This window comes from Cynocephalus volans, chromosome 1 (genome assembly GCF_027409185.1).
Source record: "Cynocephalus volans isolate mCynVol1 chromosome 1, mCynVol1.pri, whole genome shotgun sequence".
Classification (NCBI taxonomy): Eukaryota; Metazoa; Chordata; class Mammalia; order Dermoptera; family Cynocephalidae; genus Cynocephalus; species Cynocephalus volans.
The window spans coordinates 25,832,030-25,975,699 of record NC_084460.1 but is presented as its reverse complement, the minus strand read 5'-3'; the positions used below and the strand labels follow the sequence as shown (position 1 = coordinate 25,975,699).

General features: G+C 48.9%; 2 protein-coding genes across 4 annotated transcripts; one reads left to right on the top strand and one right to left on the bottom strand.

Moving 5' to 3' along the window:
- Window positions 1-42,682: 42,682 nt before the first annotated feature.
- On the top strand, window positions 42,683-83,812 carry LOC134381315 (tyrosine-protein phosphatase non-receptor type substrate 1-like). Of its 3 annotated transcripts, none has more exons than XM_063101447.1 (9): window positions 42,683-43,039; window positions 43,969-44,056; window positions 61,784-62,146; window positions 67,655-67,975; window positions 68,527-68,877; window positions 70,736-70,849; window positions 73,850-73,874; window positions 80,273-80,312; window positions 82,749-83,812. In XM_063101447.1, exons 2-9 carry the CDS (start codon window positions 43,978-43,980, stop codon window positions 83,001-83,003), a joined length of 1,548 nt encoding a protein of 515 aa, XP_062957517.1. In that variant the 5' UTR covers window positions 42,683-43,039; window positions 43,969-43,977; the 3' UTR covers window positions 83,004-83,812. The 3 variants fall into 3 exon arrangements, with proteins under 3 accessions (XP_062957517.1, XP_062957519.1, XP_062957516.1); XM_063101449.1 differs by lacking the exon at window positions 42,683-43,039 and adding an exon at window positions 43,383-43,465 and having other exon boundaries at window positions 68,527-68,859; XM_063101446.1 differs by lacking the exon at window positions 42,683-43,039 and adding an exon at window positions 43,383-43,465.
- A 41,507-nt stretch (window positions 83,813-125,319) lies between these two features.
- Window positions 125,320-127,475, bottom strand: PDYN (prodynorphin). The gene is made up of 2 exons (XM_063088831.1): window positions 127,347-127,475; window positions 125,320-125,958 (listed from the first exon to the last, which is right to left on the bottom strand). The coding sequence occupies exons 1-2, from the start codon at window positions 127,473-127,475 to the stop codon at window positions 125,320-125,322; spliced, it is 768 nt and encodes a 255-aa protein (XP_062944901.1).
- Between the last annotated feature and the right edge of the window lie 16,195 nt (window positions 127,476-143,670).

Sequence of the window (143,670 nt, the reverse complement as noted above, 5' to 3'; positions counted from 1 at the left end):
CCTGGTACTGAGAAAGTACTCATGAATCCAGCCCTGACTGGCCTGGAGACAGCTAGGAAGAATGTCACTGACAACCTGGCCCTATCCCCACATTTTATAGATGAGACACCTGAGGTCCCCAGAGAAGGCATCGCCCAAAGCTACAGTAAAAGACAGATGGATGCAGAGCCTTGCAGGACCAGAACCCAGATCACCTGCGCCCTCTTCCCCACCCCTCACCCCTGCATCTCCTTCCCCACCCAGCTGAGACTCTCTAGACTGCACTGAGCTTCCTGGAATCTCCTGTATGTCTGATTCTAATTAGCATTCACAGCTGGCCTGTTTGACACAGGGCCTCCCTCAGAAGGAAGCTCAGACACCACTCACTCAGGAGATATTTGAGGAACTGAAACCTTTGCTATCTCTCTGACTTTCCTCCTAACTCTCTCCCCATCAACTGGTATATCTGATCTCAGGTTAAAAACTTAAGGTTTATAGGGTAGGAGTTAGGCTTGTCAGCATTTCCCAATGATGTCCTATGTCCTGTGATAAAAGGATTGTGGGGACAACATGTTCTGGAAATGCTACCTGAGAACTCCCCGTCTTGAAGCTTTAGATTACATATTAAATGTATATTAAAGAATCTAAGTCAAGCAAAACAGAAAAATGTCTCTCAAACTTCGCTTAATCCAGTTCTTCGAACTTAACCACACAACCTTTTTTCTCAAAGTTCCTGTTTGCATCTCTATCAGTTACAGTTGCATCAGAAACCTTCACCAAGATGGTTTATGTAACTCAGGAAGTATGTTAGCTTTTGTGACTAAAAAGTCCAGAAGACATGAGGGTCTCAGATATAGTTAGATCAAGGCCTTGCCTCCCTTTCTTGGGGATTGGATGTCTATCCCCTTCTCTCTGCATTTGTCAGCTTCACCCTCAGCTGGCGTCCCTCATGGGGACAGAATGGCTGCAGCAGTCCCCAGCTGCACAGAGGAAGAGGAGTCATCTCCTTATGGACTGGATACTCTGGCCCTGTTTAGACTACGAGCTCATCCCTGAGTCAATCACTGGGCAAGAAGAAAGGACATCAGCCAATGAGAGCTCATCCCTGGGATGAAACTGTACTGACAGTCATCACTTACCCCAGCCCATTCCTCACTGCTAAGAAAACTTGGATCTGTTCCCATGGCATTGGTGAGCCACTGATCTCAAGGAGGGTAGGCCCTGAGCCCTGGGGGTGAATCTTAATTGGCCCAAAGATCATGGTAACCTTATTTCTCTTCACTAACAATGGATTCAGGAATGACCATATGACTTGGTGCCGGCTACTAATATGCAAGCAAAAATCTCCTGGGTGGGGCTTCCTGATACAAAGAACAGATTTGACTGCCATGTCTCTCTGCCCCTTTACCTTTCCTTGTTCTCTGTAGCTGGAATGTGGATTTGATTCCTGGGATATGGCAGCCATCTTGGGACTATGAGACAACAACTGTGAAAATAAATGCCACCACCCCAGAGATGGCAGAACAGAAAGATGGCGCACAAGGCCACAAGGCCGAGACAGTGTCATCGGGCCACTGCACATACTCTGGACTGCTATCTTTTGACATCTTATTATGAAAAATTAGAAATGTACATATTTTTAAGTCAAAGCCAAGTCATTTTTTGCAAACTAGGACTTGTCAGAGCATAGAGACACAGCCTTGAAGAAACAGCTCATGTTTCCTTGAATCTCAGATACTTTCTTAAACATGTTCTGCCCCGAGGATGTTTGTGAGAAAGCAGATCTTCCAAGCCTTTGCACCCACCCCAGTGAAGGGTTGAGTGGTCCCTGTGTGAGCAGGGTACCAGGAGCCAGCAAGCAGTGAAGGGAGCTGCTGCCTCATCTATTCCTGTGGCAGGGTGTCCCTGGGCTGATCTGGAGCTTATTTACAAGACCTATAGCAACGCCAACCCAAAAGAACATTCTCAAATCCAGATACTGGTTAGCGTTCAGCAAAATCCATCCAGAGCCTTAAACTTATCTCCCCCTTCCATCCCAGTCATCTCACTTCTGAGATCTCTCCTGAAAAAATACCTCAAAATAAGAGGAGAAAAAGCCAGGAACATAAACATTTCATCACAGCCACATATACAGTAGCCACCCCCCCCCCAACACCAGACAAATCTAAGTGTCCTACAACAGGGGAAGGATTTTAAAACTATCTGCTCAATGGAATATTACATGGTCAGGAAAAACTATGTCTAAAAGTTCATCATAGTACAGGGGAAAAGCCAGCTGTAACGTTTTATATATATAGTATGATCTCAATTATGTAAAAATGGCATGGGGAAAAAATAAACCAGGAAAGAAGTATACTAATATGTTAACAATGATTATGCCTGGTAAGGATTATTATGGGTACTTTGTTGGGGAATTTTTTCCTGCTGTTCTATATTTTTTCATTTTGCCTATATATTCTACTTTTGTAAGCAGAAAGAATAAGATTGACTTTTCTTTTTAAAGCTTCCAGGACCCTCCACTGTGTGAGATCATTGCTGTAAAAGCAGGTAATCAAGAGCTCCAGTAAAGCAGGTAATCAGGGCTGCCTAGAGCCAGTGACCCCCTTCTGCACCAGGCCAAAATAAAAACAGCTTCCAGACCCAGCATATTTGATTAATAGCTTGAAATTCTTTCAGGAGGCAACAGAAGTGGTGGGAAAGGGGTAAGATCAACACCCTATTTTTAAATGGTGATGTAAGCTCACAGGAACTAAATGTAAAAAAATGTATACACCATTCTAGGCCTTATGCAAATCTATGCAAATGAGACACTCCCTGGCTAAGCAAGAATTCTGGGTTGGAGCTTTCACCTGGTTCCTGGGTCTCACTGAGGGGAGGCGGGAGAGGAGGCACAGTGGTGACCACCACTTATTGAGCACCTACTAGGTGCTTGCAAAGCTTTTTCACAGCCTGGAGCTCTTCTGACCCTCACCACCACCTGAGCTGTAGGTAAGATCATCATCCCCACTTGGCAGGCAGTCAAATGGACTTCAGAGAGGGATGTGGCCTGCATAAAGCCACAAACTCCAAGGCCAGTGGTGCTTGGTGAGCCTGGGAGGCAGACCTGGGGAACATGGGCATGATGCCTCAGTGGGGTCCAGGGTCAGTGCTTAGTTGGGGAGAAGGGAAGAGAAACACAGGCTGCTGGGATCTGAAAAGCATGAAGATCTGAAACCCGTAGATGAGATGCCATGAAGTATCTAGGTGAATGCATATGAGTCCCAGACAAGCCTGTGTCCTCTCCTGGCCTTTGCACTCGCTGTGCCTTCTGTCTGGAACACCCTCCCTGCAGACACTCACTGGCTCCCTATAACTGCCCAGTCTCTGCTCAAAGGTCACCTTATCAGAGGGACCTCAGTTGACTACTCTACCTAAAAGAGCTTCACCTGCCCATCTGTCCCAGCCCTAACATGGTTTCTCTTCATAGCATTTAACACCTCTCTGACTTATACTTGCTTGTTGACAAGAAAGTCACTTCATGAGAGTAGGGAGTTAACTTTTGGGTTCACCTCTGTGTTTCCAACATCTGGTACACACTGGGTGTTCAAGACATGTGTATCAAATGAATTAATGAATAAATAAATAAATCTTAACTTCCCCAGGATCAAACTAGTTACACAGCCTTGGACGATGACCCAACAACAGTCATAGTAACATGATTATTAATGATGCATTATTTTTACACCTAACATTTCTGAGCATGCATTTTCACAGTCCTTTCCTCATTTGATCCTCACATCAACCATCTGAAGCAGAGAACTAATTATCCCCATTAGACAGCTGCGGAGACTGAGGCTCACAGTTGTCTGGTAGACTGCCCAGACTCAGAGAGCACAGCCAGCAGAGCCAGGACTTGAATTAAGCGTGTCTGATTCTAGAACGCACTTTCCTACCCATCGCATGTTGCTCCAGGTTGATTCCACCCAGCAAGGGAGCAGGCACTGCACCTGCTTCATTCATCACCACATTCCCAGTGCTTGGCCTCAAGTAACGTGCCCTGGTTAAGTATTAAATGAATCAGTGGTTCTCAAAGTATGGCCCAGGGACCAGCAAATGCATGCTCAGAGCCACAGGGGCAAAGGAACAGATGTCCCCAAGCCAGTTGCCCCTTCCCTAAAGCAGGGCTGCTCATCTATGGGGTCAGAGGGTGAAATGAAAACCTTTCCCAGCACCACATCCACCAAGGGTGCAAGCTCTCCTGATTCCTCCCCATAGCTATTAAAGGAAAAGTTTTCAGCTCTAATTTCAGGCCTTTGATTTCAGCCTCATCTGGCGGGGAAGATGCCAGCTTGTCAGAGGGAGCAGGGAGCTGGGAGTGATGGAGTTGGAGCAGGGGGATCTATTATTAATTACCATGTAACATTGATTAAGGGCCCACAGGGCACCGCAGCTTGGGAGAGCTTCCGTGCTTGCCTGGAGGGGAAAATGATTAGCAACATTATGAAAGGAAATATTCATCCTGTTAAGGCCCTGAGCAAACACCTCCAGGGATGGGGAATTTTCCACTTCCTGCTCCCTGCCCCCTGGGACCTTTCCTCATGGAGTGGGGCAGCTGTCTTCATGGCCTGGGACAGACTTGTTGGGGCAGGGTGGATCAGCTGACATTGAGCCCACCCATGACCAGCTGCTCTCGGGCCCACTGGCGGGTGTCAGGCAGATTGACAGATCAGAGAGTGCAGCTCCAGGGGCCCAGAGATGCCCAGCATGGCTCCTTCAGAAAGCAAGTCAAGGTGGATCTTTCTGACATTTTGAGAGAGAGAGACGATCTGGATTTGGATGTCAAATCTCCCAATTTTTAAGTATGGTTAATACAAATTCTGGGTTGGCAACTTTTCTAGCTATTCAGCTGCTCTTATCACATTTAATTCTTTCAGCAACCCCGTTTCCATCTTCTAGATGAAGAAATTCAGACTCAGATGGTCACTCACAAAGCAAATCAGTGGAGCAGCTGGGATTCAGGCCCACATGTATTTCCTGAATCCTTGCTTTCTCCACTGAACCATACCAGTGTCTAGGCATCCTGCCCCTTGTGTCTCCAAACCATCCAAACATATTCCAGAAAGTCTATGACTATTGCTCAATCCAAGCTACATCCCTCCAGACTGTCACATCCAGATATAATGTAGAAACTCCTAGTTAGACAAGACATCTAGTTGTTCAGGTTTGAACTCTTGGCCATCCCAACAACGCTGTGCTCCTCGCAGAAGCTTGTGTGCCAAGGAGCCAGCCCCACCCTCCTGGAGGGCCCGCTTCTGACCTTTGACCTCACATTTCCAAGGGAGTCTTAGTGAGACTTTGCTCCATGGAATTCTATTTTTTTCTGCCACTGACTAGCTGAGAAGCTAGTCTCTCTGGGCCTCAGTTTCCCCTTTTAAAAGACTATTCTTCTCTGGGATTCTATTTCTCTATTTTCCAAGGAAGATCATTTGGACCCAAGAATCAAGTTCCTGACTTCATTAGTTCTATGGTCAAGTAACTGACCAAATCATTTCTAAACTCCAGAGCAAGAAGATGTACTTCATAGGTGATGATGATGATGATAATGGTGCTACCAAGACACTGGCTAATGTTCTTTAATGCTACCTACATGCCAGGTACTTAATGTGGATTATCCTGCTTAATCCTCACACCAACCTAATGAAGCAGGTGGTCTTGTAAGTGCCATTTCACAGAAGATGAGACTGAGGCTTAGGCAGGGAAATGGCTCCAGAGCACACATGCAGACCCTCTGATGTCCACGCTGCATCCTCTCTCATGGCCATAAAATGCAAGGCTTGTTGGCTTCTTCTAAATTTCTCCATTTGTAATCCAGACCACACCAGGTCCCTGGGGGCTGAGCAAGTTGCTCTGTTTCCCAGGAAACCATGAGGAGCCTTGAGGACTTACTACAGAGTCCACAAACTTGGGGGAGAGTTTTCAAACAGGTACAGCTGGCCACAGATCCCCAGGGAGGTAGTAAGCTCCCCATCCCTGCAGGTGGGCAAGCCAAGGCCAGGCAGTAAATTTGGGGGAATATTGTAGCAGGGATTCCAATACCATATGGAAGGTAAAGAGGATGAGCTAAATCAGTGGCTTTCAAGGAAAAACAAAAACACAAAAAAATAGTAGTTAAGAGTCAGACTGCATAGTTTCAAATCCCAGTTACTTTGCTGAGTGTCCTTGGGCAAGTTACTAAACTTCTCTTGCTCAATTTCCTTGCCTTTAAAACAAAACTAATGATAGTACCTACCTTTCTGCATTACTGAAAGATTACATAAATTAATATGTGTGGGACATTTTGCACAGTACCTGGCATGTGATAAGTCTATGAAGTGTTAGCTATTACTTTCAAACTTTTAATTTTAACTTCAGAGTCCTATCTTCCAATCACAACTTCAATGGATGTCATACACAAAATAGATCAAAGAGAAGCTGCCCTACCCAGAGAAGTGGGGGCTGGGGACACTGGAGCTCTGTCCAATCCGCCCCCTTCCCACAATTGCCTCAACACCACATCAAGAGTCTGTGGGGCCAATGTGACTGCCACAGCCCAATGCCACTATAGGCCCCTGCACCTCAGAGGCTAAGTGTGAGAGACTCAGAAATACTCCCTGCTGTCCAAATCCAGTCTACTGAGGCATTCAGGTGCCTCATGTCACACATGGGGAACCTGAGGTCCAGAGAGAAGTGAGAACTTGCTGAGGTCACCAGCCAGTCAAGAGACAAGTTCTCTCTGGAGGACAGAAGGGCTTCTCAGCTGCTTTACCAGGGAAAACAAAACAAAACAGAAAACAGAAAGAAATGGGCCATGTCCCTGTGCAAACTCCTCTGCCCCTCTCTGGACATGCCACAGAAAAACCCCAGGAGCCTCCTTGATACCCCCTCCCCAATGCGGGTCCTCCTGCTGCAGGAATCTGACTTCAGAGGAAAGTCCCCTGCTGGGAAATCAGCAAAAGGAAGTACTATTCAGAGGAAAAAAAGAAAGACAGCAGTAGCCAAGAGATAGCACAGCAGGAGAGAGCAGGTTGGGTGGGGGAGGCTCAGGCCCCCCAGAGACACAGCCCAGCTCAGCCCCAGACACTAAACCTGAGAGGAAGTGACCTGGAATCAGCAAAGCTAGGAGAGCCCCCGAATTTGCCAGAATGTCCTCTCCTCTGGGACTCTGCTGTCCTCCATAAGAAGACTCACTGCCCAGAAAGGTAAGATTGCAGGCCGCCTGAGGTGTGAATGTCTCAGAGGATCCCACGTAAATCCTCTCTGGAGAGGCCCGTAAGACTGGACCTCTGGGTTCCGCACTCCCAGAGGCTTGTCCACAGTTATACAGAGGGTGGGGCAGAGCTTGGACCACCCCTCAGGCATTTGGAGCCTTACTGTTTTCACTGGCATCCGAGTCTCACTGTCATAACCACACTCATGACAGTAACAATAATAAGAGCTGTCGTTTTTGCATGCCAACTGTGCGGCAGGCACAATTCTAAATCCTTCACATGACTGAGCTTTTTTATCTTCATAAAACAATCCCATGGGGAAGGACCTTGATCCCTATTTTACAGATGAGGAAACTGAGGCATGTTGAGGTTACAGAACCTGCCTAAGACCACATAGCTGGTACTAAGTGGAGTGAGGTTGAGGCCCAGCACTCTGGCTGCACAACCCACATCTTGATCACTATGCTGCCAAGAGGGAGAGGACCTTCTTTCTGGAAGTTCAAGCTTCAGCGAGCATGAGTGAAGGGGACTTCAGGGTTCTGAGAACCACTCTCAGGCTGCGGAAACTATGTGTGGGTGGCTGCTTTTCACACAGCTGATAGCTTCTCTCACACTAGCTACAAAAAACAAACAACAACCCAGAACACTAACTTTCCCTGCTTCCTTTTTGACTAGTAGTGGCATGTGACACTGATCTGGCCCGTGAGATTTAGGTAGACATCCCAGAGACAGTGTCCTCCACAGTCAGAAAGCCCTTTCCTTTGTGCTTATCCCTCCCTTCTTCCTACATGGAACGAGCATGCAATGCCTGAGACCTGGCAGTCATCTTGTGACCATGAGGCACCAGGAATGCAGATGAAGAGCTACATGTTAAAGATGGCAAAGACAAATGGCAAGCAGAGCCTGGGTCTCCAGTGGCAGCAGTGACAACCATACTGGTCCCAAGTGGCCTACCCTGGACCTCTTGCCATATAAGACAATAAGCACCAACTGGATAATGCCTCTAATGTAGGTTTCTATTATTTGTAGCTGAGATCATTTCTAACTTTCCCAAGGTTAGGGCCTAGATGAGACCTGAGGACTGCCTGACCCCAAGCCCATACTCCCTCTGTGGAATCACACAGAGGTCCCAGGGGTTGCAACTTCTCCCTTCCTATCTCTCCCAAAATGCACCAGCATTAGGCCTTTGCCTGGATCAGGGCTCAGAAAAATGTCCTGAGTGATTGCTCCTCAGGCCACATTGTCACCAGCCACTGGACCAACCCACGTGAACCCCTTTGAAAGTCATGAGGAATGGCGTAAAGGTCTTATCCTGAACCCGTCTGTCATGAAAATTCCAGGGTCCCAGGTATCCAGAAGGTTGGACATCCAGGAAACACATTTGATTTGGCCTACAGTCACCAAATGTATTATCATCCATTTGACCATTAAAAAAATATTTAATATTCCAAGTTCCAGGTTCCAGTTCCAGGTGCTCACAGGTAAACAAGGCAAGCAAAGTCCCTGTGGTCAGAGCTCCCATCCTAGCAGGGGCGCAAACAATAAGCAAGTGAGCAGAGAGGCACTTTACAGTTTATATTACCTCTCTTCATCTTTCAACATCTCCTTAAAGTAGGGACCAAAGGCACAAAGTAGGAGCTGAAAAGATACTTCCCCAAGACCACCCAGACACCGCCAGGAGGCAACAAGGATTTACATCCAGGCCAGTCAATTGCTCTCCCCAAGGTGTGTCCTCTGTCCACTGTGACAATCAGATAGGCCCCTCCACCATCAGGATCTGTTGCTCTGGGCACCATCAAAACAGCCATCAGAAACAATGGCCTTTACCCAAAAACAGAGTCAGGCTGGGACACAGTGTTGCCAGCTACGCAACACCCTCCTAGTCAAGCTGTTGGCGCCTGGTGGTTCTTTAATTATTCATCGCTGCTGAACACGCAAGCCCAGGGCTTCAGCCATGTTTTTTGGAGCTCACCCATGGGGGAGCCTGGGTAATGAGTCCAGACCTGTCAAGAAGTTTGGAATCTATCTGTCTACCCACAAAATGTTCCCGGTCCTCCCACACCAGCCTTGTCAGGCACAATGGAAAATGAGAATAAGCCAGGATGCCTCAAAGATACCAGGGCCCAGGCTGCATTTGCAATATTGATGGGTAAAACCAGGGCTGGCCAGTTAGCTCAGTTGCTTAGAGTGTGGTGCTGATAACACCAAGGTCCGAGGTTTGATCCCTGTTCCGTTCAGCTGCCCCCACCCCTCACAAAAAAGCCTCAAATGGCTGAAACCTCTTGGACTGATTTCCACTCTGCCTAGACCAAGGTCTTTCAGACTTTGAGCTAAGTAGAATGTTAGGTGAATTGAGAGGATCAGAGAGGGATGAGGACTAGGAGTCATTTCTTCAGGGGAATGGGTAGTAGGAAGTGGCTCAAAGAGGCTAATGCCCAGAGAGAAGAGCTCCTTTCTCAAGATGGACAGAGCCGAATGGACCTGGGCTTAAATCTCGGCTCCTTCACTTTCTAGCTGTGTGTCCCTGGACAAATCACTAGCCCTTTCTGATCAGATGGCTTGAATATGAAATGGAGATTCACTCATTCTATAAATATGTATTGGGCTTCCACCATGTGTCAATCACTGGGGATACAGCAGTGAAAAGGACAGACAAGTCTCTGTTCTCACAGGGCCTTTTGTAAGATCAGAGTTAATATATATAAAACAGTGTCCAATATATAAATACTGTTCTCGATACAGGTTGTTATTATTACTTTTGTTATTATAAGAGAATTTAGGCTTTAAACATACAATTATTTTCTACCGCCCACCTTATGTGATCATTATTACCACAGCAGGAAAGACCCCACCACGCACAGACACACACACATGTGCATACACACGCCAGCCATTATGAAGTTTACTTCCTCCTTTTAAAGTTGCCTTTGACATTCATTTTTCCTAGCTTTGGGGTTTTCTGTCTTGTTTCCCTTCAGTCCTAACCTATCCTAGCTTGTCCTAACCTAGTAGCATATGGTAGGAATCATTATTTTCTTCATTCACTCATTCACTCATTCATTTACTCATGCCAGATATTCTCTATCAAGAAATTTGGACTCTTTCTGCCCATAAAATGTTCCTGGGTTCTCCCACACCAGAACTGGGGATGCAGCTGTGACCAAGACAGGCAATGTCTCTGCTCTCACGGAGTTTACATCCTGGAAGAGAAGACAGACAACAGGAAGGCAGACAGACAGACAAAAAATATACACACATCCCAGGAGTAATGAACGTGAGAAGAGAAACGCCGAGGGTGACCGTGGGGGGAGGGAGAGCCATTCAGATTGGCTGCGGCTGGGGAGGGAAGTCCTCACCAAGCAGAGACCTGGGTGGGGTGGAGGAGGAAGTCATGTGAACATCTAGGGGAGAGGGTTCCAGGCAGAGGGAACACCAAGTGCAAAGGTCTGAGGCAGGAAGAAACTTGGCAAGGAAAGGGAGCCCGCAGGGCAGCTTTCCCTGGGTCCTGACCCACCACCTTGGATAGTTGAGCGGAAACACAAAAAATAGGCACCAATGGTGCCTGCCAACTCCTTAGACTCCTGGAATAGAGCCCCCAGGGGCTATCAGAGACTGCAGCATCTCCTTGAAGAATTTAGAAAACAGAGACCAGAGAGGGAAGATGACTTACCGAGGTCACACAGCCAGCAATGGCTGGGCTGAACCAGATCCCACAACTCCTAACTCCTAACTCCGGCCAGTGTTGCCTCCACTAAACCACAGTCCTTGCCTTTCTGGGTGTCAGATTAAGGGGTCCAGGAAGATCCCAGGAGACACTGAGGGTCAGAGAGCTTGGGAGGCAGACTGGAGAGATAGGAACTTGAAGCCTCCCCCCACCCCCAGCCATGCTTGTCCTCGTGCTCAGAGAACCACAGGAACCAGATAGAACCCTCCCTCCTGGCTCTGCATCTGGGAACCATGGTTACGGCTGCTGCTTGATTGGCAAGGGGTCCAGACACATTCGAGCCACCCCTCGTTGCTAGGTCATGTGAGAAGAAGGAGCAAAGGCCAGGGGACAAACTAGGGGTCACCAGTAGCCCCTGGAAACCACCCGCTAACCTTCCCCCTCCCTCCCCCCCTGAGCTGTTCATCCGGGCACCTCGCACCACCGCGAAATCGTTTTTAGAGCTCTGAATTAAAAATAAATTTGCAAGCGCATAACCAGATGTTACATGGGGAAAAGATAAATAACTCAGCCTGTCAAGGAACTGCCTCATCTCAGTCAACCCTCTCTCTTTCACAAGGTTTTAATTTTTAATTTCACAGCGGTAACTATAGCAACCTGCAAAAATAATATATTCCAAAGCAAAACAACTTTCTTGGCTCTAACTTAGCATCTCCATGCTCCCTCCTTCCCTCCTCTCCATCAACTTCATGCGGGTCTGTGCCCAGAGTTGATGAACTCTCTCAGCTTTGAACTCTCTCATTCATTAAGTAATTAATTCATTCATATACAAGTATCCCGTGCTGTCCAAATCTAGGGAACTCCTAGCAGGATGTGGACAATGGATTCAGAATCATGAGAGATGCCATATTACCCTAACCTATTTGGTTCCTAGGTTTTGAGTTCGGATTGTGAGGGACACCTGTATTCATTCATTGGGGACGTGATTTGTCCCAGTGTTGGTGCTGGGCATTGGGGCAAGAGAGAAGAGGACTGAGACTGCCTTTAAGGAGCTCAGTCCTGTGAGGAAGACAGACAGATACACACATAATTACAATAAAGTAAGATAAGTCTTAGATAAAGGGGGTAAATAATATACACAGCGGGCACAAAAGAAGGGAGAGTTTGTCAATCTAGGGTGGTCTAGGAAGGCTTCAGAGAGGAGGTGACTTCTAAGACAGGTCTTGCTGGATAAGGAGAAGTTTGCTGAGTAACCAGGACAGGGAAGGGCATACCAGGCAGGTGGGACAGCATGTGCAAAGGGAGAGACACTTGAGACGGGTTAGTATGGCCCAAGCACAAGGTGAATGTTGTGCCTCAAGAAGATGCTGGAGGGGTTGATGGGGTAGAAACATCCAGAGCCTCAAATGCTGTGCTGAGGACTTCAGCTTGGAGGCCGGGGGAAATCAGCAAAGTAGTGGGGTGGACAAAACATATTTTAAAAGGTGACTCTGGGTACAAATGTGGGGAATGGATTAGAGGAAAAAAAGTGGAGACAGAGCCTGTGGGGAATTCAGGTGGGTGGTGGCTACAGGGAAGAAGAGAGTGGAAGCCTTAGTTTGGGTTCCCTAAGAAGCCGACCCTGAGCCAAGAAGCCCAAGTTTATTTGGGAGGTGACCCCAGGGAGCCCTGATGTAGGAGGAGGGAGAGGGAGGTAAGACAGGGAAGGGAAGGAAGCTGGTAAAATGTTTATTAGCAAGCTGGTTGCCACCAGGGGCACCTGGAGCTTAATCCTGCTGGGGAGTTCTGGCCCCCTGGAGAGTGGAGAAGCCAAAGTATTTAAATGTCAGTTCCTATAGCAATGGGTTGAGGACTGCTCCTGGGAGACATCAATTCCCTGGTAGGCCTGGGGGCAGAGCTGGCTCCAGTAGCCAGAGAAAGTCCTCATACAGAGACTCATGTGCCGGTCACTGGACACAGAGCCAGTGTGTCCTGGAACAGGAAGGAAAGGCCAAAGGCATGAGGGTGGGGCCTCTAGAGCGTCTGCCCCAGTGGAACTCTACAAGAGAGTACGTGGGCATAAGGGGAGACCCTGACATCTGGGAGTAGGCAGACGCACTGGTACATGCAGGCTACAGGTGAGTCATGAACAACTCGCCCCAAGGAAGGTTAGCTCCAAGGACATCTCTGACCCAGTCTGGTTAAGGATCCCAGTGGGGACTCGGCCAGATGCTGGGCAGCAGGCCCCAGGGCAGTCCCCAGGGCCCTGCGCCGTGTGGCCTAGACCTTCTTTTGATATGAAGAGTCCTGTCTCAGGGGAGCAGAGCTGTCCCCTTAGCCCCTGATTTATAGTGGAATGTGGGAAAATGCACGTACAAGGATGTGCTCCTGCAGATGTAGCCCTGATGGGTGACTGTGGGCAAGTTACTTCCCCTCTCCTGGCCTCAGTTTCCTATTCTGTAAAATGTGGTTCATAGAGTGCCTATTGCATGGGCTTGTGTGAGGATGTAGTTAAGTGATGCATCATGTTGCCTACAAGACACTTAATCAATATTACCTGTGACTATTATTTTCAACAATATTTTTTGAGCATGGCACACATGCTAGGCCCCAGGGACACAGCGATCTTCAGGCAGACGTGGTCCCTGCCCTCGTGCTGCCTACAGCCACGCGGACATGCTGAAATGCTTTATATAGAATGTTAAAGTAAGCCAGATAAAAAATTATGCATAAAGCATGATTCTAATTTTGTTTAAACACACACACTCACAAAGGCCTGAGGGAGATACACCACCATGTAATGATTGTTAACACTAGATGGTGGAACTGAAGGTGGCTTGTATTTTTACAACTCTTTTCTAGTTTTTTTTTTTTTTTCTTTTAAAATTTTCACAGTGGATTGTATTATGTGAATAGTCATTTTTGAAAAAGAAAGGAAAACAAGCGTGCTTCTTTCTCTGACTCCCTGCCCATCACACATTTCATCTGTTTCCTCAGGAACCGGGAACTCCCCACCATTAGGGGGCACTTGCTCTCACTTCCCAGAGTCTACCCACGCAGAGGGGGTCTCAGGTCCTGGCCTCACCCGACACTGCACTGCACTGTTGGGAGGGAGCTGAGTGGGGGTGGCAGACCTCCATCAAACCAATGATCCTGGACCAGCTGATTGGTGAGTATGGGGGAAGTGTGGAGCTCTCTTTTACCCTGGGTCAGCTACCTGTGAAGACATGCTCCACCCTGCGGTCAGAAGGACGAGGTCTGTGCTTATCCATCGACCTGTGACTGGAGAGGTGCTCCTGTCCTGTTTGGAGCATCAGTGTTAGCAGTCCCGTTTGCCTGCATGCCCACATTCTCTAAACAGCTTGGTCTGCAATAAACTGACATTTTGTTCTCTACCTCTAGACTCCTGGGTCTCCTACTGTTTCTGAACTTAAGTGAGGGAGAAAGAAAAGCTATATGTTAACCCTGTAAAATTGCACAGTCCACACCTGGCTCCTGGAGATTGGCTACTAACAAAGATATGTGCCACCTCTTTTTCTCAAGTTCCCCATCCCCTTTGACATCTAGGACTGTGTGATAAGCCCGATGCTCTTGGAAAGTCCTAGTAAGGTCCCCTGTAGTGGACTTGATGGTATTATTTGTCTGAATCCCTTTTTGGGAGAATGGCCCTTCCCCACACTATGTGGACGTCATGGGGTTTCCATCAAGATCACCCTAACAAAAGTGGTCATGGGTTCCACACAGGACCAAAGCAATTTTCTGGGATTAATAAGTGGACCTATGCATGGACATGATTGTAGGAGAAAGAAATCCTCTCTCCTGCCAAGCTTGCTGATCAGGCAGCCCCTGAGTTTGGGCTTCCTGCTAATGGCCACCTTTCTACCACACGTTGAAAGCCCACTTTGGGGTGAAAGCCAAGCAGAAATGATGACCTTGCTGAGCCTCTGTGTCCAGCCATTGCTAACACTGCTTTTCTAGACCAGAACCAATACATTCCCTTTATGTCTTACATAACTTGAGGTGTGTTTTTGTCAATTGAAGCTGAAAGAATCCTGACTAAGCATGCTGTGGTAGACATTTACTGGTTAGAAGCTTGTGGCCACCCAGAATCCATGTTCCCTTCCTAAGCAGCCTCACTGATTAGGAAAATCTCCTCTCCTTCACTGAATTTATCTGGGGGATTGCTGGGTGCTGGCATGACACCCTCCTTCACTCTACGTGCATCCCCATACAGGCCAGGCAAGTCGGCCATGAGTCCCATAGAACCTCCCATGCAGTCCTCCATGTCCCATCTTCTCCTGTCCTCTGCTGGGGGATACAGAAGATCCCAAAAAGAACCCAAGATCCCAAAGGATGTCAGAGCCATTGAAGGAAGGGCCCGATCTCTGAATGACCATGAGGAGTCAACCCACGTTGGACAGTGACATGAGTGAGAAATACACATTATGTTGAGCCACTGAGATTTGGGGGTTGTTTGTTACAGCAGCTATACTGCCATGGCTGATACAATAGGGTGGCACCTTAGACAACTGCCCAAGAGCTATTATCCTGAAAGAGTGCCAGAGCTTCTCATTTAACCACAATCATTTATTGAGCTCCTATTCTGTGCTTGCATAGATCCCTGTGCTTCCTTTATCTTACACTGCCCATGAGTGCCTCTCTCTTTGTCTATTTGTCTTCTCTATCTGGGCCATAACAGATGGGTCTTTATCTGTCTTCTTCCTCTGTACTGTGTCCCTGGTATCTAGTTTAGAACCAGGCACATAGTAAGTTTGCAATAAGTATTGATTGATTGGGTTTGCAAAATGACCACATGTACAAAATAGTTGGGAGGCTTAAGTGAGGTTCTGATTGTGAAGTGACATGGCACACAGTAGGTCCTCGGCAAATACCTATACAGTAAAAGTGAGTGAAATAAAATACAGTGGGCTGGGGAAGATTGTCAGAGGGTAGTCAGATGTCAGCCAGGACTCATCCTACCCCAAAACCTCCAGAGTTAAGTTCCCTCTGGTCCCTAGCTGGTCTCAGACTCTATGCAGGAGGAAAAGATGGGGACCAGCTGCTTCCCTGAGGGACCCCCAGTCCCAGAGTCTTTGGGCTGTGGTAGGGGTGAGGCAACACTTCAGGAAATAACATTTCCAAAGCTTTTGCTGTGAGAGCAGACTTCTCACCCCTGCCTCAGTGTGAGGTGGGTGTGGGATGCCTGCTGTGCCTCTGGGGGAAAGCATCCCTTTCAGGGCTTGAAATCTCATCTCAGGAAAGGTTAACTCCTTGCACACAGTCCTACTTGCTCTAGTTCTACCTGAGCTCCAGGGATTTAGCCCAAGACCCCTAGGATAATGTGCAAACTCCATGTCTGGGGTGGGGATGGGGGTATGTGCGGTGTGTCCAAGCATCATAGAGTAGTTAATAACTTGAACTCTGGATCTAAAATGCCTGGGTTCAAATCCTGGCTCTAGTCACTTATTAGCTACAGACTTTGGACTACTTAGCTTATCTGAGCCTCAGTTTTCTCATCTATAAAATGGGTTGACAACTATAGTAACCACACTAGAGGTTGTTGGGAAGATGAGCTTATTGCTCTGACAACTAATGGAGTATGTTTTAAAAATGCCTCCGTTTTAATTTCTAATGTGGTAACTATCAATAGGTAAACTGACATAAACCTCTTTGGGGTCCTCAGGGATTTTTGAAAGAGTGTAAAGGGATCCTGAGACCAAATGTTGAAAACCACTTCCCACGAAACACGGTCTATTATTAATACAGCATCAGTTCACCACCTCCCCTCTCCCTCCATGTCCCAGTTGGACCCTGTGTTCCGTCCAGCTGGCCAACCTAAGTGTCTGCACAAGGAGGCCATGAGGATTCCTGCCTCCGCACCCCTGAACAGCAGCTGTCTGCCTTTCGTCCTGCCCTGCTCCACTATCCCGAACTAGACTGCACTCACCCTCTAGGCCCAGCTGCTTCTGCCTCCCCTGGGAAGCCGAGTGACGGCCACCCACGGGGAGCCCTTAGTTCTCTGAGCTCACACAGCACTTGCCCAGACACCAGGGCAGAGGGCCAGTGTGGCTGGATCATTTTGCTGATGGAACCTCCACCTTCCCCTCTGGACTGTCTCTGGCTTTGGGATCAGAATAGAGCTGAACTATGTAGCCTTGGGTGAGTCATCTTCCCTCTCTGAGGTTGCTTCCTCATCTGTAAAATGGGATAGTACTGTATACCTTGTACCTTATAGTACTGTATTTACCTTGCAGATCTGGTAAGGGTTTCATGGTGAATGCAACTGTATTAGTCTACTAGTGCTGAAGTAACAGAGTACCAGACTGGGTGGCTTCAACAACAGAAATGTATTTTCGCAATTTTGGGGGTTAGATGTCCAAGATGAAAATAACTGCAGGGTTGGTCTCCGCTGACGTCTCCCTCCTCGGCTTGTAGAAGGACGTTTCTCTCTGTGTTTTCACATGGTCTTCTCTCTGTGCACATGTGTATCCTAATCTTTTCTTATAAGGACACCAGTCATATTGATTAAGGCCCACCCTCATTTTAACTTAATTATCTCTTTAAAGACTCTGCCTCCAAATGCAGTCACATTCGGAGGTACAGGGTTTGGGACTTCAACATATGAATGGGGGTCAGGAGATGGGGCACAATTCAGCCTGTGACAGCATTTAAAACATTCTACCCAGGGCTGTCACTTGTGCCAGAGCTGCGCTTCTCTCTCCTTCACCACCAAAGCCTGGGGCTGGGGTTGGTGGGCTGGGGTCAGGCCTTTAGACCCTGCATAAATCAGTCATCAGTTGTGAGCTGCTGGGGGAAGGGCACGACCTCAGGCAAGGCTGCTTTCTGAAGTTGGGCCATCCTCAAAGGGGGCTCTCTGCTGACCGCCCTGCCAACAGCTGGGCAGTAAGTCCTTCTTTCTTTAGGAGCAGCTGGGTGCCCACCATGCTCCCTTACTAGCTATGCGAACCTGAGTAAGCTCCTTGCTTTCTCCAAACCTCGATTTCCAAAACTGACAAAATGGAGAAAATGACTTGCAGTGTGATGATGATGATGTTGTCATTGTTGTTTATATTCGTGCAGCAATGACTTTTATTGAGCAATTACTACATGCCAGGCATTGTTCTTGGCTCTGGGGATATAGCAGTGAAGGAAACAGACAAAATCCTAGCCCTGATGGATCTGACATTATCATGGGGACAGCCAAACAGGCACTGAACAAATAAGCAAGTAATACACACAGCATATGGGATGTTCATAAGTGCTGTAAAAAGTAATCGTTAAGCCAAGAAAGGGGAATGAGGAGTGTGCCAGAGGCAGGGGTGGGGTGTTGCGATTTTAAATATGATGGTCAGGGAAGGCCCATGTATAAAAAGATGTGGCAAGGTCAGGGGGCCATGAGATACCTCAGAGAAGAGCTTGGCAGGCAGAAGGGCCAGAAGCACACCCCGCATGCTCCACAAACGTGTGGCTACAGCTCAGTGAGCAAAGGGGAGAATGGCTGGAGGTGAGATCAGAGGAGTAGCCGGGGTCAGCCAGGGTAGGGCCATGCAGGCCACTGTAAGGACTTGGGCTTTTCTTTTCCACTCAATGGGGAGCCATGGGAGTGTTCTGAGCGCAGGAGGGGGCGTGACCTCACTTTAGTTTTATTAACAGAGCATAACCCAGGTGACAAGATGAGATCGAAGCTGGCTCTTCAGTTCTGCTCCAGGGGCCCAACCTGCACTGGCAGCTCCAGCCCTCCAGCCCCGCTCACCCCAGCGAGTGCCCCCCCCTCCACCAGCTGGTCTTCCACCACGCATGCGCTCTGTCAGCCTCCTGCCTGCTTGTCCTTCAAGTCTGGACCTCACCTCCTACTGGAAGCCAGCCCAGAGCCCCAGCCCTGCCCTCAACCCTCCCTTCCTGGAGAACCAAGAAGCTGTTAGGAGACAGGCCTTACACCCAAGCGTCAGGTTCAAATGCTCCCTACTTAGCACCTGAGTCTCTGTGCCTCAGTGTTCTTCATCTGTAAAATGGGGTAATGATAACAGACCATTAAAAACCCACCCATGAGCAGTAAGTGGAAAAAGTCCCATTGGTGTAAAATACAACATAGTATGCTCATAGGTCTAATGAACATCGCACTATCAGCTTGTGTGCATTGTCACAAGAGCAAAGATACAAAATTCACACCACCCATCACCACCAGAGAAAGGCCGAGTGCTCACAAGACTCGTTTCCTAACCTTGCTCCACCCACACCCCTGTCAACCCAAGTTTGTCCACACTGAGAACAGGGGCCGGACTCAGGATGGCTGCTCATCACCACCCAAGTTCTGCTTACCACCTGACCACAGGGCTGTGGCGCAGGATCAGAACATATATGCACATCCTTGGGATTGTGCCTGGCGTGTTCGGTAAATGTCAGCTGCTGTCACAGCACTCATCATACCACATGGGAAGGACTCCTCTGCTGCCCCCAGCTTGTGAGAGGATGCAGGTAACGACAATGCTTATATGTATCACCAATACCCAGTATACAACAGGGGCTCGTGTTGTGGAGGGGCTGTGTTGTGGAGGCAACACAATAAGAAGGTACAGGGTACCTCTGATCTCACCTCCAATAAGAACACGGCCAGAGGCATATGTCCTGGTTGTACCGACTTCCAGATGTGAAGCCTGGGGCTCATCACTTTACTTCTCTGAACCTCTGTTTCCTCATCTGCAAAATGGGAGGACTCATTCCTCCTTGGAAGGGAGAATGGGGAAAATAAGATTTATCCTCAGCACTTCCCTGCCTCAGCGGCAGTGGGAAGCAGGGGTGCCAAGGTACCCAGACGATTCATGGCAGATGCCCAGTAGACATGATGGTGCCCAGCAGAGTTACAGTAGCATCTGGGCAGAGTGGACTTGGGTATGAGCTCTTGTGAGTTATAGGTGGGGACTTCCTGATATAACCTGGTAAGGCTCATGGGAGCCAGATGGCCTGTAGCAGCTGGGATGAGCATGAGACAGGTCATTGTTTTTGTTCCACCGGTGATTCTGTGTTTGGTAGGTGTGCTCTGGGCTCAGAGAACAGCAGGACTCACTGGAAGCCTCTCCCCCTGTTCTTTGGTTTGAATGAGTCCCCCAAAGTTCACGTGTTGGAAACTTAATCCCAGTGTAACAGTGTTGAGAGGTGGGACATTTAAGAAGTGATGAGGTCATGAGGGTTCTGCCCTCATGAATGGATTAACATCATTATCAAGAGAGTGGGTTCATTATCACCGGAGTGGGTTAGTTATTGTGGAATTGGGTCGCTGATAAAAGGATGAGTTTGGCCCCCTTCCCTCTTGCTCTCTCTCTCACGCTGTCTTGCCCTTCCGCCTTCTGCCATGGGATGACGCAGCAGGAAGACCCTCACCAGTTGCTGGCACCATGATCAAAGACTTCCCAGCCTCAAGAACCATGAACCAAATAAATTTCTGTTCATTATGAATTACACAGTCTGTGGTATTCTATTACAGCAGCATAAAATAGACTAAGACACCCTCCCTTGCCCCAGTTTAGGGCAAAAAGGCCCCAAGAAACCCACCATTTGGGAGAAGCTTCTGCATGTTCCCTGGGCTTTCTAGGCACTCCCGACAGCTGTTTGGAGCACTGACTAGCACTAGGTTCTGCTGTGTGCACTTTTCATGACCATCTCAGATGAGGCCTCACAATAACCCTTTGAGACAGGTTTTACTACTACTGCCATTTTGCAGTGAGGAAACCGAGGCAGAGAAAGGCTTCCAGGGTCACACAGAGAGTAAGTAGTAGAAGCCAAGGTTTCAGCCCAGATCTGAACCCCTGAGCTTTCTGCTTAAGAGGCAGCCTAGCCTGCTGGTTAAAGCCACGGCTCTTTCATTGCACCAGCATTCCAAGCTGGGCTCTGCCCTTTTGTTCTTTGTGCCTCAGTTTCCTCTTCCAAAACACAGGAGTGATAGAACCTACCTCATCAGGCTGCTGTGAGGATAGAGCGAGTCGCTGTGTTTAGAGTGACAAGCAATTCCTAGTCAATAAAACTCGCTCCAGCCCTACCAGGTTACTCCTTCCCTCACCTCTGTGTACTTCTCCGCATGTGTCTCTTTCTGTCTTATTTCTGTCTCTTGCTCTCTGCCATTTCTTCTGAGGCATATCTGTCTTGCTTTGAAAAGCTTCTCTTTGTCACTTTCCTCTCTTTCTCCATCCCTTCTGGGTCCTAAATCCTGGATCTGCATTTGCGTGCTGCATAAATTTACACAGAGTAGAGGGCAGCCATCCTGACAGTGATACTCTCAAACTTTACTCTCTAGAAAATTTTCCTGGGGAGTTCACTAAATGCAGAGTCCTGGTTCCATGCTAGATAATCTGATTCTGTAGGTCCAGGGTATGGTCAGGGAATCTGATTCTTCACCACCACCCTGCCCTCTACAACTTCTTACCCCCGCTTCCCAGGTGAGACAGGCTGGCTCTTAGATTATACTTTGAGAAGCATCGTATTTGTGCTCAGTTTCCTCATCTGTAAAATGGGGGTAAGCAGAACCAGCCTCCCCAGGTTGTAGAGATGAAATGAAATAATTTGTCTGGAAAATAAACATATTCTTTTTTCTGTCTTGGCTTTTGTATAATTTCTTTTGTCTCAGTCTTTTTCACTCTGTTTCTTTTGTTTTCCTATTTCACTCCCTGTTCCCTCTCTCCCCACCCCCGATCTGGAAGTGGACCCAACTCCAGAGCTGAAATGGAAGAATTGAACAAAGATGGTCCTTCCATAAGGCCTGGATGCCCCAAGACCATCCAAATGGCCTGTGCAGCTGCTCCCTGCCTGCACCCCAGCAGTCTCCCAAGACTGAGCATCCCACCCCTGCAGCCCCCACACCAGCAAAGCCCAGGGAAGATGGGGGATCCATTGTGCAGGAATGGCCCTGCTGCTATGGAAACCAGCACTCAGGAACCGCTCAGAGACAATCCATTCCAGGGAGCAGCCTGGCCATGGGGGAGGGGGAGAGGCCAAACTCTGCACCACCATGGACTTGGCCCTCCCATTATGGGCAGTGTGACGCTGGGCAAGTCACTTAACCTCTCTGAGACCTCCTCTCCCTCCCAGCCAGGAGCAGCAGCCCCCATTAGCGGTTGGTAATAACGGCCGAGATGACTGAATGCCGCGCTGCGGCTTTCAAGCCTGAAGACACGCCAAATTGTCGTTGCTTTCATTACTGAGAGCTCAAAATATTCTGGTGCCAGCTTGCTGCATGATCCTGTGCCACCAAGGGCCACCACACGATTTCCATGATAGAATTCCCTCTTGCAGAGGCACAGGGTCCACTCTGAGTCACCCTCCAACACACACACCAGCTATTGAGCTAAGCTGCCCACACTGGCGCCTGACCCGATTGAAAAACACCTGCACTATGGTTCCTCTGCAAGGAGCAGAAGGAGAGGTGAGCCCCACGTCCCATGATTACTCCATCTGCAGCCAGCGCTCTGCCCCCACCGAGCTGGTCCCATGGTGCATTTCCCTATGTCGTGCTTCCCCGGGCTCCCCAGGCCTAGGTCCCAACTCCACCACCTGACTTTCAGGGTGGCAGCTGTGGCCTGCCCTGTCACCATGCTTCACTGCATCACCCCTCTGTGTTTGGGAGAGCAGTCCCTGAGAGGGCAGGGATTGTGTATGTTTTTGTTGCCACTGGACACCCAGTGAGGTCAAGGAGAGCAGGGGCTAAGGGCATGGGCTGCAGGACCAGGTGGGAACTGCCTGTCACTCACCCCAAGGGCATTGGCACACACAGTAATATACCACGCACACACCATACTGCCCCCACCCCCAGCCCCGCACACACACCACAGTGTATGAGGAGCTTCAGTGGTCCCCATGGACGTCTGGCTGACCCTGAACAAGCCCTGAACTGCCATACCTCCTGGCCTTTGCTCATGTAGTTCCATCTACCCAGAATCCATTTCCACAGGGTCCTCCAGAACTCTCAGGGATCTTCTACATCCCACCCCTCCTTACTAATCCATCTTATTTTCCAGAGAACACTGTGACTTGCCCAAGATCACACAAGAAGCATGTGGCTGCAGAGCCTATGCTAGAACCTGGACCTCAGGAAGGCCACAGAGTCCAGCTGCTCCAAAGAGCATCCGTGCATTCATTCAGCCAGCCAGGCGTCTGTTTGTTTGTTTTCCCAACAAACATTTATTATGCCCCAGGCAGGCTGCTTGGTACTGGGGACCCAGCCATGAACAAGGCCAGCCGAGAATGAGAGAGCACGCCAGCCCAGAGAAGCAGACAGATGCTAAATAAGTAATTACAGGCATGATAGATGCCACAGAGGAAAAGCAGAGGGAGCCCTGGGAGGGGACCACAGGGGCACGCCAACATCTCCTGTTTGTACAAGGTTTTGCAGCAGCCTTGCCCCGAAGGTGGTTCTTCAGCCCTCTGCACCAGAGTCCCCTGTTTAAAGCCCCCATGCATGCAGACTCAGCATCACTGAGGAGGTATATTTCCTCCTGAACACACCCAGAGAAAGGTCACTGTGAGGTTTGAGGATGGCAGCTTTAGAGGCCTTGGTGGGGGCAGGGGGTAGGGGGTTAATATTTTCTAATCATCTACAACATCTTGGGCTCATTTGCCTCCTGCCAGGCTTCTGAGGTAGGTAGAATTAGCCCCAGTTTACAGATAAGCAAACCCAGACCTAGTAAAATCCAGTGACTAGTGAGTGCAGAGCAGGGATTCAAACCTAGGCCTATCAGACTCCAGTTCTCCAGAAGGTCCTTAGAGATGGCCCAGCTCCTGGGCACCCCGTACACAGCCATGTGAATGTGCTTACAGTTAAAAGGGAAAACAACCAGCACCCAACAAGCCCAGTGTTACTGATCACAAGATGCCACTTTTACTTCAGAATAGAGCATTTTAATAACATAGTGATAAGTGGCTGACATCCCAGTGAGTGGGCATTCAGCCATATGCCTTTGTTTTCCAGCTGTGTGGCCTCAGGAAAGTGGTCTAACCTCTCTGAGCTCAGTTTGTCCACCTGCAAGGTGGGGATAATGGTGATTGTGAGGTGTTTCACTGCTCCAGCCTCCTTGCCTTCCTTTCCCTTCTCCATTCCTCCACTCCAACCACACTGACCTTCTGGCTCTTCTCAAACACACCAGGTCCTGTCCCTGCTCAGCAGCTTTGCATGTGCTATTCCCTCTGCCTTAACACTCTTCCATATCTACATGTCTTTGATCAAATGTCACCTTTCTAGAGAGCTCCTCCCTGATTATCCTAGCAGAAATCGTACCTTCCCCTCACCCCGTATCCCCGTCATCCTGTTTCTTTTTCTCCCTTGCACTGTGTCTTAGTTTTGTGCTGCTATAGCAGAATGCCTGAGGCTGGGTAATCTACAAAGAATAGAGATTCATTTCTCAGGGTTCTGGAGGCTGGGGAGTCCAATATCAAGGTACCGGCCTCTGGTGAGGGCCCTCTTGCTGCATCATCCCATGGCAGAAGGCAGAGGGGCGAAAGAGCACATGTGCGCATGTGAAAGAGAGAATGGTGGCCAAACTCATCCTTTTATCAGGAACCCCACTCCTGCCATAACAAACCCTCTCCCACAATAATGGCATTCATTCATTCATTCATGAGGGCTCTGTTTAATCACCTCTTAAAGGTACCACTTCTCAACACTGTCACATTGGGGATTAAGTTTCCCACATATGAACTTTGGGGGACACATTCAAGCCATAGCACACTACCACCAGCTTATACTCCCACCTCCCTGCACAAGAATGTAAGTTGCACAAGGATAGAGATATTGTTTTGCTCACTGTGGTTTTTCCAGCCAGGGCACTTGACTAGGCCCACCTAGAGTTAACAAGAACACAGGGGCCCACTCCAGGCCTCTGCATGTCCACACCCTGTGCAGACCCCTGGCAGCCCAGTGGGGGTGCCTGTCCAGGCACCTGTGGGGGCTGGTCTAAGCATTCTATCCCTAGCCTGGCAGACAGCAAGGCCTAGGCAGAGCATGTCCACAGCTGTGCAAACCTGCTGTCTGAGAGCAGACAACTGTTCAGGCCTCCTCAGCCACAGCAAAGACTCTGGAGAGAGGGACAATGACTTCCCCAAGGCCTCCTCCCCAAGCACCCTGGAACTGGCAGGCAGTGAGAAACCAGGCCCAGGCTTGGCAGGGGCCTGGCAGGGGCTCGGCGCCGACGGCCAGGGCCCTGCCAACCTCACTCCCTTGAACAGCGACTGATTGTCCCAGCAGCTCACAAGTTCCCTGAAGACCTCCCAGCAGCCACTCTCTCGCGGGGACACCCGCTCTCAAAGAGGCCGGCAAGCCGGCTGCTTCCGGCCACAACTGGAAAGGCTGGCAGACATGGTGGCCCCAGCCTCACAGGAGGCCCTGGGACTTCCGAGCCCTGCTGGGAACCCAAGCCTGGTGCTTGGCGCAGAGCAGGCGAGGACAGATCCCAGGGGCGGGCCAGTCCTTTGGCATTTGTATGCAGGTGCAGGCCCTGCACATGAGCTGGAATCCATCAACAGAAAATAAAACACTCAGGCAGAGCAGCCCTCAGAAGACAAACTGCTGCAGGGCGAAGGTAACAGCCCCCCTTGCTGTGTCTCAGGCCCACTCTGCAGGGGAATTTGTCTGACCCTCACACCGGGGAGATGGAATTGCAGGGCCTACACTCCTCAGATGGGAAGTGGGGCACAGAGAGGGAAAACCACTTGCCCAGAAGAGGAAAGGCAGCATTTGAACCCAGGAGAGGCAGGGCCTTGACTGCCCTGCTACATCCCAAATCTCCCTTAATAGGAGTGAGCAGGGGCTGGTCCCCAGGAGTCATGTTTTCATGACAAAGTCTCATTTATCACCCCCCAGAGCAGTGGGTCTGAGTCCAGCTGCAGACCACCTGCATCAAAATGGGATTTAGGGAACTTGCTAGAAATCTCATTCCCAGGCCCACCCCAGACCTGCTGGGGTTGGCTCATCTGCCTTTTTCACATGATCTAGTTGATTCTCAAGCACACCTGAGTTTGAGAACTCCTGGCTTAGAGACAATTCTGACCTAGACAGAATCAGGTTTTATTTGTCAGCCAAATAGACCTTTAAAAGAACTGCCTATGTGGGATCTGGAGATGACAATAAAAACTGTTTATTGCTCATTTACTATGTGCTAGTCCTCTTCTAAGTGCTTCATGCTCATTTCATCCTCAGCACAACTCCATAGAGGAGATAATATTGCTTTCCCCATTTTATAGATCAAAAAACTGAGGCACAGGGAGCTTAAGTTCCCTTATACAATATTGCACAGCTAGAAAATGGCAGAGCCAAGACTGTCATTCAGATGGGAGCTCCAGAGCCTGTCTTCTTACTGCTCCCACCCCAGCCTGACCTGGAGCCCACAGTGCAATGGGAAAGGAAGAAGCAAGCACAGGTTGTAAAATTCACAGGAACATGCACAAAGGGAGGAGCATACGTGGGCTGGAGAAGCACAAAAAAGGTAACCCTAACCCAGAAAAGGGAGCTTGTTGGGAAATCCTTATTAGAGGAGGCCCTTGAAAGTTGGGCTTTGACAGATGATTAGGAGTTTGCTGGGCAGATGTGGTGAGAATGGCACTCTTGGCAGAGGGAAGTGGGTGTACAGAGATATGGAGGTGTGTTCAGAGAAACGCATGTGACAGCCACACTGGGGTGGGGGAGACCTTGGTGACTTAGAGGCCTTGATGAAGTTCTGGTGAAGGCATTGGACTGCACTGCAAGGATGACAGAGGAGCCACTGTAGAATGAAAGACACCATCTTTGTGTTGGGAAAGCCTGAGCTCGGGCATGGCAAAGCTGGATTAAAGGCAGAGAGACTAGAGGCAGATGGGGCAGAGCTGGGACAGTGACAGTGAGGAGCACTGCTGGGACAGACCAAACAGGACTGGGGTGGGTGGTTATGGAGAGGGAGGGACAGGGAGGCAGTCAGAGGGTTTGTGAAAATTCTGGCAACTGGGAAAACAAAGGCACCAAGGAGCAGGAGCAGGTGGATGGAGATAGTCCCTTTACAGGCATGTTGAGTCTGAGGGACTGTGGGGCATCCAGGAGGGGAGTCCAGGAAGAAGTCAGTGATACCTGGGTGGGAGCCATCAGGGTGGGGCAAACCTTCAAGTCTGAGAATGGGTGAGGTCACGTGCTGAGAGGTAAAGTGAGAGGAAGAGGCTCCTTTGCAGCATCCTCAAGTTCTAGCATCCAGCCTTTGCCCAGAGAAGTGTCTGCCTTCTTGAGCAAACCTCCCTCCTGCACACTGTCACATCTATCCTGTCTCCTCCTCACGTCCTCAATGGGCGGGTGCAGCAGCAGTGCGGTATCTGTCCTGCTGGCCTCTGAGATTCCCACAATTGTTTGGGGGAGGTCCACCTTCTCTGTGGGTAACCCCAGCACCTGCCAGGTGTGCTATACATGCTCGAGGCACTAAACATGAACTGGGCCAGGTGAGTTTTGGCCATGCCAGGTCCCAGGACAGAAGCTTCCAAGGGAGCAAGCTTTGGGAGTTCGCCTACCCCCCACCCCACCCCCATACTCACACATCCACCCTCCTGGGCCCCCCCGCACAGGCATGGAGTCCCACTTCCTGACAATGTGGCTGTGAGCAAGTTGTCACCCTCTTCATCTTCATCATCTGTAGATAGAGCTGCTACTATGGAACTATTAGAGAAATAAGGTCTAAATGGAATCACAGAGATAACACCCTTAGGAAGTGGATGGGGATGTGGTCAAGCCCTGGGGTGCAAGTCCAGACTCCAGCTGGACCCCCACCTGAAGGCTACACAGCCTTGGATGTGCCTTCCACCTCCAGGTCTGCACGACGGGGATCAGAATTGCATGCAATCATGTGAAGATTAAATACGAAAGAGCCTGCACACAGTGGGCCTCACCTTGTGGTCACTGGTGAACCATAGCAGGATGGTGTCACGGCCTGCTTTCATTCAGCAGAGCATCTCTGACCCCTCCTTCCAGGGCCCGAGCCCCGCAGGAACTGCTGGTGAGGGGGTGTGCCTGACTGGTGCCCCTGGCCTCCTCAGCAGGAACCTGGAGCGGGAGGCCCCATTGGCTGGGTCGCAGGGAGATCTGAGCTGTAGAGCTGGCACCGGCAACAAAAGGTATTTGCATCAGATAATGGGTAAAGTGTCTTGTTATTCCATTAACTTGTGTAGCAACTGCAGCAGAGGGAGGGAGTGTTGGAAACCCACAGGGTGGGCAGGGGCTGAGATTGCTGACCACCAACCAGCCTAGGAGCTTCCGGGGGACTCAGCAACCTTTGGAAAGAAGGGTGTGGATAAGGCTGAGCCTCATCCTAGACCCTCAGCCCCCAGCCTCAAGGCAGGGAACCCAGCTGAGAACAAAGTCAAGAAGCATATTTCCGACACCACCAGCTACCCTCACCTCCCACCCTCCACCCCCCACCCCCCACTGAGCTCTGAGTTCCCAGGGCTCAGGGGCTCCAACCACACTATTCAGCCTCCCAAATAAAAGCTTAGGTGATGCTTAGTCAGGTGGGGGGGTTTGAATTTTGACTCTACCATTTACAAGGTAATGAATTGTACAGGTACGTAGCCTTGCTGGGCTTTCTATAAAATGAGATACTACTTCTATATCTCATACACTGAGACAATGTCATCAATCCTTTCACAGATCCCTTGGAGTCCCTACTGCATGCCAGGCACTTTCTAGGTACTGGAGATCTGGCAGGGAACAACATGGGCTAAGGTCCTAGTCCGAAGAAGTTTGCATCCAGTGGGGGAGGGGGACACACAAATCAGAAGACTACTAGAAGGTGGTCAGTGCTAAAAAATTTGGGAATAGGATAACGAGGGACTGAGGATAGGGAAGAGGGATGTTTTAGCGTAATGAGGGAAGGCCATGCTGAGGAGGTGACATTCAAACTGAGGCCCAGGTGATGTGTGGCAGTCATGGGGAGGCCCCAGCTTGGAATCAACCAGCACGTTTCAAGAGAGGAAGGAGGCCAGGGTGGCTGAAGCAGAGTGGGCAGCAGAGATGCTACAACGTGGGGATGGAGGTGGGGGACCGGCTGTGCAGAGCAGTGTCAGCGGAAGCATTGGGGTTTGGTTTTAAGTCCCTGAGGTTCAGAGCAGGAGATGATTGTGGTCTCATTTCGATTGTTCAAAGGCCTGCTGGCTGTTGGTAGCAGGTGGATTGTAGGGGCCAGGGTGGGTGTGGGAGAGCTGAGAGGAGGTTGGTACAGCCATCTACGTGAGAACAGATGGTGGCCAATGAGGGCAGCAAACAGTGCAGGGAGGGAGAAAAAGGCAATGGACCCAGGGCTGGGCTTTAAAGGCACTGTCAATGGTACCCGAGAACGATGTGGGGGCGAGGGAAAGAGAAACAAGGATGAAAAGGATCAAATGAGAGGGTGTAGCTGGTAAAGGGTTTATTTAGCATGGCAGCTTGCACATAGTAAGTGCTTGATAAATTCTGCCAGCGTAAAAGCACAGCGTTCTGTGCTAAACATAACCTCCTGCAGGTCACGTGGAGTAGCATTTCTGATCTCAGATTCCTGGAAGTGGCCAGATGACTTCTGCAGGGAGAACGGAGGACTCTGTGTTGAAAGGAGTCAGGCAGTCATGTTGTTCAGCATGTGCAGTGACAGCAGGAGCACGGGGCAGGGACTCACCCATGTCACTGGGATTGTTAGGGGCAGAGTGAGAACCGGAAACCAAGTCTCATGACCCTATAAAATCCCCTCTGGAATCCAAAAAGTCTGAGGTTCCCAGGCGTGAATCCCAGCAGCACCTTCCTCCAGCATCTGCTGAGAAACTGGCTGTGAAGTCTGTTTCCTGACCCTTCTCTGGACCTCTAGGTTACAGCAGTAGAGTCCAACCTCAGAGCCCTTGTGCTTGCTTGCCCCTCTTCCTGAAGCTTCCCATGACTGCTGTATGCCACTTGGTCCCTCTACCCTCTCACCCCAGCAATCTGCAGAAGTCAGCCTTCAGAGTTGGCCAGGCCTCCTCAGCCCACAGGATTTCCAAGAGCTGGACAGCAGCTTGGGCGATCCCGAAGGTCAGGTCACTACCGTGGCCTCATCGCCTTCCATAGCTGTCTTGGAAAGACTCCCCAGCCTTATGCCAGGAGAGGCTGGCATGGCTGCCAGAGCCCCACTCTCTGGAGCCACAGGCCCCTACGTGGACTGGCCCCAACTCCTGGTGGCCAAGCCACACAGGATAGAACCACCTTTCCTGCTGGGGCACAGCCCAGAAAGGAATCCCCCTTTCTTCCTCCTCAGCTAATGGGATATGAGTCAGGGAAAGTCCCATTAACACTTTTCCTCTCTCCTCCTCCCCTGCCACAAGGGCATAGCAGGCACAGCCCTACATGGCAGGAGAGGAGAGGTGGAGCCAGTTGGAGCTGATGCCTAACCTGCCTCTTGCCCGGTAAGGTCACCCAGGAGCCTCAAGCCAGTGGGCATTCCTTCATCCCATCCCTGAGGGTCCAGCTCTATGCTGGCCCCAGACTCAGGATACAGGCTTTATGCTTAACCCCCAAAGTAGTCCCTGCCTCACTCAGGGCCAAGTTCATACAAGAGGCAATCAGGGGCTTAAGTGGCTGCCAGAGAAGGCCAGCCGCCTGGTTATTAAATATTAAGTGGCAAGAGCCTGGGAACGTATAATTGCAAATGAGACTCTGAAGCAGATGTTGCCAACAGCTTGGACTGGCACTTGCAGTTGGAACTAACAGGGGATTTCAAGTCACCAAGCCAGGCTGCTGGCAACTGTCCTGTGTTCACTGGGCACCTGCTGGGTAGCAGGCCTTGAAGTGGACACTGCAGGTAGGAAGATAGACCAGACATGGTTCCAACTTCAAGAGGTCCCCTGTCTGCTAAAGAAGACAGTCAAAGTAAGCAAAGACTCATGGCTACAGGTAATTCTATAGGTGGTGTGGGCTGCAGGGAAATACCTGGAAGGGGCTGAGGAATTGAGGCTTCAGAGGGTGGAATGAGCTGACTTTGAAGGATACATTCAATCAGTTAGTGCCTTGGATTGACTGTCCCTCCAAAACTTGACCCCCCACTGTGACAGTGTTAAGAGGCTGGGAAATCCTATTTCAGTAATTGAAAGGTGGGGCCTTGAAGAGGTGATTAGACTGTAGGAACATGCTGTAGTGAGTGGATTAAAAATGGTGGTCAGGGGCGTGGTTCTGAGGGCATTAACAGGAGACTGGATGAGGAGGTTAGTGCCTCACTCTGCTCCACCATTTTTCGCAATGTGATACCCTGCCGTCACTGTCACTACCACCAAAGCCTTCACCAGATGTGTTCCCTGCACAGTGGACTTCCCAGCCTCCAAAACTGTAAGCAAAAAAACTTTTTCTTTACAAATCACCCAGTTCCAGGTATTTTGTTATAAGCCACAGAAATGGACTAATACAGTTAGTCATTCAAAAAACATTTATTCAACACTTACTGTGTGCCAAATGTTGCAGATTCTGGGCTCATAGTACTTACAGTCAAGTGGTAGCTTGCATTCCATGGATGAATAAGGGTTTGCACCATAAAGAAAAGGCAAAGAGGAAAGAACTTATGCAAAGATATGGACGCGTGAAGAAGTAGATTTGAGGTGAGTAGGGAGTTCAGTGTGGCTGTACATGTGTGGGAGGGAGAGAGGGATGGAATGGCTAGTAATCAGAACCTGGAAAGCTGCCATGTTAAAGAATTTGGGTGAGTCCTGGAGAATTTCAAAGTACAGTGGGGTGACCTCCATCAGGGATGTTCCATGGTTCCCAGGACCCCTGAGACAGAACATAGCCTGGTCTTTTAAGCTGACATCCTGAGAAGCAATAAGAGGAAGGAGACACCCCAGTGGACATCCTGGTGAATGTGGCTGCCTAGTTAGCTGCCCACCCCACCCCAGGTTGGGCTACTGAGCCTCCGCCACCGCCACGAGAGGATCTCAGAGGCACCAAGTCCTGCCCTCTTACTCTCCTCACACCTGCAGCCTGTTAAGCCAGCTTCTGAACTGCTGAAAACATATCCTGGGAACAGAGGCGCCTTTGTCTTTGCAGGAACTCGGTCCCTGCAGAAGGTGGCGGGGGAGTAATATGAAACCCAGGCCATTCAGGCAACAAGTCTTTGCTGAGTGAGGGAATATTCCAGTTCAGCATCCCCAAGAATGTCCCAGCTGGCTGGACCTCTCCTGCCCTGCCCAGAGCCAGGGGGGCAGACTGGATGAACTTTCAAGGTCATTCCCTGGCCCTGAGTCTATACAAATAAAGACAAGAGAGGGGAAGGAAGAGTAGACGTGCATTTGAAAAGGCTAGGATCCCAGGAGGACTGCAGTCCTTGAACATGGTTCTAAGAGTCTAGAATTGCATTAGGCTGAGATTCTAGAATTCCAGAGACCTAAGATAATTCTAAGATGATAGAATCCTGTGATGCTAAGACTCTCTAACTTGATCAGGGGAAGGAAAACATCACAGCCATCACCTCTTCTTAATAAAATTCATGCCTCTGGAGAGAACCCCACACCCATAACTCCAAAGCCATGCAGGCTTCTTTCCCTCCTTTCTGCCTTTAAATTGTCTTCTTGCTCCTCACTCCCCGGTGTCTGCTCATCTGCACACCCCCTCCACAGTCCCTCCTCCAAGCCTGGCAGCCATGCATTTGCCATCTGCATACAACCCAATGATTAGCACAGCCAAGCAGGCGAAGAGGGGTGTGGAACCCTTGCTGCCTGCCAGTCAGACAGCTTTAAGTCAACCAGGCTACAGGGAGTCACCCCGCGAAAGGGCTGAGCAAGGGAGAGGAGGCACACTCATGCAGACACACACACACACACACACACACACACACACACACGGCAGACACACAAAGGAATGCCCCAGGCACAGACACACCAAGCCACAGAGAGAGACATGCACATCACACAGCATCCGCAGACATCACACACCCCATACATGGAGCACTCACACACATGCAAACAAACCAAATAGAGATACACACCCAGACACACAGACATGCAAAAACACAGAGAAAGACATGCACAGCACACATGGATATTTGGAGCACAAGATACACACACACACACATCCATACACAGCCACATAGTAAAACACACAGTGCATACACATGCACACATATGAACAAACACATGCAAACAAACCGAAACAAACAGATACATACTCAGAGCAACACAGACCAACACACTCCCAGGGGGACAAGAGCACTAAGTTGTTAACATGCTCTCTAAATCAGAGCTAGCAGAAAAGTCACCATTCTCATCCCCATCTCCCATTCCCACTCACTTGTGGGACATTATTTAGGGCCTACTATGCACACAGCCTGGCCTGGGCCCTTGGGAGATCCCCAGGCTGTGATACAGTGGAGTGGAGGCGATGCAGTTCAGTCAGGCCCTGGGAGCTTAGAGGCAGCTGGAACACATACAGGATTGGATTTAGGAAACTGTTTCTGTGGTGTACAAAATGGGTTGCCCAGAAAGGTAGCGAGCTCCCTACCACTGGAGGCAATCCAGTGCAACAGAGGGTTTTATGCATGAGATGCAGAGCGGATGCCAAGGGAATTGAAGGCCTTTCAAATCCCTTTCAGTGCTAATATTCTCTGTTTCTGTCAATTCCATTGGCCTTCAAAATAGTGGTCTTCAAAAAAGACTTTATCACATTCCCTATTAGTAAAAACATTTTAAACACACCCCCACCTCCAAATGTATGCTTCTTCATTTACAAATGTATTACATACTTTGGGGACTAATATGTTATACACTTCATAAAACATACACAAAAATTTAAAAAACTTGAAATTATGAGATAAAAAAATACAGAAATCACTACCTTAAAGGACATGTAGAATTGAAGGGAAAGTGATGTAACAGTTATTGAGTACCTCCTGCGTGCCAGACTTTTGAAATATATTATTCCTTTGAATCTTCAAAATAGCCCTGTAAAGAGGCTATCGCGTGTTTTCCATTTTACGGATGAGAAACCAAATGACAGATAGACTAAGTCCTCTAGCCACAGTCACACCACCCACCTGTAGCTGGCAGGGCTAGAATTGGGATCCAAGCAGGCTGGCTCCAGAGCCCACTGCCCCACCCTGATGTTCCCATGTCATGCAGGGACAGGGGAAGGATTTGCATGATGTCAGGGAAAGACCCATTTGGTTTCCACAGGCAACAGTTGCAAGGGTGGGGTCCTCAGGCTGAGTGGAGGGGCTGCGTGCTTTGTCTTGAGCCCCTAATGACAGCTTTTAAGCTGGGCAGCAGGGAAGACTGTTGGCCTAGACATGGCCATTTCTTTCCTTTAAATCTTCCCTGCTCAAAGTGCAGGGGCCAGCAGCTTCAGCCTCACCTGGGGGGTTGTTAGAAATGCAGAATCTCGGCCACAATCCAGACCTACTAAATCAGAATCTGCTTTTAACAAGATTAAAGTTTGCGACACCCTGAATTACTGCAGTATATCTGGTCTGTGATCCTATCCCACTGGGATGAGGGGAAGCAAGCCCAACCTCGGTCATTCTCGGAGCTCCCTCCTCTCCAGAGTTTGCTCAGTTCCAGGGTCTTAGAGAGTCCCTGAGTATTTGAGTGGCTTCCAGGAATCTGTCCACACTGCCTACCCTGTAGCTCCTAGGCCTCTAACACACAATGGCTCCCATCTCACTCTGAGTAAAAGCTGAAGGCCTTGCCTCGGCCTGTGAGGCCCTGTGGGCCAGGCCTTCTTCCCCTCCTACCTCGTACGCCTCCCCAACCCTCTCTCCCTTCACTCACTCTGTTCTAGTCTCCTTGCTTGAACTTGCCACCACAGGGCCTTTGCATTGACTGTTCCTTCCACCTAGTATTCCTGTGGCTCTCGCTTCCTTCAGGAAGCTCCACTCCCTGAGCAAGACCCTCACTGCATGCACTTATTTTCCCATTTCCCCCAACTAGAATGTGAACACCTTGAGTTCAGGAACTGTGACTCTCTCATTTCCAGCACCCAGCACAGCCCCTGGCCCATACTAGGTGCTCAGTAAATATCTTCACTGAATGGAGGCCATGCCCATCGTCCCACCCAGGAGGCCCCTCTGTCTCAGCAGTGCTGGGGGACTATGGGGCCTGTGGTGAGAGCAGAAGCCTCAAGACCCAGGCTCGGCTTCCTGGGGCCACCATGAGGCCTGCCCTGGAGGCCTTGCCCCCTCCTCAGGCCTGCTGGGGTTAGGGTGGCATCCCCTGCCAGTCTGGGACCTTCCCACTTCTTTCTCCATGTGCTCTCCCTCTCCCTCAGCCTCTCCCAATCCTCCCTGGGAATCTTCTCAGTTTGAGACTTTACTAAAGGGTAGGGGGTCTTAACTTTGGGCACTCTCGTACCTAAACCCCTGCAGCACCTATTAAACAAGGCCAACTATTTGCTTGAAACTGCTGAAGAGGGATTGAGACTCAGTGAGAGAGGAAACTAGTGGTGGCATTTCACTTAGGAATCAGGCTGGTATTCCAGGCACTGGGGGAGGGGTGGGTTGGGAGCAAGAAGGAGGACCAAGGGATTTGGTGTCAAAAGAGCTGGGTTCATGGCTTTGCTTTGCCACTAACGCAGTATGTTGCCCAGGCCATCGTCTCTCCCCCAGGAGCCTCTGTTGTTTCATCTGTACAAGTGGGTAGAGGTGAGTGGAATGAACTTCAGCCAGATAAGGCTGGCATCTGAGCTCAGGCTCACACAGCATGGCTGCAAGGCTCCCATGAGATAACAGGCCAAAGGGCTCTGGAAACGAGCTGTGGGGGGACTTCCCGGCCCATGTCCCTCCTTGCTACAGTGGCAGCATGGAGGCCAGCATGGCCACCTGCTACCCAGAGGCCTTGGTCCCGGCTCACCAGAAGCTGCAGCAGAGAAAGTGGTATGTATTGCTTGGTTTCCTGAAAGCCAAGCCAGTTCCTGCCCAGGGACAGACACTTCCTCTCAGGAACAGAAATGAAGCCAACTGGAGTCTTGGCCTCCCTGCCTGGGAAGGCAGCCTGGAGTTCAATGAGGACACCTGTTCCTCAAGAAAGCCCAGGCCACACCAGGCCCTCAGGGCAGAGGAGCCTGAACCCCCGGTTGGGTCAAGCTGCCAGTGCCCTCATGACAGACCTGTTTCCTGCTTCCTGCTTCCTGCTTCCCACTCAGCTCCTTCTTTCCCTCCGCCAGCAGCTCTTTCCTGAGGCCTGACTCTGTGGAGGCTCTGGTGGTGAGCACCACTCTGTGGTGCTGGTAACAAAGGCAGACACACCACACGGAGCTCAAATTTGAGTGGGAGAGGGCCACAGTGACCACTGCCTGTACAGTATAACATGGGATAGGAAGTGATGGGGCAATTTTAGATAGCCTGGTCAGGACAGGCTTCTCTGAGGAGGCAACACTTGAGCAGAGACCCAAAGGAAGAGCCAGAGCGAGGCTGGCAGCTAGGTGGGGAAAGAGGGTTCCAGGCACAGGAAACAGCAAGTGCAAAGGTCCTAAGGTGGGCACCTGCCAGTCATATTCAAGGAATACTGAGAAGCTGAGTATGGCTGGAGTGGAGTGAGTGAGGGGAGGCAGGTCAGAGGGAGAGTAGTAGGGGAGATCACGGGAGGCCTTGTGGGGTACCCTGAGAACTTCAGGTTTTATCGCAAGAGATGAGATGGAAGGCTATTGGGAGGTTTTGACTGAAGGAGGGACAAGGTGGAAAGTCCAGGGAGGGAGCTGGGAGCCAATCAGGAGATAACTGCACTCATCCAGGTGAGAAACAAAGGTGCTGGAACCAGAGTGTGATGCAGGTAGAAAGTAGAGGTCAGATTCTGGGCTTATTTAGAAGGTAGAGCCAAGAGGATTGGCTGACAGCACTGTGAGTGGGGAGGAAGAGAAAGAGGCGAGTCAAGGAGGACACCAAGGTAGTGTTTTGCCTGAGAAACTGCATAAGCAGAACTGAGATGGAGAAGGTAGGACAGGAGCAGGCACCAAACATCATTCTCAGCTGCTGTTTGTTGATTTTCTCTCTCTCTCTCTCTTATCCATTAATTCTACCCTCTACCTGTTTCCAGATGAGGAAACAGAAGCTGAGACCCACCCAAGATCACAGTCAGTGGGACACAGAGCTGAAGGATTTCAGCAGACTCTCTCATGACTTTTATATGGATGCAATTCTTACCCTATTTCACAGATGAGAAAACCGAGGCACAGAGAGCTTAAAAGCAGCTTGTCCTAGAGCACACGGCTTGAGAGCTACAGAGCTAGGCTTTGAACCAGAGCCAGTCTTTGAGCCAGCCCCTCTGGAACTGAATGCCCATCTCTCAGCCACTGCACTACACTGTCACATCAGAACTGGAGAGAGTTGGAGTCATCTGTTCATTCATTACTTCTTTGACCAGATCCCTGTCTGCCTATGACTCATCAGCAGGCCCAGTGTTGGACATCACAGGAGGACCTGGAAATCATGAAGCCAGACCCACGGTGGTGATGGAGACCCAGAGAGGGAACTGTGGGGCATCCCAAGCTCACAGCAAAGTAGGTTGGGAGCAGGGGCTGGGGAACAAGAGCTCCTGGGCTCAAAGTCAGGCTCTGTAGCTCTTAAGCTGTGTGCTCTTGGACAAGCCTCGTAAGTTCTCTGTGCCTTGGTTTTCTCATCTGTGAAGTGGGGATAAGAATTACAGTTATGAGAGAATCCACTGAAATCCTTCAGGCTTGGGTCTTAATAAACACTCCTACTTTTTAGCTATCATTAGTAGTAGTATTAGGCAGAGTCAGCGCTCGAACCCAAGTCTCTCAATGCATGCTGAAGCAATCAGCTCTGCTCTTGCACGGGCTACCCTGCAGGGGACCCCACCCAGAGGTGCGGCAGTGCGGGGGGGGGGGGGGGGGTTGTGGGGGGATGGCAGGGATCTCAGCTCAACAACAGCTGGGTTCAGCTCTGGGCGGAGCTAGATCCCCAGAGCCTGAGAACAGTGTTTAGGGCCTGACAGTGCAGTCCCACCCCTGATGAGCTTGGGCAAGCTGCCTGCCTGCTGGGCTGCTTAGTCGCTTCCCTGGGAAAGCACTAATTACAGCACAGCTCCCCCAGGCCCTGGCTTGGTGATCTGTCACATCCCCTCAGCTTCGGAGTACTGGATGCAGTCTTTGAGGACTAATGTCCTGCCCTCTGCTTTCCCCCTGGGGGGAGGACAGGAACCAGAGGTATGGACAACAGGAAAGCTGGCACTGGGCTCACAAACCATTCCCACCTTGGCTTGAAGTGCAGTCTATCCAGTGGTTCTCAGACCGGCAGCATTAACTTCACCTGGGACCTTGTTAGAAATGCAAATTCTCAGCCCTTACCTAAGACCTACTGAGTCAGACACTCTGGGATTGGGGTCCTGGGATCCATGTTTTAACAGTCCCGCCAGGTGATGCTGATACCTGCTCAAGTTGGAGAACTGCAGTTCTGATTCCTGTGCAGCTGTAGTTAAAGGGTAGGGAACTGTGGAGAGTCGATTATGAAGTGAAGTGGGTTGAAGCACAGGCTCAGAGAGACCTGCCTTCAAATCCAGTCTCTGCCAATTCCTTATCCTATGATCTTGGCAGATCACTTTTTAAAAAATTTAATACATATTTATTTACAACCTACTGTTCACTGTTGAACGCCTTGGGGCTACAGCTCTGGGACAATATCTTTACATACATTAACTCATTTGACCCTTACAAGAAACCTTTTAGGGACGGTTCTATCAATTGCTTCTCGCTTACCCTAATCTGGGCAAGTGAGGCACAGACCGTCAAAGTAACTTGCCCCATGTCTAGTCAGAGTGCACAGGAGTATGAGCCTTGGGTTCTGTTTCCAGAGCCAACCACCGAGCTGCTGGGTTGGACTGACCTGTAGCTAGTTAGGGAGACGGACAAAATGTAACAACAGTACCGGTGGTCGCGATGAGTGCTATGAAGACAAAGTAGGAGAGAGGATAGGGCTATTGAGGCAGGGGTGTAGGCAACTACTTGAACAGGGTGGTCTGGCAAGGCCCTTCTGAGAGCATGGCATGTGAGCAGACACCTCTCAAAGTCTCAGCTTTCTCATCTGTAAAATAAGGGAATTATCGGCACCACCTCCCTGGTGTGGTATGAATATGTCACAAGAACAAGCCTATAATGCATAACACATGCTGAACAATGAGAACTTGGAGAACAACAGGAATTTGGAGAACTGAGTTCAAATCCCAACTGGCACAGCTACTGACTAGCTATGTGTCCTGAGCAAGTCACTCCATCCCTCTGTCAGATGGGTGGGCATGCAGAGGAAACATGCTCCCGAGCCTCAGTTTCCACAGCTATAAAATGGGAATAACAGCCACCCTGAGAGAGTGGCTGTTGTGAGCCTCGGAGATAACCCACATCCGAGGCTCAGCATAGTCAGCCCCCCCTCCCGCCCAACCTCACTTTCTCTCCAGCCTGGCCAGCAGCCTCTCTGGGGGACAGCTGGTTCCCTGGTCCGGGCTGCCTAGGAGTCCATGCTGTTTTTATTTTTATTGTTCTGGCTTCACAGCTGAGGCCTCTAACTCCAAATAGCTCCTCCTGCCCAGAAAAATAGGTCGTTGGCAGCTCCGGCCTCCTGACAGCCCCACACAAATGCAGCCTGGCAGGCCCGCCTGCTGACACCAGCCAGGGTTATGGGAGCACGGGGCAGAGTAGGCAGAGCGGGCAGGGCTGGGGCCGGGTGGTCTCCAGCAAACCCGCAGAGTGGCCCTGGTATGGTCACTTTCTGCCTCTGGGCTTGTTTCCTCACCTCGGGGAACCCAGCAGAGTCACTGAGGCTGCAGTGAGGTGATGGGGGCCTGGCACACACAAGGGCACCATCGCTCCACCTGTGGAGGCAAAACTCCAGATGCGTTCCCTCCATGGCTGCTGTCACATCCATGCCACTATTGGCCCCTCATTTCAAGGTTGTCCTTGATATCCTTATTTCACAGATAAAGAGACTGAGGTGCAAACTAAATTTTTTGTCCAAGCTCCATAAGCCAAACTGGCAAAGTCTTCACCTCGAAGCCTCCGACCCTCCCCTTCTTGCGCTCATTCAAGTCTTCTTTCCAGCAGACCCTGGACAACGGGGAAGGGATGTGATCTGAAGTACAGAAAAGGATCCCTCAGGAAGAGGGAGGGAGAGACAGGAGGGGCAGGTGGAAATATGGCACCCAGGTGAGAGACGGGAGTGGAGCTCAGAGCAGGGCTGCAGCCACAGAGGTGCTGAGAAGCGGCTTGGTTGTGAACACGATGGGAAGGCCCCCCACCAGGATTGCTGACAGACTACCCTCCAGGAGTAACAGAAGAGTCAAGGAGCAAAGGCAGGCACAGGCCGCCACCAGCTTCCCATCTCACCTGCTCAGTGAGACCTTCCCTGACCTGTTTTCAGAATTGACCCCACCCCTCCCATCTGCTCTTCCAGGCACCTCTATTTCTTTTTCACCCCTGTAGCATTTATCTCCATCTGACAAACTAAATATTTCACTTATTGATTTGCTTGTTTTCCCCACTAGAATGTCAGCTCCTTGAGGGCAGAGATTTTTTTTGTTTTTTCCAACTGCTGCATCCCCAGTACCTAGCACAGCACCTGGCACATAGTAGATGCTTAATAAATATTGTCATGTGCATGAATGAACAGCTTGTGAATGAGGGCAGTCCAGTTTTAACCCAGAGCAGCCCAGGCTGCCTGCTATGGGGGAGCTGATTCACATGAGTTATCTGCCATAATCTCTTTGTGACCTCAGGCAAGTTGCACACCCCACCTCAGTTTACTCATCTGCCATTGGTCTCAGTGACTTCTCAGCCTTGGTGGTTGGCCAAGAGTGATTTTTATGTGGACTCAGAAAAAGGCCCAGGACCTGCTCCTAGGGCAGAAGTGAGGATGAAAACCCCTGTATTGAGAAGCCCCACTGAGCGCCTTTGACAAAGGTGCTATATATAAATAGCAGGTGGTTCAATTATTATCCTTCCCTAATCCCCAGTTTCCTAATCCTGGGCAGGTTTGTGTGTGTGTGTCCGAGGGAAGAGTTAAGGGCAGAGCCTTCTGGAAGCCCAGGGCAGAGGGTTGACTCATCTCTGACCTCATCAGTAGCCCCCTCCCGTCGCCCCCCCATGGAGTCTGGTAATGGGTTTTCCCAGGAGCCTCACTGGTCACCTTCATGGTCCCAGACATATGTGGCCTGAAGAGTTAAAGACTTTCCCTGCTCCTCACCTCAGATAGTAGGACGACCCAGAACAATCTCTTTCCTCACTGGTGCCCACCCCAATTCCACACTCCCCTCCCTTCAGCCCATTGCAGAGTACTTGCTACTTGCAGAATAGCCCCTTAAACACGTAAATCAGACCATGGCATTCCCCTGCTTAAAACTCTCCAGTGGTTTTCCCAGCTTTACCTGCGTCTTCAAGGCCACCCAGCTGGACTGTCCTCCCCTATCCTGTGATCTTTCCTTTCCAGCCAAGCTGGCCTCGAGGCCTGTATCTGTGCCGCTCCCGCTTCTGGAATACCTTTCTCACCAAATCTTCACCTTGCTGTCCCTTCTTGTGATTTAGCTCCCCGCTTCTCAGGGAGGCCACCCTTATCAAATGGGCTCACACCCTCCCACTATCTAAGCTCAATATTCTGTTGTTCATTAATTACTTCTACTTGCCTACTTATCTGTCTCCTCTACTAGAATGTAAATTCCTCATGGACAGGGCCCTTGTGTGGGTCGCTGTTGTAATTTCCCACACCCAAAGAAATGAAAATTCCCTTGCACTTCAAGTGCTGTCCCGAACCCTGTGGGTTCCCAAGGATTGTTTTCAAACACTTTACTTATTTATCAAATGCTTATGTTGCGCTTGGTACATGCTAGGCCCTTCTTAAAGTGTTGTACAAGTATTAATTCATCCAATCCCCACAAAAGCCTTTTTAGGTTAATATTCATGTTAGCCTTATTTCAGTTGAGGAAGCTGAGGCACAAAAACCATAGAGATAAGGTATTTTCCCAAGTCTGCACAGCTCATAAGAGGTGGCCAAATGATTTGAACCCAGGAAGTCTGTTCTGTGCTCTCAACAGCTGCACTCTGCCTGCCTCCCTGTCTTAGGACGACAGCAGGACCAGGCTTTTGACCAGGAGGCTAGGGTGAGGGTGGGTCTGCTTTGCAAAGCTCTTTAGCCTTGAAATCAGGAATTCAAATCTTGTTCCTACCCCAGGCCTTGCTGTGTGGCCTTAGGTAAATCTACTCCCTCTCTGAGCCTCAACTCCCTCTCCACTTACAGGGCTGGGCCTTCTCCCACTTTGCTTCATTCATATCCTCTTAACTGCCTCTTGTGAAGCAAAATTGGTTCCGTCTGAGCTCATTTCCAACTCAAAAATCCTTCAGTTAGCAGGTCTTAACTGCTTTAGGCCCCACAGTGCAGAGCCTTCTTTTGCCAGATTACCACAGATAGCTCCCCCACTCCCCTGACCTGGCTGCTGTTGGGATCGTAGCGTTCCCTCAAGGAAAAAGAGAGAGAATCTTTTCTTTTTCCACCGAGAGGCTCAGTCCTCTAGACTCCAGGCCTCTTAACCCCCTACCCCCATCTTCCTCGTTGCCTGTCATTTTTCCGGAACCACCCCTGCCTTCAAGTTCCCCCTCTCCCACACACACCCCTGCCTGGGCCTTCCCCACTCTGAGTCTGCCATCCAAGACAGGAAGGCACCTGGCCCGAGAGAGCCCACCTCCCTGGGAAGACCCCGCTCCTCCCCTCTCCTTTCCCTGCCAGGCCCCCTTCTCCCTGCGCCTCTTTTCCAGGCGGTACTGAAGTCCTTCCTACACACACGCTATTTTTGTACCATCACTCTCTCCTTCCTCTCCCCCTTCCCCCCACTTTCACTTACTTCCTGCTTTTCCTTTACCTTGGCCCAGCTCTGAAAACATCGGGCCCCCCTGGCCCACACTCACCCCCAACTGAGGCCTTCAGCTTTGGGACACAGGGTCAGGGTCACTCGGGGAGGGGCAAAAGGCAGACACCCCTGCCCCCCTCCCTCTACTTCCCCACTCCTTCGCCGCCTCCAGCGTCTCACCAGCTGGAAGCGCGGACTAACCGCGGCCGGAATCGAAGGCGAGGGGAGGTCGGCCGCAACTTCCCCAGTCCACCTTAAGAAGACGATGCAGCCAGCTCCGGCGCTGACCTTAGGAAAACAAGTTTGCGCAAAGTAGAGCGGGGACCCGGGCCTCTGGGCAGCCCCCGGCCGCGCCTCCAGTGCCTTCCAGCCCCCACGGGCGGCGCAGGTCCGAGGCTGGCAGGGAGTGGGAGGGGCAGAGGAGAGGGTGGCGGGCCGGGGCCGGGCTCGGGGCAGCCGCGCGGGCTTCTGAACGGGCACATTGTCGGAGCCGGCGGCTCGTCCAGTCCCGAGCCCGAGCGGAGGTGCCGGGGCGCCGGCGCGGGCTCGGGGCGCTACGCTGCCCTCCCCTCCCGGACGCGCAGCCCTCGCTCCCTCCCCCGGGGCGCGCTGCTGGCGGGCGCGCAGGCGGGCGCTCGCTCGCCGAGAAGGTGCCAGCGGGCCGGAGCCCTGCAACCTCCCCGGGCGGGAAGCAGGGAGGAGGGGAAGAGAAGGGGAGAGGGGGCCGGGCTGCCGGGAGGGCGGGGGCAGCGGCCCGGACTGCGGGCCCGGAGCAAGCCGAGGCGCCACGCCGCGAGGAGCCCGGGCGGGGCAGGTGGGCAGCGGCGGGGGCGGCTCGGTGCAGCCCGGCTCGGCCGCGCGGCCCCTCGCCCCTGCCCTCGCGGTCCTTCTCTCTCCCGCGCTGTCTGTCTCGATCTGCGCGCCGCCTCGCGCTCTCCCCCCTGCTCCCGCTCTCCCTCCCTCCCGCGCTCTCTCTCCCTCGCTCTCGCCTCTCTGTGTCTCTGGCTCTCTGCCCGGCTCCCTTGGGTCTGTTTCTCTCTCCTGCCGCCTCTTTCTGGCCGTCCCTGGCTTTATTTCTCGCGCGCTTGGGGTCTCTCCCCGTCTCTGTCTCTCGATCTCTCCCGGGGAGGGGGGGGGGCTCCGAAAATCGCGGCGGCGACGGCGGCTCCTAAGCCGCTCCAGGAGCCCGTTCCGGGGAAGGGAGGGGGGGAAGCCCGGCCCGGAGGGGGGAGGAGGGGGAGCCTTAGTCATTTACCCGCTCCAGCCTGCGCCCTCCCGAGCGCGCACTCACGGCCGCTCTGCCTCCTCGCTCCGCAGCCGCGGCCCATGGAGCCCGCCGGCCCGGCCCCCGGCCGCCTCGGGCCGCTACTCTGCCTGCTGCTCGCCGCGTCTTGCGCCTGGTCAGGTAAGAACCCCCTACCCCCCACTGCTGCCCTCCCCAAACTGCCGCTGGGAGCCACTGGGCTAATGTCGAACAGTCCTAGGGGAGAGATGCCTGTAACCAGTGTTACATGTGCAGAAACGGAGGCCCAGAGAGGGCCAGCCACTTGCTCAAGGTCACACAGCCAAGGATAGAATCCACGTCTCTTCCTATGATGGTCTGTTTCTGTGGACCCTGGTTGTGTGGCACTGTGCTGGACACCGGCCCGTAGCAGATGAGTTGGTTCACCCAGCCCCTGTGCAGTCTGACTGGCGAGGCAAGCCAACAGTGGCTTTCAGAGCAGGGCACCCTGGCTTCCCTAGAAGCTCTCTCCCTAGACTTATGCTTTCCACATGTTTGACTTCAGGGTCTGAGAGAGGGGGGTGGAGGCATAGGTCCTCCAGGTGCTGCCTGAAATGCAACATAAACAGGCTGTTGCAATTAGGGAAGAGAGAGCTCTCCCCCTGGTACGCAGAGTAAAACAGTGTTAGTGTGTGTTTGGGGGGAGAGAGGGGAAGGCAGGCGCGGTAACCCTGGGATGAGCTTCTGTGATCAACAGATCCTTATGTGAAAACGCAGTGGATTGTCCCTGTGGTTGCCAAAGCCTCTCGCAGGATGGTCTCGATCCCTGCTGCTCTCCCGACTCAGGCTCCCCACTTCCTTCTGCCATCCCCAGGCTTCCACGCAGCTCCCTGCCGTTCAGGTGCTCTGTGGGGCTGTTACCTGTGGCTCTGAGCATGTCTTTTTATTGGCCTACATCAAACACCTGGCTGTCGCCTCAGGCAGGCTCTGAAGGCTACAGTGTGTGTTCGCCAAGGGGTGAGGTCACCATTCAGGAGTGCTGTTCCTTAAAGGGATTTTGCAAAACCATGGGTCTCCTGGGAGGGCATGGGGGTAGGCAGAGAAATGACATTAAAGGAGTTGGGGGGGTAGAGAAGAATGGGGATCTTGTTATTTGGCCTCTTGGAGCTGTGCTGTGGGCAGAGAGGTCTCTGCATCTTCCGCCCTTGAGGAGGGAGGTAAAGATGAGCTCAGTATTCCCCATCCCCCGTTGCAATTGCCTAGAGACTGGTAACCATCTGATAGCAGTGAGGAAAGAGAAAGGGAGAACTAGCAAAGAGTGGGTGGAAGGAGAAGTGGGGGGTGGACAGCAGCTTTTCTCTGCCCTATAGTTTCCCCTGAACCCCAGGAATCCACATAGGCATCCCACTCACCCCACAGTCAGTTCTTCACACTTACACTTGGGTCCTTGCTGGGTGGAAAGAAGCACTAATTAATTTCCTGTCTCTCTGTCTCTCCGGTGAATGGCATCTCCGATCTGCTCCTTCCTGCCTCAGCCGGCCATTTGTATCCTGCAAAAGTCCTAGTTCTTACCCTGCCATCCTTCCTGGCCTGGAAATGCATGAGTGTCTTTCACAAGTACTTGATTTTCCTGAAGCAGGGAACTGGGCCCAAGTTAATTTCTAAATGTCTATTCCAGACCCTTCTCCAACCAGGAGCCTGTGGTTCAGTCCCTGGCAAATGAGCGGTGACGCTGATTAACAAGTGTTCAGATGGGCAGCCTGCCTTTTCTGAGGCACTGGCTGGGAACACCAACACCTTTCTTGTGAGCAAATCTCCCCCTTTTGCCTATAAAAACAATCTATAAAATGGTAAAGATTGGGCCATAAAACTTCCGTTCCAATCCATTCAGCATCAATAGCCTGAAAAAGTGGGAGCAGCAGAGGGGCCAAGATTAACTTTGAAATAAATAAATTTTAGGAGATAAGAATGAATTTCTTGGTTGGGGTTGTGGGGAAGGGATGGAGAGTGACCATCGGAGCTCAAGCCTCCCAGCATCCTTCACTCTGTTCCTCGGGGTCCTGGTCACACCCCGGGCCCAGGCATGGAATTCACCTGGTTTGGCTGAAGGATAGGGCTTCAGGCCCCTCCTTTTATTGCTCCAGTCATGGAATTTATGACAAAGCAGAAGAGAGACAGGATAGAAGGGCAGGAAGGTAGAAGGAGGAACTTGTCCAATTTTCTAAGAAAATGGATTTGTTCAAGTGAGAAACTCAAATGTCAGGCTTAGGAAGGCAGCTTTGGATTGAATGACTACTAGTGTCTCTGGCAGAACTGTCAGCCTGGGAGGTGTCATGTGATTGCCGTGGTTCCACATGATCACTATTGTGGGGGGGTCTGTTCATGTGAATTATCTTTGTTGGGGGAGACAGGGGAAGAAATTTTTAAAGATTGCTTTTAGCATAAATGCTGCCAAGGGGAAATTCTAAAAAGATGCCAGTGAAGTCACCACCCTGTGTTCTTGGAGCCAATGTGAAGCCTGTTTCCTGAAATAACTACACTGAGGGAGTCTCTGAGACTGGGAGAAGGGCAGAGGGCCAGGGCCTGAGGGTACCTGGGCAGCCTGGTTCTGTGGCACCAGAGCCTGACATTGAACCTGTGGGATGCTCATCGGTCCCCACCTAGGCCTTGAGACCTCTAGGTCACTTCCCGGGAACACCTCAGATGAACTCCCATTCCCTCCTTCTCTCTGGCCTGGGAGAGGCCAAGCCAAGTTGAGGTTTAGGCTTTGGGGGGCAGCTGAGCCCTCCAGGGAACTTCTGTCCCTTTGGTAGAGGGTGGCATGTTGGTGGTTCCTCTGGACTTTCCTAAGTGGTAAAGTAATCTCACTTCCTCTTTCATAAGAGAAAGGGGGAGGGAGGGTCTTTGCTCCCAACATGCACAGGCTGTTAGAAGGTCCTTTAAAGCTGGGTTATTCTCTGAGTACTTTCTGGCCATTAATCATTCCTCTGCCAACCCTGGAGGAGACTTGTGGTGTGATTCATTCCTTGACTTGCAGTCATTCAGCACGTATGAAGTGCTGATGGGAACCGTATATTGAGAGAAGGGAGTTCATTAAATAATTAACTGCGTTGTAGGCTGTTTGCTTTATCTGCGTGATCTCTTTCATCAACAAAGCACAAGTGGGCTCTTATCCCCATTTTGCAGATGAGGACAATCGAGTCCAAAACTGGGGAAGTAACTTGTCCCAGGTGTAAGTGAGAGGGGAGCCAGGATTTGAATGCAGGTTTTCTGGCTGAGTGGCTTCTGAGGGGAGAAGTTAAATGACTTAATCAGAATGATGTAGCCTGAACCTCAACTTGGTGGCAGTGAGAGGAGCACCCTCTAGGACAGAGGTTGTGGAAGAGTTCCTTCTCTGGTCAGGGGTTTTAGACTGAGTCACCAGTGTTTCTCTGGAAGCCTGCTGATGGTGGAAATGCTGACAGCCCCTTGGCCCTGACAAATGACAACACATAGGGAGTGATGTGGCTCCCGCAAGAGCCCTCCCATCTGGGCTGCCAAGCTCTGGAGCCCCCAGAGCTGGAATATTCCTCCCTGCATCTTCCTGGTGCCCTTTGCGACAGATGGAGAGGGGGTGTGCAAGAGGAAGGGAGTCTAAAAGTGTTGTATGATCCCACACACGCTCGCTCGCTGCTTCCAATGGCTCCGTGTGACAGGTTATTTTCTTATTTGTGGTCTTGGACTGATGGGAGCCCCCTCCACAACCCTCTTTTAAATGTGTTCAGATTTCTGGCCTGTCAACACAACCTAGATCATGTCACTCTCCAGCTCAAAACTGTTAAGTGGGTCCAAGTTTTCTTTAAAAAACAAAAAGCTGAGCTGGCCAGTTAGTTCAGTTGCTTAGAGCGTGGTGCTGATAACACCAATGTTGAGGGTTCGGATCCCCATACCGGCCAGTTGCCAAAAAAACCCAGAAACCAAAACAAAGCTGCAGCAGGGCCTGGGCTTCCTACTGACAGGCCTGATTTCTAGCCACGTGTTTTCCAACAAGCCTACCTGTTGAGATGCAGCAAGATAACCAGGCTTCCTCCCCACAGACCAAAGCTTCTCTGGCTACTCAAGCACATTAGCACCTCAAACACCCTGAGGAGTCCCACATTGTAGAATCCCAAGTTGGGCCATATTTATGCCAATGTTCCTGGAGCATATGAACAAGAAGCATTTGATTTGTAGAACATCCATTAACATAAGGCCTAACCCAGTTTGTTAATGCTCGTGTACAAATCCATGCTCTCAGCTAAACTCTCATCTCTGTACCTTTGCTCGTGCTGTTCCTACCATCAGAAATGCCCTTCCTTATACCTGTAGAAATGCATGTCTTCCTATGTTTGAATCCTTTTTATTCTTCAAGGTTTAACTTATGTGCCTCTTGCTCCAAGGGATTTCTTCCTCCTTGAACCCTTCCCCTCAGGATTTTATCTGCCCCCATCTGAGGCTACGTATAAGGGCACTTCAAAAAGTTTATGGAAAGATTCGTATTATCTTTTAGTTATATTTTTCCACGAACTTTTGGAAGTACCCTTGTGTTACTTCATCCTTGTTTTGTCCCCATACACAAGCATATTTAACTCTTCTACCTGCTTCTGCAGGCTTAGCGACTATTTAGCTTTACCATGTAGAGACACAACCCAGGCTAGTGCTAAGACAGTGCTAAGACCCCTGGTGTCAATCCCACCCTTACTACCTACTTGGACAATTTCACTGAACTTCTCTGTCTCAGTGTCCTCTATAACAACTCCATTTCAAGGATTAAGCCAATTAATGCATATATAATACTTGAAGCCATGCCTAGTATGTAGTAAGCACTCAATACATACTAGCCAGTGTTGTAATCATCGTTGTTTTATTCTGTTTTGATTTCCTCATCTGTAAAATTGGAATTGACTTTTGCAAAGCATGGGGCATAGCTTTTTGCACATAGTGGGTTCTCAAATAAACAACAAAAGCTGTTAAGTAAATGAATGTCATTCAGCTTGATGTTTTTCCCTGTAGCTTTTATGCTGTTGGGGAATGGACAAGTTGCGTGGACACCCGAGCTAGTGTGATTAATTGCCTGTTACTGGAACTGAGTGCTGTGGGCACAGCCTGCCTCTAGATGTCTGTCTGGATCCACAGGTCTGGAATTTTTGATTCCCAAACCTGTAAAACTGGAGGGGGCCTGAGAGGGCCCTCTGTCGTCCCATCCAGCATGTCATTGTGCAGCCAGGAGAGAGAAAGGGACTGGCTGAACAAGGCCTGGGTGAGATGCCAAGCCTCCTGTGGTCCGGGCCAAGGCTTTTTAAAACTGGGCTGTGCTGGAAGTTTCCGCTGTTAAAGCCAGAAATCTGACAGGCCTGAATTCCATGGGAAAATACTAAAGTAATAATAGGAACCATCTGAGTTCTCCACTTACTGGGCTCAGCACTTAGTGTGTGGGATCCCAGTGGTACTCACAGATGCCCTGGGTGGTGTGCACCATTATCACAGCTCCATTTGACCAGGGAGGAAACTGAGGCTCAGAGAAGTGAAGCACCTTGCTCAAGGTGACACAGTAAGAGTCAGAGTTGGATGACCACCCAGATCAGCCTAATTGCAGAGGCTATGGTGTTAACTATCACACCAGTCCTTAGATATCACTTGGCCTTGCTTGACAGGTAGGGAAACTGAGGCCCAGGGGTGCTGGCATCCTCCTCTCTTGGAGCTCTTCTCATATTTCTGTCAATTGTGTACGCTCCAGGAGGTGGGGGCAGCAGGTCTGCTCAAGATGTTCTTCTGTCTCCATACTGGAGAAGGATGTGTCTATTTTCACAGCTGAAGCTGCTTTCCTGTTAACTTTGGGCGTTCCTGGGACCAATCTTCTGATGGGGCCCTCTGTAAGACGGATTTTCCCTGCCAGGTGTCTTGCCAGGCCCTCTGCCCAGGGAGATGCAAAGCAGCTGAAGTGGAAGTTGGAAATGATACAGAATTGCTTCTTTGTGTCTGTAAGATTTCCTGGCACATCCATTTGGGGGCGCAGAGTTGTTAGATGGCTCCAGATTAGCGCCAGGAGCCGGAGGAGATCAGGTGCTCAGATCAGGAAGGACACTGGAAGCCAGGAGTGAGCCCAGCCAGGAGGGACGGCTGGCATGAGTGAGTGGCAATGCGAGGGCCATATCCCTAACCCATTCTTCAAGCCCTTGGCGGTGTCCTTCAGACATGGAAGCCCATGGCGGAAGGAAATACTCCGTGTCCTGTGTGCTTGGCACAAGCTGAGCCTTGAACACAAGTTATCTCTTTCTTTTTTTATTTCAGTAAATTTCAAACATATGCATAATAAGAAGGAACAAACTCCAGCTTCGACACTGATCAGCTCTGCACCATTCTCATTTCACCTGCTGCTCACTTTGCTGGGGGAGGGGTTTGAGGGGGAGATTGCAGAGTGAATGTTAGACAGAAGGTATCATTTCACCCATCAATACACTGATGTGCATGCCTTTATGTGCACTATTGTCTGATCCTCACAATGAGCCAAAAGGCATGGAGTCCTTATCCCCATTTTAAGATGAGGAAACCGAGATTCCTCAAGGCCAACTTGGGCTCTTCCCAAGGCCACAAAGCTAGTGAGAGTTAAAGCCAGGATCTAAGCCTCAGTTTACTCTTACCTACTTTGCTGTCCTTAGTCGGGTTACTTTTGTTATAAATATTCATTCAACAACTATTTTTGAGCATCTGTTGTGTACCAGGGTGGCTCTGGATGCTTGGGGATATAACATGAACAAAACAAATAGAAACTCCTGTATTTATGGAGTTGACATTCTACTGAGGAAGAAAAAACAAACCCAAGTAAGCAAATTACGTCAGGTGGAGGCAAGTGTCAGGAGGAAGACTTATCCAGGGCGAGGGAATAGAGAGGGTTGGGTGGGGACAGAGGGATGGCCTCTGTGAGGAGCAGAGGCCTGAATGAAACTGAGGGAGCAGCCATGGGAATATCAGAGGAAGAGGCATCCATGCAGCAGGAAGAGTCAGTGCAAAGGCCCTGAGGCTGGAATGAGCTCGCCCTGTTCCAGGAATAGCAAGGAGGCCAATGTGGCTGGAGTGAAAGGAGGCAGGAGTGAGGGGCGTTAGTGGAGGTCAGGGCCCGACCAACTAGGACCTGGGCCATTGAGCGTGTCAGACCATGAGACAGGGTAATTACGTATTATCTCACTTCATTCCCCTTATCTTCTCTCATTCTGTGAGATGGCAACTATTATACTCACTGGACACATGAAGAAACAGAAACTCAGAGAGGCAAAGTGACTTGCCCAAGGTCACACAGCTTTTAAGTGCAGAGCTAGGATGTGAGCCCAGGCCCTAAATGCTGCAGTCTCCCCACTACTGCTTTCCCATGCCCACCCTCACCCCCTTCAGTCTCTTCACTCATAGCAGCTGGGGTGAACCAAGTCATCTCTGGTCCTGCTCCAAACCCTTCAGTGGTTCCCTGTGCCCCCTTAGAATAAAATCTGAGTTCTTACCATGTGGCATTTTCTGGACCATGCCTCTTTCTCTGACCTCATCTCTCACCCTCTCCCCTTCCTCTGCAGGGTGGCCTCCTTTCTGGCCCTCGTGTGCACCAGCTGCTGTCCCACCTCAGGGCCTTTGCCCTTGCTCCCTTCTCCTGCCGGAACACCTTCCCTGGCCTTGCTTCTCTCAGGTTTCAACTGCCATCTCACCTCCTCAGATGCCTTTCCAGCCACTCCTTGTGATTCTCCATCACTGCAACATTTGTTTCCTAGCACTCCTAGACATTTCTATATTTATTTGTTTATTATTTCATCCCTATCTCCCCAACTAGGACATAAGCTACGTGAGAGTAGGGACTGTGTATAATTTATTCACTGTGGGGCTTCCCAGGACCCTAGCACAGGGCCTGGCACATAGTAGGTGGCTTCATACATATTGGTTGAATGGTGGAACAAGGTGGATGCTAAAATCCCCTTTTTAAAGAGAAGGCCCAGAGCCATGAGCTTGTACAGGCAGTAACCCTGGTCTGAAAGCAGAGCCTCTACCCTGACTACAACACAGTCCCACCTCTGGCTGGGGCCAGGACTATACCACAAATCCCTGCCCATCATGCTAAAATATCAGGAAGCCAAAAATATCAGTGCCAGGTGGGGTGGGGGGAGATGTCCAACAAATTCTAGAATTTGTACTTAAAATTCCAGCTATACAAGACCATTTGCCCCACTTTAGACCCCATGGTGAATGAGCAGACATAGTGCTACTGTCTTGGCCAGGGTTTGGTTCGGACAGCCCAACTTGGGATCAGCCCCCCACCTCCCCCCCCAGAGTGTCATCATTGCACAAGGAGGTCTGGTGTGGAGGATTAGGGTGAATGGAGGTGGAGTCAGAGCACTCGGCAGCCCCATGACCTTGCCCAAATGGTTGGACCTCCCTGAGCCTCTGTCTGTGCCTATGAGATGGTGATGTCAGTCCTGTCTTGCTGGGTCCCTGAGGAGGTTCAGTGAGGCCCATCATGCTCCAGGCAGTGTTGGTGCTCATTAGCTGTCATTTCTATTTCTGTTGTTACTGTGTCGTCATCATTTTACGGTTTGCTGCTCGAAAGAGCAGGTGGAATCCCTGTTCCATCATTTACCAGCAGGGAGACCTGAAACTCACAACTCTGCCCCCTCAACCTCAGTTTCCCCTTCTGTGAAGTGAGGCTTGGCTTGGTTGCTTATCTGCAGGTCCCTTCCAGCTTTGAATCTCCAGCCCAGGTGCCGACCTTGCCATTTGTCTACATGGTTCCCCAGACTCCCTCTCTCTGCAGGGGAGGCAATGGAAAGAGCACCTGTTTGGGGCACATTCTTGGGTTCAAATCCAGCATGTGCCACTGGCTGTGTACTCTGGAGCATGTGTCTTTCCTGCTCTGGGCCTCAGTCTCCCCATCTGCGAAATGAAAACACTACCACCGTTTCTTCCGTACAGGAACTGTGGAGGGTTAAGGGAACTAAGCACCATGGAAAGTGCTTTTGCAAGCTGCAAAAAGCTCTATAAAAGGGATCAGTGAATAGTGTCAGTTTGGGCAAAAATTTCGTCCAGAGACTATCTGCTGTCGGCAGCAGAGTGTGCTGAAACCTTGGCAAATGTTGTTTAATAAATGCGTGTCACTTTTAAGGGGGCCTTTATCTCGACTGGGAAAATGTGTGCGCGTCCTTGGCAACCTGAGAATCCAGAAGCCTGAGCTGAAGGGGACCCCGTCTTAGGGAGAAGTGATCGCACTTAGTGGTTACAGGCTCCAGCATTGAATCCCGCCTCTGCCACTTACCTGCCTCTCTGGTCTCAGCTTCCTCATCTGCAGGATGGTGACAATAGCGCTCGCCTCGTGGGACTGTCATGAGAGTTAAATGAGGGTATCTTGTTTTCTGGCCTAACCCATATGTTGCACCTATGGCAGCATGACCATCAGCACCTGGAGGAACAGTTGGGGCCTGGAGGTTGGGAGGGCACCACCTGCATTCTCAGCCTCTCCCGGCCTCCCTTCCAGGCCTCAGTTTCCTCCTCTGCAAAATGGAGGTGTGAAGAAGGTCTTTAGGGTGTCAGGGCACGGAGCCCAGTGGATGGTGGGTGTTATGTCACTGCATGTTCTCCTGGCCTCTGCAGCTCCCCGAGGCCTGTTGAGTACGAAGGCTATTCACAGCGCACACTTGCAGTTCTTTCCCTTTCACTCTGTGACCAGGGTCACACCGCAGGCATGGCTTCCTCGCCACCAGGTTCCACTTCAACTCTGCAAACGCTCACCAGGGCCTCTGGCTCTCCCAGCCTCCCAGGAAGTGCTCAGCCTGCTCACAGGCTCTGCTCAGGAGTGGTCTCAAGGGTACCTTGAGGGAGAGCAGGTTCTTCCTCCGAGAGAATCCTGAGCCTCTTGGGCTTGAGGACGTGGTCATCTGTCACCCCTTTACTCCATCTGTGAATACCCAGCTACGTGGGAGCAGCTGCCCTGTGTTGATGACTCGCTGTCTGCCAGGCGCAGTGCTAAGCTCTCTACACACATTAGCCCATTTCATCCTCAGAACAACCATAGTGGTGTTGTCATCGTCGTCATCGTCGTCATCATTCCTCTGGTTCCTACAGATGAGGAACCAGAGCTCCAGAGGGGTTAAGACATTTCCTGGGGCCCCATAGATAGCAGAGTTGAATCCAAACCAAAACATGCCTTCAACAAGTGCCAGGTACTGAGCAAAGCACAGTGAACAAAACTAAGTCCCTGCTGTCAAAGGAGTTATAAGCAAGTCTAGGGTAGGAAGATGGATCCTAAAAATATTAATAAGTTATGTAATAATAAGTTGTGTAATATGTTATGGGGTGGGCGATATGTAGAAAAATAAAGCAGAGCAAGAGGCATCGAGGGGGTAGGTTTTAACAGGGTGGCCAGGGAAGGCCTCTCGGATAGACAAAGGAGCCAGACGTGTCGATGTCCAGGGGATGAGAGCGCCTGGCAGAGGCGATGGCGATGGCAGAGGCCCTGTGGTGAGTGGAGATCTGGCATGATTAAGGAACAGCAGGGCCAGAGGACCCTGGGGCCACCACAAAGATTCCAGGTTTCACTCTGAGTGTGGTGGGGACCGGAGAGTTTTGAACAAAGGAGGGATGTCACTGACTTAGTGTAGAGGCGGGGGAACAGGGATTGTAGAGACGTGATGTGGAGGCTGGGAGGCCAGCGTGGAAGCTGCGATATGGATCCAGGTGCGGACGGCGGTGCAGTGGAGGTGCTGAGAGGAGGTCAGAGTCTGGCCGTATGTGGGAAGTTGAGCTACTGGGATCCACTGGTAGATGGGTTGGACATGGGAGAAAGGAGTTCTCAGTCTAGCTCCTCTAACCACTGAGCATCTGACCTTAGGGAGGCTTGTATCCCATTTACAGGTGAGGAAATGAGGCTTAGAGAGAAGCAACTTTGCCAAGTCACTCCTCCAGGGATGAGACATACAGGTCTTGCGGCCCCAGAATCCGAGCTTGGGACTATCTTGGCACCTGAGAAGTTGACCTGTTACATGGAAGGGGCTACCAGGGTCTGCCCTTTCCCTGCAAGGATGGGACACAGTGCTCAGTTCTGAGTTGCCCAGAGTGGGGGTGAAGGAGAGAGTACCCTGAGCCCGCCAGGCCCAGCTCCACCTTAATTACCAGGCCACATGCATCCCCATTTGTGCTGGCTTCAGTGCAGGTGGTAGTTTCTACTGCAGCAGCTGGGTCGTGTCTGCCCAAGGGGTTTACCCAGTGGTACCAGCATAATGCTCCTAGTGATGGCCCACTCTTAAACAGGCAACTGAAGCCATCCTTCGGCATGCTCAGTTGGGCCAGGCTCAGACTAGCCCCATCCCAGCTTGCTTACAGCCAGTGAGCTCATCCCAAGGACTCTTCCCTGGTCCCTAGATTGTGCAGGGCCCTTGTCCCACCTCTGCATCTTTAGTCATGTGGTTCCTTCCTCCTGGAATGCATTCCTTCACCCTAACCTCCATCAGCCTTTAAGACCAGGCTTAAGGGCCACCACCTTGAGGAAGTCTTCTCAGATCCCATCTTCTTCCAAGATCCTGTCCCCAAGCCTGCTCTTGTGACACTGACCACCCTGTGCGTGGTTGTTACTCGTGTTCAGGATGGTCCCACAGACTAAGATATTCTCAAGGGCAGAGGCCCAGATCTCTGTAAATCCTGTGGCATCTAGGACAGGGCCTGGCTGCAGAGGAAAATCATAGCCTAGCTATGGCTCTCTGAGCCCTGGTACACCTGAGTCAGAGTCCCGGGCTCCTGGATGGGGACTGCACAGTCCACGCAGTTGTCCACTGGTGCAGCCCCTGCGTGATTCCAACCCTTGATGCTGTCTGCCTGCCTGCCTAGGTCGTGAGCTCCAGCAGGGCAGTTCTGGGTTGGCCCGATCACTGCTGTGCCCTGTGGCTAGCACGTAGTACGTAGGTGATCCCGAGAGATTAGAGGCTTCCGTCAAGGGCAGGACTCTGGGCCAGGTGCTGCACAGGACCTTGCCCACCGGAGCCAATGATAAACATAAGGGAAGCGTCTCTCTGGCCCCTCTTTCTTCTCTCACCACCCTTGTGCTTGGAAACTCGTGTAGCAAACTCATCTGTGCCAGCCATGCACAAACACAGGTGCACAGACACACTAGGTGCACACAAACGGGTCACCCTGCATACCTCCCTGTTCTTATAGCAGTGCACACACACACACTCTCGCATTCACCTGTATACCCACTCTATTGCACATGTGCCCACCTGCACACACCCTCACACGCACACACGTGTACACGCCACACTCACGTGCATGCCACTCTTACAGTCGCCCTCCCACACATGCTCACACCCTCCCAGACATCTGTCCACACTCGCATACATCCAGGCAACCCAAGATTCAGACGCTCGTCTGCACAGTCCAAACCCCCCACATCCCTGTTCCCTAGCCTCTGACGTGTTCCTGCACACACACATCATCTCTTTCACATGCTCGTGTGCACTCACACCCTTGAGCCCACCCATGTGTCCTTGTGTGCAGATGCTTGTGCTCTGCACTACGTCCTGTGTGTGCACTCCTTCTCCACACTCTAGCACACTCATGTTCTTTTGCACACTCCTGCACTATATACTCTCACACAGCCATTAAATCACAACCCAGAAGGTACCAGAGGTGGCAACTGATGGGATGCTACTGTGTGTAGGGGACGATAAACCGCAGACCCCCAAAGGATGGCAAATAATGATTGGGTCAGGGAAGGAGGCTGCTGAGCTGCCCCTGCTCCCTGCTGTGGAAGCCAGGGTGTCACTCAAGGCACCTTGGGATGCTGGGCCCCGGGCACTGCCAGAGCTCTGCCATAGCCTCTGGGCCCCAGGGCTCTGAGTTTGTGGGACCAGAGGGGTGGCCTCCAGCCCATCCCTGTGGCTCCCACTCCGGTGGCTCACTGTTTCCGGGGACAGGCAAGCTCCCTTGCATGTGGCAGTGAGCACCTGCCTGGATAAGGCTGGCTCTTGGAAAGTGTACGTGTCAGCCTCGTTCTTTCCACCCAGATGAGGCAGGCTTCTGGAAGGATCACAGCCAGAGTGCACGGTGGCCCTGCCTCCCTCCTGACGAGCTTTGGTTCTAAGTTGATTTGTTTTTTTCATTTGAAAAAGCATCCATGCTATTTCTTTTACTTCTTATGAAAATTGTTTTCATCTCTTCTTAATCTCAAAAGCCACATGTGACCATTATTAAAAAAACCAAATATATTTTTCTAAGCCTCGTGGTCAGTTCTCAGCCCCATCTTACTGCATCTCTCGGTGGCATATGACACAGGTGGCCACACCCTCATTTTCCGATTTGAGGAAGAAAAAGGAGACAGGGTGGTGGGGGCAGCCAGTCACAGGGAGAGGGTGGGGGATGGGGTTAGAGACACCAGCAGGAGCCGCTTGTCTAAGGGGTTTGGGTTCATCTCAAATGCAATCATTTGAGTGATTTCTTCAGTCTGTCTTCACCACTAGTGTGCAGGCTCTATGAGGCCAGGGATACAGTTGTTCTGCAGCCCTTAGCTCAGGGCCTCTCACACAGTAGGATCCAGTCACCTGTCACTGCCAGCCCTGTGCTGTGGGCTACCCACGTCTTGTGGACACTAGATCCTCTCACAGCAAACACACAGGGCAGTGACAACCCACTGTGCTGACTTCTCCCCTTGGAAAACTTATTCACATGTTTTATTTCATTACTTTTATTTTTTTCCAAAAGCTATTGTTCACTGCAAAATAAAAAAAGACTTGAATATATTCAATATAAAATTTACTATAGAGTAAAAAGAAAATGTGCCCACCCATCTCACCCCAATCTCATTTTCCAGATGTAACACATCACAACATTGTGGTGTTTAGCTTATCATTCTAGACCTTTTCTCTAGACACACAATTGGTCAGTCGATCAGCAAAAATTTATTGAGCATCTGCTCTGTGCCAAGCATAGTATCAGTGAACAAAACAGACAAATCTATAGAGGGGAGGTTTATTCAAACAATAAATACATATGTAACATATATACAAGTATTATATGTATAGATTTTTTTAAAAGAATGAGATGCTATAAATATTCTTTAATGTTCATCCAGTTTAGAAAATCTAAAAAATAACCCAAAGTAGAAGGAGAAAAAAGAGAAAAACCCCATCGGTTTTAGATTCATGATCCAAAGAGAGTTGTATTTTATAGCTCTGTATAGTACCTTGCAGTTTTCTATCAATAGTTTTATTTTACAAAGTCACGATCATACCAAAAGTACAGTTTTCCTTCATCTTTTTTCTTGCACAAGAAATGCAAACAGAAAACCTAAACAAAAGCAAAATCCCATGTAAATCTACCACTCAAAATTAATCACTGCTAATCCGTAATATTTTTTTTTTTTCAAAACTAGAGGTTTGGGATCACACTGAATATATCACTCATTAATGTATCGTATTTCCATTGTCATCCTACACTGTTATTTTCATGGCCGTAGACTTGGCCATCAAGTGGATTCGCCATAATGGAATCAACCAGTCTCCTTTTCTTGGATATTAAGATATTTCCAATTTCTGATTTTTATAAGAATACTTAACATGAATGAAGTAAAATGTTTGCACATTCTCTTAGTTATCTAAAGGAGTGATTTTACATTGTTTTTGTTCATTTTAACTACATCAAAATGTTGATTGCATTTATCTTTGGTGTTATATGAGATTATTACTTTGTTTTTATACTTCTCTGTATTCTCTAAGTGCTTTGCAATGAACAGGTTTTATTTGCATAATCACAATATTATTTAAAACTATGCCATGAAAAATTTTCATATTACCACAGTTTTCATGGTAATGGCTTTCTGTGGTCTATAATTCCAGCTTGGGGATAGGCCATAATTCACTTAACCATCCCCTGTCATTGGCCATTTGGGGTATTTTTTCCAGCTTTTCCAAGATCGTTATGCAGGAAACCCACTCCGTATCTGGGCTGTGTCCTCGTGGAATAGCCCAGCAAGTCCAGTGAACAGATTTCACACCTTTGGCCCATCCTGCCCAGTTGCTTTCCCAAAAGGACATTACAATTTCCACTCCCACCAGCGGCGTGTGGGAATGCCTGCCCCACCGCCCTCCTCTCCCAGAGACAGCTCAGGCCACGGGACAGTGGCTCTCTCTGCCAGAAAGGCAGGAGAGAGCAGGAAATGGTTTTGTTGGCAATGCCAGCGTGATGACCCATGCCCAGAACCTCAGGACTGATTTTTAACAAGCCGGATTCCCAGAACAGAACCTGCAGAGAGAGAAAAGAATGCGAGCAAGAGAAAAACTCCCTGCTGGAAAAAAACACACATACACAGATTAAAATAATATTTGGCACTTACGTCGCACTTTTAAAATTCTTCAAACGCTTTATAAACACTAGCTTATTAATTAAGCCACCTAAATCTGGCAGCAGTTGGAGGAGAGCACTTGAGAGGAGCTAAAAAAAAAAAAAAAAAAAAAAAGGCAGGGAGAACCAGCCCTGCACAACTCCAGATTTTATTATCGCCTGCCCAGGTGTGATGACAGACCACCGGCTGCACCACGAGAATAGCCCTGCTCCACCATGCCGTCCGCCTGGCTCCACAGCCGCTCCTGTGCCGGCCTATAGCTCACTAACTTGCTGACTCACAGCCCCGTGTGGTGTTATTGATAAAGATAATAATAACTGCAAGCCAGCTCAATCCCGGGCTCCAGGCCCATACCGTCTCCTGCAGGTGTAGATGCGAGCTCCATTTAACAAATGAAGAAAGAGGCTTAGGAGATCTGCAGGGTCATGGAGCAAATCCCTCCTTCATTCATTCATTAATGTATTCATTCGGCACATTTATTGAGGACCTAGTATGTGGCAGACACTGCAGGAGGTTGGACATAGTCCCTGTGGGGGGAATAGGACAATCCAGAGAAAAACAAATCTATAAATAATATAGCTGGTGATAATAATGGGACCAGGAACTAATGGGACCAGCACCTATGCAGCAGGCAGTGATGTGAGACTATGTCACTGTCCTCATGACTGTGCTGGGGTGGATGCTGGTACCCCTCTTATGGAAGGTAGAATGGGGGCCCAGGGAGGGCCCTGCTGGCCCCAGCCCCTGTGCTTCCTCCAGTCCACATTTCCAGTTCACCCAGTCTCCCGTGCTGACATGCAGACCACTGGGAATGTTCCTGGCTCAGTGCTGTTGGCGTTGCTGCGGGTGCTGCCTCTGGTGTCCCTGGGTGCCTGCTGGCCTCCATGCGCCTCTCACATACCTCTCACATCAGCTCTGCCCCTCTGGCCGAGCACCTGCTCTCTGCAGGCTTTGGGCTCTTCCCCTGTACCATGAGGATGGGGCCACGCTCAGGCTGGTGCTCTGAAACTCTGCTCACCTGCCCCCACCATGAGAATGGGGCCCCAAGGGTGACCCCTGGCCAGGAGTCAGAGCTGGGTGTGGCTGGAAAACAGGGAAAGAGGCAGGACAGTGGGAAGATGGATGAGAGGCCAGTTCTGAGGCCCTAGCTTGCCCACAGTGAGTGCAGACTGGGGTCCGTGGGCCTCTCTTCCCCCATCCTTTCTTTTTCCTTCTCCCCCGTACCTCCACTTTGTTCAGAATCGGGCCCTGGCTGTGCCTCACTCTGGGCTGTTCTCACTCGCTCCCGAGCATCTGCGGCACATCTCATGGCAACCTCATCCTGCCCGTCATCCTCCTGGCTGCGTCCTCCCTCCACCCCCCAATCTCTCTACCTGGGGTCTGTGTCTCACATGCCCCAGTGGTCTCCAGTTTGGAGCTAGGGCCCCTCCTCACAGCCCACCTCTCAGACTCCTTCCTTCTCAGCCTGGGAGCCCTTGAGGCCTGGACCCAGACCCACTCCCGAGAGTCCCCAGCATCCAGCCCTGGGCCTGGCCTGCAGGGGCATCAGCAGGGTTTGATGAGAGTAAAGTTGGAGCAGCAGCCCCCTCCCCATTTATTCATTGTTTAATCACAATAGTTTACCCTGTGCCCTGCTGATGCTAAGTGACTTCTCTGTGTGATCTTTTCTTTTTTAAGAACAAGGCAGAGGGCTAGGGGGTGTTCTACCCATCTTGTAGATAAGGAAACTAAAACTCAAAACCAATGGCTAAACTAGGCTCACACGTAAATAAGGGATGAGCCAGGTTTTAAACCAGGTCTGATGACTCCAAAGACCAGACTTTTGACACTGTCCCTTGTTTGGTTCTATGAGAGATCCATCGAGATGGGGTTATAGTAACTATTTTACAGATGAGGAAACCAAGGCTGAGAGCAGTAAGGGACCTGCCTAAACTAAGGTCAGCACTCACATTCCTGTGGCACTTGCCAGTTGTCAAGCACACTGGCATGAGTCCCTGTTGGATCCTCTCAGTCACCGGAGTCATGGCCCAGGTCACTCAGCTGTAAACCACTGAACAAGGACTCAAACCTGTGTTCTCCTACTTCACTACTATCCAAACTGCTGGATCCTGGGCCAGGCTGGAAGGAGAATCTACCACTTTGTAGAGCCCTGTGCGCATCATGATGCCTCCTACCTCTGAGCTTTGCCCAGGTTGTTCCCTCTCTCAGGAACACCAGGCTCACTTCTTCCTGGTAAATTCAGATTTGAATTCCAGAGCTCAGCTCAGACACGACTCCTCCAGAGAGACATTGGGTACTCAAACCTGTACTCTGCCATGTCACTTAGCCTTCTGTGCCTCAGTTTCCTCATTTGTAATAGAGTCTCATGTTGCAGGCGTGCTGTGCAGGTTAAATGTGATGACACATGCAATGTGCTGAGCTCCAGGCCTGCTCACGGTGCACACTCAGACAGTGAAAGTCACTGTTGATAAGCACTTGGGAAAACACAGGATCCTGGGAGTATGGATGACTGACCGCTTTTTGTTTCCCTCCAGGAGCATCAGGAGAGGAGGAGCTGCGGGTGACTCAGCCTGAGCCATCAGTGTCGGTCGCGGCTGGAGAGGCGGCCACTCTGCGCTGCACCGTGACCTCCCTGCTCCCCGTGGGGCCCATCCTGTGGTTCAGGGGGGAAGGGCCAGGCCGGGAGCTGATCTTCAGTTTCAAAGATGGACAAGAAGTCCACTTCCCCCGGGTAACGCGTATTGGAAGCACCACAGAGAGAGACAACAGGGACTTTTCCATCCTCATCAGAAACGTCACCACAGCAGACGCCGGCACTTACTACTGTGTCAAGTTCCGGAAAGGGACTCCTGATGTGGAGTTTAAGTCTGGGACAGGCACCGAGCTGTCCGTGCGTGGTGAGTACGGCGTGGGCCTCCTTTGTCCCCTGGTGTGTGACAGCAAGACAGTAGTGACGCCCTCTTCTCTGTGAGCATCGAGTAGGAAACAGGTCCGGTGGGTGCTCGTTTCCATGATCCGAGTCTACAGACCAGGGATAGCGGCCTGGAGAGGCCACGCTGTTTGTCAGAGCCCCAGGTGGTAAAGGGGACATCTGCACCCCTGGTCCGCCTGCTCCACAGCCATTGCCTTTTCCAGCCTGGCCCAGCCCCTTGGCTGCACAGATGAAGGAGGGGGCAGTGAGTGACCTGCCCAGTCCCAGGTGACCCCTGCCCCGTTGCCTCCACGCAGCACTTCCCCTCAGGGCAGCCGAGTCTTCTCTTTCCTCAGAAACTCTGAGAATCTTCTGTGAGCCAGGCTGTGCTGTGGATGCTGTGGAAACAACGAGAACGGATGGGCAAACTTTCCCCCACCAGCTGACGTTCTCTTCCCTTCCAGGGAGGAGAAATCCATCCAGGGCAGGGAGGTGGATGTGTTTTCTTTATTACATCTTTAGAAACCCCACACTGAGCAGATTCCTCAGAGGCTCAGATTCACTGTTTCATCTGCTGGTCCTGGTGGAGGAGATGCCCAGGGCTTGGTGTTTGCTCTGGGTCTGTCTGAAAACCCTGTTGCTATTCAGGGGCCAACTCACACAGTCACCGAGGCTCTGAGCAGAGCTGGGCCATCCCACAATGTGCCTCACCCAAGGCAGGAGGTCCCCCATGTGGGTGACTTAGGGGTTCCTCAGTTGAGGCAGCCAAGATGCTCACTTTAGGTTTCCTGCCAGAGGCCCAGGATCCTCTAACTCCTGAATCCAGAAATGTCAGCACAGGAAAGACCTATAGACCATCCAGCCCCATCCCCTATTTACAGATGGGGAGTCTGAGGCCCAGAGGTGACAAGGATCTTACCCAGGGTCATGTGGCCAGTTAGCGGCGGGATCAGGACCAGACCCAGACCTGACTCCAGGCAGGCTCCTTCCTGCCCCAACATTAGACACTCTCCATAGAAGAGCCTGGTGCATAGCAGGCATTGAAAAAAAGCTCCTTAAACCAAATCACTGAGCAGGGGCCAACATTTCATCAGTTTCCCAAAGGTTCAAATGCCCTTTGCAATCAGACCTTGCAGCCAGTTGGTGATTAGAAAACCTCTCCAAACTTAAGTCCTATCATTCCATATGGAGATTCCACATCAGTACAAAGAGAGCTGCTGTATTATTTAAGAGCTGCATAATTCTCCACCACATGGAAATACCATCATTTATATTATAGCTTCCTGTTGATAGACATTTAAGTTGTTCCCAACCTTGGGCTGTGGACACAGTGCTGCAGGGGACAGGTGGTGATGCCTACAGGAAGTGGCACTGCTGGGTCAGAGGGTTTGTGTATTTTAATTTATGTGGATGGTGCCAAATTTCCCTCCTGGATATGGTAGCAATCAAGTCTCACCACAACCCCTGCATGCAGGCAGGGAAGGAGGCTTTATCCTGATTTTGCAGGTATCACAGACAAGAACACTGAAGTCCCCAGGTGGTGCATCCCATGTCTAGGCAGTCACAGCTAGAACGTGGCTCAGGCGGGACTCAACTGCTTCTCCTAGTGGGTTCTCATCCCTCTTCACCAAGCCATGGCCTAAATGACGCCCTGGAGGAGGAAGGAGGGAGGCGGGAGGGGACCAGGGAGTGGCAGCACATCAGATGCTGGGTCTCCATCCTGGCATGTTCTGCTCATGCCCAGTGCCATGTGGGAGGAGCCGTTTGTTGCCCCTTTTACAGGTGAGGACACTGAGGCTCAGAGACGAAACCTGACCCGTGAGCAGTAGGGGGGCTAAGGTCTGAATCCCAACAGCCTGACTCAGCCCCTGTCTCTGCAGCACCCCATGTGCTTGTCACATGTGGAGAACTGCTCCAACCTTCTCTCCTAAAATCCTATATTGTTCTGCTCTACAGCAATAAAAAATTAAAAACAAAACAATCCAAAAAATTGTGCTGTAGGGGTAGGAATGGGTGGCTTTAACCCCAGATCAGCGCCATCCTGCAGACATCTCACAGTATGTGGAAACTTTTCCTAAAGCACATGTCACATCCATGCAGCATTTAGGACTCTTGTCCCTGCTGTGGTGATGTCACTTCTCACCAAGCAGCATCTATGGAGCAGAGATGACTTCGTGCATCCAGCAGACCATGCACACGCCATCTTATGGTGCTGAAGACCAAGGAAATACCAGATAAGGTATTTCCTAGGGCACATTGGGACCCTTTAGGGCAAGTTATTCTCCTCTGGGCTGACAGGAGGCTACTGTCTTCCATTGAGGACTACAGGGTAACCAGCCAGGCCTGGGCACCCAGGAGGGAACTTCTCCCTAGAATTGCTTGACATGAAGAATCTCAAAGAGAAAAGGGGAGGTGGTGGTCAGTGTCAGGGCTCGAGAAGTTGGGGCACTTGCTCTATTGATGGGCATGAAAGCTTGCGGGGCACAGGAACTGCCCACTGGGACACAGTGGGGACGAGGAGACACTGCCCTCAGTTCTCGTAGCCTCAGTTTTCTCATCCATAAAATGGTGATAACCGAGGATTCCTTTTAGAAGAGTCGAAAGGATTTGAGATCTCCCTGTAAATCACCCAGCATAGAGGAGGCACCCCCAAACTGAGGTGGTATTTCTAGGTTGTGTAACTTGGGTGATCCAGTTTCCTTTGCTGAGCCTCAGTTTCCCCATCTGTAGAATGTGGACAATTGTACCAGCCTTTCCAGGATGTCATGAGCACACAGTGAGCCTGGTGAGAGAACAGACCCTCAGTAAGCCACGGGGTTATCGTCCCAAACCTGTGCAATCTCGGGCATGTCTTGGCTTCCCTCAAATCCTCAGTTTCCCCATCTGTGACATAGTGATCATCATGGCCACCATCTGGGGTGCTGTGCAGGTTGGAGAGGATGTGCACAAAGCCCTGGATGGAGGTCTGGCAGGGCTAGTCCTGAGCATCAATAGCACAGTGGTCAGGAGGACAGGGCGGGAGCCCGCTGCTGGGCCCACATCCCAGCTCTGCCGCCTCCTGGCTCTGTGACCTACGACAGGGCCCTCCCCCATAGTGGCCTCAGTGTCATCACCTGTGGATGATGACACCATCCACACAGAGCAGGAGAAGGGACAGAATGGGTCAAATCATGGAAAGTGTTAGAGCAGTGCCTGGCTATAGTGAATGTTCTAAATGTGAGCTATGTTGTGCCCAAGCCTGTGACCTTGGATGGGTCCCTTTTTCTCTCCAGGCCTCAAGAATAAATGGGGAGTGGGGTGGGGTTGGGTGGCTCTCAGCCTTGACTGCTCTTTAGAACCATCTGGGAAACTTTGAAGAAGATTCCAGACCCAGGCCCCATCCTAGAAATGTTACAATTGGTTTGACATGGGCCCGGGCATCTGAAGACATTAATTACTCCAGAAAACTCCAATACACAGCCAGGGTGAGAACCCTGAGCTAGACGTCCTGAGGTGACATACGAAAAGTTGGGTTTTTTCCCATGGCAGAGGTGGTGCCCATCGTGCCCATGGTGCCAGGGCTTCGAGAAGAGCATTTTGGGTGTGAGTGTTTCAGCATAGCATCTGTAGGGATGGCATGGCCAGGACAGGCCAGACAAAGGCCTGCTCACATCCCACCCTCAGTGCTGGTACCTTCCTGTCTTTAAACAGATTTGTGTCCAAACAGGCGCTGGAATCCCAGTGACATCCCAGATGTCACTGAGAATCTGTTCCCTGCTCCTTTCAAAACGCTTCTGGCTTTCTCTCAGTAGCTCCTCTGGAGGAAGATGCCTGTGATCTTGTTTGTGTTTTGAAAGCCAATTCACCAAACTTGTTTCCTGAGGGTATTATTCAGAACAGAGGGTAAGAACCATAATTTGGTGATTTCTGCTCCCTTTTTTCACTTGGGTTTTTCATGACAGCTGCAGGGAGCAGGACTTGGGACTTCTCTTGGTGTTTGAGCTCTGGTTTTGTTCTGCCTTCTGACTGCCTAAAGAATAAATACATAATTTCAGAATTAGTAATGACCAGATCGCGTTGTAACAGTGGGAGGTGTTATTCATTAAGCACCTACTATGTGCCAGGCTCTGTGTTTTACAATCATCCTCACTCATCCTACCAAGGTGTGGGTTTTATCCATTCTCAGCCCTGGCCAGCCACGCTCCTCCTGAGCCTCGTCCCATAAAAGGGCTCACACTTGGACCCCCTCACAGGGCTGATAGGAGGATTGCAGAGCTGGGGGCACGGAGGGAGCAGCCAGCTTCAGGCTCCCGAGAAGCCCTGGATAAATGGTAACTGATTCCAGCCTCTCGGCCTTTAGGGATGTACAGGCTGCTGGTGTTCTGATGACTTGACTGATTGAAGTGACACCCCCCAACTGTCCCCTCAACTGCGGGATGGGTGTTAGGGAGCAAGTTAAATATCACAAATGCAAATACTTGTGATGTTTGCCACTTGGCGACTATTCTGGAATGAGCTGGATAATAATTAGTAATCTGGAGGCACCCTTTAGGACCCGTCTGCAGGGGGAAGCTGCCCTCCTTCTTGGGATTCTCCCATTCATGTGCTTGCAGGACCAGGAGGTGCTTCTGCCTGCTTAGTCGGCCTGTGTCTGTGTCTCTTGTCATTAGTGTGCGATTAAGAAATTGACCACCTTTGGCTTTCTCAGCACTCAGTGCTCTTTGTTTTCAAACCAAAACTTACCCAACAGCAGACCGCAGATTCACAAAAGCATTCCTTCGCCCTCTCTCTTTCAAATTCAGGACTTGGCACAGATTAGAAGCTACCGGAATAGTTGTGGAGAGAATGAAAAATATGGAGTAAATTCATAAATACCTGAAGGGAGATTTTGAATTTAAGTAAAGTCTAGGTTAAAGAGATTTGTGTCTGTTTATTTTTGTGAAGCATCTTCTGTGTTTGCTCCAAAGCAAAAATGCCTCCATTGCCTCATTTAATCCTGGCTGCAACCCAGGAAGTAGAAGGACGGCCGGCTGCCCCATTGCACAGATGACGAGCCAGGACAGGCCACACCTCTCCTGGGGTGGCCAGCCTGGTCACAGCTCTCATGGTGGGTCTGCTTGGCTCCTTATTCCTTTGCATTTACTTCTTTAAATGCTCTCTCTGAGGTTGGTAAGCTTTCCAGGAAGCCAGCTTGGTGTAGTTAATACAAAGAGTGAGACCAGTCAGTAATTTTGTTTCTCTGCCAAGATTGGTAAGAAATCACCTGGTGCAGGGACAAGGACATTGAGGTCAGGCCTGGAACCCATCTGCCCCTTCCTTACTGTCCGACCTCGGGCTGGTCTGTTCACCTCCAGGAGTCTTGGTGTCCTCTACTGTAAAATGATGACACCATCCTCCTAGCATTATTAGAAGGATTAAAAATAATGTCTGGGAAGGTTCTTAAGAGTGTCACATGCTTATCGTTAGTGATGGCCATCGCAGTCATCTTTCTTGTGTATAAATCTTCCTGTTGCAGCCAAACCCTCGGCCCCCAATGTAACGGGCCCTGCGGCGAGGGCCACACCTGGGCAGACAGTGAGCTTCACCTGTGAGTCCCACGGCTTCTCTCCTCGAAACATCACGCTGAAATGGTTCAAAAACGGGAATGAGCTCTCAGACTTCCAGACCAACGTGGAGCCCACAGGAGAAAGCATCTCCTACAACATCTCCAGCACAGCCCAGGTGGTGCTGGCCCCCGGGGATGTTCGCTCTCAGGTCATCTGTGAGGTGGCCCACATCACCTTGCAGGGCGGCCCTCCTCTCCGTGGGACTGCCAGCTTGTCTGAGACCATCCGAGGTAGATGACCCCCACACCCAGCCCGAGCCCACCCCTGATGGCCAAGCCTGTTTCTCCTCCCTGGCCTGGAACCTAGTTCCTAACCATCCCGCCCACCTACACTGTACCTAGATGGGCTGGTCATTTACTGTCATTTTAATGGCAGCTGCCAGGTGAACACCTGCTATGTGCCAAGCACTGTGCTAGTAGTTTTCACTAATTTTACCAATAGCAACTGCAATTATTGAGCACCGCCTCTGAGCCAAGCCCCTATGTGCTTGGTGATTTCATTTATTTTCCTACAGTTATTTTGTTCTGACTGCATGCCAGGGTTGTGCTTGTAGAACTCAGTCATTATTATCCTATTAGGAGCTCCTAGTTCTTGTGCTGGGCACTATACTTAGTGACTTCATTCGTGTACAATGAGTACTCTCACTGTCTGAGCGCCTGCTGCATGCCTGGCACTGTCCTGGTGATGCCCTTGCCAGGGTGGTGGGAGCTGAGTTACTGAGGCTCTCCTCTGCAATCTGTGTGTGCCATAAGGTCAGAGCTTCTGCCCTGTGCTCTTTCAGTTCCGCCCACCTTGGAGGTTACCCAGCTCCCCATGATAGGAGGGAACCAGGTAAACATCACCTGCCAGGTGGGGAAGTTCTACCCCCAGAGACTAAACCTGACCTGGCTGGAGAATGGAAACGTGTCCCGAACAGAATCGGCCTCGACCCTCCTGGAGAACAAGGATGGCACCTATAACTGGACGAGCTGGCTCCTGGTGAACTCTTCCGCCCACAGGGAGGATGTGGTGCTCACCTGCCAGGTGCAGCATGACGGGCAGCCAGCGGTCAGCAGAAGCCACACCCTGGAGGTGTCTGCCCAGCAGAAGGAGCAGGGCACAGATGCCGCCCCTGGTGAGGCCTCCCCTCCAGGTGACCTGGGTCTTTGTAAATTTTACCTTAATGTTATCTATTTTTTTAAATGTTAAAAGTAGTAATTGATGCTTATTATGGAATAATCTAGAAGTCAGTAAACATAAAGAAAAATTTTAACATGAGCTTCCCTCCTTCAAATCCCCCACTCCAAAAGTCACCACTGGCGAGAGTCGGGCACACATCCTGATAGAGCTTCTGACTAAAATATGTATTAAAGTGAGAGAGAAGGGAGGGAGGGGATCGCCTGTTCCCAGTGTCCCACCTCCTGCCTTCTTCACCTACAGTTGTCACCTTCGCCGTTCCTCTTCTCTGCCTGGGCTCCCTGGCCGCCGTTGCAAGCCTGCCCCCGGGGTGGGGGATGGGGGTGCCCAAGGCTTGCAGCTTGTCTGTGGCAGTCGATGCTGTGGTGCCCATGCACGTACTTGTTCTGTGCCACGTGCAACTGTTTCTGTGGGGTGATCTCCCAAGGAGCATTTCTAGGCCAAAGGGCTTCCTTGTTTATGACAAAGGTAATGCTGCCACTCTCCTGGGAGAGCAAGAGGTTGTCAGAGAATAATGTCCTCAGCCCCGTACAATGTGTTGTGGATATGTGTCTCTTCATTTTTCAAAATCGCAGCACCTAGTTGGCATTTCAGGGCCCCTTGGAGTGTTTCATCACCTGTCATCAACGTAGCTGATGCCACCTTTGAATGTGTTAGGATAGAGTCCATTTCCTTACTTCGTGCATCTTCAGGGATGCTCTGAAGACGCCTAGGAGCCGTGGCAGAGTGGCCCTTTGCTTTCCTTCTTGCCTGGCTTTCATAGGATGCACACTGCACAGGGAGACAGGATGTGTAGATTTCTGGCTTTGTCACAGACTTGCTGTGTGACCTTGGACAAGTCACTGCCTCTCTCTCTGGGCCTCCACTTGCTCATGGTAGGGCTGGAGATGAGCTTTGTGATCCCTCAGCTCTGAACCTCAGCTGGTAGGGACCATGACTGTCTACTTTAGCATTGCAGCTTCCAGGCCTGGCGCACACAAGGTGCCCAATAAACACTTTTAGAAAGGGTGAATGGGTTCTTTAGTTGGCTAGTTAGGTAATCCTCGAAGCCATCCTATGAGGTAGACATTCTAATTGGCCCCAGTAGCAGAATGGGAAGCCAGGGTGTAAGGAGGGTTAGCTGACTTGCCCAAGGTCACACCCCTAGTTAGCGGCATCAATTTGAACCATGTTTGGTGGCTCAGAGCCTCACACTTGATCAACCACTCTAATCAAAGACCCGCTACCTTGCCCTGGGACCAGCCACGCCTCTCTCTACCTTTCAAGTGTCCTGATTTGAGCTCCTATGCCAACTCCTAAGCCCAGTATACATAGCCCAGGTCCCAGCACTGATCAGTGGTCATCCTGAGAGCTCTGTAGAGTCCGTTAGCAGCTGGCACGTCCACCAGTCCTCACTGTGCCTTCTTCCCCCAGCCCCTGCCTGACTTCCAGATGCTGATTCAGAGTTTCAGGTGGATCTGTGCTGCCATTGTGGCTACTTTGTGGTTTACTCCAGATGAGAAGGAATGTGTTTCTGTTCCTCAGGAGTGAGATCTCTGCCCACATCCTGTGGCCAGGGTTCCTTCATGGCTGTCAGCAGCAAATAGTGTCCCTCTTGGTACCTCAGCATGGTCTTTATGCTGCTCATGGGGGATGCTCATGGGCAAGTGTGTGCAGACTCATGAGCCTGCTTGTGTAGCTTGAGACAGCTAAGAAGGCCCAGCCAAGTGGTCTCAATGATGCCTGCCGAGTGGTGAAGAGGGAGGGACAGGAGGATTTCGTTTTCTCTGTTGTCAGTCTGCGTACATGAAGCCTGTGTTCCATGTGGTCCCTAGGCAAATCTCCAAATAACAGCTGGAGCATCTATATTGTGGTGGGCGTCATGTGTGCCTTGCTGGTGACCCTGCTGATTGCTGTCCTCTACTTCCTCCGAGCCAGACAGAAGAAAGGTGGGTGGATTCCCCTTTTCCTCCCTAAGAGTTTGCCGCTGGGCTGTCCTGCCCCAAAGGAGACACCACTAGGTGCTCTGGGCTGCAAGTAGCTTAAACCATAAGGACATAAGTGGCTTCCAATTACAAGTCCAGAGGTAGTGACACTGGGGCTGATACAGCAGGTTCCCCACACTGGAGTGTGGGTGAGTCATCCATGGCCTTCCCCTCGTGCTTGCAAGGTGGCCATCAGTGCCCCAGGTTTCACATCCTCATGGGACCACTACTGAGGCGCGAAGCAGGGAGCTGCCAGGGTAACAAGATTCAGGGACTCTTCTTACCTGTCCAAGGGAGGAAACAGTCCTTTCCAGAGCCACCTGGCAAACAGCCGCCTTCCTTGTGCATGTCCAGGTTCTATGCCCCACACCCAGACAGGAAGCTGGAAGGGAATGAGGATAAAAGCACCTCCTACCTCCAAGGCTATTGGGAGGGAGGACTGAATGGGTGACTACATGTAACATGTTAGGAAAGTACCTGGCATGCAACTAGTGCTCAATGTCAGTGCCTGTTGGCAGGTTTGCATGAGTCCAGAAACATGAGTCACCTCCCTAGAAAGCTCTGCTCATGGTGGCAAGGTGCATAACCTTTGTCTATAGCAGGAGGTTCGAACCCAGCACATCTTCCACTTGTTTGTGTGTGTGCTTGCGTGTGTGTGTGTGCATGCGTGGGGGGGTGGGTTGCTATAGCAAGGCCTCTGACTTTGAAATCAGGCAAACCAGGGTTCCAGACCCTTGTTATATACTCCAATCAGTTTGGCCTCCACAGGCCTCAGTTTGCTCATCTGTAAAATGGGTTTGTCAATAACTGTCTTGGAGAATAGTTATGAGACCAAGACAAGTTCATATGAAATAATCCGTCTGATACATTCTAGGGCCTCAGTAAATTCACATTTTCTTTCCCACTCTTGGAAGAGACGATTTTAAGCTGGTATTTCTGAAACCTTTTTTTACTACAAGTGATAGAAATATATTTCACATTTCAACCTAACACGCACACACCCCTATATATAAAATTGAAACTCTGATATTTTCTTTTTCATCCTAGTCTAGTCTCTTTTCTTAAAAATGCTGGTAGGCACCCACTGTGAGCCACAGCCTGCAAAGTGACAAGCACCATCCCGTGCTGCCTTTCTGCAGCTGGGCACCCAGCTGAGTGTGTCGTGCTTCAGTCACACATCCCCTCTGTGCCCCTCCACCTCTGCACTCCAAGCTTTCCTCCCTCCTGGGCTGGCTGGAAGGACTCTGTGCTCTGAGACCCTGTCCTGGCCTCCAGCTCCCGTCTGGGGGTGCTGGAGTCAGACACTACCCCTCCAGAATCTATAATATGTTCCACCAGAGATCTACCCAATGGTTTCCCTAAAGTTCCTGGGGAGCCCTACACAGAAAAGATTCCTCCTTGGGTGGGGATGCAGGTCACCTGCCCACCAAGGGTGACAAGCCAGCCCATGGAGTTGAGCATTCATAGTGGCTGTCCTTTCTGAGGCTCAGCCCTGAGCACCATGCTGAGCTCCTGGCACATGTGAGCACATTGCTGTGGGGTGAAGTGTTGCAGAGGAGGAACGGGGTTTGGAGAGCTGCAGCCACTGGTGAAGGCCACTCAGCTTCTGAGTGGTAGGTCTGTGCAGAGCCTAGCTCTCAAACACAGGCTCCAGTGACAATCACAGCTAACATTCACTGAGCAATTCTGATATGCCAGGCACTTCTCACAGGGCTTTACATGTAGTAATGCGGTCAGTCCTCACCACAGACCTCAGAGGTAGTATTACTAACCCCATTGTACAGATGAGGAGACCAAGGCATAGGAAAGTTATCAAGCTTGTTCAGGGCCTCACAGCCAGTAGGTGGTGGGGCCAGGATTCAAACCCCAGGCCCACATTGGGGCCACTCTGCATGCTGCCTCCCACCACCCTAATAAGATGCCCTTTACCCCTCATTGGGCCCTAGAGGGGTCCATCTGTCCTCCACCTCCCAATCCTCATGTGAATGTCCCAATTTCAACTCTACCTCTTGCCAGCTGTGTGAGCCTGGGGAGTTATCCCATCTCTTTTGTGTAAAATGGGGATGATTAGTCACTGGATTCCCAGAGACACATCATGTCCCAGCACTTCGTAGCCTGTCAGCCTCCATTCTGACGTTGGACACTGAGCTGCAGCTTCCAACTGTACCAGCTCACCTAAAGACACAGTACCTGCCCAGGAGCCAGGTGTCAACCTGGCAGCAAGAATTCTCACATGTGGCAGCCTTCAGCCTGTTAAAGTGTGGCACTAAGTTCATTTAAGTTTGCATGTTGCTTTTAATTACAATTTTACAGCAAAATGGGAGTCAGATGGCTGCTGAACCCCAGAGGCTTCTCTGTGGGGTTCCCCGTATCACAGGTTTAAAATCTCTGATCCAGATGGACTCTTTCTTTCTCCCAAGATCCTGTTCTGCAGAGTGGTAACATGTAAATAAATGGATGTCCAGCTCAACCCTGAGAGTTACAGAAGCTCAGAGAGGGCAAGTGACCCACCCAGGTTCACACAGTGAATGCATTGGTGGCACATCTGGGGTTCGCACCTGCTCCCCAACTCACAACCCTGCCAGAATCTGTTCTCCACAGAGAGGGGCCCTGATGGGGACCCAGGCTTGCCGGGGGGTCTCCACCAAGGTTGAATGGAGACAAGGTCCACGGGAAAGGCAGCAGGCCCCTCCCAGGCTGACAGCTGCTTTTGCACTCTTGGCAACTCCTGGAAGTGGGAGAGCAGGAAGTCCTGGCTGACTCCCTCATGGGCTTCCTCCATGGAGGATAATGGACCCCCCACTGGGTGGACCAGGAGTGGAGGGGGGGCAGTGTCCTGGTTCCAGGGATAAGTCTTCAATAATTCCTCCCCATGTCCCTGGAGGCAAACCTTTCCCCCAAAAAAATTACACAAGAAAATAGATTTCTAGTGCAATAACTGGTTTTGTTTCTTTTCTCTTTCAGCCAAGGGTTCCACTTCTTCTACAAGGTAAGTACGTCGCCAGGCCAGGACACCTTTGCAGTTCCTATCTGGTTATTGGACAGCCCCAGCGCACAATCACACCCACCGACCCTCACCCACGACCCAGGCAGCATTGCTGTTTCTTTCCTTTGTAACTTTCTCGCTCCAGGCCCATTTCAGTTGTTGTCTCAAATGAGGGGTTTTTGTGCACAGAGGCTCTGCTTTCTTGCCTGCTGTCCCTAGACAGCCAGCCCCTGATGTAACCTCATGTGGACTATGGCAGAAGCCTCCCAAGCTTTGTGTCCTCACAGACATCCTGCACACGCTGCCGGACTCATCTTCCCCGGATCCTGGTTGTGTACTCTGCTCTTTCCTCTGTTCAGTAAATGTTTATCAAGTACCTTGGCACGGTGTGCCCTGGGAATGCCGCGGTAAGGAGGGTAGAGTCTGTGCCTTCCCAAAGCTCCCAGCCTGGTCCAAGGCTCAGGCAATGATGTCGCATTACAGATGGTACATTAGTTTGTTGATTCATGTTTATAGTGTCTGTTGCTCAGTCTCTACTCTGCGCTGGCTCTGTTCTGGATGCAGTGAACAAGATCAGCCCAGGTTTTCATGGGGCTCAGTTACCAATGAGGGAAGCAAGCAGTGAGCATGGAAGCAAAATGATCCATATTGTCATTCAGGAGGTGACGGCCCCAGCACAGCGAGGGGGTGGGCATTAATGGGGAGCTGTGTTAGGCAGAGGAAGGAGCTGCCTCTGAAGCTACGGTGGGGAGGACCGTGCTGGACAAGAGAGCAGTCGGGGCAAAGGCCCTGGGGTGGGATATTCAGGAGGAACAGAGGAGGCCTGTGCAGCTGGGGCAGCAGGAACAGGGAGGGCAGGAGATGCGGCCAGGGAGACTCAGGGCCTCGGTCTCTTAGCAGAAATCTATGCAGCCAGATGTGTTACAAATCTTTTAGTAAAAAGACTTTCCCAGCTTTTAGGAAGACCCCTGATATTTACCCCCAGCACAGCAGGGGCAGCAGCACCCCCTAATCTACCATGTGGATGTACCTGCCTGGAAACATGGACATCATTCTAAGGGTGATAAATAAAACTGTAGGTAGCTTCAGGTTTTGCAAATAGGGTGTGCAAATTTCTCCAACTTCTTAGTGCTTTCTGGATTTTAGGATTTCAGAGCAGGAACTGAGGATCTGGAGTGGAAGCCAGTGGTCGAGGGCCTGTTAGAAGGATTTGGGGTTTTACTTCCAGTTTGATGACAAGGCATAGGAGGAATGTGATCCGAACTTTGTTTTAAAAGTGTCACCCTGACTGCATGTGGAGAGCAGGCTATAGGAGGTGATGGTGTAGGCAGAGGCCCGTGAGAAGCCTACTGCAATGGTCCAAGCAGGAGGTGGCCTGGACCAGGTGGTGGGATAGGCTGAGAAATGGTCAGATTCCGAATATATTTTGAAGGTAGAGCCAGGAGGAAGTGCTGATAGATTGGATGTAGAGTCAAGGACAGCCCCAGGGTTGGGGGCTGCAGGGTGCCGTGTCCTGGGCTGGGGCGCAGAGCTAACGGGTGTGGTGATGGGGCCAGTACCAGCTACTGAGGATGTGCACAGCAGGAATATCTCACCTGCCTGAGGGGGGCTCTGGGACGCCTCGGGTGCCCCTCTCCTGCCCAGCAACATGAGTCCAGGGTGCCCTTGGGATAAAGCCTTGCTTCCGCTCTGACCTCCACTGTGGCTTCCTGGTCTAGCCCTGTCCAGCCTCCAGGCCTCCCCTGCCCCCAAACACACAGAGCTACCTCTCCAGAAGTCCAGCTTTTGCCGGCCTCCCAGGGAAATGAGTTTTCCTATAGCTGTGCCTTTGCCAGTCACATTCCCATACTTCATACACTCTTTTCCAAGGGCAAGACTCATTGCCATCCTGTGCTGGAAAACCTTCAGTGGCTCCCTGCAGCCCTCAAAAGAAAGTCCAGATTCCCTCGTGGTCCAACCCCTGCTGACTTGGTAGTTTCACCCCAGGCCGCGCACTGGGTCAGCCGTGCAGTGCTCCCTTCCCTCCTCCCCATGCTCGCCTCTGAGCCCTGTGCACTGGCCTCCCTCCTGGGATGTGCTCCCCCAGCCCTGCTCACACACACTCAGGGCCACAAGCCCGTGGGGCCGTCACAGTGGGCTCTGCAGACAGCACCCCCAGAGTTGTGTGATGTGATCGCAGAGTCGGTATCCCTCCTGTCACGTGGTCACCTCCTGCTCTTCCTCCTGAGCTCAGTGAGGGGGTTACCTCCTCCAGGTTAGAAGTCCCACTTGTGAGGCCTCCTGATGCCCAGGCATTGACAGTGCAGTGTGTTCAAGGTGTCTCTGTACCTGTCCCATATTATAATCCGCCCCTCTTGAGGACAGGGACCGTGTTCCTCATGATCTTGCTAATAGCTGCTGAACTTGGCACCATGCCTAGAATGGGTTAGGTGCTCAGCAAAGGTTTGTCAAATGAATGAGCAAATGAACGCCATCCCATACCACTGCAGCACTCCCTAATCTGTTCCTCCTTTGAATCCATGAAACTCTCTCAGTGAAAAGGATCTGGTTTTTCATTTTGTTTTTGTTGTTGTCATTATTTCTTACTTGTCCTACCTCCCTGATTAGACAGTAATCCAGAAGAAAAGGACAGTGTCAATAATGAAAGCAGCAGTAGCAACTAACATTTATTGAGCACTTACTGTATTCTAGGCTCTAATCTGTGCCTTTACATATATTAATTAGCCCATTTGTGATTTTAATTATTGCAAAAATTGTATGATTCATTATTATCCCTATTTTATAGAACAATGGTTCTCAAACTTGAATGCATGGGAGAATCCCCAGAGGGCTTGTTAAAACAAAGATTATGGAGTCCCACCCCCAGAGTCTCTGATTCAGAATAATTTGCTTATTTATAACAAGTTCTCAGGTGGTGCTGAAGCTGTCGTTCTAGAGCCACACTTTGAGAACCCCTGTTCTAGAAGGTAATTATCGTCCAAATCCTATGGTTGAGGGAAATGAAGCTCAGAGATGTCATGGGACATTCCCAAGGTCCCGCAGCTTGTAAGTGCCAGCTTCTATTCCATCCCCGATTTCTCTGACACTGAATTTGGTGTTCTTGATCACTGCTCCAATGCCTCTTGCTGCTCATTTTTTCTTCCCCAGAGAAGCCAACCATTTTCTGCCTGTTTTTATTTTTCCAGCATGAGCCTACCAAGGGAGCCGTGAGATCACTTGCTCCCTTTCATCTCTCTAAACCAAAGCGATAGCTTGAGAGAGATCATGGTGGTTTCCCATGCAGCGGCTGGCTCCAGCACTGGCTGGCTGGGATCAGACACTTTCCAGTGCACACTGGTGTGGGGAAGAACTGAGCACCTCAGGGAGGGTGTGAGGGGGGAGGCCACTGCTTTGAGCTCAAAGGGCCCTTCACGTTGCAGGACCAGTGGAGGGATTTTTGCTTCCTAACTCCCTGGGTTAGGAATGTGCAGGCAGAACATTGTCTGCAATCTCCCCCAGCTCAGATGAGAGAAATGTGTGTCTCTGGTCCCTTAATTGGGCACTGGGGTTTATTCATCGACCATTTGTTCACTTGTCAGACATTCACCGTGTTTATTCTTGGAATATTTAGGGCTTCCCTCATTCTTTTATTTATTCATCCGGACAGCACCCAGCTCAGTCCAAACCTTGAGCTGAGGGATTGCAAAGAGGAGCTGAAAAGACTCTAGCCCTGGTCTCAGGTTACTTACGATCCAGTGGGAGAGATGTTCATTCTTTCATTCATTCATTCATTTATTCATTCATTCAACACACATTTATGGAGTACCAACAATGGGCCAGCCCAGTACTAGGTGTTGGGATTTCACTGGAGAACGAGACCTAGTCCCTCCCCATGTGGAGCTCACAGTCTCCTGGGGAGGCCGGTTACCAAACAAGCTGGAGGGTTAATATCTGATGTGATGCAGGTGCTGACAGAATAAAATAAATCTGGGTAAGGGATGGAGCACAGCAAGGAGGTGGGGCTTGGGGCATCAGGATCGGCTTGTCTATGGAGGGGACATTTAAAAGAGAGCTGAAGGATGCAACGGCTCCAGCCACAGTGATGTCTTGGACAAGCGTAGACCAGATGCGGGGAACAGCCAGTGCCAAGACCCCGAGGCAGGAGCAGTTGGACATGTTCATGGCACATGGAGGAGGCCAGAGTAGCTGGAGCAGATGGGTCGGGGGTAGAGGGATAGAAGGCCAGAGCATTTGGTGGGGGCAAACCACACAGGGCCTCACCAGCAGGGATATGGAGATGGATTTCACTGCGTGGTAAGAAAGCATTGAGCGTTCTGAGCAGAAAGATAATGTGACTGCATTTATTCATTTTAAATGTGGAGGATGGAGTGCAGAGGGGCAGGAATAGAGGCAGGGGGACAGGGAGGAGGTTCATCAGGAATCTGGGAAGTGGGATGGTGGAGAGGATGGAGTGGCTGGGTTTGATATAGATTTTGGACGTGGAGCTGAAGAGCCTTGCAGTGGATTAGATGTGAGTTGTAAAGGAGGAGAGAGAAGAATCAAGGATGACTCCTACTTCTTTAGCCTGAGAACAGGATGAGCAATGGTGGTGCCATTCTCTGAGACAGGAAAGAAAAAGGAGAGACAGGAAAAAATGGATAATTGGTTACAGTCTAAAATGTTACTTTGAAAGAGAGGAACTCAGTTTTCTGAGAATGGAGTTTGGGGGTTCAGTGAAGGTCGCCCTGAGAAAGGATTGTTTAAAATAGGATCGGAAGGAAAAAGATTAAAGCAGATGGAGAGGCAGTGAGAACTGACTGTGCAAAGGCCCTGGGGCAGTCTGATTACCATTTATTCCAAGTCACTTTTGAACACCTGTCCTCATGTGGTAAGGAAGCATGGCAGACAGACAGCAACATAAAACAGATATGAAAATATGCAAGGAGGTTTGAGATTGTCAAGGAAAGGCAAACAGCCAGCCCTGCACTGTCAGAGAAACCTTCCCAAGAGGTGCCACAAGGGCTGAGTCTTGAAGGATACACAAAAATTAGCAAAGAGAAAAAGTGGTCAAGGGGGTCATTGAATGGTGGTGTTGAAGCATAAAGTACATGGCACCAGGTAACCCTCATGAGATATTTGGTGGGTGGATAAGTGGGTAAATGAGGGGAGGGGAGTGCAGGAGCCTGGGGGAGTCAGTACGCCAGACCATGCTGGGCTTCCGAGCAGGGTGATGAGTTGGACTTGAACCAGACAGGCAGTGGGAGCTCTGGAAGGGTGGAGGGCTGGCGAGGTGTGGCTAGATCTTCATGATCTTCCCTGCAGATGTGTTCGTGCTCCCAGAGGGCCTTAGTGGCCACATGGGGCTTGTCATGCCCCAGAACTGCTATCTGAGCCAAGCACTCATGTCAAATCCATTAATAACCTCACTGCCAAGCCCTATTGCTCATTTCTGACATTATCCAGGCAAATGTCCCCAGAGTTGCTGGCTGGAGAGTTTGCACAACTCCTGCCGAACCAGCAACTCTGGTTTGCTCTCCAACCTTGACCGTGACCCTCCCCTGAGCCAAGCCTTGGTCTCCAATTACAGAATCAAATGCACAAACAGCTGCCTTGATTCACTGGCTCATCTTGGTCTTTCTCTTTTCTTTTTTAATGATAATACGTAGACATGTGTAATATGGAACATTTGGGGAATGTGGGAAACTAAAATGAAGAAAAAACATCACACAGAGAGAGATCACTGCTGTTAGCATTTTGCTGTGTTTCTTTCCAGTGTTATCCACACATTTTTCATAATTGAGATCATCCCACAGAGGGTTTTGTGTTTTCACTTATCATTTTAATGTAATCGTTTGTGATTTTTTAAAACAACTCTTCGTAAACCTTTTAAATCGTTATCTGTGGGTTTATCCTAATTTCTCTAACCAGTCCGAACTGGCAGAGTCCTCAGATATAAACTCCACCCCCTCATCCTGCCTCTATACTTTTTCAGTATTTTGAATTCCCCCCAAAAAAGTACAACTATGAGTCAAAAGATGAGGACACCTTCCAAAAAAGCTCCTGATTTTGCCAGCTGCTTCCCAAAAGGGTGGCAGTGGTTTCCCTCCCACCAGCAAGGTATGAAAGTGCCTGTTAGTGTCACCATGCATTGCTCAACACCGAGTGTCATCATTTTTAAAGATCCTTGCCAAGAGAGTAGGTAAAAAAAAAAAAAAAAATTATAGTGCCTTGTTTAAAATTCCTTTTTAGTGAGATTCAGCCCTTCGTCCAAACATTTGATAAGCAGTTGTATTTCTGTGGTGAGGTACTCATCCATGTCCTCTACCATATAGGAAATGAAACCTAAATGTTATTCTTATCAATTTGCATGAGCACTTGAGATAGTGAGGGTATTTTTATCTGTGTGTCTCTTTCCTTTTTAGATTGCATGAGCCCGAGAAGAATGCCAGAGAAATAACCCAGGTACAGTCCTTGGTGAGACGCCCTTCCTGAGAAACTGGATGGTGTGATTTCCTTGCATCAACAAATGTTGCAGATCTGGTTCTAAATTAAGACTCGTCCTGAGGGGAGGGGGGAGAGCAGAGGAGTCTTACGTGTCTTATTTCCCCCATGTCCTCTGCCTATTCCCACTGTCTGCTCCAGCCAGAAGAGTCTGTTGCAGCCTCCTGGACTCTGTGCTCCCATAGCACAACTCTGGGGGGGCACCATTCACAAAGTATCCTATGTTCATGGTGCCCTGGAGTCAGGCTGCAGCCTCCCTTAGGTGGGTCGTGCCTTCCTGCCTCCATGCATTTGCCCCGGCCAGTCCCTCCACCAGGAGCACCATCCCCAGCTCACAGCCACCTTGTAGCTGGCGCCTGCATGGAGTCACAGCTCAGCCTGCCGGGGCCTCTCTTGCCTTTGGTGGTAGAAAGTTCCTGTGCCATTAATTCCCTTACACAAGGGCACACTCCCTGGAGCTGGCGATTTCTCTTCAACATTACTAAAGAGATTTTGCAGGCAACGTGGTTGGCCTGTGTCCGAGAAATCTCACCCTGCTTATCACTAGCTGACACTGTCTGACCTTGGAGGCAGAGGGCTCCTCAGCATCTTGTAAGGAGACAGGCCCTGCTCTGAACCCAGATGAGAGCACGCCAGCTGTCCTCTACATTTCCCAGGCGGTTGTCATCGTTTCAGATGTAATCTGTTGCAGGAGTCAGGGCTGATGAAAGGCACAGTATTTCTGGGCTGAAACACGTCGGCCTGTCCTCCTGACCCACTGTGACCCCCAGCAGCGCTGAGCACAAGCCAGGTCATAGCTAGGAAAAATAAAGCAACTTCTAGTCATGGAAGAGGGAGGCCTTCCCCGCAGTCATTTTACCTCTGGACTTCCTTCTGGAAACTTCTAGGGAAAGGATGATGGTGAGAACTGGTACTGAAACCTGTACGAACTCATGTTCAGCAGGGACTTCCTGAGCCCCCATTGTGTGCCAGGCCCTGGACAGTGAACAGGACGCTCACAACCCAGCTCTGTGGAGCTGGCAGCCTGTGCCTAGATTCCCAAAGCCAGGCGCTAGCCCTTGCGAGGGAGTGGATCTAATGCTGCCGACTGGGTTTCCCAGACAGAAGCGAGGAAGAGCCTGCCAGGGTCAGGACAGAGAGCTGTGTGCTGAGACCACAGCTTTAGAGTCTCAGTTTCTTCACCTGTAAAGTGGGATATATAATTCCTTTGAGCAGGGTTGTCGTAAGCCCTAAATGAGGTGATCTGTATGATTGCCTGGTGCTTATAAGCTCTGGGAACTGAGATCAGCAGTTACCCTTGTGCACTAGCGAGGTGCTGTGGTGGTTGGCAGCTCCACTCCACTGCTGCAGCTTGGGAGCCAAGTGTAGAGGGAGCAGAGTTTATCCTTCATGACCAGCACCTTGAAGGCAGTTCTGGGTGATAAGATTAACACATGGAAAGTATTCAAGTTTGCTAAGTGGTTGAAGATTGCTAACACTTACTGAAAGTAAGTGCCCAGTACGTGCCAGGCTCTGTCCTGAGTGTTTTACCTGGATAACCTCATTCCATCCTCACAGCAACTCTTGTGATAGATACTGTTATTACTCCCACTTTACAGATTGGGAGACTGAGGCCCAGAGAGAGAGAGTGAATTGCCCAAAGTCCCTTAGCGAGAGAAAGCAGCATCAGGATTCACAGCCAGGTTTTCTGACTCCAGAAATTTCCCACCCCCCTAACTGGTGATCTCATTCTCACTCAGCCCCAAATCTCAGTCTCCCAGTCCTCAGCATCACCCTGAGTGAGGCTGAAACTGTGGCATCCATTCATTCATTATTCATTCACCATGGATCAGGCTTCTTCTGCACCAGCCTTTCTGCATCATAACAAATGCCCAGTGAATATCTGTGTAAATGCATGAATGTCCCCACCCACTAGGAGACCAGTATGTCCTCAGGCCCCAAAACTGGCACAGCCCTGGGTGGTGGGTGCTGTGATGGGGAACACAGGGTGAGAGAGTCCTGGAGCGCTGGATCCCGCCAGGGGAGTGGAGGGCAGGGAAGGGTCTCAGGATGGAGCAGCGCTGGAGCTGAAACTTAGCAGGGTGGACTGGGACTCGTAACAATGAGAAGGAAGGGGACAGACACTCTAGGCAGAGGGATGAACATGGGAAAGGGAGGCGAGGGCTGCAGTTCAGGCTAGAAGGAGGTGCCATTGAGCAGGGCTGTGAGGACCCTTCAGGCCCGTGTAAGGAGGCAGGTGGATTGGAAAGCAAGCGACCTTGGCAAGATAAGAGGGGAGCCCAAATTAGGGCTGAGCCAGTGGGTGCCAAGAGGAGACAGAAGCCTCCAGACATGGTACCCGATTGGAGGATAAGAGGGCTGGGTGCTCCAAAATGACCTTCTCTCTGTCTCTTTTAGGTCCAGGACACAAATGACATCACATATGCAGACCTGAACCTGCCCAAGGGGAAGAAGCCTGCCCCCCGGGCTGCCGAGCCCAACAACCACACAGAGTACGCCAGCATCCGGAGCGGCCCGCCACCCGTGACGGAGGACACCCTCACCTATGCCGACCTGGACATGGTGCACCTCAACCGGACCCCGAAGCAGCCGGCCCCTAAGCCCGATCCGTCCTTCTCCGAGTATGCCAGCGTCCAGGTCCAGAGGAAGTGAATGGGACCATGGTCGGCTCTGGGCCTGTCCCCACAAGGTTTCTTGTCCCACATGGAGCAGCCGTGATAAGGACAGCCAGCTCAGTTCCAGAGGGCCAGGATGGCACAGGCCCTGGGACCCAGGGGAGAGGGTGTCTCTCATCTCCCCACCTACCTTGGCTCTCCAGCGCTTCTAGGGTGGCCAGAGCCCTCCTCGTTGCCACATATCTTGAGGCTGATTTTGCCAGGCCAGCCGTGGAACCCACCTAGGAACTGGTGGAGTCCAGGTACTCTCGTTCCTCTGTCCAGCAATGGTGGGTCTTGTCACGGTCTTGGAGACCCTCAACCGCCTCCTTGATGCTCCAAAGCCTGATCTTCCAAGGGGAGGAGGAGAAAATCCCACCTCCTCCCACCACCCCCACTGCCGCCACCCAACTGGGAAAATATTCACTATAGGTTAGACTGGCTCATCCATGGAGAAGCTAGAAAAAAAACTCTGGGACCCACATTCCAAGACTTGGTGAGGTTGCTGCCAACAGTCCTGGTCTCCCCACCCTGGGCTGACAAACCCTGGTAGAGAAGGGGACCCTCCAAGGAACACCCCCTGAAGGACCTCAAGACAAAACCCTCCTCTTCCTTGGGCCCCTCTGCGACTCCTTGGGGGCCCGTCGTCCCTACTGTGATGCTCCCAGGGGACCCGCCTCTCCTTTCTAGACCCGCGCTTGCTTTCTCCAGCTAGCACTAACTCAGCACCATCTTGCTGTGGACGCCTGTAAATTATTGAGAAATGTGAAACGTGCAATCTTGAAACTGAGGTGTTCGAAAACTTGATCTGTGGTGTTTTGTTTTGTTTTTTTCTTAAGACAGCAGCAGCATTATCTTGGCTCTTTGTCACGTGTTGAAGTACATGGTTGGGTCTTGTGAAGTCTAAGGTTTAACAGTTTGCTGTCCTGGAGAGATTTTCTTACAGCAGAAACAGAATGCCTCCCAGTCCCGGAGCCCTGAGCATGGGGAGGAAGGATCCGTTTGGCTGCTCTGTGGAGACACTTGGTCTTCTGTCCGGACAAACTGGGCCATGTTCTCAGCCGAGCCATGGGGCTGGCACTGCTGCCTCTCTCGATGCCACCATGGTAAGTCTGAACCTGCCCAGTGCTTTTACAGACTGTCTCTGACGGTGCGGTGTGGTCGAGACCTAATGCCTCAAGTGTGCTCGTCTGTAAAGAGGGAAGAGGGACATTGACACCCTTCCCCACCATTTCATAAGCACTTTAGGGACATGCAGAAGATAGGGACACTGAGCCTGGCCATTCACCTCACCCCTTTAGCAGCCACCCCCATTCCAGCTCTCTGAGCTGGTCCCTGAAGGAGGAATCTTCTGTTTCTGCTCTAAAACCCTATCAGGATAAACTGGAATGAATCTAAGACAGCCAGGAGGACGGCACTGTTGTGAAGCCAGGGCTGATCCACCCTTGGTCCCTCTGTCTCCGGGGGTTGTGCAGAGGCTGTGACCCAGTTTCCCTCTGACTGCCCCCACACCCATTTCCAGTAGGGTGTGAGGGCCTGGCTGGGCCCAGGGCAGGCAGATGCTGCAAGCCCTGCGTGCTTGGTCCTTCCCTGTAACTCTTAAGAGTTGAGATGCTAATGTTCCAGACCCCCTGGCCAGGGATGCCCACAGGATTCCTGACTTAGGCTGTCAGAGCGAGAAGCTGAGTCACCCTGCACATTCCTGCAGGTCCTGTAGGTGGAATTTCGGCAGCTCAGCACAGACTCAGCTCTTGGGGGATGGTGACTTGATGTTTTACATGATGGCATCCAAGAATGAGCTGAGCCAACAGGCCATGTGGGCAGCTTTGGCCTGATGAACCAGAGCTCCTCTGAGGCATCTGGGAGCCACAGCAGCCCAGCCACCTGGCTCGGGTTCTACCCACATTCCAAAGGGTTGGCCTGTAAACCTTCATCTCCTCTGCTCAGAGACAGCACATGCGCGCACGTGCACACACACACACACACACACACACACACACACACAGTGTTTTAAAAGAATGTTTTCTCGGTGCCATTTTAATTTGATTTTAAGTTTTAGAGACAGAAATAAGATAGCGAGGCCAAGAAAGACAGATAGCTTTTGCTTCAGCCTGGAGAGCCCCTGTACCTTGTGTACAGAACCCCAGGGAGAGGAAGAGGTTGAAGCAACGTTGCAGAAGGAGCGTGGTTTCAGGAGTTTATTTTAAGACTGCTGGGAAGAAAACAGGCCCCATTTTGTATATAGTTGCAACTTAAACTTTTTGGCTTGCAAAATATTTTTGTAATAAAGATTTCTCGGTAACAATGACTCCTTTGGGTGTTGACTGTCCTTGTCTTCGGAGTGTGTCCCTGGAGCCCCCTTAGAAGCTACTGTCTGCCTGCCCCCAGGAGCCTGGAAGAGAATCCAGTGTGGACCTAGGGGTTGGAAACAACCTACAGCCTTTGGTCCTCTCTGTTAGGTTTGATAGACATAAAGCTTTGTTTCCCCTGGCTCAGGAGTCAGTTTAAGGTTCTGACAAAAATCCAGACAGACAACCAAGTTTGAATCCTGGCTCTACCACTTACCTGTGGGAATTTGGAAACTCCCCTCTGATACTTGGGCCCCTCATCTGCTCCAGGGGGACAACAGTGGCCCCCACTAGGGTTACTGTGGGGATGAAAGGAGGTAGCGGGGCACTGAGCTCCATGCTTGGCTCATGGCGGGCCTCACTAAGTATCGGGGCTGTCCTTCCTGCCCCAAACCACACGCAGCTCGTGGCGCTTCACCACTGGTAGGGTTTTAGGCACTTGGCCCACCCTCTCTGAGCCACATTTTCCTCCTCTACCAAATGCTTGTCCTGTAATATCCTTGCTAGATGCTTTATGACAAGTGCTGGTATATACAGAAGGTGCTCAATAAAAATTAGTGTCCTTACCCTCCTCCATTGGAATATTAATATTAATAATGTTAATGTATTAATATGATGTTAATAATATTTGGTCCTTATATGTGTCAGCACGTTACGATTATAGACTCCTTTAAACCTTTTAACTTGGTGAAGTCAGTAATGTTATTGATCCCATTTTATAGACAAGGCACAGAGAGGTGGTGTAACTTATTAGGGTCACACGGCTAATGAATGATATTGCAGATACTCAAACTCCAGCTGTGTAACTTCAATGCCTGCTGCCTAACCACTGAGTTAATAATCAATATATCATGTATTGAGCACTGACTGCAAAATTAATGGCAATAATAGCTAATAAGAGCTATGGCAAGTAATATGCCAAGTGTTTTACAATTACTAGCTCATTTAGTCCTCCCAGCCACCATGAAAGGTAGGAACTCTTATTCTCCGTGTTTTACAGGTGAGGAAACTAAGGCACAGAGAAGTCAAATCATTTCCACAGTGTCCCAAGGCAGAGCCAGGATGTGAACCCAGGCAGTTTGACTCTTCTCCACCACACTGTACTTACTGCCTCATTTAATTCTCAAAACTATCAGATAGCTGTGGTTGTGCCCATTTTGCAGAAGGGAACATTGAGGCTCTGGAAGTACCAGTGGTTGATCTTGCAGTGAATCAAGTTCAGACTTAAACTTGGGTCCACAAGCCACCGGGGCTCATCCCCACACCCTGGGCCTGGTTCATATGATAAGGGACCACCTGAGCCAAGGAGCCTCCTGTGGGGCTTAGAGTTCACCTGCCTCATGGGCCAGCCCCTTGGCTGTGACTAAGAAGTCAGCAGGTTCCTGGCCTCTGCCCAAGTTCAGCTCTCCGTCTCCCTTGGGACCCAATCTGTGAAATGTGTGCACTGCTCACAGGGCTGGGCAAGAATCCAGGACTGATGGGCAGGGAAATGCCTCTGTTCTCTGGGAAGGTGGGGGTGATGGACTGCGAGTCCAGGCAAGGACACTTGGGAGATCTGTTTTTTGCAGCACCTGGGCCTTGCTTCTTCACAGCCCAAATCTCCAGGGCTGGAGGTTGGCAGGCAGAACCAAAGTTGATGGGAGCCAAGTGGCCCTTTCCTGCCCACTAAGAAATCAGTCAAGCATTTGGCATTTAATGGGCACCTCCTTGGGGTTCCTCACTGTGCAATAAGACTCCCTCCCTCCATGAGGAGCAGCGCAGAGGCCCTCGCCCACTTTACAGGATAATCAGGAACTCTTGTGTCTTCTATCACATTCCCAACAGCCAATATTTGATCAAAGTTTGTTTATTTTAATTTTTACATAAGCACATCCTACATATCAGACATACTCCTAAACTGTACAAATATTAACCTTATATCAATTCATTCCATCCTCTTAACACACCTATAAGGTAGGTACTACAATTATCCCCCATTCAATAAAGAAGTTGAAACAGAGAGATTAAGCATCTTGCTCCAAAGCCACCAACCTGGAAGTGATGCTGCTGTGATGTGGCCCAGTTGGGCACTGGGTGGGCATGATGGGGGCACCATGGGTTGCTGGAGACAGTGGGGGCTACAGACAGTTAAGTGTTCAGGGTGCACCAGACTCTATTGGTTGACAGGGAACACCACATGGTCTCACCACCAAAACGTCAGAGCCTCAGGGTGGTACCAGTCACTTGCCTGGTCACCAGCCAGACAAAGCACCCTCGAGCCTCCTCAGGGCTCTGCCTGCCACTGCTGGGGTCCTCCACTTCACCATAGCACTGTGCTGGACCAGGGTCTTGGTCTGTTTTCTAAACACAGGATTATGACATTGAAAATGCTTTTTTAAAAGACATATGCCCCCAATGTTCAAAAACAGGCAATATCTTGGTGACACAGGTCAGAAGAGTGGCTACCCTGGGAGGGAGAACCAGGAGGGGTCTGAGGGGGCGATGTTCTTTGTCTCCTACTGAGTGGTGGTTATGGGGGTTTCATACACAAAACTCCTCCAGCTGCACACTTAACGTGTGTGCATCTCCCTACATGTTATGCTTCAAATATTTAAAAAGACTGGTGCCCCCCCAACACCCAACCTTTGATGCCTATCCCAATCTGACAGTTTCTTAAAAAGAGTGTCATCACCTTATCTCTGGTTCCCAAACCCAGGGCCTGGCCCAGGCAAGCAGCCCTGGAGTACTGTTGAGTTAACTTGAAAGATAGCATCCTGGTGCCTAAAGCAGCACATGAAACAGTGAAAGAAAAAGTGCCACACTGGGCACCAAGAATAAACGTTTGTCTGTCATCACTTCAGCCTCTGAGGCTCCCCCGATCACTCTCCCCTCCCTCCCACTCACCCTACGCCCCCCACCCGCCTCCCACCTGTGAGCGGCAGAAGCAGCTGCACCAGAGCCCTTGCCTGGCAGCCTGGCAAACGACTTCACCTCTGAGCCTCCATTTTCTCACCTGTGAACTGGGAACAGTAGCGATCTTCATCTCCCGGGGTTCTAGTGAGGGTTAAATGAGAGACTAGTTTAAGACCCTTTGCACCAGTCAATACACACACACACACTCATGCACACATTCACAAACACAGATTCACATACACGGTCACACACATTCACACCCACACACATTCACATACATTCGCACCTACACACTCTCACCCCACACACATTCCACCTGCACCCTCACACACATTCAAAATCACACACACACACACACACACACACACACACACGCTCACACACCGAGGAGGGATTATCAGAGCTCTACAATGGTAACTCTCCTCTCTTGGCCAAAATAATTTTATCTAGTCCCTCCCTCCTTCATTAGCCTGAGATAGCTCCCTCGTACCAACTTCAGGGAGTCCAACACCCCAGCCTGGTTTTCAGCGTCCTCTTCCTTACACCCCTGCTTGAGCTGTATAAGGATATTTCCTGCTCCTCCCCAGCTGAACTGGACTCTCTGGCCAGGCTGGTCTTCCTGTCCCACCAGATAACCAGGTGAAGCTTCCTGTGACTGCCCTGGCCCCAGAGTGAGTCACTCTCCCCATGACCCCCAACCAGACCATGAGCTCCCCACCAGCAGAATTTCATGTCCTATCTTTGGGATCCAGCCCGACATAAGGGACACTAAAGCCCATCATGTGTCAGATGGGAACCCAGGCACTTGAATTCTTTATTTCATGGAACCTTTACATCCTGTGCAGATGGGTGCTATGATGTCCATTTCACAGATAAGAAAATTGAGGCTCAGAGAGGTGGAGAGGTAAGCTCAAGATCACTCATTCAGCCAATCATTTCTCAAGCTCCTCCCGGGAACCAGCCCGTGCAACATTCCGAGGATACAATGTTGACAAAAGTTGGACCACACCCGTGTGAGCTCATGGGGCATGAGGGAGCCAGAGCCACAGCAATCCTGATGCATGGCTGAGAGCTGCTAGGATGAGGGGCGTCAAACACGATACACACAAATACATGGTGAGCACATTCATGAGTGAACCAGTGGGAGGCGAAAGCCAGCTCCAGGAGTGAATGGGCATGTACAGGCTTCCAAAAAAGGAGTGTGAGAACAGAGTTTTTACATCAGATAGAAAACTGGTTAATGTTCTAAAGGGCAATAAAATCACAGAATTATCTTTAGAGTTATCTTTTCTACCAGACAAGTTATTTGCACCTCTACTAGACAAAAATCTACAAATTAACATGTAGCTTTATAAAACCTGGGCCCTAATCAAATAGCAAAGACAAACGCAGGTATTTTCCTCTGCGGATTTAACTAATCATTTAGTAGGTCTTTTAAACAATGCCCAGTATGGCAGAAAGGAAACACCACCCTCTTTTGTCTTATTTCCAAATTTGGGATACTTTTTCTTATTAGGGAAAAGTACATAGGCCTTGTTTAGCCTGCTTGGAGCAAAAAAGCCTTGCTGAAGAGGAAACCCTTGAGCTGAGATCCAAAATGTGAGTAAGAGTGAGCCAGATGAAGAGGGTGTGGAGGAGCCAGTGCCAGGCAGAAGCCAGCCTTCCCTGTGGGAGCTGGCCCCTGCCACCTCTCTTTATCACTCCCCTGCACTGGCAGCCTCCTGACAGTTTCTAAAATGAACCACAGGATCTTTGCATATGCTACTCCCTCTGCCTGGAACACTTGCTAGGACTTTCCCACTTATCCTCCGGAGACTCAATCCAGAGACTGAGCCAAGTTATTTTGTTAAACACTACCATGGTAACCAAGTCCAGCACTTCTCCTTTGTAGCAGTTTGTAATTACACATTGACCTTGTGATTTCTTGATTAACATCCCTCTCCTCCACTGCCTTAGCACCGGAAGGGTGTTAAGGCAATGTAACTCCTGTGCTCAACGCATAGGAGGCATTCAATAAATATTTGTTGGATGGATGGAGAAATAGGACGATGAAGGATGAGATGCATGGGAAGGAGGGAGGATGAATGGATAAATGGATAGATGCATGGGACAATGGATGGATGGACAGATAGATGCATAGGAGGATGGATGGATGGATGGATGGATGGATGGACAGATGGACAGGAAGGGAGGAAGGGTGGAAAGAGAACAAAGAGGAAGAAAGAATAGCGTAATATGCTAGATACATGGCTTCTCAGGAGAACTGAAAGCCCCCAGATAGCAGGTTTGGAACTAGATTCAAACCTCAGTCCATCTGACTTTTTCCACCGAGTTAGTCTGCCTTTCATCATGACCCTGGGTTCAGAGCAATCACTTTTTTTTAAAATGATGCGTGCTCGCCAACAGGCAAGGAGCCAGTGGCCCTCATCTGAGCCTTTGGTGCCTCTTCTAGGGAAATTGGAGCTATACTTAGAACACAGGATGAAAGATTGCAAAGATCTTTCTCCACCCTAAAATTGCACAGCCCTTCCGCGGATGGTGAATGGGCCCGCTTCGAGAGCTGGCAAGGCTCGGCCTCTCGGCAGACGCAACCTACTGGCCCCACTTCAAGGACAACAGGCCAAGCCCTCTTGGTAGAAGGTGACATTCCCACCTGCCTGGGCCTCCTGTCGCCGCAGGCCCACTCTGAGCAGGGTCAGCTGGTGCGGCAGTCAGCTGCGTGGATCTGGGCCACCGACCTGTCTCCAGAATGAGGCGGGTGAGAGTTTAATGGCAAGAAGGCTGTGGCCTGACTGAGGCTGTCAGCTCCATCCTGCCACAGCTCCCTCAGTGCCAGTAAATGGACCCTGGGCACATGCAGATTAACGCATTATCGCGAATATTATGTGCGGAATGCAAAGGCACTTGCACAGCCAGGCCGAGAGCTGCCATTACCGCAGGACCTTTTGCTGGAAATTTTTTCTCAGGGCAATTAAATCGTCAGCTGTCTCCTCAAAGGGAGTGCCAGCTTGCATTTTAATTATCTTCAAAACAGGGAAGTAGGGGAAAGGACACAAGGCAAAGAATTTAAAAATAACAATGTGCTTTTTAAACACAGCCATCATCTGGAGGCTGAGCATCTATCTGGAAGATTTCTTCCCCATCAGTTCCACAAAGCCCTTGACCCTTTGGGCTCCAGGCTCCCTATAGTGTTGGAAGGGGCCCCTCTAGGGGGAAGAAGGGAGAGGTGGTGGGAGAGAGCATTTCTCGAGTGTGGAGTAAATGCTGGCAGCAGCAGCAGCAGCCACAGTGTTCCCCTTTCTTCTTCATCACATTCTATGGGGTGGAAATTATTAACCTCGTTTTACAGATGAGGAAACTAAGAGAATCATCAGTAGTAACATGAGTTACAGCAATAAAAAGGAACAAACTATTGATACACGTGACAACATGAATGAATCTCAGAAAAAAATCATGCTGAGCAAAAAGAGCCAGAGCTGAAGCATATGTACTGTATGATTCCATTTATGGAAAGTCCTAGAACCGGCAAAACTCATCTATCAGCTGTCGGGGGAGGGGGAGGGAATTGACTGGAAGGGACAGAGGGAACTTCTGCGGAGATGGAAATGTTCTTTGTCTTGATTGAGATGGTGCTTACATGGGTGTATTTATCTGTCAGAACTCATCAAACTGGATACAGATCTCCTTGGTTTATTACGGGGTTACATCCTGATAAACTCACGGTAAGTTCAAAATATTCTAAGTAAAAATGCGTTTAATACACCTAACTACCCAACACCATAGCTTAGCCTAGCATACCCTAAACGTGTTCAGAACACTTACATTAGCCTACACTTGGGCAAAATCTTCTAACGCAAATCCTATTTTATAATAAAGTGTTGAATATCTCATGTAATTTATTGAATACTGTACTGAAAGTGAGAAACAGAATGGTTGTATGGCTACTCCAAGGATGGTTTCTGCTAAATGCATATCACTTTAGCATTGTCATAAAGTCAAAAAAATCCTAAATCAAATCATCGTAAGTCAGGGACCATCTGTACTTAAAATGAGTCCATTTTATTGTTTGTAAGTTTTACCTTAATTAAATTGATTTAAAGATAAATAATAATAAAATAAAATGAATTAATATTTATCCAGCTCTTACTGTGTGCTGTCCTTAATTGTAAGCCCTTTCCATGTGTTAAGCCATTTATCCTTCTCATTAATCGTGATGTAGATACTATGAGTGCCCCATTTCCCAGATAAGGAAACTGAGGCACCAACAGGTTAAGAAATTTCCCAAGGTCACATTGCCAGTAAGAAGAAGAGCCTGAGTTCAAATGCAGACAGGATGAGTCCCAAGCCTATAGCCTTAAAAGCAAAGTTCAACATTGCCCAGCTGATTAGTCCTAGCGTCAGGATTAAATCCCAGGGCCTTCTCAACATGATGAAATTGGCAGAAGGGAAAAATTCATCCATTCATCCATTCATCAGAAAAATATTTACTCAGTGTCTACTGTAGGTCAAACTGCAGACACCTGGGGAGCAACGGACAAATCCCATGCCCTTATCAGGGAGAAAGGGATCACCAAATAATCAGAAAAATAAATGTGAAATGCACTCAATGGTAAGTGCCCACAAGGGGAGGTTACAGAGAACCCAAACGTGCCATCCAAACACTAGGAGACCACACCCTCCTGGAGACCACACCCTCCTGCAGACCACACCCTCCTGGCCTTTTTGTGCAGAAAGAGCTGCTGCAGGACATGCACAGCATTCCTGAGCCACCTGCTCCTAACTGATTTCCGTTTCAAGCTGTGTGTTCTGCTGATGCTAGGCAAGTTGTAAGTGTCAGCTTTCAGGAGATGCGGCAAAGGCCCTTTGAAGTCATCTGCCCTGTTCCTAGCACCTTGTGCCTGGAACACAGCTATTTCAAAACTGACCCTGCGCCTTCCCTGCCCTGGCGCCCACCCAGAGAGATGCATTCCAGCGCGGAGGGAGCAGCAGCAGGAGACAGCCGGAAGCACTGGGGCCCCAAGGGACGACCCATGCCTTGAGCCAAGCCACCAGGCCCTGTGGAGCCCCCATGTGGCCCCAGCTCAACAAACTGGGGCAGGGTTTTCAGGCGATGAAGAGCAGCCTGCTCCCCCAAACGTTCGCGTCCTTTGTGGGTAGCTATGATGTGTTGAGGTCTGGAGCTGGGCACAGTGGGTACATTATCTAATTTATTCCTCTCAGTAGCTCTGGACCACCACCTCTGGTTCCCAGGAGAGCACAGAGAAGGGAGGTGACTTGCCCAGGATGACACAGCACTGTAGGAACAGAATTGGCTTCTGGACCCCCTGACACCCCACAGCCTCCTGAATCTCACCTCAGCCCCTCCCCACCCCCTGAGATAACTACTTTACACCATTTAGTGAATATGTTTTTGGAAGTAAGATCCTCTGTATTCATTTCCTGCTTCCCCATTTCCGAGCTCTGTGACCTTGGGCAAGTTTTTTAACCTCTCTGGGTCAGTTTCCTCCTCTGTGGAATGCTGCCTAAAACTACATACCCCAGAGGGTTGCTGCAAAGATCCAATGAAGCAAGACAATACATGTAAAAGTGGCTAGAACAGCGCCCAAATGAGAGTGAGCCTCAAAAACTGGTAGCTTTTCTAATCGCATAGACTTTATTTATGTTTTTTCATAAATAAACTCATTTCTAACTATATATTTGGCACACCTTTACAAGTCAAACATAGCAGTCTACCTCATTCTTTTAAACAACTCCATAACATTCTTATGTTCATTCATTCATTTATTCACTCACCAAATATGTGTAGGGTGGGCAGCTCCTGCACACCAGGCAAGGATGTACCATGCACTAAATCCCTGCACTCAGTTCCAGTGAAGAAATCATTAACAAGTACACCAAGAGATAATCGTGGGCTGGCCAATTAGCTCAGTTGATTAGAGCGTGATGTTGATAACACCAAGGTCAAGCGTTCAGACCCTTGTATCCGCCAGCCTTCCCTACCCGCCCCCCAGCCCCCGCCCAAAAATGTTTGCGCTAATAAATAATAGAGATTATTTCAACTTATGCTGAGTGCTGTGAAGAAAATAAGGTGGGCAGAGTGATGAAGAGATCCTGGGGTAGAATAGTCCAGGCAGAGGAAACAGCAGGGGTGAACGCTGGGAGGCTGGACCAATCCCAAGTGTGACTTGACTGCAGGGGGACGATGAGCATTTTTGAAATCACATTGCAGAGGCTGGCCTGTGGGCCATGGTGAGAGCTTGGGTTTTATCCTGAGAGAAGGGCAAAGCTGCTGGAGCAGGGGGCCCCAGATTGGAAAGGCACAAATGGAGCAATGAGAAAGACCACCAGGCTGCAGGATTCCCAGAGGCACGGGCGAGAGGAGATAGCAGCCAGGTCTAAAGAGTAGCCTCCGGCTGGGAGCCCACAAGACCAGCCAACAGGGGAAGATGGAGTTGAAGGAAAAGACCAAGATACCACTGACGGATGTCACCATAACAATTTAATTAACGAATTCCCTATTGATGGAGATGAGGGCTGTTTCTGTGTTTTCCCTACTTGCAAACAATTTGTCATAAACATCATTGCACAGAAATTCCCAGAAGTGAGATTTTTTTCATATCTAGATTGCCATGTAGTCCCCATTCTGCTCCCATACAACAGGCAGGAATTCCAGCTTCCACTCCTGAACTTTCCCCGCCTGCTGTGCTCCTGGGAACACTTTGCCACCCACTCCACCTCTGGCTCAAACCCGGAGTCTCTAATGCATTTGTATTTCTTCTTACAACCTGGAATTACAAATTGTTAAGAAGAAAACCTCAGAACCAGGCTAAGTGGCTAAAAAGACTGCCCAGGAGCCTCCTTTTCCAGCGGGAGTGAGAAAGAGGCCTCCAGCACCCTGAAGAGGGCCAATTCACCCCTATTCTTCCCAAGACAGAGAATTTGCTTTTTATTCTCTTCAGCCCTGAAAACAAGGCACTGCACTGAGATGGCAGGGAAAACAGGCCCAAGGTTCCAGATGCTGAAGGGCCAGTTGGAAAACCCTTTTCCCTACCACACTCTGAGTACCAGGAATGGAGAGAGCTGCTGTCCCCTGAGCCCTCTGCCTTCCATCCCTCTGGGGCTGCACCCGGCCTTCCCCATTCCACATCTTGTCAGTGTCCCCTGGTTGTGGCCACCACGTGCTGGCCGACCTCCCGGTTTGCATTGTGTGCCCGCTCTGCTGCCAGAGTTCCCTTTTTGTAAGTGGCCTTTTTAAAGAAAGTATTTTCTTTTAATCAGCAGCCACTGCATCTGCAACAGTGCTGAAGCATAATTTTATTATTTTCCCATCACTTAGGGCTTATTTGTTCTATTTATTTTGGGGAAGGGGGAAGGGCAGTTAAGATTTCAGAGTTTCATAACTAGTGTGCCTGCGGTATCTGGATTTAACACTGGCGTTTGGAGATGCTTTTGAAGATGGTTTATGTTATCTTTCCAAGACTCTCCTGGTGAGTTACTTAACCGAGAGAGGATTTTGCAACATACTGCTTCTTAATATCTTATCTTTTAAGACAAGTGACTTTTTTTTCCTTAGGAAAATAGATGGATGGCAAACATTTTGACACAAATAGTAATCATTATTAATTAACTGCTTAGGAGGTGTCAGCTTCCAGGCTGGGCTCATTGTCTCATTCCACCTTCTCAGTAACTCTATAAAAGAGGTATGAGTTTTGTATACATTTTACAGATGAGGAAAGCGAGGCATGGAGAAATTGACTACTACTGGTAACTTACCTAAGGTTACAGACCTGGTCAAGGGCAGGGTTGACTCCCGGGGTTCTTGCATTGTAACCATGGTTTTCACCAGCCACAGGGCCCAGAACTGTGTCAACCTTGCAAAGCCAGAACTGTGTTTCCCAGAATTTCTTTCCCTATATGGTTCTAAGTTGACACTGGCCATGTGCAACATTTTGCTCAAAGTTTCAAAGGTGTGAGTGAAGATGCCACCATAATCACACACTCTGAAGTTCGGTGCAGGGCACCAGGTGAGGTGGCCACTCATATCTGCCGTGGCAGCCCTGCTGCTCATGTCATTGGCAGGGGGGCAGTACTCACCCACAGCTCCTGCAAAGGCCAACAACCCTCCTCCTTCAGCTTCTATAGATCCTGGGCCAGGCGCATGCAGCTCCGTGGGGAAGGTGGCAGGTGCTTCTGTAGGTCACCACGGCATGGCAGTGACGTCAGAATGCTGACAGACAGACACAGGTTCTGGTCTGTCCTTCCTCTCGTCCACAGCAGCTCTCCTTTCTGACTGCTGTCCGGCTGATCCACAGACCTTCCAGGTCCTAGTCCACCCTAGAGCAGAGGCAACAGCCGGCTCCGCACGTGCTCCCACAAAGCATGAGGTCATGGCCCTGTGATGAATCCCTCATTCTAGATCACTCATAAGGCTCCACTTCTCTCATGGGACCCCGACTGATGCACAGGGGTTTGAATCTTATTTAGAAAGTGGCCTGCTCCTCTCCACCTCGCCTTGACAGATTTACCAAATAAAAATACAGGACACTCAAATTTGAATTCTGCAAAAATAATGAATACCTTTTAAGTGTTAGTACATCTCATGCAATAATTGGGACATACTTCTACTAGAAAATTATTTGTTGTTTATCTGAAATTCAACTTTGACTGGGCATGGGTATCCTGTATTTTATCTGGCAACACTGTCTTCATCCCATAGTGGACGCTTTCAGAGAGGCCTGCACCTCTTCCATCTGCCAGACATGTCAGGAAGACATTCAGTAAGCGCTCGGTCAGTTGACGTGTAAGAGCCTTGGAGGATGGAGCTGGACAGGCTGAGATTGGTACTTGCAGGGCCTCAGTGTCCCCCTCGTGGACTGCAGTGTGGAGCTCCACACACTGATGATGGCTGCCTTTAGGACAAAGTCCAGGTTCCTTAGTGAGGCCTTCAAAGGCCCTGCCTGCCTCCCCATCTCACCTCCTGCCCGGCCCACTCGACCACCTGGAAGGAAGGGCTTGATAGTTCCCCAAAGACAATCTCTTCCCACCCATAAGGCTTTATCTTTTCTTTTCTTGCCCAGAACCCCTCTGTCCCTTGTACACCATTTAAACTCCTGTTGACTCTTTATGCCTTTAATGCCACCTACTCCCAGAAGCCCTCCCTGACCACTGCAGGCAGAGAGGCACTCCTTTACTTCCCTGTCACTTTGGGCCTCTTTGACATTTTGGCTACAATGGAATCACAGCTTATGCATGTGTAACATGCTCTTAAGAAAAAAGAAAGATGAATAATTGAATAAGGACCACATGGCTCAATGGTCACACACCCTGAGTGGCTGTGAGATAGAGGCAGAATCTGCTCTCTGGGGCTCAGTCCCCATAGGCCCCTCATCCTAAAACTACCTGAGGATAAGCTCAAACTTTAAAGATAAGTGGGAGTATTTTTTTTTTTTCTGACGGGTAAGGGGATCGCAACCCTCAGCACAGTGTTGTCTGCACCACGCTCAGCCAGCGAGCGCACTGGCCATCCCTATATAGGATCCGAACCCATGGCCTCAGCCCGCCCTCTCCCGAGTAAGCCATGGGGCCAGCCCAGGAGTATTTTTTTTAACTAGCAGTATAACGGTCAAGAACGAGGGATTTGGCAGACCAGACTAGCCTAAGTTCAGATTCCAGCTCTGCCGCTTACTAGTTCTGTAAGCATGAACAAGTTGCTCACTCCTCTGTGCCTCAGTCTCCTCGTCTGTAAAATGGGCATAAGAAAAATACTAACTTCATAAGATTGATGAGAGGACAAAAAAAGTTTAAAACCTGCCCATAGCAGTGCTTAGAACACACTAGCATTAGATCACATTACAACCTAATATTACCCCAGGCCAATGACTCTGTGGAGTCAGTGACCTGTTCCACTGCTGCAGAAACCCCGGCTGTGCGGACTCACTAGGAGACCATAAGTCAGTCTCTAAGCTAGTGTCTCCTGAGGATTTGTCAAGGGTGTTTCTTATTACACTTGATTTTTGCTTTCCAAGCTGACTCCTCTGAGTAGCGCCCTCGAAGGACTAGAACTATCAGATAGTCCTGGGTTAAAATTCCCCTTCTGCCATTTCTAGTCATGTGACCCTGGGTTAAAATTCCCCTTCTGCCATTTCTAGTCATGTGATCCTGAGCAAGTCACGTCAGCTTTGCTCATTGCACTTTCAAATGGAGACGATGATCCCACCTCGCAGGGCAGGAGCTGATGCCTGTGTTGACACATGGTACCTGGTAGACACTTGATTCTGGGCTGCTGTTATTATTCTACTGTTCATTCTGCTGCTGCCACACTTTCATTCTCAGTTTCCATGGAACTCTCTCTCACAGCCTGGGAACCCTCGAGGATGGGGAGTCCAAGTCAGCCCAGGTGCCCAAGGTCAAGTCTGTACTTCAAACCAAGGGGACATCCAAATATGCGGAAGGAAGGAAGGGGAAGGGCAGAGAGAAGGAAAGAAGCGGGGGATGGGGGGGCGGGGAGGGAGGGATCAGTCAACCCCTTTCTCCTTTGACCTCAGGCTTGCCTGACAACAAGGGTCTGATCTGAAGAATGGATCAATAGCCCCCATTCATCCTCTTTTCTCTTTCTGGAATCACAACTTAGGTTTCTAGCTGTCTAATTTATTATTATATGGTGCAGTGCAAGGTAATTATACGCTGTGGTATAATTTGTTATAACTTGGGCTGAGGCCTATAACTGTATAATTTATTATTATACAGTACAGCACTGAATAATATGAAGAGTATATAATTTATTTCAGGCTTACGAGCCTAACCTGTAATCCAAATGCAACACGTAGCCTATGTGGATGAGTTAATGTTTCTACGGAAACCTCAACTTAGATATTTCTTCATTTCTAACTTCTTTCCGTGGCCTTCTCAGCACACCACCTACCTGGTGTTGCCAAGTTCCCTGAGTGGGTCTTACACACACATCAGGTCACAGAAAAGGCAGGCCCAGAGCTGGCACCTGGCCTAGTGATGGTTGCCATCACGGGGATGCCAGCAGCAGGTGCAGAGACATGACCAGAGCCTGGCTTCCTGGGTCCCCAGCAGGATTTCCCAGCTTGCAGCATCTCCATTCACTTATTTGATAACGATTCTTTGTTCTGTTCTCAGCACTGGGAATAGGTCATTGGACCAGAGAAACTCCTTCCCCTCATGGAGCTTGCATTCTGGGAATTGAGAGCTTACATCTCTCTGTACCCTGTTTCCCAAACTGTGGTCCCCAGGCCAGCATCATTAGCATCATCTGGGATCTGGTTAGAAATGCAGAATCTCAGCCACCTTGACCTGCTGGATCCAAATCTGCATTTCTAAAAGAGCCCCAGTGATTCATACACACTGCTTGAGTTTCTATATAATTTAGGAAAATGATTTCTTTCTGTATTTCCCTCCCATCCAAAATATATACCCTCTTGCTAAGTTTTGAAGCAGAGTTCCTTCCTTTTTATTTTTTCAAGAACATGTATACACATATTTTTTACCCTGTTTACAAAAGTTCATTGTGTATCTTTTGGAAATTACAAAAAAACAAAAACTACAAAGAAGAAAATCAAAATCACCCAGAATCCCATATCCACAGATGGCACTGCTAATGTTTTCATGGCTAATTTGTCAGATGTATTTTATACATGCATATACATTTTTTTCAGCAAAATTTAAAGAAAGGATGGACTAGTGTTACTCAGTGGATCTCAAAATTGAGTGTGCATCCACCTGGAAGGCTTGCTTACACAGACTGCTGGGCCCAACTCCCAGAGCTTCTCATCGGAAGGTTTGGGACTGAGACTGGGAACAGGCATTTCTCACAAGTTCCAGATGATGTGGAGCCGCAGGACTCAAGGACTCAGCATGAGGGGTTGGACTCCAGCACTGCCACCCACTACCTGCCCGTGGGGAAGTCAATCTGCCTTTCCATGCTGCCACTTCTACATCTTCTAGGACAGTTCCTATCTCATACGATGACAGTAGCCGCCCCACCGCCCCCACTTATCTGTGAGGGATACCTCCTAAGAACCCAGTGGATGCCTGGAACTGCAGATAGTACCAAGCCCTGTATACACTATATTTTTTCCTATACATACATACTTATGATAAAGCCCAATTTATAAATTAGGCACAGTAGGAGATTAAAAACAATAATCATAAAATAGAACAATTATAACAGTATGCCGGCATCATTACTCTTGTGCTTTGGGGCCATTGTTAAGAAAGATAAGGGTGATTTGAACACCAGCACTGCAATGCGGTAACAGTCGATCTGATAATCAAGACGGCTACTAAGTGACTTACAGGCAGGTCACTTAGCAGCTGGACAAAGGGTCCATTCACATCCCATGTAGGATGGAGCAGAATGATACAAGATTTCATCACGCTACTCAGAATGGCCTGCAACTTGAAACTTGTGAATTGTATTTCTGGAATTTTCCGTGTAATATTTTCAGACCATGGTTGAGTGTGGGTAACTGAAACCATAAAAAGCAAAACCGTGGATAAGGGGCGACTCCTGTATTGCAACGATTACATGAATTAATTAAATTAGTAAACCATAAAGGAAGCATTAGTTGTGATGAATATACATATAAGTTTATAATCGAAATTTCTTAATTGTTCATAAACATTCTTCATGTCATTACACTTCTGTGTATTTGGTTTTCGAGACTGTGGGGCTGTCCTTCATATTTATGTGTTTATCTAGTCCCCATCTTCCACCAAACAGTGCCTCAATGAGCGTTCTGGTGGGTAAATCCTGGTGCACCTGTCCGCATATTTCCATAGGATAGAATATGCTAAATTGCAGAGGAAAATTGCATGAACATATTCAAGGCTTTTGACAAGTTTTGCTAAATGGACTTCCAGAAAAATCATACTGATTTATAATGCCACCGGCAATGTATAAAAGCATCTTTTTCTTACATTCTCATTAACATCCCACGTTATTCATTTTTTTAAAAAAATTATGCCAATATTTTGTTTGTTAATTTGAATTTCTTTGATGACTACTGAAGTTGGATGTCCCCCCCCCCAATATCTTAGGACTTTAAATTTTTTAAAAAATCCCTCGAAGGTTGTATTTACAGTCCTTTTCTCCTCTACTGAACCAACTCTCTATCTTGGCTTCACTCTACACTCCTCACCCCGTGGGTGCAGAGGCGTCATCTCACAGGTAACAGCTGCCTGACTTGAATCCACCTGTGCTGCTGGTAACATACCGCCCACTTAATAGACGGTGTGGATTAGAGGAGACATGAAGCATTAAGAGGGCCAACAGAAGGAGTGAAGTCATTTGTCATCTCCCCCAGGTCAGACCCTCTGCTGAGCATGGTGGCTGCAAAGACAAGAAAGTCTCAAAGTCTAGGGTGGGAGATGCAGGAACCTACAGTAAATACACATAAAACAATGTGAAAGGCAATGGTGCAGAAGACGACAAAGCGCGAGGAATCTCATGAAAGAAATGGTACTGGCTTTGAAGTCAGAGAGGACTTGGGTTCAAATCCTGTCTCTTCCAACTCCTAATTATGAGCTGGCTGGTTAGCTCACTTGGGAGAGCGTGGTGCTGGTAACACCAAGGTCAGGGGTTTGATTCCCTTAGGGCTAGCTGCCAAGAAAACCACCATCACAACCAAAAAAGTGGTAGAATTGGAATCCAAAGACAAAGGAAGTCTTGACTACTAAGCAAAACTATGCTATCTGCCAATTCCTAACTTTGGGCAGTAAAATGTAAAGATAATTTTTCGGTTTAAAAGTAGTTACAATAACAAGTTAAAAAAAATTCCTGGAAACAGGTAAGGTATGAGTCTCAAAATGACAGCCCAAGGGCCAAATATGGCCTCTAGAAAGCCTTCTTTGGTCCATCCAGTGTTTTTTAAAAATGTCTTGAAAGATTTGTAAGGATTACAGTGTGGAGCACTATTGATCTAAGCCACCCTTAATCTTAGGATGGCTTAGATCAATAGTGCTCCACACGGGTTGCCTTGACAAGAGATGTGGGCTTGTTCATTGATGTCTCTTTCTGGCCAAGATGGAGTAACAGAAAATGAGTGTATCCTCTTACCCGAAACAATGAAACTGAGAAAAATACATGAAACAATAGATTTAAAAACATCGGACATCAGGCAACAAAGGCCAGTGATCCCTGAGTGATAGAAAACAGAAGGAGAGAGGCCAGCAGCTGCCTCAGCTTACCCTCCAGAGAGAGTTTTCAGGCCAGAGCAGAGGAGAGCAAATGCAGGTGGAGCCCCGTGGTCTCCCTGAGTTGAGGAGATGCAGGTGAGAGGCTGCTGTGGTTTGAATGCTTTGCTCCCTCCAGAAGCTTGTGTTGAAACTTAATCCCCAGTGCAACAGGGTTGGGAGGTAGGGTCTTTGGGGAGGTGCTTAGGTCATGAGGGCTCTACCCTCATGAATGGATTAATGCTGTTATTAAAGGTCTTGACACAGGCAGTCATCCTCTTGCCCTTCCACCTTCTGCCACATGAGGGCACAGCATTCCTCCCCTCTGGAAGACGCAGCATTCAAGGGGTCATCTTGGGAGCAGAAATCAGACTCACCAGATGCCAGTTCCTTGATCTTGGACTTCCCATCCTCCCAAACTGTGAGAAATAATTCTGTTCTTTATAAACTATGCATCTCAGGTATTTTGTTGTAATGCCACAAATACACTAAGACAGGCCAAGGTGGCTAGAGTTCATGGGTCAGAGTATCATTCAGAAGAGAGCTGAAGGGGGGATGGAAGAGAGAGAAAGAGAGAGAGAGAGAGAATGAGCAAGAGCACTAGGAGCTCTGGAGATCAACAGAGGATCCCTCAAGTCTTCTGAGTGCTGATGAGCACATGCAAAGAACCACCTGAAAGGAGGAGAGGGGACAATCCCAGGGGTCCACACAGGACTTGCAAGAGTCCCTGTTCTCAGGAGCCAGAGTGGAAAACCTCATGATTCACAGGGCAGAAAGTGGAATACTCACAAGGTTTTTGCCTCTATAGTAGGGAAAAATTAGCTCTAAACTAAACATTGCTCTAGTCCCATTTAAAAATGCTTAAAAGCAAAAATTAAACTGATTCTAAGTAACTTAGCTGTCCCAGAAAAAAAGCTCAAAAATATTTATATAAGTAAAAATGTACATATATATGAGGAATCTAGCACCCGACAAGGTAAAATTCACAATGTCTTGTATCGATTAAAAAATAATCTGGCATGCAAAGAACTAGGGAAATTCAACCCATTAACGTGGAGAAAATTCAGTCATCAGAAACTGACCCAGACAAGACACAGAAGATAGAATTGAAGAACAAAGACATTAAAACTGTGATGATAGCTGTTTTTCCTGTGTTCAGGAAGCCAGAGGAAAGATTAAGTGTCTTAAATTGTGACATAGAAGATATTAAAAGGACCCAAATCAAAAAGATTAGTGAACTTAAAGACATAGCAATAGAAGCTATCCAAAATGAAACACAGAGAAAAAAATACTGAAACAAGAAATGAACAGAGCATCAGTGAGCGATGGGACAACTTCAAATAGACACACACACACACACACACGCACGCACGCACGCACACACACACACACACACATATATGTATATTAGCATATAGACACACACACACACATACACACACACATATATGTATATTAGCATATAGACACACACACACATATGTATATTAGCATATAGACACACACACACACATATATGTATATTAGCATATAGACACACACGCACGCACACACACACACGCACGCACGCACACACACGCACGCACGCACACACACATACACACACATATATGTATATTAGCATATAGACACACACACACATATATGTATATTAGCATATAGACACACACACACCACACACACACACGCACACGCACACACCACACACACCGCACACACACACCGCACACGCACACGCACGTGCACGCACATACACACACACATATGTATATTAGCATATAGACACACACACACATATATGTATATTAGCATATAGACACACACGCACGCACACACACACACATATATGTATATTAGCATATAGACATATTTATAAGCATATCTAGAGAGTGGAGGGAGGGAGGGAGAGAGAGAGAGGGAGAGAGGGAGTTTGAAGGGGAAATAAATATTGAAAATTTTCTGAATTTGATGAAAACTATAAATCCACAGATCCAAGAAGCTCGATGAATCCCAAGCACATTAACTTATCACAGTTTACCTCCTACCTCCAGGTGATACTGTGCCACTTAACCTTACAACATTACACTTGAAAATCTTACAACATTACACTTAAGAATCTTACAACACTATAGTCAAGACTCTTACAGCATTACATTCCATTGCTCTCCTCCTGGCCTTAAAGAAACATTAAGAAACTGACACCATTATAGTCAAATTGCTCAACACTAGATATTTAAAATATATATATATATATATATATATATATTTTTTTTTTTTAAGCAGCCAGAAAACAAACAAAAATCCATGTTGCATACAAAGGCACAAATAAGGATGGCATCACAGTTCTCGGAAGAAACAATGCAAGTGAGAAGACAGTGGAGTAACATCTTTAAAGTGCTGAAAGGAAGAAAAAAGTCAACCTAGAATTCTACATCCAGCAAAAATATCTTTTAAAAAATGAAGGCAAAATAAAGATGTTTTCAGAAATATAGAAGCAGAAAAAAATCATCACCAGCATAGCTGTATACAAGGAATTTAATGAAGTCCTTTAGGCAGAAAGAAAACAATACCAGATGGGAGCCTGGATCTACACCAAGGAATGAAGAGCACTGGAAATGGTAACTACTAGGGTAAATAAAAATCCTATTTTCTTTCTTATTTTAAAGATCACTTTGAAAATAAAATTGACTGTTAAAAGCCAAATAATAATTTGCTGTGGTGTTTATAATATATGTAGCAATAGTGAATGTATAACAACAGCACAAAGGCCAGGAGGGGAGAAATGAGAGTGTAATGTTGTAAGGTTCTGATTCTATATGTGAAGTCGTATAATATCACTTGAAGGCGGAAAGTGGTAAGTTAAAGATGCATATTACACACTCAAAAACAACTGTTAAAATAACTCAATAAAGAGTCATAGCTAAAAATAAGCCAAAAAAGGGGACAAAATGGTGTAATAAAAATACTCTATTAATAAAAAAAAAGGCAGAACAAAAAAGGAAAAAGGGAACAAATAATAAATGGGAAAAATAGAAAAAAATTTCAACACAGTGGATTTAAATCTGTCATATCAATTACCACATTAAATGTAAATGATCTAAATACCCCACTTAAAGAGGTAGAAATTGTCAGACTGGATTTCTACCCCACTTAAAGGGGTAGAAATTGTCAGACCCCATAATAAGCTTTCTACAAAAAATCACTTTAAATACGAACAGGCTAAATGTAAAAAGACAAAAAAAGATATACCCTGCTAACACTAATCAAAAGAGAGCTGTGTCACCATATTAATATCAGATGAAATATATTTCAGAGCAAAGAACATTGTAAGGAATAAAGAGAGTCATTTTGTTATAATAAAGATATCATCAAGATATTGATGCCTTGGTCCCACCTACTAGAGATTCTGACTTAATTGGTCTAGGCTCAGACCCAAGAATTGGTATCTTTTGAAAGCTCCCCAGGTGCTTCCAGCTAAGAACCATGTCTCCATCTGGCTCACTTTGGATTGCCTGCCTTGGCCCCTAAGGCATTTGAGTTTGCTGCCACTGTAACAAAGACTCAGGAAGTGATAAGAGCTGACTTGTATTGAGCATTTCCGATGTGCCTGGTAGTGTTTTAAGAGCTTGAGATGTATTCTTTCATCTAATCCTTCCAACAACAGCCCCGTTAGGTTGGTACGAATATCATTCCGGTTTTGTGGCTGAGGTTATAAACTGAGGCCCAAAGAAGGGAGAGAACTTGTCAAGGTCACCACTGAGACAGGTAAAGCTGGGTAGCCCCAGCAGCTGTGCTTTAACATCTTACTCTGATGCCACTTGGATGTGTTGTCCCTTCCCTGTGGGGCCAAAGTGGAATGCAGCACCATCTGTGCCAGGGGCTGTGAATGGACACTTCCCAGCAGGTGCTGCAGGAGTGTTAGCACAGAGCAGCAGCGAGTTAGCCTCAGGAAGCAGCTGCTGACACCTCTAAATGAATCTTCACCCACCACCACCTTCTCCCCCAGGTCCTTGGCTCTGATTTCAGAGTTCACCTGACTACTGTCATCCCAACAGCTGAAAAGCCTCTGAGTGGCCCATGCCACCCTCAAGGCAGTGTTCTGATGCCAGTCAGCATTAGAGACAGAAGGGGAAACCAGCCCCAGATGCCAAGCAACCATTGTCTTCCCCAGGTGATGTGATGTGGGCCTTGGTCAAATGCCTGCAGAGTTGCTCCCATGGCAGCATAGATGGCCAGGCTGAACACATAACTTCAGAGGAACAAGGAAGAGTTACTGGTCTAATCCAAACCCAGGCATCCATGGAGATATTTTGTCCATTCATTCATTTGTGCATAGAATGTTTATGGAGCACACTGTATGTGTCAGGCACTGTTCTAGGCACTGAGAATGCAATGAAGACTGTGAAAAGGATTCTGCCTCCCAAGGGCTCACATCCTAGTGAAGGGAGACAGACAGACATGCAATAAAGTATGATGACTGGTGAAACAGCAGTCACGACAAGGTCTAATGGATGCACCCAGCCACGTTTTGAAAGATGAACAGGAGTCTTCTGAGGAGACAAAGCAGGGAAGGCCTTCAGCCAGTTGTGTACACTGCTTTATCCCCAGTGCTTAGAACTGTGTCTGACACATAGTAGGCACTCAATAAACATCTGATGAAGAAATGAATGAATGTCAGTAGACCAGCTGACTCAGTGCTGAGGCAAACACTGAGGCTGATATCAAGAAACTTGTTTCCAATCCTAGCCCTACACTTTTCAGCTATGTCACTTGGAGCTCAGCCTATTTCTTCTCTGAGTCTCTGTTTCTCCATGTGCAAAATGAGATAATTGTCTTTATTTGTCAAGGCTATTATAAAGATGTGATAATAAGAGCCACATGCAACAATACAGGCTCAACAAATGTTAGCTCATTCCAGTTCCCCCACTCTCTTTGTACTACTTGAAATCCCTTCTGGGTTTTTTTTTTTTTTTTTAGTATTACCACGCCCCTACTAGTCTCCTCTCTCACAGAAGCACACGTTCTCATTTACACATTAAGCAGCTGAATTTAACTCACAATACCTCCGGGAATTTGGTCAAAGGAGACAAAGACTCTCTCCTTTGACCAAAACTTGAGTCAGCCTCCTCTGAATCATCTGATTGACTAGGTCTCTGCCCTTGTAGACTCTAGTTGGAGCAAGAATTCTGGTAAGTCAGTTTATCAAAAATCCCCCACTGTATTAGTCCGTTTTGTGTTGCTATAACAGAATACCTGAGACTGGGTGATGTATAAAGAGCAGAAGTTTATTTGGCTTACAATTCTGGGACAGCTGCACCTGGCACGGGCCTCAGGCTGCTTCTACTCATGGCAGAAAGCGGCAGGCAATTAGCAGGTACAAACAGATCACATGGTGAGAGGAAGCAAGAGAGAGAGAGGGAGGTGCCAGGGTCTTTTAAACAACCAGCTCTCATGGGAACCAATAGAGCGAGACCTCACTCAGGCCCCCATCCTCCAGGGAGAGCATTCACCATTCATGAGGGATCTGCCTCTATGACTCAAACAGCTCCCAACACTGCCGCATTGGGGATCCGTTTTCCACATGAGTTCTGGGAGGACAATACATCCAAACTCCATCACCTACCCTTGGTATCTGACCACTCTCAATATCTGACTATGCTGATCTGCCTTCAGCATTAAACCTATCTAGTTAGTTTAGCCAGAAACTCCTTATCCTCGATGTTTCCTCTTAAAAACTTTCCATCCTCTGACCCCCTACCCTGCTCCTTGGTTGTAAATCCGCACTTGTCCTGAGTCAGACTGAGTCTAAAACCTCTCTCCCCCACTGCCGGACCCTGTTGCAGTGCTCCTATATCTATAGTCATGGCCCCCTTGAATAAAGTCTGCCTTACCAAGTGTCATAAATAATTTTTTCTTTAATAGGTCTGTACTCATGAAATGCTCTTCTATCCTGGCATTTCGATCTTAGTTGAGAGCCCTCAGCATTTACCGTGTATTATTTTTGCTTTTATCATCATCATTAGTATTATTTAAAAATTTTCCCCAGAGATTCAGGCAGGGCTAGATGGACAAAATACTTTGGACCTGGTTTTATCTTCATTTTTAATTTTAAGTGGCAAAAAGATGGGATGGGTGGGGGAGTGCTTCATATCCAAATGAGACTTAAATTTCTGAAAGCCAGTTGTCCAAGCTCACGCTCCACTGGTGCCAAGGAGAGTTACGACAAGCCTTATTTCCTTTTCTCTCCGGTGAGGTTATCGCTTAATCATTTCCAGCCAAAGAGAAAAGACAGCGCTGAAGAAGAGCGTATTTTAATAGGAAGCACCAAGATTTCTCATGTTAATAGTAACGACTGTCCATTTATATTAAACGGGCCCCTGAGCTCCCTCTTAAAATCCTCGTTTTCTTTTGTCTCCTGGAGTTTGAACCTTAGACCACAAGGTTGGGAGAGAAACCTCCCTCAACTTGTATTGCTCTGTCTCGCCACAAGGGGGCGCTCCCACACCAGACACAGGCGCCTGCCGCCCACCCGCCTCACTGCTGCCACCTCCTGTGGATGCATCATTTTCGCAGACCTGCCCAGAGGGGCTGTTCCAGGAGTCTCCTGGCCCATTAAGAGCTCCATGAAGTCCAGATGCATCCCTGAAGGCTGGAGCAAGGTCACTACAGGGAAACAAGATGTTCCTGGAGACTTCCTGGGATCACTATTAAAACAGACTGGACCTCTGGGAAAGCAATGGGAACTAAATTGAGGGCCTACTATGTGCCAAGGCTTTCGGTATCTCAAGTCATTCACTCTACAAACACTGAGGGCTGCGGAGGTAGCTATGCAGGAAGGGAAGAAAGCTGAGGGTCGAGGGCGGAGCTTGAGGCTCAGAGTTTCCTTGGCCTCCAGCACCGCATTCCACAAGGTGTTGCTGAGCAAGAAAGTGGCCTCAGGTGTGGACAAGCTTCAACCTGGTCCCAGGGGAGCTCTGGAGTGGGGATTGCACTACTACAAGGTGAGGGACTGTCCTTATGCACCCCCAGGTCTGGAGCGGGGAGGGGGCAGACTGCCTAGGGAGAGGGCCGTTTTCTGGAGAAGGGGGCAGCCGTGGTGAGCACCTAGACTTAGAGCAATGCGGGAGCAGTACACCAGCCAGAAATGGAGACCTGGGGGTGGCTGCCACAGCACCCTCCACAAATGTCAGTAATAATTGTTTTCGGATTTTTATGATGTCCAGGAGTCACCCAGGCGGAGGGTGTGGGGATGGCTCTCGGAAATGCTCTCTTCTGGGGCTCCCCTGAGGACCTCGGTGTCAGCCCCCACGTCTCTCATGAGTGTGTCCTAGGACCTCCTTCCTCTCTCCAAAAGAAAGTGTCCAGTGAAGATCAATGTGTAACCTTGGGAGGTTGAGAGAGGTGAGACGGGATGGTGGGGGTCCTCCTAGGGGCTCCCGAAGCCTGCGTGGGCTGTCCGAGCATGCACACCTGGGCCCAGCCTGCACCCGCACCCCACCTGCAGGAAGTTCATTCTTGATGACTTTTTTCTTGCCCTCTCCCCATCCAGTCAGGTGCCATGTCCTTCTAGTTCCGTCCCCTTAGTACTCCCCGTCCACGCTGGCAATTCCCATGTGGCTAGGAGACAAGCGGGGATTCTGGAGTTACCCCCAGACCCCAACTTAGCTCCTGAGTGAGCTCAGGAACATAAGTGTAGGAGATATGTTCAGGATGCAGAAAAGGTTTCTTGCAAGTAATTGTTATTTAATTAACATTCAATGTATTACAGTAGCTTTTTAAAAAACTAGTCATTCTTAAACCTTTAAGTTCAATTTACAAAACTTATTATTCTATTTCTATGCAGTCACTTTCAAGGGGCTTTTGATTAATGGTCATTCGACTCATACTCAGTTAAATGATCCATCCCATTTGCAAACTTGGTTAATTAAATTATCTTCAACATTTTACACAGGACTTACTAATGTAACATATTCAATTTCCTTTTTAAACACTTCCATTGCCTGACCTAACAAGCAAAACTTTCCAAAGTACTTAAACCACTTTGGAAAATCTAATTTAAAAACTTATACAACAGTGAATCTCAAGATCTCTTATACATTCTGGTATAATTTATAAATTTAGTATAAGAAGATTTGTATGCTTCTTGACAGAAGAATCACACATCTAAAATCAATTACACATTTTAAATTGGAGTCTCAAGGCTAATTTGTTCATACTCTAATATGCAAAAAAAAAATCTCTTCAATGTTATGAGTTTTTAAAATATCAAGTACACAATAATGTGGGTTTGACTTCTAAACCTTTACAGGGTTAAAAGGCATTTGCCCAGTGAGGAGAAAGTTCTTCATCTTAAGGGGCGACCACTTTAGTACTATCTCAGGGACAAAAGTTCTACATTGTGGCAGTAACTGATGGGTCCTCAATATTTATGCTCCCCTATTTCCTTAGAAATAGAACCTCAGCTTTTGCAAGGGCTTTTAGCCACCCGGAATAAAGATGTATTTCCCATCCTTGCCTAGCTAAGTGTGGCTGTGTGACTAAGATCTGGCCAATGAGATATAAGTAGAAATGTTTTGTGGCAGCTCCCAGAAACCTTTCTGAAAAGGCAGCCTGTGTGTATTCCCTTTCCCCCTCTGTTTTACCCATTCCTCCATCTTGCCACCTGGACTGTAGGTGTGATGGTTGGACCCTAGTCATTACCTTGAACCTGGAGAACGAGGGTCCCACTCTTGGCATGGTGGAGTGATGAGCTAGAAGGATCCCAGGATTCTGGCAACTTCATGGAGCAGAACATCCATTTCAGCCTGTGATGGAATTGTCGGGAAAGATCCCTCCCATCCCAATGCTTCTTGGCAATGTGACTTGGTCCTCTTCCCACCAAGAGACGGAGTCCTCCCCTTAATCTGGAATTATCCTGTGACTTGCTTTGACTAGTAATATGCAGCAAAATTGGTACTGGGTGACTTCTGAGGCTGGGCCTTAAGGAGTCTTGTGGCTTTCACATTTGCCCACTTGGAGTGCTGACCTGAGCCTCCCATGTGAGGAAGCCAGTCTAGGCTATGGGAGGATAAGGTCTCCAGCCAGAAGCGCCAGCTGCCAAGCACTCAAGTAAGGCCATGTGGGACCTTCCAGCCCAGGCAACACTCCAGCTGCCGGCAGGGGCACGCGGGCGCCCAGGCGAGACCTGCATGGGAAGTGTTCAGCCCATCTTGTTGTTTACAGCCTCTAAGTTTTAGGGTGGTTTGTTCATGCAGCAAAAGAGAAATAAAACACAGCCTTAGGATTCCCACCTCTGACTTTTTCATGAGAAAGAAACTTTGACCTTGTTTAAGCTAATCTTGTTTGAGGTCTTGGGTGAACCAAATCTCGATGCACCTCTAGACCAGAGATTTTTTGCTGGGATATGATACCTCAGTGTCCAGGGTGATTCTGTTTTGCTGCTTTTGGAGGTGCTGAGTCCTTTTTTAATTGGTTGCCATGACAACAAGAGACTCCATTTCCTCTAAAGATGCTAGTCTTGTGGGCAGTTAGATTCTGGCCATACCATTACCTAATTCTTCCGTCTGATCTGAGACTACAGCCCACCATCCACCACCTCCCTTACCCTCCCCCTGCCCAGGAGGTCAAAGCTGGCTTCCTTCACTAATCTCCTTACTGCCTAATTGAATTCTGAAGCTGTGTCTTGGACTTGCTGTCTGCCCATGCCACAACTGGATAGATACTTAGAGGATTCCTTTTGGATTCTGCATCTCTCTCTTTCCAGGCCCTGAGCTATAACATCCCTGAAGTCGAGCTAGACAGGGATGCAAGCCTTCTGCTCTGAGCCTCAGTTTTCTTATCTGCAAGTTGGTGACTGTGTTGTGACCTCATGGGGTTGCTGGGAGATCTCTGAGATTCTGTCTACAAACACCTTGCTTGCAGTTCTCAGCCCCTTCACTCATATTCATCCTTGCAAAAATTTATCTGTGATGAGAACATTTGAGCTCCTTTCTTCTAGCCAATTGAGAACATACAATAAATTATTGTTAATTATAGATGCCTAGCACTACTGTAGACCACTAGAACTCATTTTTCCTCTCTAGCTGTAATTTTGTGTCCATTAACCAACTTCTCACTTTCCCCCTCCCCTTGCCCATCCCCCTCTTTAGAACCACAATTCTACTCTCTACTTCTAAAAGTTCAACTTTTATTATTATTATTATTATTATTATTATTATTATTATTAGCTCCCACATATGAGTGAGAACATGCAATGTTTGTCTTTCTGTGCCTGATTTATTTCACTTCCAGTCTAATCCATGTTGTTGCAAATGACAGGATTTCATTCTTTTTCATGGATGAGCAGCATTCCATTGTGTATATACCATATTTTCTTTATCCATTCCTCTGTTGGCAGACACCTAGGTTTATTCCACATCTTGGCTATTGTGAATACTGCTGCAATAAACATGGGGTGCACATATCTTTTCGGTATGCTACTCTGCTTTCCTTTGGATAAATACCCAGCAGTGGGATTGCTGGATCATATAGTAGGTCTATTTTTAATTTTTTGAGGAAACGTCACACAGTTTTCCATAGTGGCTGCACTAATGTACATTCCCACCAACAGTGTAGGACGGTTCCCCTTTCTCCACATTCTCCCCGGCATTTGTTATTTTTGTCCTTTTGGTAATGACCAGTCTAACTGGGGTGAGCTGGTGTCTCATGTGGTTTGGTTTGCATTTCCCTCATGACTAGTGGTGTTGAGCATTTTCTTTTTGCATATACCTGTTGGCCATTCATGTCTTCTTTTGAGAAATGCGTATTTAGGTCATTTGCCTATTTTTAAATCAGATTATTTGTGGTTTTGCTGTTGAGTTGTTTAAGTTCCTTGTATATTCTGGATATTAATCCCTTCTCAGATGAGTAGTTTGAAAATATTTTCTCCCATTCTGTTGGTTGCCCCTTCACTCTGTTGATTTTCTTTTTTTGTGCAAAAGTATTTTTGCTTGATGTAATCTCATTTGTCTATTTTTGCCTTTGTTGCCTGTGCTTTAGAAGTCTCCATAAAATTTTTGCCCAGACCAATGTCTTGGAGTGTTTCCCCTATGTTTTCTTCTACTAGTTTTATATTTTCAGGCCTTACACTTAAGTCTTTCATTGATTCGGAGTTGGTTTTGGTATATGGTGAGAGATAGAGGTCTAGTTGCATTCCTCTGCATTGGATTCCCAGTTTTCCCAGCACCATTTGCTAAAGACGTTGTCTTTCCCTCCATGTGTGTTCTTGGCACTTTTGTCAAACATCAGTTGGCTGTAAATACATGGATTTATTTCTGGGTTCTCTGTGCTGTTCTATGGGTCCATGTGTCTGTTTTTATGTCAGTACCATGCTGTTTTGGTTACTATAGCTTTGTAGTATATTTTGAAGTCAGGTTTGAATAAAACTCCAGTTTTATTCTTTTTTGCTCAGGATTGCTTTGGCTATTCAGAGTCTTCTATGGTTCCATATGAACTTTAGTATTGTTTTTCCTATTTCTGTGAGGAATGTCATTGGTAATTTGGTGGGAATTGTATTGAATATGTAGATTGCTTTGGGTAGTATGATCATATTGAAAATATTAATTCTTCCAATCTCTGAACATGGAATGTCTTTCCATTTTTTCGTGTCTTCAATTTCTTTCATCAGTGTTTTGTAGTTTCATTGTAGTTTTCATTCTTGCACCTCCTTAGTTAAATTTATTCCTATGTATTGTATTTTTTTGGTAGCTATTGTAAATGGGATTGTTTTCTTGATTTCTTTTTCTGCTAGTTTGTTGTTGGTTTGACAAGCCATTAGCTAGATTTAACTAAGAAAAAGAGAAATGGCCAGCCCATGGCTCACTTGGGAGAGTGTGGTGCTTATAATACCAAGGCCATGGGTTCGGATCCCTATATGGGGATGGCTGGTTGGCTCACTTGGGAGAGCTTGGTGCTGACAACACCAAGTCAAGGGTTAAGATCCCCTTATCAGTCATCTTTTAAAAAAGAAAGAAAAGAAAAGAAAAAGAGAGAAGACCCAAATAACAAAAGTCACAAATGAAAAAGGAGACATTACAACTGCTACCACAGAAATACAAAGAATTATTAGAGACTATTAAGAACAACTATATGCCAACAAACTGGAAAATCTGGAGGGAGTGGGTAAATTTTTGGACATGTATAGCCTACAAAGACTTAGACAAGAAGAAATAGAAAACCTGAACAGACCATAACAGGCGATGAGATTGAATCAGTAGTCAGCAGTCTCCCAACAAAGAAAAGTCCAGGACCAGATGGCTTCACTGCTGAATTCTACCAAACTTTTAACGAATTAATACCAATTCTTCTCAAATTATTCCAAAAAATCAAAGCATAGTGTATTCTCTCAAATTCATTGTATGAGGGTCACATCACCCTAATACCAAAATCAGACAAGAACACTGCAAAAATGGAAATTACAGGTCCATATCCCCTAGGAATACAGATGCAAAAATTCTCAACAAAGTATTAGCAAACAGAATTCAACAGCACATCAAAAATAAAATTATACACCATGATCAAGTGGGATTTATACCAGAGATCAAGGATGGTTCGACATATACAAATAAAGAAATGTGATACATCACATCAACAAAATCAAGGACAAAAGCCATGTGATCATCTCCATAGATGCAGAAAAAGCATCTGATAAAATTCAACATGCCTTCATGATAAATACTCTCAACAAATTAGGTATAGAAGGAAAGTATCTCAACATGATAAAGGCTGTACATGACAAGCCCACAGCTAACATAATTCTGAACGGGGAAGAGTTGAAAGTTTTCCTCTAAGAACAGGAGCAAGACAAGGATGACCACTCTCAACAGTCCTATTTAACACGGGACTAGAAGTTCTAGCCAGCATAATCAGGCAAGAGAAAGAAATAAAGGGTATCCAAATTGGAAAAGAAGAAGTCAAATTGTCCTTATTTGCAGATGACATGATCTTACATATAGAAAAACCTAAAGACTCCACCAAAATCTCTTAGAACTAATCAATGAATGCAGGATACAAAATCGGCACAAAATTCAGTAGTGTTTCTGTACACCAAAAGATCTTATTTTAAATATCGTCTCCCCAGAGAGGCCTTCCCTATTCATATTGTCCTATCTCACCCCTACCCATCAAAGAAAATTAAAATAACATAATTAAATTATAACTTCAATAAAATGTAAAGATCTTAGTTGAAAACTTATGTCCAGACAAAAACCTGCACATGAATGTTTATAACAGCTTTATTAAAAATTGCCAAAACTTGGAAGCAACCAAGATATCCTTCAGTAAGTGAATGGATAAACAAACTGTGGGACATCCATTCAACGAGATATTATTCAGTGATAAAAAGAAATGAGCTATCCAGCCATGAAAATACATGGAGGAACCTTAAATGCATATTGCTAAGTGAAAGAAACCAGTCTGAAAAGGCTACATACTATATGATTCCAACTATATGGCAGTCTGGAAAAGGGACAACTTATGAAGACAGTAAAAAGATTAGTGATTGCCAGGGGTTAGAGGAGAGAGGGATAAATAGGTGGAGCACGGGAGATTTTGGGGCAGTGAAACTCTTATTCTGTATAATAATGCAATGTGAGGTCTGTCATTGTACAGTCGTCATATGCAAGTCATTATACATTTGTCAAACTCATAGAAACATACTCGTACAGCACAAAGAGTGAACCCTAATAATAATGTATCCATATTGGCTCATCAATTGTAGCAAATGTACCACACTGTAAACCTAAAAGAATAAACTGAGGCAAAAATATAAAATAAAGAGTTTTATTTGGGCCAAATTTTAGGATTGCAACCCAGGACGACACATGTTCAAATTGCTTTGAAAACCTGCTCCACCTGTCAGCAGCTGTAAACAGATTTTTAAAGGGAGAAGTTGAGGGCAGTCCCAAAGTTGTCTGCAGAGATTTTACATTAGCTCACCAAAATAACATGAGTGACTGATTGGCTACCATTCCTCTTTGAGCCATAAATTCCAGGAACCTTGCAACACAGAAAGGGTGAGGGTCGCATTGTGCAACTTGTGATAACATTAAGATAGTTTATACCCACTGGGGTGCCAACGAGTCTGTAAATAGTTGCCAAAACATGCAGCTCAGCCATGAAAATACATGGAATACATGGAATTATTCAGTTCCATGTATTTTGTTATAAGCAACAGAAATGGACTAATGCAGCACTTATACAAAATTACAACAGGGTTTTATTTGTTTATTCCTGTCTCATCCTCTAGAGTATAAACTCCAGGAGAGCAGGAAGCTGGGCAGAAAGTCCCCATGATGGTGAATGAGTGACTCAGAGACTCAGATGTCAGCACAGGACTTGGCACAGAGCAGCATTCACTATCTGATAACGGGGTAACAATGCCACTCTCACACATAAAACTCTTGGAATAAATTCCAAGCTCATTACTATAGCACACAAAGCCTGTCATGAACTGAGACTGCCTCGGCCTTCAATGCATACAACTCCCTTGGGTGACACTGGGCACAGCTTTGCCACCAGGAACCCCAGAAGGAAAAAATGTTTTCGGGACTCTTTGAAACTTTCTGATTCTATTAAAGAGAAAGGCTCTGTCTGATGCTAGACAGTCTTTAACACCTCTCTAATGCTTGCAAAGCTTCCTCTTGTCTTATCTCTACCAGGCTTTGGCTCAGAGCTAGTCCCTTGTATTTTTCCTTGAGTTCATTGTTATACCATTTCTATTAATGGAACACAATACTGGTTTTCCACTCATGGTAATAACAAAGTTTCCTCCTTAAATCAATTCATTCACAGAAGCTTTTAAAACATCAGTCAAATTACAGAAAAATGTTAAGTAAAGAATAGCATTGGTGTGCGTGGCTCCGGCAGATCGCACGTGGACGTCTGAAGTTTGAGAAACACGACGTGAATTCTAAGGCTCTTTTTAGCAATGACTGGTGGTGACTATATGTTTTAAGTTGAGTGGTTGAAATATATTCATCCAGGGTTGTTTACGACAGCAATAACAACAACAATAATAATAACATAAGCAACTCAAATATTTACCCCATAGGAAGGGTGGCCATATGATTTTTCATCCAGGACTCTTTTAAAAGTGAAAGAGGTGCTGTTAATAATGATCCCAGAGCAAAGGCACAACCTCGGAACATCCCAGGGTGTTCATCAGGTAATGCTTAAGTAAATCACAGTACATCCAATTTGTGAACTATTATGATTATGTAAATTTATAAATGACTCTTATGAAGAGTGTATACAAAATGCTTAAGACATATAATGTTAAACGAGAAAAGCATATCATCCATGTTCAAAGTCAAGCAGAGAAACCACCCTGGGAGGAGATATGTTAAAACATTAATCGTAAGTATCTCTGAGAGGTGAGATCAGGGATGATACCTGTTTCCTTTGTTGAAGATTTATGCATGAGTATGTATACCTCACTTTGTTCCAGAAAACTCCAATTCAGTGCATCTAACCATGTCACTTTGCTTGAAATCCTCCACTTGCTTCTCTTGTTCCTGAGATAAAGTCCACACCTCACCACAGGGCTTACAGGACTCACATGATCGAGCTCCCTCTCCGTGTCTCTGCGCAGCCACTGACGCCCTCCCTGCATTTACCCCACTCACACCAGCTCTCTCCTGCTCCACTCCAGCTTCACTGCAAAGTCACTTCCTCAGAAGCCCTCAGAATGCCTGGAATGGGGTCATTTATAAAGAAACGAAATTTATCTCTTACAGTTTTGGAGCCTGTGAAGTCCAAGGTCCAGGGGGCATATCTGGCGAGGGTCTTCTTCTTGGTGGTGAGTCTCTACAGGGTCCTGTGGAGACCGGGGTATCACATGATGAGCATGGCATGAGCAAGAGATCTAACCTCCTCCCTAGCTCTCCTTATAAAGCCATCAGGACCGTGCCCATGACAACCCATTAAACCATCAACCAACCTATTACTCCAGTCCTGGTGATCCAATCACCTCTTAAAGGCCCCACCTTCTACCACCATATTGGGAGTTAAATTACAACACGAGCTTGGGAAGACATTCAAGCCACAGCAGTCTTCGTTTATTTGTAATGGTTATTTGCTCTATGAGGTCTTCCCTGCTGAGCTGCAAACTCCATTGAGTGCAGAGGTCATGCATGCATTAATCCCTACTGTGGTAGGGCCTCAGTAAAACATTCCTTATCTGACTGTTGGTTAATTTCACATGAACCTTCTTGATGCTTTTCTGGGTATTTCAAATGTCTCTAAATGGGCAAGAGACACTTGTAATCTGTAAAATCAATATGGACATTGAATAGCAATATTCCCTAATGTATTAAAATACAATTCAATTTGCAAACATTTGGTTTATACACTTTCCAATGACACATCTTTTATGTAAAGCAAGACTCAGTTCAGATACTTATCTCCCCCAAAGCTCAAACCACAAGGCTACATTTTTCAAGGATGAGATAGAGATGGGGAAGTGGGGGTTCCAAGCTGGCTTCTGCAGACGAATTTCTGAAGTACAATCCACTACCACCACTGGCAGCATTCTGAGAGCTCGCCCCTACCCTCCCTGCAGGTCCTGACACCTACGGCTGCCCATGAAGGAGAGAATATTGTGACAGGAGCTTTGATCTCAAGAAAGAAAAGCTCCAGTGTCCTTCCTGATACTTTCTATCTTTCAGGTTCACTTTGGAGGGTGCCGTTCGCTGACAGGTTCCCTGAAGCCTGCTCTCCACACAGCCAGCATGATCCCTTCAGATCTGGGTCAGATAATGTCCCTTCTGTGCTTAAAACCCTCCAGTAGCTCCCATCTCACCACAGGTCAAAAGTCAAGGTCCTCTTCATGGCCCATAAGTTAGGCAACAATATGATAAATTGTCCAAACCAGGATACTTTGAGAGTGAAAGGGGGCTCCACAATCACACAGGGTAACAGTGTAAATCGGGACAGTGCTAGGACGCAGGAGGCCCTATGAGACCTGGTCCCATCTGCTTCTGCAACATCCTTTCCTACCCTCCGTCCTTACTCTGTCCCTGTCCCTTTCACTTCCTTACTCGTCTGTATGCAAAGGCTCTTCTCTGGACCTTCACACTTGCTATTCCCTCTGCCTGGAACACTTTTCCCCCCACACCCTTGTCCAGACACCCACAGGCTCCCCCCACCTCCTGCACATCTCTAGTCAAACGTCACCCCCTCAGAGAGACCTTTATGACCTCTCTGAGTGACTACCACCACCCACCGTCACTCACACCCCCCATCCTTCATCTCCCTTCACAGCACTGGTAACCGCCAGAAGCACTGAGACCCATCTGTCCCTTTATAGGTGATGGATCTCCCTGCCTAGAAAGTGAGCCCCACAAAATTGCAACTTTGCTTAATCACCACTGAATCCTCTGCCCCTAGCCCAGTGCAGGGTATACAACAGATACTCAATAAGTGTTCATCAAAGATCAGATGAATTCAGGTGGAGAGGGCATTAACACTGATTTGGGGCCAGACACTGTCCTCTCATGTGGCTTCTCTTTACTCACCATGGTAGAAATTATCACCCCCATAAGAGAACAGGGAAACTGTGCCTAGTTGCTTTGTTCAGCATTTATCGACTGGCACAGAGCAGGTATTCCATATAAGTTCCTGAAAGGACAAAAGACCTGACCATCTTGTCAACATCACTTTACAGTAGAGAAAACTGTCCCAGAGAGGTCACAACCCACGTCCCACAGCTGGTTAGCAGAGCCAGAGCCATACTCAGTCCAGTGCTCCTTCCTCAAGTCCAAACATCGCGTGGCTCTTACTGATAACCAGAAAGCCCTCCCTGACATCCCAGCTCCAGGGCAGGTCCTTAGGAGCTCGGCAGGTGTAATGAGGTGTTCAAGAGTGAGACAGGTACACGTTTTCAGAAGGCAAACTTTGTGTCAAAGGTGATAAAGGATGAGGGGAGTCCTGGGGACAAAGAATAATGGGGCTTGGCTTAAGTCAGACAAAGACAAGACAGATAGTGGGGGAGTGCAAGTTCTGTGTAAATTTACATAGTAGAGGAGTAATCGTAAATCTTTGTTATAAATCTCTGCAGCTAATGGCAGGCAACAGGGACCTGGCACATGAACCAAGAATGCCAAGATGACATCAATTAGGGAACCATTGTTCCTGACACCATGGTGGGGATTTTTGTTGTCTTCACTTTGGGGCCTTTAATTAACAGGCAAACCCCATCGCTGGGCTCATTTGTGTGAAGGGCTTGAAGCTTGGGGGTGGGAGGGGTGACTCAAATCTGAGGGATCATAATGATTGTCATGATCATTATGACAAGACTTTTGTCGCTGGTGATGGTGTACGGCGTTGTCATGGAAACCGCGTGCTTATTAGTAACACACTCTTTTAAGGTTACCAGGATGCTGGCATCCCTTAACCGATGTCTGCTCTGTGATCACTGCTTAGTGGCACAAACAAAGAATCAGTACTCTGCAAGGCCTGTGATGTTTATATTTCAATTCTAACTCTGGCTTGCTCTGCATCCCCACAAACAGCTTATGAAAATAATGTCTTTGAGCTCTCTGGGGTGCTGGAAATGTTCTACATTGTGATCTGAGAGGTGGTCACACAGGTGTATGCACATGTCAGAATCCACTGAGCAGCACATTCAACATGAGTGCACTTTACAGCACATGTCACACCTCAATAAAAAACAGGTTTTTTTAAATTTCACCTTTTTCTTACCACCAGCAGAATTTTGTCTTCAACAGGTGTGTGCCTGACTCAGGTGATATTAGGAATGCCATAATCAGAGGCACCCCCCTTTATGAGGGGACAGCAATGTGTGTCGTATAGCTCTTGTGTATCAGGTGCCCTTTCTACTACTGAATATATTACTGAATCCAGTGAAGTTAATATTTTTTGCCCAACTTGACAGATTGGAAACTGAGGCTCAGTGAGTGCACTGGTTTGCCCAGAGTAACCCAAGGAGGTGGACCTGAGCCCAGGTGTCTGTGACCCCAGCCATGCTCTTTCCACCCCGTGTGGCCATGGCCTCCTCAACCAAGTGAGACAGGTTCAGAGAAGGGAGTCCAGAACAAAAGCATTCTGGAATCCATAGCATATGGGGAAAAACTTTTTAAAAGGTGTATTTCTCATAAAAAAGAAAAGATTTAGAAAGAACTTACAAAATAATGGAGTGATGTGTCTTGTCCCAAACATGCTATTGTTTGTCCTACTCAGTACTTTTTTAAAAAATTACTTGCCTACATTGAAAAACTGAGATACGTCATAGGCAGATCCAGATTTCTGCAGTCTGCTGAAAATCGGAAGGTCTGGCTACCTGGGGGCCCATTCCCTAGAGCATATACTCTCCACCAGCCCCCTTCGCTCGCTAGGAGGGTGACCATCTACTGATAGGTGGTCTGACACTCTTCTTCTCCCCTACTGGGATCCACGCTCCACTTTTCCTCTCGAGAACCACCCCCTTCCTTTCCCGCTACCTTGAGTGGGTTGGATCCATCCATCCCCGGCTCCAGTGGTGTCCATGTGGCTCACTCCCGACCCATCAGAACATCACATTAATCTGTCCATAATGATTGGCATTGGCTCAGGATTGAACATGTGACTCAGTCAGAGCCAATGAAATGCAATGAAACTTTGATTGGGATTGCAATGAAAACAGTAAGTAGGACTTGGACCTGCATGGTATTGCCTGGAGCATCTGCCAGCCATCTCAAAAGCCCGTGAGGCTTAGAATGAATTCAACACCGAGGAGAAAAGACCCTAGTGATGGAGAGGTCCTGATGTCATTCTTCAGCCCCTTGATCAAACCCTACCTGAAGCTAAGTATCCCTGGATTTTTTTATTTATGCTAGCCAGCAAATTGCCTGGGTTTTTGTTTGTTTGTTTAACCCATCTGAGATAGTTAAGAGTCATCTGTTTTCAAGTGACAGAGAATTCTTCCCTAGAGAAACTCCCAGGCTAGCAGACAACAGGATCAGGATCCAAGGGTAAAGATGACAGAAACCTAAACTTCCACCTAACATAAAGATGGAACTTTCCAACTCTGAATCACTGAGGAGTAGTAATATGTTGGGAAGTTCAAGTCAACGTAAGTATTCAAGCATATTAAAATTTATTATCAATGTGTCACTTTTGGCACAGGGTAGGTGGTTAAATAAGATGAACCTAAATCTTAGGTTTCTTCCAACTTGAAGATCCTATGAATATCAAGAATGGAACATTCCTCAGAGAAGGATTTCTTAAATATCCTAGAAAGATTCCTCCCTTATCCCTGTTATCCTTCATCTCTATATCCCAACTGTTTCCTTCACAACAATTACTATTTTTTAATTTTAGGTTTATAATTTTGTTTACATGTCTACTTGTCTCCTCTACTAGATCTTAAGTTCCATAAGAGCAGAGACCTTGTCCATTTTATTTTCCTGTACTTCTACTACCTAGAAAAAGAGGTACCACACAGTAGGCCTTCAATTAATACTTCGTTGAATGAATGAGAGAACGAATGAGGCCTCCCTGACCCTGTGATTTTTATGAAGTCACTCAGAGAGCCAGCGTCCAGATGTCTGTAGCCATTCAGTCTCTTGCACACTCATCCTATTTAAAGACCTCTCATCTCCACCATTTAATGAAGGATGCTGTTTTAGTAAAGGATGATTTTCCACCCAGTTGCTTGAGCGTACATCCCTAGCACACTCCCCCTTGTCTAGGAGCATCCCTGCCTCCCATCCTGGCCATCCAGCACAGGAAACAGCCCCTGGGAGTTAGGCGGGATGCAGACTCGCTCTGCAGCACCTCTCCCTGAGCTCTCCATTGCGTTGCTGAATGCTTGAGCGTTGCTGCTGATCCAACGTAGGAAAGGAAATCCTCATTTGCTGAGCACCTACTATGTACTAGGAGCTCTGCTTATATGATCTCATCTAATCCTCACAGCCACCCTACAAACTTGGCACTGTTAGTCTTTATTTTATAGAGGAGAGAACTAAGGCTCAGAGCAGTCAATGGCTTACCTGAGGTCACACAGTCCCAATTTTCAAATTTAAGGCTGTGGCACCCTGAAATTTTTGCTCTTTCTGTTACTCCACACTTTGTTTTCCAACCTGAATATATATGTGTGTGTGTATGCATATATGCATATAGTGTGTGTGTGTGTGTGTGTGTGTGTGTGTGTGTGTGTGTATTTTTTCATTCCCCAGCACTCTTCTGCAAATGGTCTTTTGGTCTTTTTGCTCTCCTGGGACTGAGGCTCACACATACACATGCACACACACACACACACACTCACTAAGTCATTAGCATCTTTTATTTATTGTACTGGAGGAGCAGGAAATTACACAGGCCTATTAAGGGCTAAGCAAATTCCAAGTAAACTGCATAAATGGGGTATTTAGAAAGCACACAAAGTAACCCTATAACAATCTATACATTTAAGAACATCATGAGAGACCTGGGGGCTGAGCATGAAGATGTGCTCAGTAGCATCTTATACGAATTATCCAAACTTGGGTTCATTTCCTCTCCTATCTGACTCCATCTCCCAGAACAACAAACCAAAACATAGTGCCTGATGATTACAGAGAGAGAGAGTGCCTGAGGATTACACAGAGAGAGAGAGGACTTTGATTGAAACCAAGGCACCAGGAGGTCTCTGCCTCTGATTCTGGGTTATTTGAATCAAGGGATCTCATCTGGCCTCAAGCACTTAATCATTTTGTTCCTCTTTCTGGTTTTATTTTGTGACATGAAGAGGAAAGGATCATCATGGGGGATGAAGAGGGCCTTTTTCTCTTTCTAGCTGCTGCTTCCAGATTCCCTTACCCAATGCCCAATGCATATGTTGGGCCAGATGGCTTGGACTCCTGGCAGCCAACTCAGCTGCTCAAGAACATGGTTGTGCTTCACCACATCGACTTGACTCTGCTTCAGTTCATCGTGGGGTAGAAGTGTGATACCGATCAGTTTAATTAGTTTCATGAGGGCTGAGGGAACTGTTCCACATTTCGAGTTTGTTGCACAGAACAGATTGGTTTGCCTCGCTCCCTCCTTGATTATTTAAGCATTCAGAAGGAGAGCTGCTCTCAACCATTTAGGAAGGGGCTTTTCAAAACTCCCTCTTCTGTGAGGAGTTGGGTGCTGTCCAGGGTACCAATATGAACAGGATTTCAGGAGCTCAGTTCTTCAAGAGGTGCATTTCTGCACTATGAACACTCAGGGTACACCGACTGAACATGTAAACCCACTAGAAGACTGAACTCTCTAGTGTCAGAATTCCTGCTCCAATAAAAGGCAGTGTTCTAGTTGTGTACATAAAGCGTGGTCTCCAAAATGGAGTGCGAAAGGAGATCCCTTGATCTTAACAATGTTAAGATTTCTGTTTATGTTTATCTGTCTTGTTTTAAATTTCTACTCTTTATATGTTTTATGATACATGTATATACTATCTGCATGGGGGAGCATGCTCATTTTTCTTCAGAAAGGACATGTGATCAGTAAAATTTGGAGATCATAGATCTACAGGGACAGAGAACAAGTCACTCTAAATCCCTGGAACTGAGGTGTCACAGGAACAGGTGGAGGAACTGGTATCACGAGCTGCTGGTGGTGGTAGTTTTAGAGTTTAGGGGTCTGAGCCAAGCTTTAAGCCTATTGAGGGGAGGGAAGCTCCATCCTTCCCCATCACTGACCCCAGACAAATACTGCACTCTCAGGCAGAAGAAAGGTAGGCTGAGCTAGGGTGTTTTGTAGACAATGCTGAACTGAGCATGGGGACAGGGTACGTACAGGAGGATGAATGAGTGCTCTCCAGGCTGGAAAGGTGTCAGGGGAAGCTCCTGACTCCACTCCATAATGGAAAGGTGTTTATGCATCAAAAAGCTCTTCAGAGTACGCATTGGGGTCTTCCTGAGACCGAGTCACCACCTTGAACTGGCGCCGGAGAAAACCACCGTAGCGCTTCTGGTTGTCCCACTTGAGCTTGGGGCGGATGCGCCGCAAGAAGCCCCCATAGCGTTTGTACAGGTCCTCATGGCCTACCCTGTCCCCGTCCCCATCCCCAGCTACCTCTGAGCTCCTCTTGGGGTATTTGCGCAAAAAGCCCCCATAGCGTTTGACCTGCTCCCTGGGGTCTTCCTCATCAAAATCAAGTGCACCAGCCTCCAAGGTGCCATCACTCAGCTGGGCATCCCCCACCAGGTCAGATTCTACTCCCTCCCCAAACCCATCAGTGAGACCCCTAAGCTTCTCTTCCAGGCTCTTGCTCAGAGCATTCTCCTTTGTTGGGACACTGGGGAGGAATTTGCTTTTTTCCAGCTCCTTCAGGAAGGACCCAGCATGCTTGGCCAGCTCACTATAAGGCTCTTCTTCCAAAGCCACCTCGCTCTCCAAGTTGTCTTTGCCATTGAGCCTGAGGGTGGAGGGGGTGAAAAAAGACAGAAAGCCCTGGCATCTCTCCCACTCCTCAGAGGACAGCAGGGTGGTCTGGCATCCCAGGGAACAAACCTGAAAAAGACCCCAAAAGACCACAGTGGTAATGTTACCCCCATTGAACTATCAAAACACTTGCACTGCCCTGTCCCACAATCCCCTGTCCAATGTCTGGAAAAATAAAAATTAGCCACCATTGCTAAGCACTGGGCTACCCGCTTTAATGCTCCCAATGATGCATAAATGTAGGTGACTTTGTGTCCATGTGAACCATGAGAAAACAGACTTGGAGAGGTGAAACAGCTTTCCCAAGGATACATGGCTATAGGTGGCAATGGCAAAATTGGAAGTAAGATCTTCCCATAGTGCTCTGTGTGCTCACCCCTCCTCTTCCACTTCTGAGACCCAAAGGGAATAGTTGTTTCTCCCAACCTTTCCCAGGTGTGAAGGATGCTACTAACACTTTATGAAGGGGGACAGAGCAATGCAGAGTGTTAGAAAGAGCACACGTGAGAGGACATATGAGGGTTCATCAAGCCCAGGGTGGGGGTACAATAGTACCTACTTCATAGGCTTGTTGGGAGAATTATGATAATGATGATGATGATGATGATGACAATGACAACAGTAGATGACACTGGAGCTTGAACCCAGGCCGTCTAATGCCATGAGTCCTTGTGCTTAACCACAGTGCTCTCCTGAGGTCACGCATGGGCAGCACCTAGCACACTGCGTGCATCTCAGCACACGGTGGCTAGAATCGTATATTAAATACTCCCATCATTATCTCATGGAATCACTTCCATTTTGCAGATGAGGAAATTGAGGCCTAGAGATGGAGTTCCAGGTCATGGAGCTAGACGGGGGCAGAAGCAAAGCCTATGTTCTGTCCCCCCCGCCCCCATCTTTAGTACCTCTACTAGCCTTTCTGATGTCACAGAAGAGGCACGTGGGGGAGCTTGACTCAAAGCAAAGCCAACAAGGCCGGGACAACAGATGCTAAGACCCAGGAGTGGGCCAAGGCTTTGACTTTGTCAGCCAGATCCTGGCATACAGGGGTGGCGGAGACAGTTCTTTCCATGGGAGTGACTGAACGGGAGATGCCCATCAGCCCAGGGGTGAGAAGCCCTGCAAAGTTTATCTAGAGCTGCTGAATTCATCACTTCATGAATGACACTCCCTGTTGCCAGGCATCATACTCCCTGGAAACCTAGTCTCTGTCCTGGCCTGAGTGAGTTCATGGTGATGACATCTGGGGTGGGGATGGGAGCCGGAAGACAGCAGCCTCTGGTGCACAGGCTGTCCACAGGGTAGGATAAGCACTGCACAGGTGGGACCAGTCTACAGGACAAACACAGTGGCCCAAGCCTGTGACCTCCCCTCTCTAGGCTCCACACACAGGTGCTCACTCCCTCACACAGGCCCCAGGACCTGAGCATCAAGGAACCTTGCCTGAAACCTACCAGGGGGTTGATGGGTTTGGGCCCATCCTGGGTCTTCACAGCACACAAGGAGCACCAGGACAGGCAGTCCGCCGCAGCGGAGTGGGGCACGAGGAGGCAAGCGGCCAGCATCAGCCCCTGCCACGCCATTTTGCCCCAGCTCTTCCTGCTGGGGAGAGAGAGAGAGAGAAGATAGTAAAATCTGTGATCACCACTTGGGGGAGGTACGTCCTGACCTGCAAAGTCATCTCTTAAGTCTTGCTGGCAGCACCGCAGGGTAAGCATTCTTGTTCCCATTCTACAGTCGAGAAAACTGAGGCTCAGAGAGGTAAAGTGGGTGCCCAAGGCCAAGGATCAAGGCAGGTAATGAACATGGGCCGGGTGTCTGCTATGTGCAGAAGCTTTCCTACAGGCTCACACTCAGTCTGCACAACAGCTCTGCAAGGTGGTCTGTGCTACTCTTGTTTGACAGATGGGGAAGTTGAGGCTCAGAGAGAGGAAGTGATTGCACACAGCTTGGAAGTGAACAAGCCAGAGCTTGACCTGGGTCTTCCAGACTTCAAAACCCACTTCGATCACCCATCAAGAGAGAAGATCTGGGTGATATGCTTTCCTGAGTCCTCTGAGAAATCCACCACCTGCCTGTGTCCCCTGCTCCCCAGACTGTTCCCAGGCCAGTCCTTCCTGCTTTGTGAGGTCTCTGGAGTTTGCCTATTCCACCCCAGCACTACCCACCTGACACAGCTCCACCTTCATCCCTTCTCCATGGTAGCCTCCCTGCCTCCAGTTTCTCCTCTGGTCCCTCCCGCCCACCCTAAAATGCCCTTCTTTTGACATGTTAATTCTGTGGTCAGACCCCTTGGACAGGTCAAGCCTGGCTCCTCTGCCTAAATGTTAGGGATACCCTCAGTCCCATCCCTGCACTCCAACACTTCAGCTCTGTGCTCCAGACACGTCCAGCTACGTGCACTTCCCTTAATGAATGTATCAGGCTCTGTCCCACCTCTGAGTCTTTGCATATGCTGTTCCCTCCGCCTGGAAACCCCTTTCTCTCCTCTACTACTACTTGTCACTTAGGTCCTAGATTAGACATCACCTCCTCTAGGCAGCTTTCCCTGACCTCCTAGGCTAGATGAGATGCTCCTCCTTTCTCCCAGCAACTTGTGCCTCTTCCATCAAAATCGCCCACTATTTAGTAATTGGCTGTGTGAGTCTTTGGACTTTGGATCCATGAAGGCAGGAGCCATGTGTTGTCTTCTGTGTAATGCTCACTCTGTGTTTTTCAAACACACCAAGCTTGCGCCTACCTCAGGGCCTCTGCACTTTCTGTACCTCTGTCTGTGGTTCCCTAAGTTCAGATTTTCACTTCACTCACTCCTTGCCATGAACTGAATGAAATGTCACATCAGCAGAGGGGCATTTGCTGGACCCTGTATCCAACGTAGCTTCCTTGGTCTCTTGCACATCACCCTGCTTTGCATCCACCAGAACACTCACCACTTCACACTTTCCTGTTAATTTGATGTTTTTGTTTGTTTGTTTGTTGGGGTGGTGATTATCACTTCCCCAAATAGAATATTATCTCCTTGAGGGCACAGACCTTGTCAGTTCCTGCCTTATCCTAGCACCTAAAACCATGGCCAGCACATAGTAGGTCCTCAATAAATACTTTGCAGATGTATTAATGCTTCATAAATATTCTGTTTAATGTCCCTTTCAGTCAACTCTTTATAAGCCAAATATCAAGATTCAAAGCCATTCAAATGGGGGCACAGTGCAGTTCCCCTAACTAGAAATGCGGGGCTCCCCTGAGACACCCCACCCTGGCTGGGCTAGGGGCTCCATGCTCACCCAGCCCAGTCTTTGTAACCTGATGCCTCAATGCCACTCTCAGAGATGGCTGTCCTCCTTCCCTCCACGTCCCCCATTCCTGCAAACTGCTCTGTTTGGGCAAACATTCAAGGCTTTTGAAGATTCCACCCCATGGATCCCAGAGCCCCATGCTGGAGCTCAGATAAGGGTCTCCTGCCTCAAAGCACGCAGTGGGTTTCCCCACCAGAGCATGCTTGATAATGATCCCAGTGGCCATTAATTGAGCTCCTACTGCCCTAAGCCCCTAAATCCATCACCCCGTTTATTCTTTACAGTGAGTGGGTACTTCCCGTTCAGTGAACTGCACAGGTTCTGCCTTGAGTGGTGGAGCTCGGGTGCAAGGCCCTTTGTCTGACTCCCCACGTGTAACGACTACAGTTTCTGGAGCAGCTTCAATGCATTCATGGCTGAGCCCTCCATGACACCCGGGAGGCTTTGTGTACAGGGCCCTTGACTTGTGTACTGTACTCACTCCACCCACCAGCTGTGACAGGTGGGCATCAGAGAGGCTCGGTAATTCTCCTGAGGTAACACAGCAATTAAAGATGAGAGCTCAGGCCCATGTGCACCTCCTGAGGCTGGACAAGGTCTGCTCCCCTGGACAGGGAGGCTCAGAGAGTAAAACCCAGGGAAGAGGACTTGTATCCATCCTGTGCCTCTCTCCTGCCCCCAGTTTCTCTCATGCTCTATCAGCTGCTGAGTGGATTAGGGATCCTGGCGAGTGAGCTGCACCGTTTACATGTAGATGCAAAGCTGGCAGCTCGTGTTTTCTGATATCAGTGATGGTGAGGCTTCCTGTTATAAGCAGTGAATTAACCCACTGGGGAGGGAGGCCTACGCCACCCTCTAACTCCTTGCTGGAGGCTTCCCACCCAGCTTGGCAGCTCAGGTAGGAGGCCCAATTTGAGATCTCTTTGTCCCAGGCAAAAAAAGTGTCACCATCCTCCTTTTCTTCATCCATTAACTTTATATTTAATGATAATTCTAGTTGATCTGATGGCTATTAAGTCCCCGTGATGTTCGGAGCAATCCTCATGGATTAGCTCATTCATGCTCATGGCAACTCTATGACATGAGTGCTACTGTCATGCCCACTTTGCAGATGAAGAGACCACGTTAAGATGCCTGCCAAGATTCTGGAGCTGCTGAGTGGCAAAGCCGGGATTTGTACGCAGGCAGTCTGGCTCCAGAGCTCACCTTCTTAACTGCTATGCACTCCCCATCCCCAGCCTGCAGCTTCTCCTCCAGGGCTCCCTATCAACTTCCTCCTGGCTCCAGAGTGGCCTCCAATCTTGTCCTCCTAGACACCCTCTACACAGCAGCCAGAGGATTCTTCTGAAATGCAAATCTGACTGCACCTCTGCCCTGTGTCCTGCCTTCAGTCCTCTTCATTGCCTTCCAGAGGAAGCCTGTTCCCTTTGCCTGGCACTCAAGGGCTATCCTCATATGGAGATCTGACATTTGCCAGGTGCTCACTCTGTGCCAGGCCCTGTGCTCAGTCATGTATATGTATGTAGGTGTATGTGTCTGTATGTAAGGGGTCATCTTGACAACCCCATAAGTCTGGGACTGATATTCTCCCCATTCTACAGATGAGGAAATAGAGGCACAGAGATATTACATAATCTGTCCAAGGTATCCCAGCAAGTACACAGCACCAGGCAGACTGGGTGTGCAAGTTCTGCCTGACCTGGGCTTGACCAAACCACCTGCAATTCTAAAACAAATGCCCCATGCCCCCCATCCTTCAAGTCTTTGCACACAGAGTTCCCCCTGCCTGGAACACCTTTCTCACCCCTCCTTATCCATTCCCATCACCCTCTGACCTGGTTAACTCACTCATTCTTCAAAATTCAGCATCAGTTTCCTCCTCCAGGAAGTCTCTCTGGATTAGGTTTCTCCGTTGTGCCCCCACAGACACCTGTGCTGGCTCCACCACACAACTACCTCTTACATTTCTGAGTCCCTTACCAGGGGGAGTTTGTAAATGCAAAGTCCCTGAGGTTCGAGTGTGTGTGGTGTGTTTGAGGATGATGAGGCCAGGGTGGAGAAAGAAGCAGACTGGGATAGAAAAAGCAGAGAAATAGGCAAAGGCAGATAATGTCAGCCCTCATGGACCAAGGCAGAGTTTGCATTTGTTCTAAATGTGATGGGAAGACTAAGGAAGTTTGAGTGATTGATGAATGAATGAATGAATGAATGAATGGACGGATGGACGGATGGATGGATGAATGGTGTCCCAGCACCTCATACAGGGCTAGAATGAGAGCAGGACCTTTGCACCAAGTTTAGCTGAGTGAATAAACAGGCAACATTTTTAAACTGAGAGATTTCTACATTAAAAAACCTTAATTTCCGTCTTGAAAAATCAAAAGCCCTGGAGATGTTGGGCTTACATTCTAATATGGCAATGGTCACGGAGGGGGACACAGGCTGCCCAGTCACCACTGTCACCATCAGTGGCTTCCCTCATGTCTGTCACTGCCAAGCATCTATAGACATGTGAGTTAGCAACCTCTAAACTGCCCACTCTAACAGCTCGGAGAGGCAGCGTGAGGTGGCAGGGGGTACAGGCGGTGAGGAAGGAGAGAGAAGACCTCAAATTCCTTCCTGACCCAGAAGCAGGATCACCAAGTGGTTAGTAATGTGGACTCAGATCCCAGCCCACCACTTACCACCACTTTGGGAAAATTACTTAACGTTGCTGTGTCTCAGTTTTCTCAGCTATAAAGTGAGGCTAATAATAATACTTCAGAGGGTTAGTGTAGGAACTGATTAAGAAATGTGTGTGAGCGCTCGGCATGTGCCTGGAACATAGTGAGTGCTTTAAACAACAGAGAATGAAGGCTCCAGTCCAGTCGTACTTGGGCTACAGGAGATGTGAAAAGAAGAGGACGAAAAGGAGAGATAATAAAGGAATTGGCACATAATGGAAACAAAAAAAATGTTGTTGAGTGAATGAACTGCCCCGTGTGGAGGGACTACCGTGTGCCAGGTGGGGCCCAGTGCCCCTCATTCATGATCATATCCACCCAGTAACAACTACCCATTCTCAGGGGCTGCCTACTCAGTGCCAGGCTGTGCATTAGTCCTAATCCTCACAGCAACCTCAGAGGTGAGTGTTTTTATACCCATTGTACAGAGTGCACTGAGGCTAAGAGAGGAGAAGTTGCATGTCCAAGTTCCCTTGTCTTGTCAATGGGAGAGTTAGGCTCCTGACCAGATCCCGCTGTGTTAAAAGTGGACTCCAACAGAGACACATCGGCCTTGAGATATTCCTAAGCAATCCTATTTCCTTCCTTTTATAGGATAAACAAATTATGGAGCCAGGTCAGACGGGTCCTGGGGGAGCAGTTTCACCTTTCCAGTGGAGATTGCTGAATGAAGTTTGGAGGTCAGACATCAGAGAATCCTGCCTGCTTGCCATCTCTGACTTGGCCTGAGCTTAGGGGAAAAGGAGCCTGCCGTCCATCATGATGAGAAGTAGGAGGCAAGACACTTGGTGACATGACGGGTTATGTCAGGTAAATGACCCCAGGAGGGCTTGCATGGCCTATGGTGAAAGGAAGGCCTCTCACAGACGTGGTGGACCAGTGGGCCTCACAAAGAAAAACCACAGGGCAGTTTATGAAGTGTTTCCTCAGCCACCACCTCGGGGCGCTTGTAACAACAGCCCAGTGGAGGAAGATGGGCTAGTAGGTGAGGAGGGTCGTTGCTCCTCAAACAGGAAAGGACATTTTGGACTCTCCAGCCTCTGTGATCATAAGAGCCACTTTCTTACAACAAACCTCCTTCTGTATATAGACACGTCCTGTTGGTTCTGTTTCTCTGGAGAGCCCTGGCTAATACAACACCCATGCCTGTTTGTTTACGTCTGTGTCTACAGTGGTTTTCATGCTGCAAAATCATAATTAATTATTGAAACAGGGACTGTACAGCCCAGAAAGCCAAAAATATTTACTATCTGTCTTTTACGGAAAAGGTTTGCTGACCCCTGCCCTCATTAATTTTATAACCATTTTATGATTCTAATGATTTTAATAGATTCTAAGCTGATTTTCTTAGGTCTTCAGGCACGTGAACATATTATCCAACAACAAAACATTCCCTGTGCCTTGTCAGTATATGTCCCTCTTCCCAGGAGGTCAGGGGGGATTAAATGGCAGGAGAAGCAGCAAGCAGCTTGCCCCCGCCCCCACCCAGAGTCCAGAGCCCTTTCTGGTGTCCCCTGCTGTTCTCCAGACAAGTACTGAGAGGACCTGGGGACTTCACCTTGCGATTTTCCTTTTCCTCAGGAGGGAAGGAAATCTCTTCCACAAACCTCAGTCTTCTCATCTATGAATGGGGCATATCACCTCCCTGCCGTGTCCTTGCCAGGACTGCCTGAGACGCCATCATTTAAAGGGCCAGCCAGGGCCCAGAGTTCTTGGAAAGGGAAGGGTCCTCTTGCCCTCTTATCTACTCATGATACTTCTACATAGTAGTCAGCTGAGGGCTCGGAGGAGCCGCCAGCATTTTTATTTAAAAAGCCAGCACAGAATAATAATGGCTTGATTTAACATCGCAATTATCTCTCCCAGCACTTTATCGCATATGATTATCCCTATTTGATAGAAGAGGAAATGGGAAAAGGTAGAAATGAAGTCACTTGTTGAAGGTCACATCATGAGTCAGGACAGAAATGGAGACAGAACTCGGGCCTCCCACATCCGAGCCGTGACTCCCACTGAGGAAGTGGCATTGTTTCAATGACCCTGCAGTGGCAGCCATCCTAATAGCCACCAAGAATGGTGCCAGTGCTCTGTACAGGCCCTGTGCACTCCAGAGCCCTCCTGTGGACCCTCCAGAGCAGGGCATGTTACTACAGGCTCAGGGTCCAAGTGGGGAAAGTGAGGACCAAATGAGGAGGTGCCCCCAGTCCCAGGGCACGTGTGTGGCAGAGCTGGACTTCTCTCACTCCATAGCATCCCCACGTAGGGTGCAGCTAAGTGTGTGTAGGGGGGGAGCTGCAAGCTCTTTGCCATGCATTTTATCTCAATTACTTTGTTTTCAGTGGGATGGGTCTACAAGCCCCATTTTCTAGATGGGGAAAACAGAGTCCCAGAGAGGGGAAATGATTAGGCCAAGGGCAAGAAGCAAGGACATAGCAGAACCGGGCTTAAAAGTCAACCTGCTGACTGCATTCCACAAGCCATTAGGTATGCACTAAATGTCCTTCAGATTGCTCTCCAAACTCTCACATTCCTGAAGATGAAACTCTTTCAGGAGCTTTTATTCCACTCGAAAACATAAAGATCATCTTTGCAGATCTCCAGTGGGCTGGAAAAGGGAGACCCTGAAACTGGAGAAAAACTGGAGAGTCAATGCCCATGTTAGGCTTTTGGGTCATTGACAAAGGATGGATTATCAATTTGTGGGAAAGTGCTCAGGTTCAGAACAAAGTAAACTTACCCAGCAAGGGTCAAAGCACAGAACACAGATGACAGTCCCATGCCGAGGTCGGCCACACTTGCTGTGCAGAGACCAGAGTGAAAGACAGCCCTGCAGGTGATGGCAGCGGCCATGGTGGGATGCTTAACTGCATTTTTAAAAGAGTGTTTTCAAGAGCAGGATTTGTATAGAACGCCCACCCTTTTTGTTATTTGGTTCAATTAAGGGAGGGGGAGAAAGGCAAAAGGAGGGCAACCCAGAGAGCTATGGAGATGAAGAGACACTGAAAGACAGCTACAGAAAGAGGGAGACAGAGACAGAGACCCAGAGGGAAAGAGATGGGCCACAAGAGCAGCAGAGATGGGACTTGCACTCACAGAGGAAGAGGTAAAGATGCAGAGAAAAGCAGAGAGAGAGATGGTGGACCATGTGGGAAAAGAAAATAAAGAGAAACACAGAGATGGGGGGAAGACCACGAGTAAGAATTAGAGGGAGCAAGTGGAAGGAGGAGGAGGAGGAACATGCACAAAACAAGGGAGAGGAGGCAGGAGAGGAAGTAGGTTTTGATTCAGGAGGCTGACCTATGTCAATCGCCAACACCAATTCTCTCCTCCTGCTCCTCTCTGAATCTGCCCTTTGTTCCTAGTGACCAGAGGGAAAGAGACCCAGCCACATTAATAACTGCTCAGTAAACCCTTGTCAAGTTAAATTGAATCATCCAGGAATAGGACAGGGGCCAAATGGCAGTTCCAGTCATTGCGTGGACAAATCGGCCCCGGGTGAATATGTCTGCAGCATGTGGCCAACTACTCTGGCCAGTGGCATGAACTGGATGGACCCAGGGAGGAGCCTCCTGAGCCAAGCAGTGTGTCTTGTGGACCTGGGCATTCACCTTCCTGCCAGGAGCATCAGTCTGGATCCAGACTGGGAGAAACTGATGGAGCCCAGCCTCAAACGGGCCTCGCTCCACCTCGAAGGTCTGATCCCGGGCTCACCTGGTGTCCCCAGCTGATGTTGACGACCTGCCACAGGGGCCGGCTCTGTCTCAGTGAAATCGTTTTATCACTTTGTCAGACCCCGTGGGATTAGCCAACATTTACGGGCTGAGATGAATGAGAATAGGGAGAGAAATCAGCCGGCTGACCACACTTTCTCAGACACGCACTGAAATCAAACCAGCAACTATCGATCCCTCTCAAAATGATGGAAGAGATCTCATAGATACAACAATCGTGCAAGAATGACCTGCAGAGGTGGGCAGTGGGAGGGGGACTTAGGAGGGCTCGATCAAGACACCGAGGCAGCCGGTGAAGAATTAAGTCTGTTGGTGGGGTGGGGAGGGCAGAGGAGTTCCAGCCCCACAAGCAAAAGTATTAGACGTTAAATCACATCTCCTGGGCATAGCACACAGCACAATGGAGTGGGATAATCAAGAATATTATAATAGATGGAGGGGAGGTCCAACTCTGCTGCTTTGAAATGGTGACAACGTGAGCAGTCACGCTAGCATTTACTGAGTACCTACTAAATGCCAGGCATATTACAGTACCCCACTGGAGCCTCACAATAACCTTATGGGGTGACTATTAATATCATCCTCATTATACAGATGAGGAAATTAAGACTCAGAGAGAGGCAGCTACTGTCCCAAAGTCACACGGCAAATGAGTGTTGGGATCTGGGATTTGAACCCAGCGCTCTCAGGTGTTGTGAGATACACGTTTAGATGATATATGGAAAAATCCTGGCTCAAGAACCCTAACCCCCTTTTATGTGTTCTAAGGTGATTGTAAATTTCTCAAACAGCCCCAAAGCCGATCCCTTTGCCTGTTCAGTGAAATCGTGCTGGGTTCCGCCACAGAGCCTCAGGAACCACTGCGACATCCCACTCCCAGCTGCCAGTGGAGACACAGGATTCGCCTGCCACCCATCACACCTCTAGCTCAACTGGGGCAAAGCAGTGGGCTGGAGATCCGTCAGTAAACGCACACCTCCCCCAAGCAGCATAACTCACCCGGCTTGGGCTGCTGAAACAGCTTCCCCCATGCAGATCTCAAAGCCTGGAGATAAATGACCTGCAAAAATAGAACGAAAGGCAAGGTGGGGTGTGACTTCGGGGGGGGGGGTGGAGAAGGTGAGAGGAATAGAGAAGGAAGGTGTGCAGAGGGGTGGGGGGCTAGGTGAGGCCCCGGGGTAAGAATGGAACAGAAGAACGCGGACATTCTGAGACGTTTTGCAACAGATCTTGAGTGGAATGCCTGTCAAATTAGAGACGAGCCTTGTATATTTTACCAACGCTTGGAAGAAAGATGATCATAAAGACTTTGAGTCTGTAGGAGGGGTGTTAAATCAGATCCAATAACCTAAGGAGCTTGTTTCCCCTGGGAAGCTTGAAGGCTTAATTAAGAAATGTTTGTAAAGCTTGGAGAAATTCTCAATCAAAGATGCCCAGGAAAAAAGTTATAGGTCACAGAATTTACTATTCGAACTTGGAGTCATCAGCAGGCTTTTCTTTCTGAAGCTCACCAGCTCTTTTCCTAGAGTCAGACTTTGGGATTCTAGAATACTTTCTTTGAATGTGGGTCTCCTTTCCAGTAAGCAAAGGCTTTCTCATATGAGCGTCCTCCCTGCCTAATTTAGATGCCTCTGGCTGTAGATCACATGAAAGCAACAAGTCCTTTCAAAGTAAAATTGACAAAAAAAAAAAATCCTGCTAAGCCTCAGTCTCCTGGCATGTGGTCAGTCTCTTTGCCCATTCCCTCCCAACAAAACAACCCCAAACTTTACTCTGTGTAGAATTATGTCAAAGGAAGGCACTCAAACAGCACCCTGTCACCAATTAAATATGATCCAAAAAGAATGAAAAGGCTGAGCTTGGTTGTACATTAACGAACATGATAGATGGTAAATGCCAGAGCCCCGAATCTCATTAATGTCCCCAAGCTCTTGTTCTCTAAGTCCAGTGAGAATCGCTGACCTTTAAAATCACCTCCTCTCCCTGATTAGCTAAATCTTTCACTTCTTCCACCCAGGATGTCCCATTCTCCCCGGACCTTGGAAATGGAAACAGCTGTGTAGTCAGCTTGGCCGACTACAAGGAGAAGACGACCCCAGAGTCAAAGGGTGGTCCTCTTGGGAGAGAGCTACCCACAGTGTAAGCCAGAATTATACAGCAAGGAAGATTCCAAAGAACAGTCAGCCTCTCACTGATCTGGCTCCTGTAAACTAGCCTCCTAACTGTAACTACCTTTGCCAGATAATCAGACCCAAACCTGAAATCGCCCCACCTGAGTTCCCACCATCTCCGGGTCCAGGACCAGCAATAAACAAATAAAACCAAGAGAAAGAATTCCAGTGCCCCCTCTGGATCTTACCTGTGCTCTGCTTTGTCCCTGGGCAGCTTCTGGCTGATGAGCAGGTCGGAAGGTGGCAGGTGGCAGGTCCAAGATTCAGGGGCCTCCCTGACTTCAGCTCAGAAGGAGGTGCCAAAGAGGCAGCTGTGAGTGCTACCAAAGCCCCTTAGAATGGCAGTTCTGGTGCCTCATCCCCCCTTTTATGGACTAGAGCCTCCCCCTGTCGCTCAGCCCTTGCTGAGCACAGGCTGCTCGGAGCCAATGGGGAAGTAGCTCAGAGCAGTCAGACCCCCGGCCCTTCAACTCGAACTCCCTGGGCCCGACACAATAGGCTTCGCTTGGTGACAGGGATGTGGAGGAGGAAGCCAGCAGTGTTGGGGGGGGGGTGGATTCTGGGTGCAGTGCTGTTTGTCACTTGAAATCCGGCCACTACAGTTTTTGATGCGTTTCCAGGAAAGTGTCATGGGAAAGAGGAGGCAGAGGTAGGGGAGGGCAGAGACAGAAAGAGTTAGAGAAAGACAGAGAGACACAGAAAGAGTCAGACAGAGACGGATGGAGATGACAGAGAGAGACAGAAGACAAGAGAGTGAAAGAGAGAAAAAGAAACAGAGACAGAGGCATGTCAGAGAGACGGGAGTGACACAGGCAAAGCAGGGGAAAGAGACAGAAAATAGAGACACGAACGGAGTGTCGGAGATGGGGACACATGGAGAGACAGGGAGAAACAGAGACAGAAGAGGAAGCAAAATAAGGAAACCAACCATGACAGTCAGTCAGTTGACTTGAAACACACATGGAGAGAGAGACAAACAGAGGTGGGGACAGCCATGCTGAGCGTCTCCTGAGAGGAAGAAGGGCACACAGCAGAGGCAGCCACCAGGCGTGTGCGGCGCCCTGTGTCGTGTGTGTGGCAACTCCGTGTTGGCCGGTGCATACACGCGCTGCAATGTTTTGTGTGTACATTTGCCTGCAAACGACAGTTGGCTCTGGTACATGGCTGAGTGGTGCCAGGCACACTAGCCCTGGCAGAAGCACAGCCCTTCCCCGGCAGCCAGGAGCTGCAGTTTAGTTTTCTCTGGCGGCAACACAAAATGAATATCATGAAATCCCCCTCAAAATCTGGGCCGCGATGTGCCTTTGCACGCGCTCCGGGTGGGGGACATACCCACCTCATGTGTACCCTTGGCCCGTGCCAGCAGCAGCTTGGAGGCCACATTCTCCATGGCTACAAATACCTTCCAGAACGCAGGGGGCCTCTGAGTGTGGAAGAGAACATGCTTCTCTCCTCAGTCAACAGCAGACGGGCAGTTTATGGTGGGAGGCAGGACTGTCTCAGAAGTCTGGCGGGGCCGCCCATCATGGGCACCTACGCTGCACCAGGCGGGCAGCTAACGTTGTTGGGCTTAATCCTCATGACCTAGCCAGAGAACTCCTATCATCCCATCCTGCAGATGAGGAAACAGAGGCTTGAGAGCTGACACAGCAAGTAAGTCATCGAGCCAGAGGTCAAACCCAGGTTTATCTGAACCCTAAAGTCCCTACTCACTCCCTCACCCCTCCCTAGGCACGAAGCTCTGAATCTGCCCACAGTGAGGGGTGCGGGCAGGAGTTCCTCCTCCGGGACTCAGTCTCTACACCTGTGTGGTGTAGAGAGGGCCACACCTGATGACATTTGAGATGTGGGTTTGAGTTCCAGCTCCGCCACTCACCAGTGGAGAGACCTTAGACACATTCCCAACCCCAGCCTCAGTTGCTCATCTGTAGAATGGGAACAACAGCATCCAGCTCATGGGCTTTTGTGGGGGCGGCACAAGGACGTGGACAACAGCATCAGCACAGCCGGCACTCAGGGAGGGCTCCATCACCGCCCATCTTTGGGATTCATCAGCCCAGCTGTGACACACCAATGTTCCCTGGGGCTTCGTGCTCCTCTGCACCCGGCTCATTCTCTGCTGTCACATAAGGAGCATGAGAGAAGGGGCCGTTTGCTGAGCACTGACTACATCTCAGACATTCCCACATTGTGTCCTGACTACAAGCAAACCTTGGCATGGATATGACAATACATACTCGGTCATATAAGGCAGCTGAGGTTCAGGCCACACGGGGAGGGAGGAGGAGGTGAACCCAGCCCCTCAGGCCCCCACACTCTCCTCTAGACTTGAGATGAGGTCTCCCTACTCCCTTCCAAGGTGGACTCTTCTGGATCCCAACCCTTGCTTTTCTCCTCCTTGTTTCCTTTTCCCAAGGCAGCATGTTGGGTCTAACAGGCAGACTCGGGCAACTATGGGGGCCCAACATGGAAGCCCCTTGTCCCAGTGTCTGATGGCCATGACCACGGTTTGACGGGTGCTTGGCCACATCTCAGGCTGGGCTCTTGCCTGGAGAGCTAAAGGACTTGGGTGGATCTAGTCACTGCCACCCCGGGAGACTGGGAGCCCAGGGATGAGCTGCTGCTTCATCCCCAGGCCAAATCCTTACTCCAGCCACTCTCTACCTGCCTGTTTCTCACCTCCTCCTCCCCTAAGTTCCACCTCTAGAAGCTCTTGGTAATGACCTTGGAATAGACAAGGGCTCTAAGAGATGGGCTACGACGGCTCCCGTGGCTGGAAGTCAGCAGGCACTAGAAGAACAGAGGGGCAGGGGCCTCTCTTCACTGTTACTCATCATAAAGAGGAATAAGGACAGCGAGGGTAGAGACGCTCATGGATAATCCCGCTTGAAGATGTTAGTGTTTAATATTCTTTGTCCCCTGAGTCTATCGTCAGCCCCAAGAGCAAAGAGTTCACGCATTTTCTTTTCCTCTCCTTCTGTAATGTCCTTTACACACACGCACACACAGCAGAAGTCCAGGCAGAGCCTCCCCCTAGTCCTACAGAACCCTGCCCAAAGCTCACCCCTCTCTGGGGCTCAGGGTCGCTTGGGGTCACAGCGCAGGTCCCACAGGCAGCGGCATGCGTGATGGGAAACCATGGGCTCAGCCAGGCTCCCTCGGGCTGGCATTCCAATGCCCCTGCTTACTCACCGTGTGACAGCTGATGGACACCTCCCCTCTCTGAGTGCCTGAGTCATCTTCTGAAGATAGGACAACTGTCTACGGTTGTCAGGACTAATTCCAGAGCTCCATCATGCTCCTTCCCTGCACATCCTCAGCGCATGACGAGCCTCCAGTTTGGATCTTGAGGTGGGCAAAAACAAAGACTAAAGATAAGGAAATGCTTGAAACAACCAGCCCTCAAAACATAGTGAAAGACAGAAAAGTAAACAAATGGAGCCAGAGTTTCTTAAGGTCCTCCTACACCCCAGGCCCCACTACAAACCCTTTACAGTTATCAGTACATTTGATTCTCCCAATCACCCTGCAATTAGATGTGATTTCTGCCCCCACCTTGCAGATAAGGAGGAAACTGAGGCTGGAAGAAGGTAAGTCCCTGGCACAAAACCATGCAGCTGGAAAGTGGCAGAACAGAGCCTGAGCCCAGGTGGTTGGACTGTGGGCTTTGCCCTGATCATGGGCTGTGCTGCTTCTCAGCCTCTCTGCCATGCTTCTGCTGCCTGCACAAAGTTCTGTGTGCATGCATGTTCTCCACTCACCTGTCACACTGGAAAGGTAGTGGCAGGCGACACGGATCACCTAGGAGGACTTCAGTGGAATTCAGTTCCTGTCCCCTGGACAGCTTCAAGTGTCCTGGGTCACTTTCCATGCTGCAGTGTGTCCAGTGTGGAAAACAGGGAGCCCACTTGGGGGCAGGGGGTGCCTGCCGCACTCCCACTGCTCAAGCCATGTTTGTGTCTGGCTGCTAGTGGAGGACGTCAGAGCTGTGCTCAGTCTCTCTCTTTCTTTCATTCTTTCATATTGAAACATCACAAGTGACAAGCTCTGTGCTTGGAACTGGGGAAAAAAACACACCACACACAATTTTGCCCTATTTGACCTCATGGTCCAGGTTGGGGAACAGTTATAGGAACAGCAAGTCTCATCAATATGGCAAGTACTGGGCTAGGAGGGGGCCTGGAATACTGTGGGGACACAGGCGAGGGACTCCCGGCCCAGCCTGGGGCGGGGCAGAAGGGGAGGCTTCCTGGAGAAAGTGAGAGGGATGCTGAGAACTGGCACATCAGTGGGATTTGTCCAGGACATGGGAAGGAAAGGGCATTCCAGGCAGAGGGAACAGCTCTGGCAAAGCCCTGGAAGCCAGAAGAGCTGAGTGGGTGGATGGAGGAGTCATCCTGGCTCCCGCTTCCTCTTGCCCCCACATCCAGTTCATCCGCTCACCCCCACTGTTCATGGCTCCATCGCCCATGCACGCTTCTCTCCTGGACGACCGGACCAGCCCCCGGCTCCTGCTTCCGGCCTTGCCTTCTACCTACTATCACTCCTCAACAGCCAGAGAGATTCTCTCAAAAATGTAACTCAGATTGTACTGCGCCCCTGCTTAAAACACTCCAGTTGGTTTCTTGTCTCACTTGAAACAAGATCCACACACCTCATCCCTGCAGGGTCCACTTTCTGCCCACCTCCTGGCATCCCCACTCCCTACTTGCCCCCTGCTCGGCTGCCTCCTGGCCTCCCCGCTGCTCCACATGCCGAGCTCCTCCCTGCTGCAGGGACTTGGCACCTGCTGTACCTTCTATCAGGAACACCCTTTGTCTCATATCTGCCCCATCACTACAGCTAGGTTTGGGCTTAAATGTCTCTTACTCAAACAGGTCTCTCGTGCATACCCATGCTTCGTCACTCTCTGTCCCCCCACCCAATCTTTTATCAATCTTTGCGGCATTTGCCCCTAGCTGATATGATATATTCATTAGTTTATCTATTGTCTGTTTCCCCTGATAGAATGTACACTCAATGAAGGCAGGCCCATTGTCTTGCCTGGCACATAATGGGCACTCAGTAAACATTTGTTGAGTTAGTGACTAAAAGAACTACAAGTGGTACCCAAGAGCAACAGATGCACAAATGCTGTTGTTCTATTCATTGAGAGTTACCATGTGCCAGGCACAACGACAAGAACAGGGATATATGCATGTGATCTTTAGTAACCTCTCAGTAACCCAGTGAAGTAGGCACTGTAAATCCTACTTTGCAGATGAAGAAACTGAGGCCCAGAGAGGTGAAATGACTTCCCAAGTAGCACAGCATGTTAGTGGTGGAGCCAGGACTTTCATCAAGGTCCTTCAAGCTCCAAAGTCTGCACCCCTTTCTGCTCTGTTGCATCTGCCCATGACACACCTCCATGCTTCCCAGCCATCTGGGAGCAAGCCCTGAACAAGAGTCTGACCAGCCCATGGTGAGGAGAAGGGACACCTGTTCACTGAGCACCTACTATGTTCTGGGTCCTGGACTATAGGCTTTGCATTCATCTGGAGCATGCTCTTGACCTCCGTGGAACTTTGCAGATGAGGAAACTGAGCTGAGTGCAGTGAAGTCACTTGACTGAGGTTGCACAGTCAGTAAGTGATGGGGCCAGGATATGAACCACAATCTGTCTGCCTCAAAAGTCAGGGCTCTTTTCACTCATCAGGCTGCCTCTCAAAAGCCACCAGTCCCTAATTCCTCAGCAGCAGCCCTGGTATCAGCAAAAGGACAGATCTACCCAGATATCCTGGATATTTGAACTGAAATGAGACCTTTGATCTAGGAATTGCTCCCGTGAGCTCTATGAAGTACATCACTCCTGATAATA

What these genes read in the sequence shown, in the direction of transcription:
- LOC134381315 (XM_063101447.1), top strand. Translation starts at nt 43,978, where the DNA reads ATGGAGCCCGCCGGCCCGGCCCCCGGCCGCCTCGGGCCGCTACTCTGC. An exon ending in CCGAGCCAGACAGAAGAAAG is followed by an intron (nt 70,850 to 73,849) that starts GTGGGTGGATTC and finishes TTTCTCTTTCAG; the next exon opens with CCAAGGGTTCCACTTCTTCT. An exon ending in ATGCCAGAGAAATAACCCAG is followed by an intron (nt 80,313 to 82,748) that starts GTACAGTCCTTG and finishes TGTCTCTTTTAG; the next exon opens with GTCCAGGACACAAATGACAT.
- PDYN (XM_063088831.1), bottom strand. Translation starts at nt 127,475, where the DNA reads ATGGCGTGGCAGGGGCTGATGCTGGCCGCTTGCCTCCTCGTGCCCCAC. An exon ending in CCAAACCCATCAACCCCCTG is followed by an intron (nt 125,959 to 127,346) that starts GTAGGTTTCAGG and finishes GGTCTTTTTCAG; the next exon opens with GTTTGTTCCCTGGGATGCCA.